This window comes from Camarhynchus parvulus, chromosome 8, assembly GCF_901933205.1.
Source record: "Camarhynchus parvulus chromosome 8, STF_HiC, whole genome shotgun sequence".
Lineage (NCBI taxonomy): Eukaryota > Metazoa > Chordata > Aves > Passeriformes > Thraupidae > Camarhynchus > Camarhynchus parvulus.
The window spans coordinates 113762-255295 of record NC_044578.1 but is presented as its reverse complement, the minus strand read 5'-3'; the positions used below and the strand labels follow the sequence as shown (position 1 = coordinate 255295).

At 45.6% G+C, this 141534-nt stretch overlaps 6 protein-coding genes across 15 annotated transcripts in view; 4 read left to right on the top strand and 2 right to left on the bottom strand.

The window, feature by feature from the left end:
- The window catches only part of FPGT (fucose-1-phosphate guanylyltransferase), a 20022-nt gene extending 11534 nt beyond the window's left edge, over window positions 1-8488 (top strand). Inside the window, exons 2-5 of the mRNA XM_030953526.1 lie at window positions 3906-4247; window positions 4414-4581; window positions 5466-5558; window positions 6321-8488. Coding sequence (XP_030809386.1) covers window positions 3906-4247; window positions 4414-4581; window positions 5466-5558; window positions 6321-7777 — 2060 coding nt within the window. The 3' untranslated portion in view covers window positions 7778-8488. The remainder of the gene's footprint in view (window positions 1-3905; window positions 4248-4413; window positions 4582-5465; window positions 5559-6320) is intronic.
- Window positions 8489-12502: 4014 nt separating this feature from the next.
- Window positions 12503-37856, top strand: LOC115906564 (serine/threonine-protein kinase TNNI3K). Its single transcript, XM_030953817.1, has 25 exons — window positions 12503-12542; window positions 13114-13222; window positions 14534-14619; window positions 16111-16208; window positions 16690-16800; window positions 20339-20437; window positions 20738-20876; window positions 22801-22945; window positions 23034-23138; window positions 23709-23803; window positions 24390-24539; window positions 25067-25153; window positions 25542-25598; window positions 26606-26698; window positions 26784-26841; window positions 26955-27149; window positions 27489-27593; window positions 31506-31558; window positions 31717-31769; window positions 32930-33062; window positions 33936-34045; window positions 35572-35631; window positions 35849-36018; window positions 37023-37102; window positions 37225-37856. Exons 1-25 carry the CDS (start codon window positions 12503-12505, stop codon window positions 37293-37295), a joined length of 2502 nt encoding a protein of 833 aa, XP_030809677.1. The 3' UTR covers window positions 37296-37856.
- A 3163-nt stretch (window positions 37857-41019) lies between these two features.
- On the bottom strand, window positions 41020-62776 carry ERICH3 (glutamate rich 3). 2 transcript variants are annotated; one of them, XM_030953506.1, is made up of 16 exons: window positions 62721-62776; window positions 59693-59786; window positions 58967-59092; window positions 58271-58342; window positions 56383-56502; window positions 55674-55748; window positions 53476-53691; window positions 52691-52865; window positions 51734-51929; window positions 49581-49954; window positions 47597-47821; window positions 45794-46261; window positions 45376-45522; window positions 43358-44612; window positions 42559-42661; window positions 41020-42156 (listed from the first exon to the last, which is right to left on the bottom strand). In XM_030953506.1, the coding sequence occupies exons 1-16, from the start codon at window positions 62738-62740 to the stop codon at window positions 42091-42093; spliced, it is 3732 nt and encodes a 1243-aa protein (XP_030809366.1). In that variant the 5' UTR covers window positions 62741-62776; the 3' UTR covers window positions 41020-42090. The 2 variants fall into 2 exon arrangements, with proteins under 2 accessions (XP_030809366.1, XP_030809367.1); XM_030953507.1 differs by having other exon boundaries at window positions 58982-59092.
- A 1385-nt stretch (window positions 62777-64161) lies between these two features.
- Window positions 64162-124704, bottom strand: CRYZ (crystallin zeta). Of its 5 annotated transcripts, none has more exons than XM_030953245.1 (9): window positions 124290-124704; window positions 71528-71652; window positions 71043-71195; window positions 69652-69815; window positions 68979-69030; window positions 67686-67835; window positions 67187-67288; window positions 66941-67036; window positions 64162-66679 (listed from the first exon to the last, which is right to left on the bottom strand). In XM_030953245.1, the coding sequence occupies exons 2-9, from the start codon at window positions 71636-71638 to the stop codon at window positions 66518-66520; spliced, it is 990 nt and encodes a 329-aa protein (XP_030809105.1). In that variant the 5' UTR covers window positions 71639-71652; window positions 124290-124704; the 3' UTR covers window positions 64162-66517. The 5 variants fall into 5 exon arrangements, with proteins under 5 accessions (XP_030809105.1, XP_030809101.1, XP_030809102.1 ...); XM_030953241.1 differs by lacking the exon at window positions 124290-124704 and adding an exon at window positions 72366-72430 and having other exon boundaries at window positions 71528-71655; XM_030953242.1 differs by lacking the exon at window positions 124290-124704 and adding an exon at window positions 72075-72407 and having other exon boundaries at window positions 71528-71655.
- Window positions 72485-78408, top strand: TYW3 (tRNA-yW synthesizing protein 3 homolog). 4 transcript variants are annotated; one of them, XM_030953248.1, is made up of 6 exons: window positions 72485-72662; window positions 73666-73746; window positions 74455-74568; window positions 75352-75423; window positions 75685-75818; window positions 76006-78408. In XM_030953248.1, exons 1-6 carry the CDS (start codon window positions 72504-72506, stop codon window positions 76208-76210), a joined length of 765 nt encoding a protein of 254 aa, XP_030809108.1. In that variant the 5' UTR covers window positions 72485-72503; the 3' UTR covers window positions 76211-78408. The 4 variants fall into 4 exon arrangements, with proteins under 4 accessions (XP_030809108.1, XP_030809106.1, XP_030809109.1 ...); XM_030953246.1 differs by having other exon boundaries at window positions 72485-72770; XM_030953249.1 differs by having other exon boundaries at window positions 74455-74553; window positions 76006-78406.
- Window positions 123623-137614, top strand: LHX8 (LIM homeobox 8). Of its 2 annotated transcripts, none has more exons than XM_030953239.1 (9): window positions 123623-124976; window positions 126713-126874; window positions 127087-127245; window positions 130010-130131; window positions 131555-131775; window positions 132361-132464; window positions 134937-135032; window positions 136100-136283; window positions 137014-137614. In XM_030953239.1, exons 2-9 carry the CDS (start codon window positions 126794-126796, stop codon window positions 137088-137090), a joined length of 1044 nt encoding a protein of 347 aa, XP_030809099.1. In that variant the 5' UTR covers window positions 123623-124976; window positions 126713-126793; the 3' UTR covers window positions 137091-137614. The 2 variants fall into 2 exon arrangements, with proteins under 2 accessions (XP_030809099.1, XP_030809100.1); XM_030953240.1 differs by lacking the exon at window positions 123623-124976 and adding an exon at window positions 125134-126144.
- Window positions 137615-141534: the final 3920 nt, after the last annotated feature.

Genomic DNA, 141534 nt, shown 5'->3' with positions numbered 1-141534 from the left:
CTTAAATAGCAAAGAACAAGCCCAAACATTTAAAAACAAACAAACAAACGGGGAAAAAACACCAAAACAAAAAAAAAGAAACATTTCTCAGCTACATTTGCTATCAGGGAACGTGGGTCCAGTCCTATCAATCCTACTAAAAGTATCATCACTTTTAGTGTAAAGCCTGGGTTACAGGACCTCATGTTCCCATCAGAACAAACCAACCCCGTCCCCCTGTCTTGCTCTTTTGTGTCTCAGGCCTAAAAATCACACTACAGTCAGAAGCAGACACCTTCTCCCACTCACTGAACACTCCACTGGAGTCTTTCTACTGAACTCCTCCACTCTGCTTCTCACCAGACATTTCTCAGAGTCTTTTACACTAGGAGTAATAGTTATCAAATATTTGGTGATTATATCAGAAATAGAAACTTGTACACAACATTGTAATGATAATATATTGGACTTCTGCTAGCATCTCCTCCATACTTTTTGAAGATTTTACTGTTGTTGGGGTTGGGTTGTTTTTTTAAAAAAAGACTGAATGTATGGTGCCATCTCCTGGACAGTATAACCTAATCTACCAACAGTTAAGTGTTTTTCTCAAAAAATCTTGAGAGGCAATTGATTTTACTTCCCTACAGTTCACAGAATCAAATCACAGACAGGTTTGGGTTGGGAAGGAGCTTAAAGTCCATCCACTGCCCTGGCAGGCACACCTTCCCCTGTCCCACGTGCTCCAGCCCCAGTGTCCAGCCTGGCCTTGGGCACTGCCAGGGATCCAGGGGCAGCCACAGCTGCTCTGGGCACCTGTGCCAGGGCCTGCCCACCCTCGGAGGGAGGAATTTGTCCCTAGTCTCCAATCTAAATATCTCCTCTTTAGTTTAAAACCATTCCTCCTTGTCCTGTCACTATCTGCCAATGTAAAAAGTCACTCTCCCCCTTTTCCTAAGTTCCTTTAGAGACTGGCAGGGGCTCTGAGCTCTGCCTGGATCCTTCTCCTCTCCAGGTGAGCACCCCCAGGTGTCCCAGCCTGGCTCCAGAGGGGCTCCAGCCCTGCAGCATCTCCCCTGGACTCTCCAGCAGCTCCAGGTCCTTGCTGAGCTGGGGATCCCAAAGCTGGGCACGGTGCTCCAGCAGCCCTGCAGTGCCAGAAAGGTGCCAGCTTGCCCGCCCCAGAGAAGGGAGAAGGCAACCCAGTCCATAATGTGACAGCTTAGCTTCAGACTGTTTGTATATAGGGAGAGAGAGACTTTTTTTCTGGGCTTTGTAAATTTATTTCTAGCAGGTATCAATGTCTGTTTAATTCTAACATACTGCCCCGTGGGACTCATTAGCAGTTTAACAAACTGTCCGGGTACAAACACACAGCAGATAAAAAGACAGAATCTTAAAATATTGTATGTATGCCTGCAAAAATAATCTGGGTGAATGATGAAGAGTGTCAGGGAAGTGCTCAACCAAATCAAACATTGAAAACATTCCTGAGATGGGCTGTTTAAATATTAAATAAATACCCTGAACTTCTGCAAATGTCAAACAGGAGAAATGATGGAATGCTATTTTTCCTAATCTGTTTCCCACTGTAATTATGGACTCTATACTCCAGCTAAAAAGATCATTTATCTTCTGCTAAGCATTTCAATTGCTTTGTCTCCAATAAATTGCAGATATTACCTTTGACAGGTATTTAAGCCCAGCATAGTCACAGCTGATGTGCCTAGAAAATATTTAACATTTTTCTTACATATAACTTTAATAAAATGTTTATAAAATGTTTCACTTATATTTTTGTGGAAATTATTTTACCAAATTATGTATTGCTAAAAAAAAAGAATTTCTTCTACTTACATAGATTTTAAGGAGGGAAAGCTTATTTACAGGCAAATGGTCTGAATTGTATCCCCTTTTTTTATAATACCACCAGTGTAACAATATTTATATTAATATACAGTAGTATACAAATAACAACACATGTAAGTTATTTTTCCATGAGCTGACCTGGCCACCAGCATGCAGTGGGGACATTTCAACTGTGACACAGATACACAGATAATTTATGCAAAATAAACCCAAACCATAAGTAACTGCATGTGTGAGAACTGGGAAACTAATCAAGTAGAGACAGCACTAATGAGCGCTGGCAGGCAGGAACAAGGGCTGTGCCAGGCATGGGGAGAGAGGGGAGGCGAGAGCTCATCCGTGGGAACAGAGCAGGGCCACGCTCTGCAGATCCTGGGCATGGAGTCACGATATCAGTGACGATGGAAAACACCTCCGGGATCACCGAGTCCCACCTGTGCCCCATGCCCACCTGTCCCCAGCCCTGAGCCCTGAGTGCCACCTCCAGGGATGGGCACTCCAACCCTCCCTGGGCAGCCCCTGCCAAGGCCTGACCCCTTTCAGTGAAGAAATTCTTCCTGCGTGGCACAAGCCAGCACCACACCTGTTTATTTTTGCCACCTGAACCATGTAGGCATTTCTTCCCCTTTTTATGCAGCATTTAAATCTAGTTCTAAGGAAAAGGACCAGTAAGAGCACAGATTCACAGCACTTACCAACACATTTAATTCACCTTGAAATGCCAGATATTTACTGTTCTGGGCGGGATTGTAGGAAATCTGAGCTAAATCAGAGACTTTACTTTAGCAGTTATTTTTTGTTGCTATTTAAGCCAGGCAAAGCTGAGCAGTGGGTCTGGTGTTACAGGTCCATCACTGCTGAGAACAAGCAGTTTCTCACTGTGCCTCTGCAAGAGCTTAGATTACCAAAATGACATAAAATCTCAGCACCTTCATAAATATTCAGGGCTTGAGCACTTTCCATCTGAGGTGTTGGAGGGACTCGGGCTCTTCCACTGGCAGCATAGCTCACACCACAGGTGTGGGAAACCTCTCCCTCACACAGTTGGATGGGATTTGGTGGAATAAGTGTGCTCAGAAACAAATGCCCATGCTTGTTTTTTTACTGCACTACTCTAGCACAGCAGCGAGTGAAAGGATACCTGTTCAGTGATAAATTTAGCTTGGGTTGTGTCCTGTAATCCCCTGCAGGGACTGTGCTGTGAGGTGCACTGCCAGCACGGGGACTGGGGACATCCTGGGGATGCTGGGTGCAGCATCCAGGGATACTGCACAGCCCAGCCAGGGGCCACAAATCTGCGGGCCTGGAGAACCGGGGCACTGAGCAGAGAAAGGACTCCCGGCAAAGCCAGGACTGCTGGGCAGCATTGCTGTCAGCAGTGAAAACCCAGTACAAAAGAGCAGAGGTGTAGTTCTAGCAGAAAAGACCATCGTCCTTACTGGAGTGGGTCGAGAGCACAAGGAAGGATCAAAGGGATCTTTGTGGTGTGCATTGCTCTGATTAGGACTGTTATCACCCGCATCACAGCCTCACACTGAGGAAGCACAGTGAAGCATTTATCTTTTTTTCTTTAATCTTCTCTGTCAGCGGTTTACAATCATGAAAAACTATGGATTTATCGTACATTTTTTTTAACTTCATAAATTCTTTTTTTTTTTCTCAGTAGCTCCTATTGTGCTTTTACAGCTACTTTTTATTGTAAGATTTGTGTATAATGAGATCTTATCACAGCAAAGCCTTCTTTCATTCCCCTCTGACTGCATTTGGTATCTGTAATCTCACCAGACTCTGAATACAAACGGAACCTGCAGATCAAAACCCACAATATCCGAGGCAAGGAACCGCAGAGCGAAAAACCTTCAGCAGGAAAAACCTTCAGCTGTGTGACTGCTGGCAGTCGCTATCAGAGAAAGCAGGCGCTCTCAGCCTGGTAGGTGCCGCTCCCCAGCTCCCAGCGCTGCCCGAGCGCTGCAGGCGCGGCCGGGACAGCCGCAGCAGGGCGGGAGGGGCGGCACACGTCACAGGGCGAGTCCAGGTGCCATTCGGACTCTGCTCCTCAGCGGATTTACAAACCGGGCACCGCCACCAGCCCCAGTGGGTGCTGCGAGCGGCCCCGAGCCGCGCCCGCCGGAGCCCGGCAGAGCCGAGCCGAGCCCAGCCCCGCAGAGCCCGGAGCCCCGCAGAGCCCGCAGCCCGGCAGAGCCGAGCCCAGCCCAGCCCCGCAGAGCCGGAGCCCCGCCCGGCTGGGCGGTCCCGAGGGTTCCGCCCGCCCTCGCCCCGCCGGCGCTTCCGGGCCGCGCTCCGGCGCCGGGCCCCGGCGCTCCGGGCCGGGCATGGGGAGCGCAGCGCGGCGCGGCGGGAGGACACGGCCCGGCGGCTGGCGCGGTTCGCGGCGCTGCGAGGTGCGGCGGGCTGGGGCGGCCCGCGGGGCGGGCCGGGCGGCCGTGTCCCGCGGGGCCGGGCCGGGCCTGGCCGTGTCCCGCGGGGCCGGGCCGGGCCTGGCCGTGTCCCGCGGGGTCGGGCGGGCCTGGCCGTGCCGGCGGAGGCTGAGCGGGGCCGTTCCCGCAGGCGCGGCCGCCCGGCCCGGCGAGCTGTGGGACGTGGTGGTGCTGACGGCGGCGGACGCGGCGCAGGCGGGCGCGTTCCGGGAGCAGCTGGCGGAGAAGCTGCGACGGGAGCAGCTGCCCAGGGCCGTCCGGTACCTCGTGTGCGCCGACCCGCCGGGGCCCAGGATCGGTGCGTGCGGCTGCCGGGGCTCCTGCGCGGCCGGGCCGCTCCGCATCCCCGCGGGCCGGCTTCAGGCCGGGACTCCGGACCGCGCTCGGGGCTCGGTGCGGGGACAGCGGGCATTGGGGGCGGCGGGAGCCCGCGTGGAGCCGTGGCGGTGCTGGGGAACGGGCTGTGCCGCTCCTCGGAGCGTGTCCTGTGGGTGTGGGGTAGCACTAACTCGTGTGTTGCACAGTCATACTTACCTTGACCTGGTTATTTAAACAGTCTGATTATGTTTTAGTACACTACCCAGTGGTGATGTAAAACTGGTCTCACTGCTCATAATACCATCCTGTAAGTCTTAATTCTTGTTCTCTTTGATGTACAAATAAAGTAATCTCAGTATTATCTGCGGTGTAGAGTAATACGCAGAGGTTAATTCTCAGGAATCTGGCAGTTTTAAGTTGCAGAAGCTCATAAAATATACCAAACCATTACCTCAGATCTCAAACGTTTCTTATTTCCATACTGTAAATGTCAGGAGTACTTCTGAACACTGCCTTGAATCCATTAGTAGGCTTTTATGTGACTTGTTTCTTACAGGAGCTGGTTTTTGTGGCTGAGTTACGGCCTATTTGATTGATTAAATGCTTCAGATGGTGGGGCTGTGCAGAGGTGACTGGGAGAGGAAATCACAGAGATTTCCCTGGAGCTGTCTGCTCAGGATGCCATCCCCTCAGAGAGCACAGGCTTCCAGAGGGACTGTCCATCAGCTTCTGTGTGTGATCTTATCAACCATGATATGGTAGAAAGACTAGCCCATCTCTCTGGCTGGGCACCAGTACACCTCACCTGTCAGAACAGGTGTTACTGGAGCTCTTCTCACATACGCTAAAATACTTTTCCTTTAGGAAATGGTGGATCAACTCTTCATGCTCTTCGGTGCTTGGAAGAGCAGTATGGTGATCAGTGGACTTCCTTCACTGTGCTGCTAATCCATTCTGGTAAATTCAGTTTTATATATTTTGCTCTAAAGTGATGCCTTTTATTTTGATCTTTCTTAAAATAATAAAGTGGCAGAGGAGCTGGAGTTCCAAAACTCCAGCTGAGTTCCCTGATTAAAATAACCCATGTGTCTGATAATTTGAAATTAGGTTGGTGCTTCCCAGATGTTACTGTCACTTCATCATTTCTTCTCAGCACTAAAGTTAGTCAGTGAGAAAGATGTGATTCACAGGTGTGATTTAAATTTCTGCCTTGAAACATCCATTTAAGGAACACAACCCTCTCTCAAGGGACCTTGGGCTCCTCATGCCTCTGGGCAGGCTGAATACTTGCCTTCTTATCCACTGAGTCAGGCCACTTCCAGATGTGGGAGAACATCAGTGCTGCAGAGGAGAAAGAAACCAAGTGATAACAAGTGTTGTGACCAAACCTTCGCCTTTTTGACTCATGACTGGCTTAAAATTCCCATCAGGAATGTGGTGGTTCTCCTCCAAACAAAAAGCGAGTAATGTTTGCTTTTGTCACTTCAGCAACAGATAGCTCTGAAACAAAAAGGTAACAAAATCAATCACAGTTTTAATATGAGCTAAATAAGGCAGGCGGGGTATTGGACATAAGGTCAGGTGTGCTTTGAGACTTGGTGTATAACCGAGCTGAGAAGTTGTTAACGCTTTTGTGTACCTGTGAAATAGCTGCCTAGGTTTAGTTTTTGGCTCACTTAAGTACAGTGTCTCTGTGGAACTAAAAGAGTCTTTTTCCAGGTGGTAACAGCCAGCGTTTGCCAAGTGCAAGTGCCCTGGGCAAGATCTTCACAGCCCTGCCGCTGGGCGAGCCCGTGTACCAGATGCTGGAGCTGAAACTGGCCATGTACATCGACTTCCCCCGTCGCATGAAACCAGGAGTCCTCGTCACGTGCTCGGATGACATAGAGCTGTACAGCACTGGAGTCACAGAAACCATCACCTTTGATAAACCTGGCTTTACTGCCCTGGCTCACCCGTCAGATCTGGCAGTCGGGACTACGCACGGGGTGTTTGTGCTAGATCCGTCCAGCTTTTCAGGAAAGGGAGGACTGGAATATGGATCATGCTATCGTTTCCTGCACAAGCCTGATGTGGAGACCATGCAGCAGAGTGGTGCAGTGTGTGTGAGGGGGGATCGCCCTCAGCTCAGCTCCCCTGGGAACTGCGGAGACTCGGCCATGGCCTCGGAGTGTGTGTACACAGACAGTGTATTCTACATGGACCACAGCACTGCCCAGCAGCTACTGGGGTTCTACAAGCAGATGGGCACTCTTGGCTGTGAAATAGATGCATATGGTGACTTTCTCCAGGCCCTGGGGCCTGGTGCCACTCCAGATTACACCAAAAACACAAGTAACGTCTCCAGGGAGGACTCAGGGTTGGTGGCAGTGCGGCAGCAGCTGTACTCGCTCCTGCAAGGCACCGCCCTAAATGTCATAGTCCTCAACAACTCCCAGTTCTACCACATCGGGACTACTCAGGAGTATTTGTTTCATTTTACTGCTGAGAGCAAACTGAGATTTGAGCTTGGCTTGCAGCCTGTGGCTTTTAGCATCTTCCCCGACTCAGCCAAGACCTTGGATCAGTTGAGCATCATCCAGAGCATCCTTGAGCCCGGGTGTGTAATAGGGCCTGGCTCTGTCATTGAATACTCCAGAATTGGGCCTGAAGTCTCAGTAGGGAAAGGCAGCATTGTTAGTGGATCCTACATAAATTTCAATGTAAACCTACCCTCAGGCTGCTTCCTGAGTTCAGTAAGTGTGAAAATGACTGATCGAGTGGAGTATGTCACCATGGTGTTCGGTGTAGGCGACAACTTGAAAAAGGGTGTGAAATTGATGTCGGATATACACTTCCTCCAGTTTTTTGGAGTCAGCTTGCCAGAATGCCTTGACCTTTGGAGCCTAGAGGCTTCAGACCAGCTCTTCTCCAGTGAGGACACACATTTGGGGCTGTGGACTGCCAGGATTTTCCCTGTTTGTTCTACTCTGAGTGAATCAGTTAGGATGTCACTGAACATGCTGAATTCTGTGCAGCACAAGTCAGCTTTCAAACTGAGTGGCTTTCAGCTTCTGTCTGTTGAAGAAATGCTCACCTACAAAGATGTGGAAGACATGCTGAAGTTTAGGAAGCAAATTTATGGTGAAATCTGCTTACAAAAAGAGAAGTCTGATTATAGAATGAATGGTACTTGATCAAACCTCCTGTTTTCATTTGTGGACAATTGATTACTTCCCTGCTTGTAAGAATCCTAAGGGAAAAGTACACAGATCTCTTCTCTGATCTCATTGAAGTAGAAATGAAGGAATTGCATAACATTAATAAAGAAGCAAATGCAAATAAAGTGTTCTTTTGATTAAAACAGGGAAATATTTCAGATCTAAAAACAGTATTTGGTGACCTTTTGTGGGTTGGATATTATGTCTTGTAGTTTTTTGTCAGAATACAATACAGAAAAAATGTCTATTTGGCTGAAAACAGCTTTAAAAGCTTTTAAAGGGTAGAATATTAGCAATGTGGAATAATAAAACAACTTATGATTCCCTCTTTTTATGCTGCCATTTTGCAATACAGTTTCAAACAGCAGTTAGGTAGAGGTAAAATGATTAAAAGTGCTTTTAATTCAAGACATCTTGTCTTGGGCATTAATAAATTTTTCTCTTTTGTTTCATAACTTTTTATTCTTTCCTGGTTTTTGTCAGAAGAAAAAAGGTTGGCATGAGTGATTATTCTTCCCTTTGTGACTTCTAGTACTGGGGTCAACACCAGTCATCGAGACATAATGATTTTTTTTTCTAGTAGTTGCTGGAAGCTGGCAGTGTGATGGAGAAGCTGCCAGCTCTTTGTTACCTGTGGATTGACTGATGTGTGCCATGCAAAAAGAAGCCCCTTGTATTTCTCTAAACTGAGCTGTTGCAGTCTTTGCTGTCCTTGGTGGGGCAGAGCAAAAGCCAGAGAGGTTTGTTGTGAGTGGCCCCATAGTGCATATCTTCAGAGAAACCCTCTTCCCCTTCTCCCCCTTCTGCAAATAAAGTTAATATTGAAGTCCTCCTGTTTCTACTTTAGATGCCCAAGATCCAGGTCCAAACAGATAAATCTGCTATTTTTAGGAGTATGCTATGCATTGTATCAGCGTGATTTGGCTGTAAATGTGATGCATCTTTTTCTCTTGAATGTCTCTGTGGGTTTTCATGTTTTATTTAATGTCTCATGATGACAGTGTTTATCTCCCTGCTGACTGAAATCCCAAATGACACCTTTCTTATGCCACCTACGAGGCAGCAGAGTAATATCCCCTGAGCATTACCCACTCTTTTTTAACCTGCACTAGGTTTCTTCTTCGTCAATAAACCTTCCAAGAAGAAATACAAAGAAGTTAAATGTGGAGGTTGGGAATTGCTGGAGTTGGCTTCAAAGGAATAAGAATTTCTGAGCAAATAGAGAGTCTAAAAGTCAGTATGAATTATTAGTTAAACAATGGAAGCAGTAGGTTTGGGAACACTCAACTGCAAGATAAGCCCTTTAAGTCAGAAAGTGAAAGTAGTCATAGAGCATGGAGTTGTCATTTGTATATCATGCTGTTTGCATGATTTATTAATCTATTGCTGCACAAAAGATTTTAGGAGAAACGTGTTTGATGCAGACTTTGCATCTTGATTTGGAGACCAAACTTTGTTTGGTACAGACCTCCCTGAGGGTTGCTGTGCTGCCAGCTGAGTTCTCTGAGTGTTTGGTAACAGCGAAATGCATCCTTTTAACAAGGTTATCCACTTTAACTGTTACAATTGCATTTGTTCTGAATTCCAGGTATTGATTTCATTACTGAAAGCAAACTGGATAAAAATGGAATGTGGATTTGTTTCTGGCACATAAGTATTGGGAGAATGAGGAAAAATGGTGATGGAACTTGTGGAAAAGGTTGTGGTAGGTCGGGCCAGCAGCAGCTGCTGTGGTTTAGGGAGCAGTGTGAATTCCAAGGCAAAAAAAAAGGTGTGTCATCCTGCGGGTAGCCATGGACTAGCACAGCTAGCCCCCAGGTCAGATCTTGAGGCAAAGGTTTTAATGAAAAAAGAAAGTCTGTTGTAATGGAATAAGCATGGATTTACCAGGTAAGAAACATTGCACTGCTTTAATTCTGAGTGTCACCCACTGCTTTCCTCTTACTCTGAACATTTTTGTCTCAAATTGAGAAGGCAGATTTCGGTCAGTATTAGCCCTGGATAACATCAGCAGGTTTAATGGATTACTCTACAGGTATGGGAATATCTGTTGGTGTACCATTCTTCATTTTTACACTGCAATCAAGTTTAATGTAAAATGTTATGAGGAACATTACAATATATATTTTATTTATAGACAGTTATATTAGTTATTTTCCCCTATGATATATTCAAAAGCCACGTGGATGTGACACTTGAAGACAGAGGTTAGTGGTGGCCTTGGCAGTGCCAGGGGAATGATTGGACTTGATGGTCTGGGAGGGCTTTTTCAGTCCAAATGCTTCTTTGATCCTACAGTTCTCTGTATTGCAGCTATTTATGAAGTGTGTACATTTTTAGCTATAACAAATTGCAGTCCTTACAGCAAGGGTCATGCTACAGTGTGCGTACATCTTATTAAAATCGGAAAGCCTGCAGAGCAGACCCTTCCTGACAACAATAATCCAAGGCTGAGGTATTCAATCCGTGTATGTATTTTATCTGTGTTGCATTTACAGCTCCAGGTAATCTTTGTATTCCACAGTCTGCTGTTAATGTAGATGACAACAATTTTCTCATGCAGCCGGCTGGGATAAGCGTGTCCCAGGGAAACTGAGAAACTTGTGCAAGGCCACACAGTAAAACTTCACAGCAAGGTCAGTAATTTGGGGGCTGCTGGTTTCCAGAACCTGGCTCTTAAAACAAGACCATCGCAGCATCCTGGCCCATGATTCTCCTGCAGTCTGAGTGATGAAGGATGCAGTCATGAGAGTGCCAGGCATGCAGGACCTCTGTGGATGTGAGTCATCTGCTGAAACCTAGAGTTTGATTTTGGCTGATCCTCTCAGTTTCCCAGATGGGTGCAATGTTCATATATCCTCTAGATCATTGCCTGGCTCCATCTATCCTGAAATGCAATTCGGGCTGGTACAATCTCAAACAAACTCAAGATGAGCTTTTAATGATTTTTTTCATGTCAGCTTTCTTTATTTAATTAGTTTTGCTGTGTAGTGCAATAATAGGGCTCATAATGAACATGATTGCAATGATTTCCCTGAATGCCTTGAGCACGCGCTGTGATCAGCAGAGGTTTAGCCCTGCTGTCTGTGTTATCCTGAAACCTGAGAGGGAGTATTTCAGTGACCTTTGGTGCAGGAAAGTGAAATCTGAGAAATTGGGCACTTAACAAAGAGCACAAGGGAAGGCAGCTGAAATAAAAATGAGCAGCTGAGAAGAATCTGTGCCAGAAGGGTTTGGGGAGCTGACGAGAGGAAGTAAGCTCCAAGGATCAGTTGGATCTGCAGAGCAATGTTCGTGCCTTGTCAGGGTGCTTTTGCTCGAGCTCAGAAGTTCCAGCCTCCTCTCGTTCCCAAAGCTCTGATGTAAGAGCTTTGTTTTTTGCTCTCTGCACTTGAGCCCCTGTGCAAAGGCCTCTCCAGTGTTGTGAGAGCAAAAATAACAGCGCAGTGCTGCTGTACACTCTGTTCCTGCTGCCACGGGGGAGCCCCTGCAAACACCTGCTCCCTTACAAGGGCCGGGGTTCCTCCACTTTCTTCTTGAAAACACGTATTTTCTTTTAGTGCCCTTTTCATTTCCTGGGACATACCTGAATGTCACCAGAATGGCAATGAGGTTTATGGGAGCAGCTTACAGCTTCCTCAAGTAAATGATAGATGTGGATAATGTTAATTGTGGGTATGTTCTGATTATTTGAAATAAAGATAATTTCAAAAGACTTACTCCTATAAGCCCTCCCTGTGAAGGACATTTAAAACCTCGGCTCTCCCAGTTGTTTGGAGACTGGATGTGGGAATCAGTTGCCAGGCTGGTGCCTTTCTGCAAATCATTGGTCAAATATCACAGGATACACTGAGACAGCAGTTCAGACTCTTCAGAAATAGATCCTTGGGTTCATATGTAAGTTTCTGCGAATAAAGGGCCAGGCTGGTAGTGCCAGGAGTTCAAACCCTTCTGCAATAGATCCTTGGATTGGTGTGTAAGTTTGTGCCAGTACAGGGACAGGCTGGTAGTGCCAGCAAGGTTGTTACCGTGGGCTGCAGCGTGTGGGAGGTTTTAGAGATGTGTGTTCTGTTAACTTGTCTTCTTGCCTGAAATCCTTCACTGAGATGAGAACTCACACACAGAACAGCTGCCAAGGTCAATCACCACACTTTAAATACGTAAATATATAAATATAAATATTTATGTGTGTATATTTGCATTTCACTTTGAATTATATATTGCCCTTCCTAAGTGCCATACCCAGATGCTCCCAGCGCCACCCCCTGTGCCAGGGGGTTTGTGAGGGGCAATCATCCCTGGCCTCTCTGACGTGGGGATCCCTGCACTCCTTGGGGATCCTCACAGAACACCTGGGATTCAGGTGCTCAAATTCCCTTTTCTCTACAAAATCAGCAGCAAGCGGCCAAATTACCACTTCCCACTACTTGTAAGTGTTCAATGGATGAAGGCAGGTGTTTGTGTGGGAATGAACTGGGGATTTTTAAGCAAGCTGAGTGGGTGTTTCTATGACTTTAGCCCCAGTGGACAGCCCAGGCTGTTTCACTCCATGCTATTGTTGCATGACATTCCTCTTGGCACAATGTTTATTTTTAGCCAGAGACTATCACAAGTATTTTTCAGCAGGACTGTCACTGCTCCTGAACAGGGAATCATATTACTGCAAGAACTTTGCTGAAACAAAGAAGATAAATTGGACAAATGGGAAATTATAAATCTAGACCAACCCAGACTTGCACGGGTAACTAATGTCACTTTTTTACAGGCAGTGTGCCATCCATCCAGCAGCAAGGAGCAAATGATATTTCAGGAGATAACTCATTCCTGGTTTACTCTTGAGTTCAAGGCTCAGGTATTGTTCTTGACTTAACCCAGATACAGGCTGTGAAAGAAGACAAAAAAGCCAAAAAAGCTACTAAACTAAATTTATTTGGGCAATTATATAAGATCATAATAATTTGTATACTATGTTGATTTAACTCATACTTCATGAGAAAAACCTTTAAATCTCTAACCTTTTTCTGCTGTGTGTCTGTTGAGGAAAAAAGAGCTAACAAATGCAACCTGAACTTTAAGTTTTCTCTTGAATATTATTTAATATTAAAATACATATGCAATGTCTCTGAAATCCTTTTATGTGTCTCTGTATTGGCTGCAGAAGGAACAGTTTAATAGCTGTAATATTTTAAACTTTATTAGAAATATATATGAAATTGTACAATGGGATGTTTAAAAATCCAGTGTTTTGGTTACTGCGACATTATTATTTCTGCGCTTTGAAGTGTTTTATCAGCTTGGAGTTTTTGTTGTAGATGAATGGAAGAAGAAAGTCAGTGAATCCTATGCCACAGTCACGGAGCGCTTGGAGGACGACCTGCAAATCAAGGAAAAGGAGCTGGCAGAGTTAAAGCATGTTTTCAGGTAAAATATTATGTGAATCTGTTTATAGATTTATTTAAAATTACTGTTTCGTATCAAACAGTATTTCCAGTTTCAGGTGTTTTATATGGACAGAGTTTCTCCTGTGTGGAATGCATGTTCCTTATGTCTATTTTTGGGAGTATATCATCACAGTGCTGGGCAGAGCCCCACAGCAGAGTACCAAAATTAGTGGCTGCTGATTATTAATGCCAATATTTTACAACAAACACCTATATACTTTTGTAAAATAATTAGCTCTAGTACAATGTCTGATTTTGCCGTGCACTTTTCAGTTTTGCTGATGTGCTTCTGCAGCCAGGAACATTGCTGAAGTGTACCACTGTGAGCAACCACAAAAGCAGTGGATTCAAAGTTAGGATGGTACTGGTTTTCTCAGGACAGCACACGCTCACACACAGGCTCACCCAGCTGAGTAACACAGACCTGTTCATTATCTGCAAAGCTCCAGTGCAGCCAACTCCCAGCTCACAGACTGGAAATGAGTTGAGAAAAGTATTGAAACTTTTTTTTTTTTAATTGTAACCTTGTTAAATACATGTAATAGTTGCTCCACCCTCAGGGTGGGTTTATAGTTGCACAAATCCAAGCGCTCTGCAAACTCAGGGTCATGGGTGTGCTGACACTGAATGGAAACTTCTATGGGCAGGCCAAAATTGAGATTCTCCAAAGCAATATTAACTGTAGGTGTATTTTGTTTTCAACAAATGTAATTACTTACAGTATTTGATGGATCACTAAAAAATTGGTCTGTGCTGAAAGAAACCCACAAGGCTCAATGACAAAAGCTGAAATGTCCAAGTACTGTCTCATTTAACAACCTGTAAGCAAGCACAGTGATCACTGCCCCTGTAATTTCATCTGCGGAGTATAAACCCACTTTTTGATAGGCTTTTCCTGGTTATTCTTTTCATTTAGCAAGATGGATCCTGCTCTATGCATGTCCTACTCACCATTTTAAAATCAATACACATATTTTAAAAATAACTCATACTTATTATTGCATTAATATAGACACTGAGTTTATATGGATTGTTTATATTTTTAATTTAGATAAATTTAGAATGTATATATTGCGATTGCATAGCCAGATTTCTCAGAAAACAATAAATCTGGACCGCTCAACCTGATAGTAGTAAAGTATTTCTAGATTTACAGACTGTAAACTGGGTATAAATTCAGCCTCGTGTCTCAAAAAAATTACATTGAGATTTCTCTTTTAAATGTTTCCCACATGCAAGAAGCTGTGCTGAAAGACGAAAGAAGTACTCATCTGTAAAATGCCTTTTTCAGCTCCGATGAAGCCTTCTGCAAAGTGAACCTGAATTACCGCACGGAGAGCGGGCTCTCGCTGCTGCACCTGTGCTGCGTGTGTGGGGGTAGGTGTGGAGCAGCCCTGCCCCAGCACGGACCCGTTCTGCCTGGCAGAGGTCTGAGCTCTCCGGGGAAGCCCCAGCGGGAGCAGCAGCTCTCAGCAGGGCTCTGAGCTGCCCTGCCCGAGGCTTCAGTGGAGCCCCACAAGAGCTGATCCTTCCGTGTGACCCAGGCTCTGGGCATGATGCACCATGATCCACTGCAGGGTTCAGCTCATCCTAAACTGCTTCTGTGTGCATTCGTTAATCCAAACCCACCACAGAGCATTTCTGGCTCCACATTTCTGGATTCTGTCCTGGCTCGGGCTCCAGGACAGGGACCTTGTTGTAGCAGCACCTTGTGGTACTTACACCACCAACTTTTCTACCGTAATGAAAATATCTGTATTTCGTTTCACATTGCTTAAAAGAAGAATAACTGAAATGCTCTAGTGACAAACATCAGCTGATAGGGCTTTTCCAGACAGCACATCAGAATACACAGGGGAGGAGGGCAAGATGTGTTCTGGGATGCTCATACAAACATACTAATGGTGGGATTTTCCACTTGGATCCACACAGCTGCTCTGTTATCCACAAAAAAGTCATTAGTTCATGTACTTGGTTTGCTCTTGTTATACAATTTTCAGCAGATATTGGCTGAGAGAGGCAGAGACTTTTACCCTGAGGTTTCAGCTCTGCAAAGTACTGACATGCATAAATGATTTTATCAATCTTAGATGTTCACCATGAGGAACAACCTGATCCTGCACTACTGAAAAATGAGTGGATCTTTACTTGTCATTTTTGAGTGCAAGATCCTATCCAAAGATGGCATCAATACATGGGAACATCAGCACAGTTGTCGTAGCTGAGAGGAAGTTTAGGAAAACACACACTTACTGTTAGTTCTGTGAACACTCAGAGAAAGGCAAAGAGCTACTAGATCTGACATTGGCTACTGTCACAAGTATTCAAAAGGCAGATGAATTTATTGAATTTATGTATTTATTCACTGTGTGTCAGAAAGGTCAGAGCAAAGCTCCTGGCCTGGACCACATTAATGGAGCCACATTAGCACTGCCCAAAATGACTGTCCTTGTGAGGATGTCTTGTGTAGGGAGAGCAGTGCTCCAGTTCTGGGATGGCAAAGGAGCTCAGTGACAGAGGAACCAGAGGTTCCAGAAGCACCTTCTGGTTCATGGAGCTCTCTGCAGCATGCTCTGCATGCTAAAGGAGGAGTTTGCTTCTCTAGAAGCTCAGCTGCCCTTACCAAATCCTCATTAAAGTGTGAACAAACAGTGAGCTGGTATGTGGCCAGACCTGCAGTTGTCCCAGCCAATGAGATATTTCCATCAACCTCATCATTCTGAAGTTTCAAAATATATATTTTATTACTTGCCTCAGGTCAGCAGCCAAGATATCTATTTCTCTGCTTTCAAACTCACACAGGAGCTTCTTGCCTCATCTGCATGTTCTTTCCTGTAACTGTCTTTTTTTCTGCTTTTCTCTCTAAAGGCAACAAATCCCACATCAGAACTCTCATGCTGAAGGGGCTGCGCCCATCCAGACTAACGAGAAATGGATTTACAGCTCTGCACTTGGCAGCTTATAAGGTAAATTATTTTAAATAGAATTGATGACAGGAAATCACAACTGAGCAACTGATTTGCCTGAACTATCTGGATGAGCTCTCTAGTCATTATTTCTGGTGGAAATGTAAGTTTCACATCTGTGGTGCATAGGAAAATGCCCCTTAAAGAGCGCATGCACAGGAATCAATCAGCGTGTGCTTTTGCAGTGTCATCCGTGGGGTAGGATGTTGCTTTGGAATGGCTGATGGAGACATCCAGTGCAACTCAAGACAGAGGAGATGTCCAGTGCCACCATAAAGTCAGGATAGTGACTTTTTTAACACCCAGGCCTCAGTATAGCAGAGGAGAGGCCTGGTGCTGGGCAGAGCTGCCCCAGCCTCCCTGGCGTTCGGAGCCCCTGCGCCGCGGCTGCTCGCTCTCCATCGCAGCCAGGGCTGGCGCTGCTCCCTGCAGCTGGGACAGCCTGTCGCAGGGATGATGTGGCTTCCATCCTGGCCTGCAGGACAGCGCAGAGCTGCTGACGGCGCTGCTGCACGGCGGGGCTGACATCCAGCAGGTTGGGTACGGAGCGCTGACCGCGCTGCACGTCGCCACCATCGCCGGCCACCACAAGGTATGTCCCCCTGGGGCCGTGCAGGACTCAGGTGAGTGCTGGTATTGGCAGGTCGTTCTGGTTTACTGTCTTTCCAAACAAAATTCAGAACTGGTTAAGTACGGCTGGATTTTGCTGAATTTTTTCTGCATTTTGGGAATATTGTATCTGTGCATGTATTTTTACACTGAACAAACATGCACAAAAGGACACAGGTCAAAGGTCGGACTTGATAGGTCTTGGAGGTCTTTTCCAACCTTGATGATTCTTTGATTCTGATAGCTCTGTGCAGAATGATGGTGGAGCTGTTAACCTGAGCCCTGACTCTGGGATGGTCCCATTCACAGGTATTTACTGTCTCCTCTGTGGACTGTACAAAGAGGTCTTCTCTGAGTACTCTGGGGTTTCAAGTAATTTCTAAAACATCTGGGCCTTCTGCTGTAAATGCCAAAGGCAGAACTGCTGTTGCTCCCTTGTCCTGAGCTCCTGCTGAGGTTATGGGCAAGTTTAGGGTGCTCACAACCCAACAGTATTAATAAGAAATAAACTGTTAGTAGTATTGAAAAGTTTCTTATTTCTTCCTTTGGAATGATCAGCTCTGTATCAGAAGCATCTCTATAAGTTGAGTGGGACTCTCTCTATATATAAACTCATTTGGTTCATCTGCTGCTCAGGGAACCAAGAATTTATTGTCCAAGTTCTTGCTTTCCTTCTTTGCATAGCTGTGAATTTTTCAGTCAGCTTAGAAGTTCCTCTGCCAGATAAAGTAGCTTGTTTTGTCCACAATTTCATTAATATTCATGGAAACATGGAATAATTTTTTCAAACCACCTTATAAGGGCGAGTTTTTACCCCTTAACCTTTTCCAAAAGACAAAGTCCTTATGTCTGTCTCATGGGGTTTTTGTTGGCTCCTTCTAACCTTCAGAGTGGCTTAATTAATTGTCTTTGAAGTGAAGATCATTGACTTGAGTGTTCAAAAAACTTCTGAATAAACCTTTTGTAAGGGAATTTTAAGAAAAATTGCAAAGTAAGACTATTGTGCAAGTTGTTTAAAGTATTGTTTTGAAATAACGTTTGGTTGTACAAGGAGAGGGAAGCATTAGTTCCCCTTGTTCTCCAGGCTGTGCTGGTGTGAGCCCCACTGGGTGCTGCTGGCTGCCTTAGACCAGCCCACCCAGCTGCTTTCTCTGCAGCTTGGGAACGTCCCCTGGGTTACAAGCTTCACCTTCACTCACCATCAGTCTCCTGAGGATAAAAATCTTTTTTTTTCTACTTAGTTTCTGAAGTATTTCTATCCTTGCACATCCCTCCAGCATAGCCTCCTACTTGTGATGCCTATGACAGCTTTCAGTGCTTTCTAAGACTCCTTTTTTCTTTCCTAGAAAGATATCTTGTCTGAGAGACTATCAAGCCTGTCTCTGTACCCCTCTCATCATTTACACTTGAGTGGAGTTTGCTTAGTACAGCGCACAGAATTCTATTTATCAGGGGATCAGAAAGCAGCAGGCACGGCTGCCATTGCTACAGCCTGGAAAATGTGTCAAAACCCATCTAGTTTTATGTTCATCATCAGGGATGGATCCACATCACTCAACACAGTTTTTTCACCTTGAAGATCCACCTTGAAAGCTTCTAGATGAATCTAAATTTTGAATTCCAGCTCCCAAAGAGTTTGAGGAGAATATGGAGTTATTAATTGGAGTTATTCACATCCCTGAACATGCTACAGCCTCACACTTCATGGCTAAATTAAAATCAGGCTTATCCAAAGACGTTTCAGTCATATTAGTGTAAGAGCTACAGACCTAAACATCTCTTTTCAGAGACAACAGCTACAGCTTCAGTTTTATCATGGTAGTTTGCTGGAAAATTAGTAGACTAATCATTTGAAAGCCACCAAACCATTAAATCCCTGGGTGGCTGGCTCTATGTTCCCTCCTCTGGCTCACCGAGATACTGAAAATTGGCCAGACATGGGAAACACAGTGGAGGGAATCAGCTGTGTTAGCTAAATAATGGAGTGTGTTCTTTATTTAGCAGCTGAGCATATTCCCACCCATCCCCTGAGTGCCTGTTGCTGAGCTGATAGAACAGCCAGCAGAAGGATCTCAGGGGATCTTTCTTCAGATTTTTGTTGTGTAGTCAAATGCTTTTTTGAAATCAACAGCAAAAGGATGTCAACACACGTGACATTTGGCAAGGGAAATTGTGTATGTAAAGGGGGTGAGGGGATCTCAGCCAGAGTGATGCAGCACTGAGGGCATTCCAGGGAGGATGCAGAACCCCCACACCTGGCAATAATCACACCTGGCCCTGCAGTGCTGCCTCCAGGGGAAATCATAGCTGATGCCATAGAAAAATGGTTAAAACTGTTGGGAAATGGATACATTTACATGTGTCAGGGCACACACTTTGTGCAGAAAATATCTTCAGGCCTTCTTATGGAGAAAGAATAATTGAAATTGTGTAAAGAAGCAATCCCTGTGCACTGATGTTGCTTGGGAAGAGTTTGTGTTCTCAGAGCCCTCAAGAGTTGCATGGGTTGGACTGACTGTCCTTGTTGTTGCACGTTTTATGTGGTTTGGGGGTCTCGGCTGAGCGAGCAGGTGACAGAGGTGCGTGGTGACAGCGGGCACTGGCTGCCCTCCTCCAGGGGCTCTCTGTGGGCAGCAGGCACCAGTGTGAGCAGCACAGTGCAGGACTGGCCCCTGCCCCATCCTTGGTAGCCCCAGCTCTTCACCCTGTCCTGACTCATGGTCCCGTGTCTTTCATCATCATGACTTTCAAATCTTCGCACCCATCAAACCGGTATGCAGAACTTCTGAAGTAATCCCCAGCCCAAGCCCTCTGTGTGCCCAAGGACTCCCTCATGCTTCAGAAAAACCCCCTCAGGCTTCAGTGTAGAACCCAAAGCGGTTTCATTTAGGCTTCTATTTTGGCAGCTATGCAGCAAGGCATTTCCTGAGAGTTCATAGCTTTCAAAAAAACATGGGCCTCCTGAAGGACCAAAAAAAGTAGAAATTTGAAAGAAAGCACTTAGGGTTATTTATTGAAGCCAAAGAGCTCTTATGTTCTAAAATACAAAGAAATCTTTCCATGTTTGAGGATTTACCTTCACACATTTAAATTTAAAAGGATCTTTCATTTTGTGTGACTTTTTCACTTCTAAAAACTCTGATATGTTTACAGCTCTTTGTTCATAATGGCTAAAAGAAAATTAAAGGTTGTTCTGAGAATATCCAGACAGCCATTTCTGTGCCTCTTACGTAATAAATCAGTTTTTTTAGTGGCACACCGATTTTCAGTCTCATTCATAAAGCATCAGTGGCATTCAGCGTTCAGTTCAAGTACTGTAAGCTAATCACTTTTACATGCTCTGCACCTTTCTAACCCGTTTGTTTGGGGCTGTTTGACATTTTTTAAACTGGAGACATGAGGTCTCAAAGTCCCGTTTTACCAGCTGAGCACATGCAATGCATGCACAGGGTATTGCAGCAGGCACACAGTACACACACCCCGGGTGCTGGTAGTGGGCAGTGCTGCTGGTTTCCTTGCAGGCTGTGGACATCCTCCTGCAGCACGGGGCCTACGTGAACGTGCAGGACGCCGTGTTCTTCACGCCGCTGCACATCGCCGCCTACTACGGCCACGAGCAGGTAACGGGGCACTCAGCCCTGCCCCGGCGCACTCTGGGGCTGCTCCTCGTTTGTGCTGGTTGGGCTGGTGCCCATTCACCACAGAGAATGCTTCTCAGAATTAATGTGTGCTTGCTTCTGAGAATTTTAATATTTTTATAGACATGTAACTTGAAAATGAGTTTCCTATTGAATCTCTTCTCCCTGTTTTAACTTTACAGGGATGCTCATATATAGTGTTACCCAATGCATTAGCGCATCTGGTTTTCTCAAGGTTTTATTTTCATGTGATATTTTAATCAACCCTAATTAATTATTTAGGTAACCCACCTGTTACTGAAATTTGGAGCCGACGTGAATGCAAGTGGTGAAGTTGGGGACAGACCTCTCCACCTGGCAGCTGCCAAAGGCTTTCTCAACATCACAAAGCTTTTGATGGAAGAGGGAAGCAAAGCTGATGGTGAGAAAAGATATTTAAAAATTCTCTTTAACACTGTGTTTTCTAGACAGAGTCTTAGCTTCCTAACACATAGTCTTTGTATGTGTGTCCGTGCATCATCTTTGGACAACTGAAACAAGAAAACAGCAGTTGGAAAGGTTTCCTTGGTTAAGTATGTTGCTTTGTCATGTCACGTTTACTCTATTTTCAGTAATAAGTTAAGGTAAAAAACAGGGGCAAAAATCAAAATTAAGATTAATATACAGAGGTGACTTAGTTTTTAGACATTGATCCAGGCAGGGAACATGTGGCCATGTGGTGGGGATCTGTAGTCAAAGTGACTCAAATGCACAGAGAACTAGTGAACAAGGTACAGGAGAAGGATTTAAAGTCAAAATTATGCAGCAAGTAATTTAAAATAATTCATAAGGAAGTCAAAATTCCACAGAGACTATTTACAAGGGCCTGGAGTGCCAGGACAAGGGGAATGGCTTCACACTGACAGAGGGCAGGGTTAGATTAAACACAGGGAAAAATCCTTCCCTGTGAGGGTGGGCAGCCCTGGCACAGGGTGCCAGAGCAGCTGCCCCTGGATCCCTGGAGGTGTCCACAGCCAGGCTGGACACTGGGGCTGGAGCACCCTGGGACACTGGGAGATGTCCCTGCCCACAGGGAGGGACCTGAAAGATCAGGGTCCCTTCTAACCCAGGCCATTCTACGATTCTGTGAAATACTGAGCAAATTCCAAATTATTTAAAAATTAATTTCTTAGCCTCAGAGTAAGAGACAGAAATGTTTTCTGGGAAGTATCAGGACATTGCTTGGAAACGTACTGCTCGTTAATACATCAATTTGCCATGTTCTCTGGGAGTCCTGCCTGCAATCACACATCCTGCTCCTGCAATAAAAAAGCATGGAGGGAAGCAGCACAGTCAGGTCTGTGCGTGCTGTTTTCAGAAGTGAGCTCAGGGTGTTTCAGCCTCGATGTGTATGCACTGGGCTGAAATAATTATAATAAAGGGGGGGGAAAGAGACATTCTCTCATCATGACAAGGCAGTGGGAGGTTTGCCCTCTGTTAGAGAGTTTATTCCAAAAGGAAAGAATCTGGAGCACCATTTCAGGTCCTTTTCTTTAAACTCAAAATCTTCAGCACAGAAAAAAAGAAAAGAGAGACTGGAAGCGGGAAGCCTTTTGCTCTTAAAGTAGCACACTTTGAAACTTGCTGTAAATGTAGCAGCAGAGGAAAAGTCTTTAGTGCCCAGGAATGAAAGGAACTGGGGAAAGAACCTGAATAAATCTGGCACTGTTCAGTGCAGACCAGTAATTGGGGTCACACACTTGAACTGTTTCTTTTAACGCAATGTGAGCCCAAACGCGCAGCGCTTGTCTGTCCCATGAGCAGGCACGGGGAGCTCCCTGGCATGGGGAGCTCCATGGCAGCTGGCAGGCCCCAGCATTCCCATCTGCAGATCAAGGATCACCCAGGGACACTCTATGCAACTGCCCTTGGAATATTTTGCTACTACTGGTGGGTGCCAGCAGTTCTGTGCTGCCTGGACATTCCCAGTTCTGTTGATGTTGTTATTGTCTTACTTTTGCCTCAAAATTGCTCTTTCTGAAGGTCATTTACAACTCATGATTCCTTCATGGAAAGCTTTGTCAAAAGACTCAATAAGTTTGCAGCTGGAAGAAAGCAGTCATGCCCCAAGTTCAGAAAATCACCTTGACAGTGCACTGCAGACGGCACAGAGCAATGTGGGCTTGATATCCAAAAGATCACAGAAATTTCAATTTTGAACAAATACATCCACAAATATTGTTCCAGGAGGTTTCAAAATGCATAGACACAACACATAAAATTCTACTAAATATCCCAAGCAACCCCAGACACACTGTGTTAAGGATAAAATCCTTTCTGTGGTCTTTTTCTGGGTGAACCGGCAGTGAATGCTCAGGACAACGAAGATCATGTGCCTCTGCACTTCTGCTCTCGATTTGGGCACCATGATATTGTGAAGTTCTTACTGCAGAGCAGCTTTGAGGTGCAGCCCCACGTGGTGAACATCTATGGAGACACACCTCTACACCTGTGAGTGCCCTGGAGCAGCTGCTGAACAGGTCTGGGGCTCTTGGGAAGGCTGGTTTTGCTAACTCCTCTGTACTGGCTTCCTCTTCAGTGCCTGTTACAATGGCAAGTTTGAAGTTGTCAAGGAAATAATTCAGCTCTCAGGAACAGAAAGTCTCACTAAAGAAAATATATTCAGTGAAACAGCTTTCCACAGGTGAGGTGTTCAAATGCCAATGTCAGTAGAGCTCCACTTACACACGCGTGCAGCACAACACCCAGGATTACCAATGTCTCACAACACCCAGGATTACCAATGTCTCACAACACCCAGAATTACAAATGTCTCACAACACCCAGGATTACCAATGTCTCACAACACCCAGGATTACCAATGTCTCCCCAGCACCCAGGTGAGGGACAGAGCGAGCAGGGAGCTACACAGGCAGGGTGAGTTTGTGTCATGAGATACATGACAGGGCATGAAGCAAGAGGCACAACCAGGCAGTGAAAATCAGATTCACCAACACCTGATTGGACAGTGGTTCCTCTCCTTGTCCAGTCCAAACAGACTGTTTGCACAACTGTGCAAAATTAGGTATTTCAACAATAATTAGAATGTTTCTGAAACATTAAAAATTAATATGCTCTGGTGGATTAATCATGCATTTGCACATTTCTAATGATCCTTTACTACTGCATTTTTATCTCTTTGTAATTCTTTTTTGGCTACCCAAAGTACTTCTTTTATGGACTATGGCACTCACCACTCCCTTTACTTCTGCAGTGCTTGCACCTATGGAAAGAACATAGAACTTGTCAAGTTTCTTCTTGACCAGAATGTTGTAAGCATCAATCATCAGGGGAGAGATGGGCACACAGGTAACATCTCCACACTTACTGGGTATGAGGGTATATACCAGCACCAAAATATTGGGAAGCCATGCACCACCAGGATTTGCAGCAGTCCAGTACCTTTCAGGCAGAGCACGGCTTTCTTGAAATATTTTTACTGGAGGCATAGAAGTGATAAGGCTTCAGTGAGGATGTATCAGGCTCATTAGGATGTATATGAGTAACAAAACCCGGTGTAAACGGTTCCTCCTGTATTAAGGCTTCTAAGTAGTGTTACAAATCATTCTGCAAAGAGATAGGCTTCTGGAATGTAGTGTCTGAAGGGCTGCACACCTTCCTGTCCCCACTACACAGAGCTGCCTTTGTTTCCACTTGCTTTTTCTCACATTCAGAGTCGTCAAATGTGGTTTGCAGGTGGCACAGTGGTGGCACATTGTGCAGAGGCAATAGATTGGCTCTTGCAGCCTTAATGTTTAATTTTCACCTCTTGCCTCAGGTATTTTTGACAACATATTTATTTGTCGAGGAGATCAATTTGCGCTTTACAGTTGTTGCTGCAGTGCCATTGCTGTGTTCTGACAGCTGTGCTCCCCACACTTCTCTGATGTTGCAGGGTTGCACTGTGCTTGCTACCATGGCCACATTCGCCTTGTGCAGTTCTTGCTGGATAACGGAGCTGATATGAACCTTGTAGCCTGTGATCCCAGCAGGTCCAGTGGAGAAAAGGATGAGCAGACCTGTTTGATGTGGGCTTATGAGAAAGGTATTTCAATCTTCTGTGGCTACAAAACCCACAGAAGCTGTGCAGGAAGGAGAGGGCAGCATGGGAAGGAGATAACACAGAAAAACAACCTGCCAATGTCTGCAGAGTGAGCTCCCACCACCTGCTCCCCAGGCACTGGCACGAAGGGTTATAAACACCAGCCCTTCAATTGTCATCTCAGATCTCTGCTAAACATTAGTTTAATCCAACACAAACTCAAGAAGAGTTCACTGAAGACTATTGTCAACTTCCGTTGCAGGATTTCTGCAGCAGGGTTTTCCTTTGCTGTATCTTGCATTTTAGGTGGACTCGAGAAAATAACATGCTTGTTTTTACTGGCAGAAATTTCCCATATTTCTACAATTAAGAATTGCACTAGGTTTAGATTAGCATCACCATGTCTTTGCATATTTTATAGTCATGTTTTACATTTTTTTTAAAAAATCCCTTGATTGTGTATAAATTAATATTTTTTTAAAAGTCTTTTGAGTTACCAGGAAATCCTTGTATTTCGCTTTCCCTCCTAGGTCATGATGCAATTGTGACCCTCCTGAAGCATTACAAGAGACCTCAGGATGAATCCCCCTGCAATGAATACTCCCAGCCTGGAGGAGGTATGGGCTGAGCATTCATTTTATTCAAAGGGCCTGATCCAAAGCCTGCTGAAATCTCTGGAAATGCTCCACCCATGTCAGAGAGCTTTGGCTCAGTCCTGTCCAGCACAAAGAAAATCACAGTCATGAGACTCAGCATTTTCTGGCCATACTCAGGTTCCTTTTGAGGCTGCAGCCATACAGCACCCCAGTCTGCTGTGCCTGGTACAGTGAGGAAAATGAACTGTATCCCGGCCCAAACCAGCTCCCATCAGATGTGTTGGTGTGTTTATCTGAATTCTCACCCTTTATTATTAATTCTTTCTGGCATCATTGACTCATTAATTTATCAGGACCATCACTTGCGTTGTCGTTGAACTCCATAATTTCACTCTGTTCTTTATTTCAGACGGTTCCTACGTGTCAGTGCCATCCCCCCTAGGGAAGATTAAAAGCATGACAAAAGGTATTTGCAATGGCAAGGGAAAATGTGAACTTTGGTGGTCCTTTGATCCAATGTGTTTGTCAGCCTGAACATCCTACACAGGATTCATTATTCCTGGACTTTTTGTGGTACATTGTTCCATTTCCCTGGGATAATTTTAGGAAACAATGTACTTAGCTTTGTTACTCAGTATAATGGCAATTCCTGTATTTGCCTTGTTTTCATTCACTTTAGAAAAAAAATGTATTTTTTATTATTTCTTTGAGGAAAGGCTGTGATGTGAAATAGCACTAATGAAATACCCATTTCTCCATGAATGCAAATAAGTATCATTTAAATCACACCAAAGAATCCCTGAATTATCCTTATGAGAAAATTTCTGTCCAAAAATAGTTTGTGTTGCTCTGAAACAAATACAGCTGAAACATTCAGATAAATATTTTAAGATATTTTAAGATATTTCCTCTTTTTTTTTTTTTTGTGGTACTTTCAATTTTCCACTTTAAATGTTCACTCTGAATATACTCAAATCCTTATATCCTTCACATAGCAGCATCAAAATGCTCTGTTTAGAAATATTCTGATAAACTTTATAATAATAAACTAAAAAGAGCAACAACATAAAGACATTTGACAACTAAATTCAGTTGCAAAGTTTAGATTCCGCATGTCGCCAAGAGCCAGTCAGCTCTGGAATAGCATCCCCAGCAGCAGCAATGGGCACTGGCTGCACAGAAAGAAGGGATGAATTCTCCATGTAAGGAATTCTGCACTACCATGCCATGGTACAGGCAGAGTCTGGGGATGTGGGGCAGTGCTCATGGCTGGCAGGTGCTAAAGCCAGGAGTGCCCAAGGCGGCCTGTGGCCTTGCAAGGATGTGTCTGTCACTGGGCTTTGCTGTAGCAGGGAGCAGGATTTGCAGGGAAAAATCAGCTTTCCCAGTGCAAGAGTTCTGAATTTCAGTGCTTTTATGCTTGATCCTCTCCCTGGCCATGTTTTACAAGCAGGATGGGTGTTTCTCTTGCAGAAAAGGCTGATGTCCTCCTCCTCCGTGCTGGTTTGCCATCACACTTCCACCTGCAGCTCTCTGAGATAGAGTTCCACGAGATCATCGGCTCAGGTACCAGAAGTGAAAGGGCATTCACTTTAAATGTTCCGTGTTCATAACAAACATATTTGAGTTTATTTATTTTAAACTATTTTAGGGTCTTTTGGAAAAGTCTATAAGGGACGATGTAGAAATAAAATTGTTGCAATCAAACGGTAAGTTTGTCAGGCTTCTCCATCCTGCTTGGTCAATCACCGAGTTTGAAGCATTTCAAAAGCCCATATTTTATGATACCTTTGCCTTCTGCTTCCTCTCATGTCACTCTAAGCTACCGAGCCAACACCTACTGCTCCAAGTCTGATGTGGACATGTTCTGCCGCGAGGTTTCCATCCTCTGCCGACTGAACCACCCCTGTGTCATCCAGTTCGTGGGAGCCTGCCTGGATGACCCCAGCCAGTTTGCCATTGTCACCCAGTACATCTCGGGGGGATCACTCTTCTCCCTGCTCCACGAGCAGAAGAGGTATTGCCCTCATCCACCAGCGGGCCTGCTTACAGAATTTGGAAGAGCAGGGAGTCTAAGCTGATGTAAATATTCATTTCAGCATAGGACAACAGAGAAAGGAACACCCTAGAAAATGTTGAGCTTTGGTTCAGTTTATTGTGTGTACAAGGTAAACTGATAAGTCTTCACAAACTTGTTGTTGTCATTATTTTACAGTATATAGATTTACTTTACATAGATTATGTAACATTATTTTGTATGTAAAACAGTTTTTAATGTTGCATGATTTACAGATCAGAATAATTTTCAACTGTCTATTAACTTCAAGTAATCTTTTCTTTTTTTTACAAAATACAGAATTCTTGATCTGCAGTCTAAATTAATCATTGCTGTAGATGTGGCCAAAGGCATGGAGTACCTCCACAATCTCACACAGCCCATCATACATCGGGATCTGAACAGGTCAGTTTCTGTCTCTAACCTAAAAATTTAGACAACATGAAGGCTCAAAGCCACAGGGACACTGTGCAGTGTCCTACAATCCCAGTGTCTCATTAGCACTCAGTTGAAAATAATCTCAGGGGTTTTATACAAACCCATACAAGTCACAATAGCTGAACTGTGGTTGTCCTGGAAGGCTGGCTGCAGTCACTGACAGTGTTTTTCTGCATCTGTTTGTTTTCCTGAATCTCTGCTTTCCAGTGCTGAGTTTCAGCCTAATGCCATCTGTCAAAGGGCACTTGGTCACATTCCCTCATCACTTCCTCTCCATCCCTTTGCTTTGTCTCTTTTACTGTAAATATTTCCCCCAGTCACTGAGTTGGTGTGTTTCTCGGTTCGCTGGGCTCGTTTGTTACAGCTAACAAACAGCAAGCAGCTCTGATTGCGGCCCCCTGGGAGCTGGGACCTTGCACGGGACTGGGCACTCATCCATCTCCTTGGTGGTGTCCCAGTGGGAGCACTGAGGCCTCGGTATCTGCAGGGAGAACCTGTTCTTTCTGTTCTAGCTATGGGAACAGTCTTGTGCATGTTGCAGCAACAGGGGATGAAATACCTGAGCTGCACCGATTGCAAGATTGGAGGTGAAAATGATCCTTTGCTGAAGCCAAAACGTGGTCCTTAGCTCTGTCAGCCCTCGAGAGCAACAGGCAGGCTGGAATGGCATCTGCACTGTGCTTTGAGCCTCCTTCACATACCTGCATCCCTGCCCAGTGCTTCCAGGCCACAAACCTGCGTTGTTCCAAGGGACAGCCTTGCTCCTGAGGCAGTGGCACGAGCCAAGAGCCCCATGCCTGGCTCTGCAGCCTGTGGAACTGCTCTAGGGGAGCCAAGGCTCAGACCAGGGCAGCCAAGGCTAAGACCTCACAGTGCAGCCCCATGCCTCGGTGGCTCTGAGAAGAACAATTCTGCATTGAAGGATTTTAAACAATTATTTCCTCAAAAGAAAGCCCAAACCAGTACCTTCCTAGAGTGCCAGAAAGCCCACAGCAGCCATACAGATCATATTTGTAAGGGTCAGAAGATAATGTGCTCTGGGGTTGTTGGTGCCATTGATGTGTGCTGCTGAGAGAGCTCAACTTCTGAAAGTTTAGTGCAAGAGCAGGAGTCTTGTTTGCAGCATGAGCCCCAGCCAACCCACAGGCACAATTACCAGATGAAAATCTTTGCAACAGCTTAAGAGAAAGACTAAGAGTGAAATTCTGTGTTAGGTTTTGCCAGTGGCTTCAAAGGAGCCTCATATTTTTTACCTTAAATTTTCGCATAACTCATAACCATCTTTGTGAATTCTGAAATCTAATGCACTGCATATAATGCATTAAATAAACCTGCAATATGGCTTGACAGAATAGAGAGGAAAATTAATCTTTCGTGTCTCTACCCTGGAAAAGGGGTTCTCCTTCCATTTGAAGAATAATTGGGAGTTTTATTTTGCTTTTCAGTTCTGACAACCATCAGAAATGGTGACATGCATCAACTTATTTCCACTTACACCATGGTGAGGGATGGCAGCCACGATGATTATAGCACTTTAATAAAAGAGAGACCATTTTATTATCCATTTAATTTAAGCCATAACAGCTGAACATGGCTGGAGGAAGCCTTTGAGTGACTGACCTGCTTTTGATGACTCCAACTATCTGTGAACACTTCTGAGAGCTGCTTGGTGAGGGAGATGAAAGAGAGGATGGCAGGAGATGAAAGAGAGGATGGCAGCCTGGTGGTAATGAGGATGGAGTCTGCGACTCCTCTTTGTTGAAACATCCCTTCTGAAATCTTAAAATATCCATTGCTTTTCATTACACCCACAGCATGTTAAAGGCAGAAGGATCTTTTAATGGCCCGAATCCCTGTGAAAGGGACATGCTGAGCCTGTCACTTGCCATGGGAGAGAGAAGCCTCTGTGCCTGGCAGACCCAGCACCAGGTCCTTTCACAAAGCCAAGATGATTGCACACTCCTCACTCTTATCTCGTTTTCTTCCTTCCATGGTTTCATGAAGAGAACAATGCCTGCTCTCACCACTGCAATCCCTGTGTGACCTTAACAGAAGACAATTAATTTCTGATTCTGCTGAACTCAGTATTAGTCTTCTGCCAGCTCAGTTCAGCTTGGATTTTTCTTGCTGTATTTCTCAAAACACAAGCTTAAAAGTTACCTGTTTCATCTGAGGTTTTCAAATTTTCAAGTGCCCCTGAGGCAATAACAGCATTTTTGAGATGCACCTTCCAAGCCTTATTTCTGTGGGGTGTATTTTTTACTTTAAAAAAGAAAAATCAGTAACTGTAGTGCTTCCTGGAGGTACCAGACTGACAAAGCCCTCCCACAGCTTGCTTCCTGCTCTCAGATATGCCCATCAATGCACTCAGCACCAAGATGAGCGTTTCAGCACTGTTGCTCAGATCCTGGGCCAGGGGAGGTTCAAGTCGGGCATCAGGGAGAATTTCATCACTGAAAGGGTGGTCAGGCATTGGAAGAGGCTGCCCAGGGCAGTAGTGGATTTCCTGTCCCTGGAGGTGTCCAAGGAACAACTGGACATGGCACTCAGTGCTCCGGGCTGGGGCCAAGGTGGGCATTGGTCACAGGTTGGACTCTGTGATCCTGGAGGTCTTGGAGACTTCTTTTCCAGTCTCAAAGATTCTGTGATTCTATGAAAGGCTGATGCATGCCATTAGGAGAAAGGGAATTTCAGTTGATTTCTCTGCTTCTCTACAAAACATGTCAGCCTAGGTCTTCATTATGTCTCGACTTGCCAAGTTGGATTTATTCGGATCTACATGATCCTGGAATAGATTGAAGCTGAAGACAGGGCTCAGTGCAGTTTATTCACATTGAGACATGGTGATAATTTTTGTCCCTACTGACAGAGGCCAAATTTGAGCAAAGACCACAGCAAAGTCTGTAGCTTTGTACGGCTTGTGTACCTGCACCTGCCCTGGGGCACAGCCTTCAAGAGTCTCTCTAGTTCAGCCTTGTGTTTGATTCATATTTTCATTTGGCATATGGTGTGGGTCTCAAAACAATTCCACATGTCATACTAAAATCATGTCAATATTTTGATGGAAAGTACATGTGAGAGCTAAAATCAGATCAGAGATAAATCAAGAGAGTCATGGTTACATTTTTATGATTAAATTTATCATCCCAAGGGTTGGGTTTAGTTGAAGGTGGAAATCTTGAAGACAGTGATTTGTGGGAGTCCTGCTTGAGAGAGCTTAAACTTTTTCTGTCCTAAGACTGTTATCTGGTAAAATTTGTGTTCCTCACTTGACTGTTCTTGTTTGTATCCGCAGCTCTAATATAAGCAAGTTGTGCTTTTTGTTGAGACCATCAATATTACTTCCACTTTCCCTCCTCATGTAAACTCTTGCCAACTTTTTCATTTCTGTTTTTCATACACTTTTCACTCTTCTGAATTTTCTTGGCTCGGTCAGCATTTGATAAATATCCTGAGAGCACTGTTGTGTCCACATTCCTTATGTTGTGGTTTGCTCAGCCCTTCCACAGCCCTGTGCCGTGACGGTGTAGTGACTGGGGCAGGGAAATCCTCATCTCCAGAGGTACTGGAAACTTGTGACCTAGCTAAAGCAGCTTGTGGGTCTTTCCCCAAGTTTCCATTTTGTTTGAAACCCTGTGGTTTTGTTGCTGATTTCTAAAAGTCTCTCTGGATTTGCTGCATGTAAGTCAGTCAAAGGTTGGCTTGTCCTCTCAGGGGTAATGTGTACTTTCTAACAGTAAATATGAGGCATACCTATAGACATGTAGCTATCTGAGGAGATGATTTGAGCTCAAATGTTTAGCTATGACCCAAAAACTATAGCATTTTCACCATCTTTAAGATGCTATCAAACAATTGCCTATGTTTTTTTTTCCCCAGTCACAATATTCTCCTGTATGAGGATGGTCATGCAGTAGTTGCTGATTTTGGAGGTAAGGAGTTTTTATGAAACGCTTATAAATTTACCCCAAATTCTCTAAAACTAAACATGTGTTTACTGAGAGGGCCCTGTGGAACTGCACTTAAAGTAGGACTTTTGTATAGTAAGTGTATTGGCCTGAGAGTAATTCTTTTTCTTGCTCTGTTTCAGAATCTCGATTTCTGCAATCCCTGGATGAAGACAACATGACAAAACAACCTGGGGTTTGTTTCTTTTGTTTCTTGTTTTGTTCCACATAATTAATATCAAACATGCAGGCAAACACAGTTTAGGAGAAGAAGACATTGGAAATACCTTTATTGGAATAGATGGACAGGTGTAGTATTAAATCTTTCTCAATGTTTCTCTGTCTTGGTTTTATTTTTTTTCCTCTGTCTTCAATAACAGAGATGAGGGAATATATAACATCTGCAGCAGAAAACAATGCTTTATAAGGCTGTCTTTGGAGCTCTGTTGCTCCAATTCCTTACTAAAGAGTTATTTTTAATCCACTCTTCCCTACTCACATGCTGTTGGCAGGTGGTTCCTTTTTCTAACAGCTGCTCAGCGCTGGTTCCCTTATTTCACAGTTCTTTTCTTCACAACAGCCTGCTGCTCACAGTCAGATTTACAAGACAGCTGTTGTCTTCATGGGTGTGAGTCCAGATGTGTCCTGTGTGTCACTCCATGGCCAGGAATGTTCATCCCAGCTGTTAACGTGGGCCGGGATGGGTGATGGGATGGAATGGAGGGGGCAGTGCCAGAGGATGGTGGTGCTGCCCCAGGCCTTGGCAAGCAGCTCTTTGACACTCAGTAGTGGCACTCACTGTGTGGATGGAGGGTAGGGAGCACAAGGACTCTAAAAATCCACCCTGAACCCGTTACCCCAGGGAGAGAGGAGTTGCTTGTGAAGCAGCCTCAGAACTGGGGGTCTGCAGGGAGCAGCAAGACCCCAAGAGAGCAGGCTCCAGTCCAATGCAGCTGTTGCCAGCTTTTACTTCTGCCAGCTGGAGCAGTGGTTAATTCCCATTATATGGCAGATGTGCATATATCTCTCAGACCGTGTGATGTGGTCTCCAGACCTTGAGCCTGGGGTTCTGTTTTTATTCTCACCCTACTGTGATGTTTTTAAGCCAGCTCAGCCTGGCTCTATGGACCTGAGACAGCCCCAAGCTAATGCAGGTACATATCATGCACTGTAACACACTGACTGGATCTTGCAAGCCAGGTGAAAGTTTTTCCTGGCAGATTACCAATTATTTTATGGAGTGATGGAGGCAGGAAATAAGGAAACAAAGGAAAACAAGCATACAAATACAGAAATAGGTGTTTGTGTGGGGAGGCCAGCACTGCTAATGTGTGATTGCTGTTTCCTGGTGTGCAGAACCTGCGCTGGATGGCCCCTGGGGTGTTCACGCAGTGCACAAGGTACACCATCAAAGCCGATGTCTTCAGCTACGCTCTGTGCCTCTGGGAGCTGTTAACGGGGGAAATTCCCTTTGCTCACCTGAAACCAGGTAACATGCTCAATGAATTAAGGTTTTGAATTTCTCTGAAGTCATGAAGTAGCTGCACTGTGTAATTTTAACCCATACCATACTGAAGTGAGCATAGAACTATCCTATCTAGGTCTAGTACTAGCAGCAAGACACTGACTACAGAGTGTCTGTCTCTCACATGAATATTGGGATTGCAAAGCCATTCCCTGGTGCATCTCCTTGGTGTGCCTCAGGACAGCGTCCACAAACCAGGGGGAAAAGGGGGATGTACAATAACAACAACAGCAGAGCAACATTTCCAGGGCTGCACTTTGCGCTCCTGAGATTCGGCCCCCTGGATGTCTGACAAGAGCTGTTAGGGGTGATGAGTGCTGCAGGACGTGGTCAGAGCCAGCACGGGTAAGGAGGGAGGGTTCAGTCCCTGTGCCAGTGAGACCCTCACTGCTGTCTGACCTGTGACCAGAGGTGGGCCTGTGGCCATGGCATGGGCATCTCAGTCTGCTCTTGGTCTGATGGAAAAAGCCTCCTTTAACCTCCAGCCTCCATCCAGCCTTTATTCATTGGTTGGAGGGCTCAGCAGTTGGTTTCCACACCTGCTGGGTGTCTCAGTGGTGGATAGGGATTTTCCTGGTGTGACTGTAGGGCTGTGTCTCAGTGGTGGGCAGGGGTGTTCCTGGGGCTGGTGTGACTGTAGGGCTGTGTCTCAGTGATGGGCAGGGGTGTTCCTGGTGTGACCCCGGGTGCTGACGGGTGTCTCAGTGATGGGCAGGGGTGTTCCTGGTGTGACCCCGGGTGCTGATGGGTGTCTCAGTGGTGGGCAGGGTGGATTTTGGGTGGTGGGTGTCCTGGCTGTACCAGGTGCTGACAGGTGTCTCTGGCTGTCCCGTGCAGCGGCAGCAGCAGCAGACATGGCTTATCACCATATCCGCCCCCCCATCGGCTACTCCATCCCCAAGCCCATCTCTGCCTTGCTGATGAGGGGCTGGAACGCCTGTCCTGAGGTGAGTGTCCCCAGCAGAGGGAGAAGGGGCACTTTTCTCTGGTTCATGCCCCCAAAATCACAGTTTCTGTGGGAAGGGTCACTGCAGAAAGCCCCCAAGCAGGTAATGGGGTGTGTCAGGAAATACAGGAGAGTTGGTGAATTGAGGAGAAAAGTAAATTAACATTTAGCCTTTCAACAAAACTTAATTAATCATGTAATGCTGATTATGACTTGAGCTGTTACAGAATGAGAGAAAATTCCTTGCTGCTCTCAGATTTTTGTAAGCAATGGTTAATGACAGCACGTAACACACATACATTTTAAATTCATTAATAAGGTGTCATATTAAAGTGCTGACTTAAGCAGGCACTGAGATGGGTACAGTCCCTGTGTCTTGTCACCATTCCCACAGCCAGTCAGCCCCTATGAGGAGAAACCATCTTTTCAGAGTCCCAGTACAGTTTGTTACCCATTTGTGACTCCAATGTCACTTCATCTTTAGAGCTTGAGGACAGAACTATAAAACAACTGATGGCTCCATCAGCCCATGGATGGCCAGAACTTGGCACAAGATGTGAGCAAAAACTTGTCAAAATTATCTTTATTAAGGGTTTTCTGCTACTGTTCTTTATTAGGCTCTGTTCTGCTTTACTAAAAGTGTTTTGCTACCATTTGTTATGGAAAAATGGTGAGTTTGGGGGCTCAACGAGTGTTCACAAGTTAAAATTCCCCACAAGGTCTGCTCAGTTTAAAGGAAAAAAAGGGAGTGGGGGTTTTGCTGGATGGCCATGAAATGCCTCCAAGTTAGAAAATGTATCCTTTTATTTATCTTTCATTTCATTCAAGGCTCATCCCAGCTGGAAACTAGTTCCCATGTGCCATGTCCCTGTTTCTATTTATCAGGTAGTTGAACATCTGTTTCCCAGAAACTTCTGACAGCAGCTGTTTCCAAAGGCAAACTGGTGATTAGAAGATTAGCAGCATCTCCTGAGAAGCCTTTTCCATTGGCTAATTGGATTTGTGAGCTTTAATTAGAGCTAGAGAATTTGCCATAAGGCCTAGGGCTGAGCTCTGTAAAGAAGTAAACATTTAGTTTTATTAAGTGCAACTCTCATGGACAAGGGAGGGAGGAGGATGGCCACACAGGCAGGCTGGCCAGGAACTCGTCCACTGCTCATCTCTGCTGTTGCTGTGTCTGAAGTCCTGCTCATGGGCAAAGAGAAAGTCAACCTAAAGAGCAGAGCCAATGATTTATTGATAGGTTTTTTGTGATCTAGTCATCATTAGCTCAAATCTAATTGTTACAGAAAGAGAGAAGAATTGCAGTTAAAGTTCATATGCACACACGTCTTCATGTTGTAGCTCAGCACTGAACTTGGATATTTCATCAGATTCCCAAACAGACTGACAGCTATGCCATGAAATTCAGAGAGGGAAAATGATGGGGGACTGTGGCTCATCCCTTCCCTGCGTGTCAATCTAATCACATCAGATCTGCCCCCTTCTATTTTTAACCCAGCTCTGGTTTTCCTGCTGTGTTCACAGGGCAGACCAGAGTTTTCAGAAGTTGTCACAAAGTTAGAGGAGTGTCTGTGCAATATTGAGGTAAGGGCCTGGCTGCCAGCAGGGGAGGTCTGTGTGTGTGCAAGCAGATGGGAGTGCCAGTGGGGACAGGGACAGTGGCAGCAGCCGGGGACAGCGGTGGCTTTGGAGCAGCTGGAAAAGTCCAGGGAAAAGTGGGATGCGACTTATGAGAGAGATGAGAAAGGACTTGTAAATATGCCAAAATGGTACCTTTATTTTTTATTTTTTTTTAATCCAGTTAATGTCTCCAGCCTCCAGCAACAGCAGCGGGTCCCTGTCTCCCTCGTCCTCCTCGGACTGCCTGGTGGCCCGGGGTGGCCCTGGCCGCAGCCACGTGGCCGCGCTGCGCACTCGCTTCGAGCTGGAGTACGCCGTGAACGCGCGGGCCTGCGCTGCCTGGGCTCAGGGGTGGGTATGGAACCAACACCCAGGCTGATCACCAGGGATGGGTACCCCGGCTGCCTGGGCACAGGGGTGGGTACGAGCCACCGCGCTCTGCAGGCTCCCCTGTCATGACTGAAGGACAGAAGCAGGCTGTGCTGCTGGGAGGTGGCGTGGCAGGACCAGGACCTGTGCCATCAGCTTGTCCATCCCAGAGCACAGGCTGCCATTGGGAGGGCAGCGCGGGAAGGTGAAAGTGTCCCTGCTGAGAAGGGAAGGGACAGGTGGACAGACAGAAAGACAGAATCCAGAGCCTTCCAGCAGGTACAAAGGCAGGAGACAACTATGTAAGGAAGAGCCTGACAGAGGTTTGTGGCAGTCAGCGTTGCTGGGACTGGTTCTACCAGGGTACATCCTAAAAGCTGGGTATCACTCATTTCATGACTACAGATCAGTAAGAAACTCCTGATATTTTTTAAGGTAGGGACACACATGGGATCTACATTATTGTACTATTAAGTAAATAGCTGAGGCATTTTACCCTACCACTTGGAGAACTGGATTCAAGGGCAAGCATAGCAACTCCCATCTCTAGGATCAGGGATGAACCACATGTTAGCAGGATAGTGGGTTTTGTCCATGGCTGAAAGATAATTCCACCATCTTCTTTGCCTGAGAAATGTATTTGCAAGAACCTTATAGCAGTGACACATAAAATACATGTCAATAACCCTGGATTGATGCCAGGAATTGTTTCCAAGATGGCAATCCAGAGACAGTTGTGAAGCCCCAAATGGGGTATTTGAGAGCAGTTACTCTGAGAAGGGTAACTGAGTGCCAGTAAGCCCTGGGGGTCATGGTCTCACTTCATGACTTATTCTTGCTTTTTGTTTACTGCACTGCTGTGGCCAGGCCCCAGGCTGATGTCTCATGGAACTGTTCTTTCCTTCCACTCTGGAAAAAAAGTTCTCATGGTCTGGAGATGTGCCATCATCAGTCTTACAAACTGACACCTCCTGTTTCAATTGCAGCACTGGGCAGCCCCCTTCTCAGGGCCTGTCTCTGGATGACATGAGAAGGACCTTCCAGTACCCACCGGTGGACAAAAACGGTGAGCTGCTGCAGAGCGCTCCCCGCGCTGCCGGGGCACAGCACAGGCTGCCGTGCTGGCACTGTGGGGCAGGGCTGGGGAGCACTCCATGCCAGCTGCAGGGACCCTCTCTGCTCCTGCAGGCTACGTGTCGGACCCCTTGAGCACCATGAGGTTCCACTCCTGCAGCAGCAGCTTGGAGGACAGCAGCTGAGGGAGGGAGTGTCCACCTGCCCCAGCCTGGCACCAGCACGGAGCCCTGAGTGTCACACTGACATCCCTGGACTGAACAGCTTTAGTGTTGATGACAAATGTCCCTGTCCTGCATTCTGCTTTTGCATCTCCCTCAGCTGACCACCCCGTGCCCTGCAGCAGCAACTCTGACCATGGGGCATTGAAAAAGAGAAGAGAGGCAGGGCAGCAGAAGCCGAACTCTTCCTCTAGAAGCAATTACAGAGTTAATCACACTGATATTTTCTGGGGTCTTTTTTTCAAAATTAACAAAAGTAATCTGTAATACAGTCTGTGTGGCCAAGGCAGAGCTGCCTTCCTGGCTGAGCAGGAATCAGTATTTCCCATTGATGGCAGGGTTCTGTGATGTTATTGAGGATGTTGTTTTTCTACAGCCATGATCCCTGAAGCAGGTCTGCAAAGAGGCCTCAAGCAGTGTGACAGACATGAGCTATGACTGCATGGTGGGCTCTGACAATGGCACACCTGCCATTATTTCAATAGTGCTGAAGCAATAAAAATGGGGAAGATTTCAGTAAGTAAAGCTTAGAGGTCGTTTTCCATTTGTTCTGTTTCACTTGCTGAAATGTTGAATGGGAGGAAGCTGTTACAGCTCTGTCACAGCTCTCCCAGCACTGCCCCTGGTACCAGTCAGTGGTTACCACTGCTCCACTGGGCTCACGTCTCAGGTGCTGTTCCATTTACACCAGCAGCTGCTGGGACAGTAGAAATGTCAGTATAAATGCACAGGAAAGCCTGGGATGGGGCTCACCAGGACCCTGCTGGACCCTGTCTGCAGCCCCCAGGAAGTCACGAGATTTCTATGAAAGGGGCTGAACAAAAGGAACTATAAAGCTCCAGCAAACCACAACAACACAACATCCAGATTTGTCTACAACTGGAGGAAATCTTTTGTTGTGTTTTTTCTAGGAGTACAAGCAAGGTTAGCAGTTTGCATGCAGTGAGGGAAGAGGGGCAGAGCAGAAGGGAGAAGCTGCATCTGGGATGCTGAAGAAAATTGCCTACCTGACTCTAATTGGCCAGATGATGATCTGCTCCACATGGCTGAGCTACAGAAGCACAGGCAGGGAATAGGCTGACGAAAGAGGGTGGATAGATGTAAGTTCTCATTCCTTGGTCTTTGCATTGGCCAGAAACACCACTGGTGCAGAAAGGATCCATTGTCATATCTGAAACATCCGTTCCAGCACAGATTGTTTTTCAACAGGTATCTTACAAATATCTCTGCATTCTTTTTCCCTTGCTTAAAGTAACCAGGCAGTGACTCTGCATTCAGTGACTGGGCCTGAAAACCAGAAACTAAACTGGATTAGAAAAACAAAAGTGGAGCAAGGAAGCAGACTTCATGTGCATTAATACCTCTGATACCTGAGCTGCTGGTGTCATCCCTGAGCACCAGAACATGTCAGAGGGGAACACATGGAAACAACAACAAAAAAAATCAGAATGCAAAACTTTTTTAGTTTAAAAGCTCTTTAAAAAGACAAGTGCTTGCAACTAATTTTAATACTAATTAAAATTACTGGTTCCTTGAAGGATACAATGTCTTAGTTAATTGCTCTCTATAGCAGAAAATCAGGCTCAGGGGGAAACCGTGTTTCATAGGAGTGATCACTTAGTGAAACAAACAAAAACTCTGAAATATGTAAATGAGTAGAACATGTTCCAAAGCAGTTTGTGAGAGTGCAAGTAGCCTGTGCTGTTCCCAGAGAAGCCCTAGCACACCAAAATATTTACCAAGAATGAGATGCTAAGAGGATTCTTACCCTGTTTTGGAGACCTGCCAGTGCCTGGCAGCTGTAGTGATATTTTAAATTGTTTAACATACCAGCAATAGGTGATCTAGATTAAAACAATCTGGCGTCCAACCAGACAAGGGTTTGGACAGCAGCCAGAAGTGAGCCCAGCACTCCTGCAGCAGGTCCCAACATTCCCCAGCACGGCACAGAACCAAACACACAGCACACCAAAAACAAACCACAGCACAGAACAGCCAGGACAGCACAGCACAGCACAGGACAACACAGAACAGTACAGGACAGCACAGCACAGCACAGAACAGCCAGGACAGCACAGAACAGCCAGGACAGCACAGCACAGTACAGGACAGCACAGCACAGCACAGAACAGCCAGGACAGCACAGAACAGCACAGGACAGCACAGAACAGCACAGGACAGCACAGAACAGCCAGGACAGCACAGCCAGGACAGCACAGCACAGCACAGAACAGCCAGGACAGCACAGAACAGCACAGGACAGCACAGAACAGTACAGGACAGCACAGCCAGGACAGCACAGCAGAGGACAGCACAGCACAGCACAGCCAGGACAGCACAGCAGGACAGCACTGCCAGGACAGCACAGAACAGCACAGAACAGCCCAGGACAACCAGGACAGCACAGGACAAGCAGGACAGCACAGCGCAGCCAGGACTGCACAGCCAGGACTGCATGGCTGGCACAGCACACAGAGGCTGCCTCCGAGGCTCAGCCCCAATGGGCAGGCAGAGGAGCTGGTCCTGTCTGGTTTGTACAGCTGAGCCCCAAAGCCACTCAGGCAATTCCCAGGCAGGAAACCCACCTTGCAGCCCTCGTTTCAGACAGATGGATGAGCTGCCCATGCTGTGCACCCCCAGCATCCTTGGTGGTGTCTGTGAGTCACTGCTCCACACATCTGCCAGCAATGCCAGGGCTTGGTGCCCATTCCAGGAGCTAGACTTTACACTTTTCCCATCTTGTGTCCACAGAGCACAGCTGGCATGGTTTTGAACTGATTAAATGCATCTCTTCAGCTGTGGAATGTCACCAGGTTCCAGCTGTTTGAGGCACATCTGAGGCACAACCATCAGAAGCCAATGACAGGCAACTGAAAATACCTGACACTTCAGGGAGTTAAAAAAGCCTTCCTGATGAGCCAAGAATGAGTTTTGCCAGTGGCAACACTGTTGGATAGTTTGCTTTGCTCACATATGCTCACTTTAATAATTAGTCTTTTTTTCTTTTTGCTGCACATCTTGTTTTTCCCTAAGTGCAACCTACTTTTCCCTTTGAAGTTAATTACTAATTAGCACAATATAGGAAAGCAGAAAGGACTGTGGGAAACTTTTCCAAACCTATACAATTATCCATTTCCATGGTTTTGCTTATCACCCAATTTCTGCCTGCTCAAGTGACAGGGACACTAATGTTCTGGAAGTCCACATATGTGTTCCTAACCACAGGATTCTTTCCCCCAACTGTTACAACCATACACATAAGTGTCACTTATAAATATTTCAAGACTGTTAAATAATGATCTGTCAGCATTCCAGGTCCTTACAGTCACACTGCTCTGTTCATCAAGGCCTTCTCTGGTGCCCTGGGTCTCCTGCAGTCCCAGAGGGGCTCCCAGGGAATCTCTGCCAAGGCAAATCCCTGCATCCCTCTCTGTCTCTGCTCACCTGTCCCCTGGGAATTGCCACCCCTGTGTCCAAATGCCCAGGTGTGGCCACACCTGCAGCCCTGGGCATGAGCTTTAGCAGGGTACCTGCACAAGGCAGCTTTGGTGGCACAAACACTCACCCCAGCATCAGTCAGCCCACTGGCAACCAGAGGCAGACACTGAAGCTCAGGCCCTGCTGCACTGGCAGGGCTTATTCCTACAGTTAAACCCCTGGCACAAATTGAAGGAGCTGCACAGACTGGTACAGGTATTTAATAGGCCTGAGTGAACACGTAGGCATGGGTATGGACAGAGAAAACACAACCCTCTGAGACATGTGCAGACTAAACACACAAATGCAACCAGCTCTAGTACAGGAATGTCTCTAGGAGCAAACACACAGCAACCACTTGATCACGTTTGAGTTTCCAGTTCCATGCATATTGATCTGAAGTGACTCACAGCACCAATCCGCTCTAAATCCGGCTCATTCCAGCATCTTTTCCCTACTTGAAAAGGCAGTTACAGTCCGCACTCTGTGGGGCTGAGTCTGCTGCACCCACCAAGCTTGGAGTGCCTAGAGGCTGCTGCACACCCAGCCCCAGGTGCCTGGCCCACAGGGGTCCTGGGGCCCCAGTGTTGCCAGAGGTGCAGCAGAGCTGAGAAGAGCCTTGGGCAGCCAGCACCAGGCTGAGACAGCTCTAAACTCACCACCCACCTGGCAGCCTCAGCTGAGGCTCCACAGACCACTCCTGAGTGACTCCAGCAAAAGCAGAAGGCCAAGCTTTATGCATTTACAAATATCTGTTGGAATTGTTCTGATTTAACAACTTTCAACAGCATTTCCACGTGCTGAGAATGCCCTGGAGTGTGGCCAGCAGCAAGCCTGGATGCCCAAGGGGAGGGAAGCCCCCCACACGCTCCTGGCACGGGGGCACTGTGCATGCAGGAGGGCTCCCCTCCCCTGGCATGGGTGGGGAAGATCCCAGGATAAAAGCCCTGCCTGCCTGCAGGAGCAAGTGGTGCCTAGGGGAGGAGGGGAAGTTCAGTCAGCCCAGTATTTCTCTGGTTTTCGAGAAAAACAAGGCAGACAGCTGTGGAACAATCCTTGTGATTACTGTCCTCATCCTTCCCAAGGAGTGCTGCTTCCCGGGCTGGCACACACAAGCTTGTTTCATTTGTCTGCGGCACGCTGAGGAGCTGCTCCAGTGAAACGTGACAGGTGGCTGCGCTACTCACAGGGTGAAGAGAGGAGTGACATCCCAGCCGGCACAAACCCACGGCCAGCTGAGTGCATGCTGCAGGACACAACACCGAGGGGCTGCACGAAAAGCTCAGAGCAGGGTTTCTTCCGCATCCTCTTCTGAGGACATGATGAGTGGGTCTGGGTTTGCACTATCCTACAAAACAACAACCAAACGTCACAGAAAACGTGCTGAATTCGGAGCTGCTGAGGGGCTGCTGTGACATCTCCTACAAGGAGAGGCCGGAGTTACAGGGAAGCCGAGCGCTCCCAGGGCTCACCCGATGCCACCAGAACTGCGACACGCTCCCGGAGGCAGGGAGGGCGGAGGGGCTGTGAGAATTAATGCCACAGCAAAGGGATTTATTTGCACGGCATTTTGGGAATAGGAAACAATGCAGAAGCCGCCACCCAAAAGGACTTATCACCCCCTGACCCAGCTACCATCAGCAGACATTCGAGGAACGGATAAGGAATGGGACGAGGTGGTGTAGCCCGTCTCTGACAGGAATCAGCCTGGGCACTGCTGGGGGCAGTGGCTGCCCCAGGCAGGACTCACCTGACGGGAACTGCGGCTCCTCTCGCCCCCGCCAGCGGTTGCCGGGCTCCCTCCGACGGGGCTGTCCTGCCTCTGCTCCCCGGCTGCAGCAGCGGGCCCGGCCCTGGCCGAGACAGCGGCCACCTCGCCCTCTCTCGTGTTTTCACGGGCACTCGGCTGCTCCCCCCCGGCCTTCCCTCCATCCCGCTCCATGCCCTGCTCCTGCCGCCCGTGCCTGCCCCGCGCCGTGCCCGTCGCTGCCCCGCTCCCTGCCGGCCGTGGCCGGGTGCCCGGGCACAGCCCCTCGCCTCCCGCGGACGCTGCTCTCCCCCTCGCTGCCACTCCCCCGTGCCCGGGGGTGCTGGGGGCGGTCTCTGCAGCGGGCTGCTCCCCCAGCGCCCTCGCTCCGAGCCCTGCGGGCCCGAGCGGCTCCGTGCCCGGCTCCCGCGGCCGGCCCCGGGCTCCGGCCGGCCCGGCTGCCCGTGCCTCGGCCCCTGCTGCCGCCTCCCGCTTCCCCGCAGCAGCCGCAGGTGCCCCGGCCAGCCCTTCCCCGGCCCCCCGGCTCCCCGCCCGTGGCCGACCCCGGCTCTGCCCCTGCCCCGCTCTGTGGCCCCCGGCGCTGCTCCGGTCCCCCCCGCCGGTGCCATGGCCCCTGTGCCCAGCCCGCCGGCCCGGGCACTGCCGGCCCGCCGGGCAGGGCTCCCGGCCCGGCCTGGCCGCCCAGCACAGCGATGGCCACCAGCCCCGGCTCCCCGGCCCGGCTCCCGCACGGCCCCGCCGCCGCCCCTCCCCGGGACACCTCCCCTGCCCTCTCACTTGCCCACATCTCAGCCGCCGGTCTGTCCCAGCTGCCGGCTCCTTTGAACCTGCTGCTCCATCTGTGGCCTCCTCTTCATCCCCCGAGCCTGCTCCGGCCGCCCCTGCAGACCCTCCCACCGCCTCTCCTTCAGGTTTTCCTTCCACTGCTCTCTCTGTCTCTGCCTTGCTGCCCTCAGATGCGTTTCCACTCCAAAGTGCTTCTGCTGCACCCTCCTCCTCCTGCACTGCCAGTGTCTCCTCCACCTGTGATGACCCTTCAGTGACAGGATCCCCCCGAGCATCCCCCAGTGCCCCTAACCCAGGTGCCACTTCCAGTACAGGACCCTTGTCAGGCTCCACAGACTCTTCCGTCGTGTCCTCCACTCTCTGGAGAGCCTGAGCACTGTCATGTGCTGCTGCAGCTCCTGGGGCAGCTTTCCCCATCTCCATCCACTCTTCCTCTGACACTTTCAGCTGGGAAAACTGACTTGGCTTTACAAACCCTTCCCCTCCAGACATTGCTTCTCCTGTTTCCATATCCCCTAGTGCTTCCCAGAGAGCCCCAGGCTTCCCCAAAGCCTCCTCCCCTTCAGAAAAGTCTTCTTCAACAGCCTTTTCTCCTTCAGGGCCCACAGCTCTGGCATTCCCATCTGCTGCCACATCAGCATCCTCCCCAGCCTCCTCTCCCTCTGACACAGCACCCACGGTCGTGTCCTTCCCTGCAGACCCTCCCTGCCCCAGGGACTCCCTTGCCTTGGACACTGGCTCGCCCACCTCCTCCTCTGCTGGGGGCCCTACTGCTCCTTTGAGGCCTTCCTCTGCAGCCTCCTCCTCACTGGTGCCCCCAGCCCCCTCCTGCCCCTGGGGCACGGCTCTGCCTGCCTCCCGTCCTGGCAGTGCCCCAGCTGGCCCCTCTGTCCCAGCTGCTGCCTTTCCCAGTGCCACCTGTCTGTCCATCCCCTCCTGCTCCCCAGGTGACCCCTCTGTGCCCAGCTCCGCTGCCTCCCCTGTTCCCTTTCCTTTGGGCTGTGCCTCGGTGCCCTCCTCAGGCGCGGATTCCTCCAGCGCAGCCCCCGTGCCTGCCTGGGGCAGTGCATCCCCTGCCCCTGCAGCTTTTCCTGCAGCCTCTCCGCCGCCAGCATCTCCCTCAGCAGCACCGTCCTGCTCCGGGGCTTGTCCCGGCCCTGGCGCCTCCCCTGCTCGTGCCGCCTGTCCTGCTGCCTCCTGCACATCCAGGCTTCTCCTCCCTTCTGCCAGGAGCCTTCCATCTGCTGCTGCTAGGAGATAATCAAACATTGGTTTGCTCAGCACCCTGCCAGTGTTACATGCTTCACAGGGTTAGTGCTGAAGGTGCCATTTCTGCCCAGCCATGAGGCACATCAGCCTGGACACCCAAAGAGAGCTTGCTGTGCTGCTGCTCATCACATCCCTGCACTCTGACCATGGTTTAGTACTGCTCTTCTGGCATCTGGCATAAAGAATTTAACTAAAAATGTTGATGCAAGGCCAGTCATGCTTGTCCTGCCTGCTCTGCCTCCCTCCCTACCTGCTTGGAACTCGTGTGTGTGTGCAACACCTGTAAGCTTGACAGTGACACTCAGAAAGTCAGAAATAGCTGACAAATTGCTCATGTGAAATATACACAGAAAGGACAAAGAACATTCAGCTTCCTGTGGATTCTGTAATTACCCCAGGGAATAATACAGGGTTGATTCCTGCCCCTGGGAACCAAGGCATTTCCCAAGGAGGCTGCACACTATCAGGAAGCACGTGGTGTCTCACTACATTCCTGCTTTCCACTGCTATTTTCTGACTCAGTTTTTTCATGGCCTGGATTCTTCTCCTAGAACCATTTAACGGCCAAAAAAAGCATGAATTATACATGACTACAGATGCCAGCTAGTCATCACCTGATTTTTTACAAGTTAGGAAAGAAAAAAAGCACAAGGAGACTTTGATAGCCAAAGGAAAGGGAAAGGGCAAACACTTCCATTAAAAGACTTCAGGTAATCCTTGTCTCTGACTGACAGACAATCTTACCTCCACTGGCACCATGCTCTGTATTTGCTGCATTCTTTTCTTCCTCATTGGCACAAAAATCACCAGGCTCAGGGTCAGAATTCACAGCATGATCACTTCCAGTTGCTTTTGCTATTTCTTCCTGGACTGGTTTGCATTCTTCAAAAACTATCACAAAGAAAACAGGAAGCAAGAAAGAGAAACCATTAAAGAGCAAAAGGGGAGTAGGAGCCATTCAGCCATCTCACCTTTAAAATGGTTTAAAATTCATTTTTGGACAAATCCTTGCACTTTAACACTAGCAGAGAAACACTGAGCCACTGTTAATGTTCTGAGTGGATACTGAGCCCACAGCAGCTCCCCGTGCTGCAGCACCAAAGAGTGCAAGGCAAATGGAGCAGCAGAGGCATGCAGAGCTGTGCAGAGGAACTGTACTCACCACCTCCTTCCCCACACCAAGGAGGCTCCTCGTTGCCATCCTCCTTGCTCAATACCCTGCTTTCCCAAGGCACTGGAGGACATTTCTCCTCCTCATTCATGTTACTTTCTCCTGACCCAGTCTGTTTGAATTCCCCATTAACCTCAGGACTTTGATACTGCATTGCCCTTATGTTTTCAAGAAAAATTCTAGTATCTTCCCTTGCTGTTAGATCTTCTGGTTTTGTCTTTTCTGATTCATCTATTCCTTTCTTTTCCAGTGCAGAATTCTCTTGATTTTCCTCCACTCTGAGCAGTTTCTTCTCCCCATTCTCATTTCCACAGTGTGCATGTGCTGCACTATCAGATGTACTTTTGATATTGCAGTCCTCTTTGCAATTCACGTGGTCTGCCTTCATTTCAGCTTGAGAGTCAGTCTCAGTGCTGCACTGAGTGCTCATGGATGAGAGAGAGTCTGCAGGCCTCCTCTCTGAAAACAGCAAAATTTAGTTTAGTATTTGTCACTAAACCTCTGCATTCACTGTGCACTCACAAAGGGACACAATCCCATCCAATAGCATTCTCTGAATTATACCATCTGAGGATATTGTGACAAAATTCCAGTAAATGTAAATGGAAGAACATTGCCCAGATGTATGAAGTATTAAAATTAAAGCTATTTAACATGGAGGGTTTTTTTCTGATAATAGAAATAAATCAAAGATTTATAGAGTAGTTCTATCAATCATGTAGAAATACACCTCCAAATGCACCTCTAAATATGGCTTAGACAGGATTTAGTACAGAGACTCCTGAGTTTCATTAGATAAAAGACTTCAACCACAGCAACAATCCCTCAGTGCCCTTCTGTTAACTCATTGAATATTAGAAAGATCTCCAAAACCATGTGAAAACCCTTCAGGTTGAACTGGAGATGAAGTTCACTGTCTCCTCTAAAAAAACATACAGGCACCATCATATTAAATTCATAAAGGGAAAATTTGAGGGGAAAAAAGGCTGTAATTCTTCATCTAAACGTGAGCTGAACAGCAGAGCTGACTGCTGCACAGCCTTGCTGCTGTCCACAATCTACATGGGTTCAAGAAGAGATTGCTCTAACTCAAGACCAAAAAATCTAGTCAGGCAAAGAAAATAAAAGTGTCAGAACTATAATCCATGCAGAAGTGCATGTTCTGAAAAACATGTTGCACCAAGAGATCTTACAGCCCCATTTAAAGATTCCCACTCAGAGTACTACTGCTCCATCGTGGGAAACCCAAGCAGGTTCCTCTACAGACAGAATCACAGAATCACAGAATAAGCTGAGTTGGAGGGGCGCACAAGGATTGTCAAGTCCTACTCCCAACCCTGCACAGCACCATCACCTTTCCCTTCAGACAATCTATCTCCAGATCTCTGGCACAGCCAAATAAATTAGGGCTGTATTCAGGGCCCTTAAAGACAGCAGTTTAATAACCCAGGGTGGCCTGTCAGGTTTCCTGGGACCCCTCAGAAGGTGTAAGGGGTCACAGATTCCCACAGGTGAGTGCCTGCTGGCACGGAGGGTTGTGTCCTGACGAGGTTCTGGGAGCCTGCCTGCCGCCTGCTCCACCTCCATCTCAGCACCTCAACAGCTCAGCAAAGGCCCATCTCTCACTGCCAGGGGGCTGCCTGCACTTCAGTGGCACCATTAAAAGCAGATAAAACAGCGTTCTTTTAGCATTTCAGTAGGAAGGCCATATGCAGACTCGCATACTGGACACATGCAAACTGTAAAACATGCATCAGGTCAGCTTCTCCAAGCCTTGTTATGAACAAAACTAACCTGGTAGATCATCTTCAGAGTCCCTGTCATCAGAATATCTGCCACTTTTATCTTTCTCACTGTCAGAGGCCTGCAGTGCCTTCTGAGACGAGGTTTCACTCTCCTTTCCATAGTCTAAATTATGGTTTTTATCATTTGAGGATGACTTTGACATTCCATTCATTTGATCACCAGTCTGTCCCTCTTCATTAACTTCTTCATCTGCTTCAAAATCTTCATCATATTCTAAAATAGAAGAATTGTACTGTGAGACAGGAAACAGAATTCACAATTTAAAAAGTTCTTTCTAGGTGGATAGAAACACTGAGCCAGTGTTAACATTCTGAGTTGATATTAATTAACATCATTCATCTCCTTTTGCCCTTGAATTTGCACAGTCTTTTTAAAGCCATGAGAGAATCTAAGACCACAGATAGGAATTGTAAGAGCATGTTATCATAAAAAAGCGTTGTGTTTTTCATAGAGTACCAAAAATGTAGCAAAACTAAAGGTATGAGTAATACATTAAAACAAAAATAAACAAAGTTACTAGCCATGGAAAGTGAAAATTTAGAGCTGGGAAAACTCAGAAATTATATGTAAGAATCTCTCATAACAGGAGAAAAACTGGATGTAATGAAAAAAATTACAAGCAATTGAGAAAGCTGGAGAAAGGTAATATATTATACTGTAAAGTACAATAAATGTATATTGACATGGCTAAATAGCAAAGAAGTGTCTTTTAAGCTCAATGAATTTAATGAACTCCAGCCAAAGGGCACTGCAGAGGCACTCTGTTATCACAGTGCTCTAATGTGCTCCTCCAGGGCCCGGGGGAAAACCCAGTACAAACAAAGCCTGCACAGAATTACCACTCTTATATCCACATTCTGGAATTCAGGCAGCCACTAGCCTGACATCTGACAGATCACAGAGTAAGCTGAGCTGGAAGGGATCCACACGGACCCTCGAGTCCAGCTCCCGGCCCTTCACAGCACTCTGCTTGGCTCTGGAGGTGAAACCCTCTTCATGCAGATGCATTAGAGAAGGTCCCCTTCCCCCCAAAGCTGTGCTCTGCACATCCCAGGCACAGCACAGGGATGTCGGGGATTCCCACCTAAAATCCAGACCTGCCCTGCTGCCGCGGGCTCCCTGCGCACGCAGGGAACACACTGCCCCACGCAGGCCAGCTGCACTGCTGCCACACCAGCTGTCCCTTGTGGCCATCATTCCTCACTTTGCAGATTTCATTGCTGCCCTCCTTTCCTTCCATCAGGGCTTTTAACGTATGGAAGTGACAGAACACCAAGGACAGAAATGAAGAGTTCCTGATGCAGAACCAGTCAGGCAAACAAACAATTACCAAGACAATGAGAACTAAGGGAATAAGGAGATTTATTTTTCTATATTAAAAATCAATTGAGATTCCAATTGCAGTGTTGGCAGTGAGGTCTCTGTCAGAAGGGCAGTTCCTCCTGAAGGAAAAAGGCTTCATTAATCCCAAACACACATCCGGAGGGACTAACGACTGTCAGATGAGTAGCAACACTGCAGAACTGTGAAAGCAAAAATAGGAATAGGAAGTAGGAATTAAAATCTCTCTGTGAATGTGATTGCCTCCAAAGAAGATTATGATAAGGAGGAAGTAAAGGCAGAGACTGAGCTTGATGCCCCTTCCATAGCTGAGTACACCTTCCACTATCCCAGACTGCTCCAAGACCCGTCTGACTTGGACTTCAATGCTTCCATGGATGGGGCAAGCACAGCTGCTCTGGGGAACCTGCATCATTGCCTCACCACCCTTCCTTACTCACTTTCTTGGCTCTTGCAAAGCACCTCATCCTGTTGCATGGCTGAAAGGAGCCCCTCTAATTCTGTGGCCCAGATACAGACATCACCGCATTTCTCATGCCCCAGTCAAAGCTGGCGGTCCACAATCCCAGACCTTCTCCAGAACCATCCCCTCCCACTTCTCATCCCCTGCTCATGTTTGGGAATACTATACCACTTTCACTGGTGGTTTCCTGAGTGGTGCCTTCGGTCTCCACAAAAGATCGGTCTTCCGTTTCTTCTTCTTCTTCTCCTTCTTCTTCTCCTTCTTCCTCTTCTCCTTCTTCTTCTTCTTCTTCTTCCTCTTCTCCTTCTTCGCTGCACTCCTGTTCAGAGTCAAGTGTTTCGTCGATAGTTTCCACGCTTTCCTCTTGGCTGGGTATGGTGAGTGACACTGAGCCTTCAATGGATTTCGGCAGCACGCTGCTGTCACAGGGCTCGCTGTGCGCACAGAAAGGAGAACAGCAGCACATGTGCGTCCTCGTGAAGTACTTAATCTTCCTCTTGGGAGGGTAAAGCTTTTTGTCCAGACCCATCGCAAGAAAGCACCTATAAAATAATGCAAATTGGGAAGTACCATATTTTTCTTCCTTTGAACAACAGAGGGCAGCAGACATAGCGAGTTCAGCGTGTTATGAGCAGGGACACCAAGCACCCATCTGCCTCTGCACCGCCACAATGGCTCACAAGGAGAAGCACCCTGAAATCCCTGAGAGCTCCCCCAACACAGATGCAGTTCTTCCTTGAAGGACAGTAATGCTGCCTACACTGACAGGCAACAACTGACATACAAACAGAACCAAAATTATTACAAGTGCCCATTCATTTGAAGCTGCACGGAGCATTGGCTGTGAAGACAGGACCACTGAGAAAGGCAGACAAGCTCTGACGTGTTCTGGATCCAGATCCTGCTGTAACTCCCAGTAGTGTGATAACTGAGGGTTTGTGGGTAAGACTGGGGGTTTCTGTACTTATCTGCTGGGTCTAAGAACTGTGGGGGAAGAAGAAGGTTGAAAGTTAGTAATTTGTGTTTCTGTTCTGTTTACCTACTTAGAAGAAACTCAAACAGATGGAAAACAAAGCATTTTGAATGAGTTGTTGAGACTGCCCCTCTTGTATAAAATGGAGGGATATGCTCCCTCTCTCTCTCTCTCAGTCAGGAGCTCTAGAGAACTGCTGGACATTGACCAGCAGAAAGCTCTCAGAGCAAGGCGTGCAGCATGGTACAGAAATCATTGCAGCATCACCTCGTTGTGAGCTAAAGCCTTGACCCACCAGGGAGAATCAACTGGGACTTTTACTGGGAACCAGAGTGGGCATTCAATGCATGTCATAGAGCAGAAAACAAACCCAAGTGCACTTGGCCTGAAGGGGTGTGAAAATAGTTGTCATTTATGGGGAAAATCAGGTTAATGGAGATGATTTTTAGTCATCAGAGAAGGTCAGCTGGATTGATAAGAGGCAGGAAAAGAGAGATATCACTAAGAGTAAGAAGGAAAGGAGGACAGAAAGGGGGACAGAAAGGGGACAGAAAGGGGGAGTAACTTAGGAATTAATTAATCCAGTTTTTGGATACTGTATTAAATTCTGAAAATTCACTTCAAATCTTTATAGAAATCACAAAAAGCTGAGATTGGGGCATTTCCTAAAATCTATAGCCACTACAGGCATTCTGAATTCAGATGCTTCTCACTCCTTTGAACATGCAATGAACATGCAATGAACATAAATCATGTTCGTTGTTAGACTGGAGCAAAAACTACTTTACAATAAACTAGCAGTTTTTTCCTAGAATTCAGTCCTTGCCTGAAGGAACAGAGTACACCTCTGTGAAAAGTCTCTTGTTCTAACTGCTAGCTGCTCGTTTAAAAATTATTTATTAAAATAACACAGAAGATTTTAAATTATCCACATGTCTGTAAGTTTATGTATGGCCTGAATTAACAATTACAGAAAAGGAAGATTTTATGAAAATTAAAGCCTCTTGGCAGAATCACAGCTGTTGGTCACAGCACTGACATTCGCCCAAGACCTTTCTGCACAGATTTGGTTTCTGAACCATAACAAATATTCAGTGCTGCCTTATTCTGAAGCCAGAACTATTACAACAGAATCTCACTTCAGAGGCAGAGCTGTTTAAAAATCAATTATCACAAAAAAAGCCTGGATGGGAGACCCCGACAGGTGACCCCACCCTGCCCTTCCACGGGGCACTGGGAACAGAGCAGGCCCCACAGGGATGCGTGGAGCCAGGGAGATGAAAGAAGAGAAACAAGTTAGAAACTCTGTAAGCGAAGTCCTTGAGAGCAAAGTGCACCTTCTCCATACCTGTAGCAAGGAGGTGCTCCTGCCACGTGGAGCACCCTGAAGTAGGTGTTTCTGCGTCGCAGCTGGCAAGGCCTCTTACTCTGAAAGCCTCTGTACTCACAGCAAGAGCTCAGCCTGGCAACTTGGAGCCCGTTGAGATAAAAGGTGAGGCTGAACGGGTAACCGAGGTACCTCTTAGAGATGAACTGGAAGGTATCTGCAATTACAGAAATAAAGGGTTCAAAGAAAAACATTGTGCTTCACTGTCAGCCTGTAGCAACTGCTGTATCTTAACTGCATCACCACAGCAGCCAGCCCTCTGTGGACAGGCACTGGGGTTCTCAGGTCTGTCCAACAGTTGGTTAAACTCGACCCCTCCACACACACAGCCCTGGCTCTTGCCAGCCCCAGAATCCAAAAGTGGGACAGCTAGGACAAGTGTCACACTGTCAGTTTGGCCACTCACTGCTACAGCAGGACAAAGACCAGAGCCTCCCAGCCATTTCCTATGTCCAGTTTTCCAGAACACAATTCATCTTTTACTGCTGTAATGAAATTGCACTCACACTTCCCAAAAAGAGATGGGAACCGGGCTCCCACTATGTATTTTTCCTTCTGGAATAAGAAGCAAGATTCACTGATGCATTTTAGCAACTCAGATAACCCCCCTTTAAGAACAGTTTATTACTACAACTGCTCTATTAACCATCTATCTCTAGAGATAATTAGCATAAGCCACAAGTATTTTGTTAAATCAATTCTCTAAATTCTTCTACCATCATTGCAAAAGTAATTGTAACCCCACTTTCAATCATGGGACAGTAGATCCAGGTATAATGTGGAGGCAGATGGTATAAACATCCCTGGATGCATATATCTTGACCAAGTTGAGCTGTAATCATTCTGATGTCAGGGCAAAGTTTTAGCACAAAAACAATGTTGCCACAATCAATACGAACTCTCTGGCTCCATCCTTACCTCCTTCCAACAGGTCGCCTTTATAGACACAAATGTTTTCTGTTCCACAGTATTGCTGATAGACTTTGATTTCATCCTTGTGATCGCGGAGAGACACATGCTTGCTCTTTCCTAGGTAGATCATGGTGACCAGGGCGTTGCTGCATAATGGGGACTTGGGGAACCCATTGGTATTCTGCAGCAGAAAATGCACAGAAATGCCTTCAGCTCCCAGCTCCAACAAGGGGCAAAAACAAAGCTCATATCTGTGCAGCCCACACTTGAGACTTCCAGGCTTTTATAACAAGAGGTGAGCTGATTAAATGGGGAAGTGTTTGTAACATGCAGAGGGTGTGGGATACATTTCCAACTGAAAACCCAATGCACTGAATAGCCCCAAATTTCAAGGACCAGGTTTAATGACCCATATCATCCCACCCAGTCCAGGGTTCCTACAACTTTATTTACAGGAGTTAAAACTGGCTGGAGACAGTGTAACTGATGCAGTGTTCACAGACTCAAGGCATTTCACAAATCCCTGAGATTCTAGTGCCAGAGGCAGCATCAGACTGACTGAAGTGGCAGGCTTTGAATAACTGTTAATCTACGTTATTGTTCAGCACCTTTTTTCTCCCCAACTGATGAAAAACACCAAATGTTTTAGTTTACAGGGACATGCATAGCAATTATATATTTTAATAGTTATACATTTTCTTTATGCAAACTAGGTATGCACATCTTTCAGCATCAGGCAAACACACCAGTGAGGAATGTAATACACCTGTATGTGGACAGAGACTACTCACATTGATCAAAAACTGCTCGTTGAATCCAGTGGTGGGATGAAACCATCTCTCCACGGGCAGCCCACGCCTGATTCCAGGGATACACCTGTCCCCGACATGCGGGCGGGGCGGTGGCACCGGTGCCACACGACGGCGGCAACGCTTGCTGGGCCGGTACGGTGACGCGCCAGACATGTAATCCATTGGGTTCCTAAACTTTAGCTCACTGCTCTGCCCCTGGAAAAACACTTTAATGACGTGACACGGCTTCTGCAAAACCAGATCCTGAGCACATGGAACTGGCCATGGTCTGACTTCTTGGTAGACTGAGCAACAGGCATCCTTCTGAAACAGCTCCTTACTCAGGGCCTGAAATTTTGCTCATGAAAATATTTCTGTGCTAAACCACTTTCTTTTAATTTGCAAGGCACCATTCATATTGCTTGAAAATGTCACCTTCAGAGATACAGACAGCACTGCACATCAAGCCCTGGCTCCAGCGCCACCGAGATCTCATCTCAGACAGAACCCTGCACGGCCCTGCAGCACTGCTGCTCCCTTGCAGCTGGAAAGCACATCCCCAGAGCAGCCAGTCATCCAACAGGAACATCACTTGGCATCAGTTATACAAAATGTGCTTCAAAATGCTGCTTCCTCATCTGAATAGAGATTTAGTCCTCTTGCAGAATGAAATGGACCACAGCCCATAAGAGTAAGACATTACTAGAGAACAAGTTCTGTAAACGCTGCATGATGTGGCTCTGAGTTCTGCATCATGTTCTCAGAACTTACATCCGATTTAGTGATTTAACGGTTTCTTTAGTGCTCACAACTGACAAAACAGTTGTGAGCACTAAAGAAACCGTTAAATCACCCATAATTTGAGTAGACAAAAACAGGACCAACCAGCAAATTCTTGAAGAGTCATGACCATGCTGATACACAGCAAACACAGATCAGAAGGGAGCTATTTACACAGTGTCTGCCAGCCAGTGGTAGCAGATCACAGTCCCACTCCAAAGCCCTCTCACCCCATGGAATGCATATCACAAAACCAATTACATTATGTTTTTCTAGAACAGAAGACAAGTCCAAATATCACTTGAAAGTAACTGCAAATATATCAAGACCATGTTTGACTCATTCTCTAAGCCCACTAGTGTGATTTAGTAGAAGGAATGATCAAAAAAAAAGGAATTTTTTGCTACTTTGCAGCTCCTTTGTAGGTGATGATGAAAACTTATAGGACTTGCAACTGAAAATATTCCAAAGTTCCTGGAGTCAACCAGGTGCTGTCTCTCTACATAAGAGAAAAATCTACATAGAGGGAGAAATTTTTGTATGCAGAAAGATTTTATACTATAAAAGGTAAGTCACCACATTTTTCCTCACTGTGATCAAGAACTGGGCATTAGACCAGTAAGACAGTGTCTTGAAAATTTAGGGGAAGTGAAAAAGGACAGTTTAAATAAAAGTTGATGCCATTTGAAAGGGATGTTCCCTGTCGTGTACATTTCTGGGAACCACAGTACTTAAACAATATTACAAAACTGTCCCTAAAGTGGGACAGTTTATTTTCAGAATGAAGTACAGCCTCACCCAACCGGCAAATTGCTGATAATATTCCAGTGCATGGCACTTCTGTTTGGAAGCCTTTGATACAGACCCTGCTGCAGCCCCGCCAAGAAGGGGCTGGAGGCGAGGGGGCTGCTGTATATTTCCTGGAGCTGTATTTGGTCACAAGGAACTCTACAAAAGGAGAAAGAAAACAATGACAAAATCTCAGTGTATAGCTTCCAGTGCAGAGCAGTGCCACAAAGAAAAATAATAGCACTGATGAAGATATCTGGAAGTGGTGAGTGATTACAGATACCTACAGGACATGACATTTTCTAGTCTGCCTCCAAAGAACCAGATCCCTTTAGGCACCTCTAACTGACCATTCAAAACAACTCTTGGCCATAAATACAAGGTTTGCTACTATCTCCCCACTGTGCAGTCTTGTAGCAAACACAATGAACTCACAGAAACCGTAGCAGTGTGCTATGGACTTCAGCACATGGACCCAGGGAGAATGCACAACAAAAACGTACCATTTTTGTTCAATTTTCAGCTTTTTTTTTATTGTTTTATTTCATGTTTTCCTTGTATACCCTTCAGAATACCAAGTTAAAATGTTAACATCCAACAGAACTGTTTAACTGAGGTTAACTCACCACCTTAGAGAAGGGAGGCTCCTTGGCTCGGTAATAATAACGTCCATCACCATAATCAAGTCTAAGTCTGGGTCCCCTCTATATGAAAAAAAGGTCATTCAGGACTCAAAAGTTTCTCTTCAATCTGCATCAATTATCGTTATTGATCTAGAGAACCAGTTGAAACTGACCTAGATATTTGACCTTTGACTTCAGGCTTTAGTACTATTATATTTCAAGTATATTTTCATTATATTAACACTCCTTCTTTGCTGTTCACAAAGAGCAAAAGCCAGAGCTCCTAGACACAGCCTTCTGAAATGAGCTCCAGTCTGATTTCATTCCTTCAACTCTGTTTTCTAAAAGACTCCCACCTTTTTCAGGGCTTTACAACATGCGTAACCTTGTCTGCAGCCCCTGTGTCCACTGACAACACACTAATACTGGCCTGCCTGAGGTCATGAGGCAGCTAAAAGGGAAAGACTGAAGCAGATTTATCAGACAGCAAAGTTTTGTGGGGTTTTTTCTAGGTTCTGATGTGCCATTCCTGCAATACTAGCTTCTAGAGATTCCTTAACACAACCCAGCAAACAGGAAATGAGCCTCAAGTGATGAAGGATGTGGCCCTCATCCAGAACGATCCAGGCGGTGAATGCTTTGTACTGAGGTCCGAGGGCAGACTTTCAGCTGCCTGTGCTTCCATGGCAGCCCATGGAGAAGCATCGAGACTCACCCGTTGTGAGCGGCCGGTTCGTTCTCCGGACACCAAGGGACAGAGCGCGTGGTGGTTCCTGGGGGCGACGGGGGGGTGTGGGGCGTACGTGTGGGCCATTTCTCCCATCAATCGCTCCATCTGAAATGAAGGGAATTTATGTCTCTGAGGCACTGAATCCAAAACCAGCGATGTCTGTCTCATTACATCTGTCTTTCACTGGACAGCTGTGACAATCAGCTGGCCTGGACCCAATGGAACAGCTGGTTAAGGAAAGAAAGGAAATCATGGGAGAATGTGAGGGACAAGCAAAAAGACTTGTCCCCACCTCTGATTCGTTTTCCGGCAGCTCTCTCCAGCTGCTGACCCACTAGATTCAATTCACGTCTGTTTCTGTGCATCTCACAATTCTTGGTTGTTTGAAGTTCTCTTTCTTTTTTAAATTTGAGCGCACCTGCCACTTTCCTGCGATGACTGCAGCCTCTCCCCACCTTCTCATCTCACCAACCCAGTGCTGGGATGGCTGCCCCACTGGAAACAGACAGCTCTGTCTCTCACCCTCCCTTGCTCAGCCATCTGCCTTTCTCCTTTCCTTTCAGATGAGCGACTCGGATGAATTCACTGAACAGATGAGGTGAGAATTAAATTACACCACTGGCTCCAGCCAGGCTCCTGCATCCCAGCATGGCAGCACAGCACACACAGATCAGGTGTCTGCAGGTGTCTTTCTGAAGGAAGCAGCTCTGGTTTACGTTCCAAAATTATTCAAGCCCAGGATCCCTTGACAGGGTGCCTGAGTCACTGCTTCCATGGGGTGACTTCCTACCACAGGAGTTCCATCAGCAAATGACACCTTTGCAATTCCCATAGTGACCAGTGTCTTTCAGGAAAATCTCATCCTCTCTTTACCCCATGATTTGCTTATAGATGTATTATTTACAGTTTAACACACCTGACATTGTTTACCAGCTGCTCAATGAAGCAGCCACCTTCTCAAGGCACTCTTCTCAAAGCACTCAGGTTCCTAATACAGAAATAAAATTCTGAGCGTGTTTCTGCGAAAATGAGGATGACTTTTCCCATGTGAATTCAGGTGATTGCATGGGGAGAAGAACCATTGACTTCTATGGGATTTCCATGACTATAACTAGAGAATCAAGTTCAACCTACATGACACCTAAATGAAGACTCCTAAAACCTCTTTGATTTCTCACATGCCTGTTCTGCCCAAATCCTGTGGAGAGGCAAACAACCAAACACATGAGCTCAGTGCTCATCAGCAGTCAAAAGCAGAGAGGTCTAGAATTACTGGGAGGAGAACGTATCTTGAATTATTCATTCTGGTATGGTTCCCCATTTCAAAACAGAAACAGTAGAACGAGAAAAGGTAAAAAAAAATAGCAGTGGTAATGAGAAGCCTGGAGTGGTTCACGTAAGAAAAATTCAGACTGAGGACCTTCAGCTTGGAAAACTGAGAAGGAATGTGAAGAACGTATGTAAAACCACAGATGCCTTGGAAAAAGAGAACATTTAATAACTTTTATCATACCAAGAACAATGGAGCATCGAACAGACATATCAGACGGCAGATACATTTATTACTATGCAGAAATGCAAGGATATACCATTTCATGCAATTCATTATTAAATCACCCAGCCAAGAGCACTGCAGAAGTAGAAGAATAACTAGATTCAGAAGGAATTAAATGCATAAATGGAAGCTCCTGAACTTCTGGACAAAGGAGAGAGGAGATGTAACTGGGGCAGGATCATCCTCTACTTGCCTGTTTCTCGTACTTTTCCACATCAGAGACAGAGCATTTGTCTCAATGAACCACTGGTCAGGCCCACGGTTACTACTCAACACAGGCAAAACTGCCAAGCCCCATCAGCAATGCTGAAGCCTTACCTTGGCTGACTGCATCATCTCTTTCCTTGCAGAACAATCAAGTCTCCTGTTCTTCTCCAGCTGATGATGATGCTATCAATATAAGAGGAAGAGAAATCCCATTACTGGCCATCATGAGATGTCAGTGTGTACAAGAACTCTTGCTTCTGTCCTGTTTGTCCCATGCCTTCTCCTTGGCCACTACTCTCACTGAGCCCTGTAATAAAACTACTGTGTATTGAATCTATTTGCATTTCACCTGCATATATTCACACAGCCAAGGGAACAACTGAGCACTGGTAAAGTTGGTAAAGTTGTAGGAACCAACTCCATTCCTGATATCCCATAGGAATGTGCCCAGATTTTGTACTCAGACAGCATATATACGAATATGTTCAAACTAGTTGGTTTTTATCAGATTTTTTTTAAGCAAACTAGCCCTGTGAATATCATCTCATAATCTGAGAGCTGTCAAAAAGCAATAAGGAAGCCAGGACAGTGCCTGCTCTCACAATAGCATGGTTTGACAATGAGAGGCCCATGGAGGTTTCATGTGGGGAACCTCAAGCACAAAGTCTGTCCTTTTTCCCAGCAGGAAAGAGCCTTCCAGGGGAGCATGAGGGCACACATGGAAAACAGTCCAGTACAAGTTAGCAGCCCCTGGCTGTCAGTGAGAAAACACCTGAGAAGGCTCACACATCCTCAGTAAGGGCACACCTCAATGTCAAGGACCTTGTGATATATGGCATCAGCCAAGCACTCCTGGACGTGTCTCTGGTGGTCTCTCCTTATGGCATTGAGGCGGTATTCCTTCTCCGGTATTATTCTTCCGCTCCTTGAGATCTGCCATACACAAATAAAATGTTACTGAAAAGGAGAAGACGAAATAAAGTATGTTCTGAAACAATACAATTTCCCAGAAGACCACTTCCTCCTCCTGGCTTGTTTCCACCTCTGCCCCTGCCACGGTGTGGAACTCACCTCACAGCACTGTATTGTCTTTGACCCCATGAACTCCACCAGCCAAATGGAAGGAGCAGCAGCCACATTTCTAATAGCCTAGGGCTCAGCCTTACCCTTCACAGGCCACTGCCCAAAGGGGTGGAAAGGATTAAACACTTGCTGCCCTGCTGCACCTGTCTGTGCAAAAGAGTCACACCTAGGAGGGCAGCAGTTTTTTAAACAAAATGTTCACCTTTATCAAATCCTTCAGTTTTCCATTAAACACTTCTGAAAAATAACACTGAAGCTATTTAAACAAATCAAAGATGCTTACATTTCACAGTGTAAAAACCATGAGTGAACCAATATGATGCTGTATATCTGCAAACTGAAACACTTTGCAGAGGGAAACTCAAATGAGCAAAAGGAAATATGGGAGGGGAAAAAGCATAAAAACATTTTGAATTGAATGTAGAATTGAGGAAAAGTTTTCAGTCTCACCAGTCCTGATTTCTGAAGATGTCGTCTTATCCTGGCATTGCTGAAATATCCAACCAGGTGTTTGTCTGTAAGACTGTTATAGGTTTCAAGAATACTGCAATAAAAAGTGGAGATGTCCATAATCCCTTTGACTGACAAATTATTACAATCTACATTAAACAGAGCTACCCAACAGTTTGCTACACAAAATGCTGCCTTAGTAAATCATCCTGGATTTGGTCAGGTAAATGCCCACCAGATTATGTAAAAGCAATATCTTGTGGCCTCCTGGAAATTCATATCAGAAACAAGTGACTTGTAGCTCAGGCCAAGAGCTGAGTGTGGAACAGCGCTGCCACCACTGCAGCCTGGCACTGCCAGGCCAGCCCTGACAGCTCCTCCACCAGCAGCTCCCACAGCAGCTCCTGGGGATAAGCCCTGGCCCTGGGCAGGGCAGCGGTGGAGCTGGAGTCCAGCTGCACAGACACAGCTCCCCAGCCACTCTGCCAGGGGCCCAGCTGGTGGCAGGGACACCTTCCAGTACCCCAGGTTGCTCCAAGCTCCATCCAACCTGACCTGAGCACTTCCAGGGATGGAGCAGCCACAGCTTCTCTGGGCAACCTGTGCCAGGGCCTCGCTACCATCATCACAGTAACCAAAGATTAAAGGTTCAAAAAACTGAACCTCAGATGTGAAAGCTGAACACAAAACCTGAAGCATTCATAGTTAGCAGTTATACTTTTCACTTAGCACAACCATATCTTACTTCACCCTCTGGAAAACAGTACAAATAGAGAAGTCAGTGACACTAGGATGCAGTTGGTAATACTCAAAATCCTTTCACATTTGTACAGTTTGCACACTCAGGTACATGTCACATAATATGTTCCGCCTGATCTCTGGGCTCTCTGGGCTCAAGTTACACAAGACTGAACTCTTTTGTTTTCTTTGGCTGTAGATTTAAATGCACTGTGCCTCTATTACATCCCTTTCAGCTGGAGAACTCAGTTATATGTCTATTGCTAGGCTGATCTGCCACACACAAAAGCATATTCAAGGAAAGAAAGGAGAAATGTTTTGAAGTAAAGAGATCATGGATTTACAGGAATTTTACATGGGGTTTCACAATAACCTCAAAAGTAGCTGCCAACAATAAATTAAACTTTAAATAAACAATGTAGGTTACCCTTTTATGCCTGTTGGTTAAATACTGGTATTTATAGCAACTGTTCTATGTTACCTTTTTAATCCAGAGTCTGCATTTGAAACTACCAGATTCTACCAATTTTTCTAAGTATTAATTTATGGTATCACCTGGCAACTGCATGTTGAGGCAGAGGAGAAACTCAATCCAACTCTTTTTAATTTACTTCCTTCCAGCTAAGACATCCTGGACCATATAGCTAGTTAAAATGCAGCTCCCATCTGAACACAGTGATGTGGCAATTTCTGTTTCACCAAAGTCTCAGAACATGTATTTTCTCATTTAAATTATGAACAGGCTGGCCTTCAAATATATTGAATTAAATTCAGAGTTCAAAAGGGTATTAGAGGAAATAAGGAATTGTGTTGGGCCTGAACCAACATCCATGAAATCATTGTAAAGAATGCAAGCAGGCCCACCAGGGTCTGGCTGTGCCACGAGTTCCAGCCCTGGAACCTCCTGCAGCCATAAATGCTGGCATGGACCAGTGTCTGGGGATGGCCAGAACACTCCAGCAAAGCAACCACGGCTCCCGTTTAGCCTGCTCCTGGTACAACAAAAGGATAAGAGAAGCTCTTGTCTGAGCTGTCTTGTTCAAGGTTCCAGTATTAAAGAACCACACACAAAAGTTACCTTAAAACTTCTGCAACAGGCAGAAGTGTGGAACTGACAAAATCCATGTTAGGAAAAAACACAGCAAAGGGAAAGCACCAGCCTCAGACAGCTCTATACAGCCTGTGTGTCACAGTAATCACATCCCTTTTCTGGGTATTCCTGGGACTCCTTTATATCTGCCCATTTATCCTGTTCATTCTTCTCTCTAAAAATGCTGGGGTTTTATTAGAACAGCAGACAATTTTCCTGGCACAGAACCTAAACTGACTGATCTGTAGATTCCTGGAGTATGTCTAAAGCTCTTCCCAAGATGAGTGTCATGTTTGTTTCTCTGGCATCGCAGCCAGTGACAACATGTCACTCTTAGGTCAGTAATTTGATATTTGAGGTTATTCAGAATTCTATGATGCTATGATCATCGACACTATTATGTATTGACAGTATATTTGTTCTCAGCTGGCAGCCTACCCAAAGGCCTACACTCAGAGCCAGAGCTGTGTGCCACAGTAAATTTTAAGACCGCTCTCACTCATTTGAAAGGATATCAAGACAAAGCCACAGCAGGCATCCTGTGTGTTTTGTAAAGCAAACTTTCACAGTTAATATTTCACAGTGCAATTAAATCGGAGATCACCAAATAAATGATGTAAGAGAGCACCAAAGCTTGTTATTAATTGGCAGAGCCACAGGGCATCATGGTGCCTGTGCTCTACCTGGTACCCGTCTGCCATCCACCCCCCCAGAGGAAGTTTTAAGTCTCACAACCACATACGGAATTGGGAGCCAAAGGAGTGTTCTGCTACTGATTTCTTGTGTGGCCCAGGAGCAAGTTCTACCGCTGCTCGCTTACTTAGACCATCGCCCACTATACCAGGATGTGCCAAATTCTGTCACAGAGACCTGCAGAGATTCTCTGTTCCTCGCAGTTTGTCTGTGACATCAGCTCGGAAGCCCGGATCCTCTGAACTCAACGCCCGCAGGTCCGAAGGCAGGTAACTAGGGACTCACCTGCAGCCAGCAGCCCATTCCCCACGGCTCCATCCCCCCTGCGCAGAGGAAGGCCTTACCGAGCGGGGGCCCCGGGGTCTCCCCAGGCAGGTCGCGCACCCCAGCCCCGCTCTCTCCCCCAGCGGGCTGCAAGGAGCCGCCGCCGGTGGCCCCGAGCCCGTCACCGCTCCCGCAGCGCCCAAAGGCCGGCACGGACCGGCCCCGGCCCCCGGTCCCACTCACCGGGGCTGCGGGGCGCTCATGGCAGCGGCGGCGGGGACGGCGCTGCCCCGGCACCGGCGCGTCCCGGGCGTCGCCAGGAGACGGAGGGAGGGACGGAGGGAGGGACGGGAGGAAGGCAGAGACGGGAGAAAGGGAGGGAGAGACGCACAAGAGGGAGGGAGAAACGGGAGGGGGCCGGTGCTCCGCCCGCAGCCCCAGAATCACAGAACCCCAGAATTGTTGGGGTTGGAAGGGACCTCTGGAGAGTCCAAGTCCAATCCCCTGCCAAGGCACGGTCACCTGGAACAGGTGACACAGGAACGCATACAGGTGGGTTTGGAATGTCTCCAGAGAGGGAAGCTCCACACCCTCCCCAGGCAGCTCTTTCAGAGCTCTGCCACCCTCCATGGAGAGTTCTTCCTCACACTGAGGTAGAACTTCTTGTGCTTTAGGTCACGGCCATTGCTCCTCATCGTGTCGCTGGGCACCACTGGACAGAGCCTGGCACCATTCTGTGACACCCCTTGGAAATATTTGTATGGATTGGTGAGATCCTCTCTCGGTTGTCTCTTTTCCACACTAAGCACGCCCACCTTGGGCAGTCTCTCAGCGTTAGAGAGATGCTTCAGATGCAATGCGCCTCATCATCTCTGCGACCCTCTGCTGGACCCGCCCCAGCAGCTTCTTGTCTTTCTGGTACTGAGGAGCCTGAACTGGCCGCAAGACTCCAGCTGGGCGGGGCTGGCGTGGGGCTGCGGGACTGCGAGGGGAGGGGAAGGGAAAAGAAAAAACAGAAATCAAAGATGGAAAAAGGAAAAGAATAAAGGAAAAGGGAAAAAAGGGGAGGGGGGCGGGGTGGGAATATAAGAAGAAAAGAAGAAAAGTTAAAAATAGAAGTATGGAGAAGGCATTTTCATACAACACAGATCCAGGAACTTAAAAATATATCATGAGGTGACAGGATGCACTTCCAATATAAATCCTGATTTCCATCTCTCAATCCAGATGACAGGAAGCACCAAAGTGTGCACTGGCAACAGACACCCGATTTACTGAAATAAAGGAGACACAACCACCCTTCTATGCTTGTTTTTCCCTTCTCCCTGCAGTTCTTGCGAGTCCCAGTTGAAGCACAAACTCACAGGGTAATGCTTCCAGGAACCAGAGAGACTGATGTGAGCAGAGATCCCTGCAGTGAGGAATAGCAGGGACAACCATTCCTCCTGATGCATCTGTCCCAAAATGTTAAGGCTTCACCATCCTCAAATTTTCTGTGGCATGATCCAGCCAAACTCAATATTGATCTGACTTCTATAAAGGGAGCAATTATTGACATCAATATTCTCTTGATATTTTATCTTCCCAACTTTGTAATTAAAGTCTCAAACTAACTTATTGTATCATCCTGCAGGACAGGAAGAAGTCAGGAACAGACACAGGACAATTACAATAGAGAGGCAATTAGACTTTTAATGACTAGAAAATGTAAGCAGCATTTATTTGGGGCACAATGAGATTAACCAAGAGCAGCTGCTTTTCAGAACAATTCCACTCTTTTCTGTTTTAGAAACACATAGAACAGCAGCTTCCAGAGCCTTGCATTGTACACAACTCCTCTCTTTGAACCCCAAGCCTCTCCTGCAGATGCCAAAATCGGCACAAATACAAGAGCCTGTTCAACCTTCCCAACCACGCATGGCAGCACCAAGCATGCTGCAATAGGGAACCACTGCCTCCAAAATCCCATCCAGTCAAATCAGGAGAAGATTCTCAACAAACTGAGATAATTATTCCGCCACATTCAATGGTCTGTGGCCCTCACTCTCTCCCTCATCCTTTTCTGCACTGCCAAGGGGCAGCATGTCCCAAAAAGAGAGCGAAACCAAGGACTCTCCAGGATGACATCTGGAAATCTCCTAGATTGGTGGTTTGCATAAATCAGACATACCTGAGCCCGACCTCATTAGTTCTATCCACATTACTTCTTCCAAAATAAAAAAAAAATCCTTCAATTTATACAGTACATTGGAAACTGACAGAAGAATAAACGTTATACGATATTCCCAGCAAGTCAGTCCCAGTCCTGCTGTGCTGTTCTGCCAGGTCACCTGGCAGGGAGCAGCGATAAGGTGGTAACACAGAACTGCTCTGACACCTTCTGGTGACAAACTCCACTACAACCACAGCCCTTGGGACAACAACGATGAGGACAGACCAGAGACTTGCTCTGAATTTCTCCTCTAAACATCATCCACGATGCAGTGGCAGCACTAAGCAAGAAAGGAGCCACTGCAAACCATCAGCCTCTCATTCATTCATGGACCTCTACTAAATTAAGACTGAATTAAAAATATTATTTGCATACAGAAGAATATAGAAGAAAGGTATATACTTTTTATGCACATCATCTCCACAATCATATGTCATTAACCATTACTTTTAACCTCTGTTTAGTACTTTGATATTAAGAGATGTTTTACTTCCTCTAACAGTTGTCCAGAGGAATAGCAGGTTCCCAACTGACACCACTGCTCAGGCCACATTCTGCTTGAGACAGCAGGAACAGTCAGCACCTTTCACCTGGATAATCAGCAGAGACACTAGCTACACACCACTTACACCAGGTGAATCACTTAAATCTTCACATAAAAACCACAGCTCCCTACTCCTGTGGGAAGTGCTACAAACAAGAAAAACAGCTTCAGTGCCCTGGGACAGCCTAGAGGGAGGAAAGACCCCACTGCACCTTGGCAGACAGCCCCACAGCTGAGCTAGCCTTGTCCTTCTCTCCCCAAGCAGCTTTCTGAAACCACTCACTGAAACACTAAGTGGAAATTATTAACTCTACAAACATTCCACCATCTTTCCTGGCAACACCATCTGTTGTGCAATGGACTTAAGGTTTATGAGAACAAGACACAATGGAATGACCCCAGTGTCATGGCAAAGTGGCCTCACATAGACACCTGCACACAAGCCCTAGTGCTGAGGCTGTGCCCTGCCCACTTCAGCAGATGGAATTTCACAGGAACTCTCCTGCCACAAAGCCATGCAGCCTCCACTCTCCCCTCCACTCTCAGTGCAGCCAGGGATCCAGGAGACTTTTATTAAAGCTCATAGGAAGAACTGCAATCTTCACAATCAGCCATTCACCATCCAGAAATCAGCTGCTTCAGTCATGATTGTCATTCCAAAGAGGCAAATCCCAGCATGCAGCTCCAGAGTGACAGTCCCTCTGGATGAGCCAGGATACTGTCACCTCAGCCTTAGAGGCACAGACAAGTAGAACTGCCTCGGCTCCAAACAGTTCATGTTTGAGAGGTTCTGCCCTTCTTTTGAGCTGGAAACTATTTTGTCAGTAAAAGCTTTAATTTCAAGTAAATTACATGACAAAATTTGAGTACAAAATCTGAGTACACATTTTGTGGCTAAAAGAATTTACAGTTCTAATTAACACACATAGTGAGTTATTTGCTTTTGTGTATCTGTCAAAAGCATCTTCATTCTGTTACCTACAGTGGCCTCACTCTGCCTTCACATGTTCCATGATACCAAACCCTACCATTCCCTGTGGCACAAAGTACGCCAGCAGAGAAAATTTATTATTGCCACATCAATCAAAAAAGCTACCAAAATTACTTTACAGAAAATGCAACTCTGCTCATTACAAAAAGAAAATGTTAACTAATTCATCTAAGTGAGCATTTTCTGCTACTGTCAAACATGATCAAAGGCATGTTTATAACATACATTCAGTGAACCATGTAAGCAAAGGTGCAGTTAGAACAGCTACAAAATAAATGGAAAAGGGTGCTCCTTTATAGAAGGAGCACCATCTTCCCTCGGGCACCACTGCTACAAATAATGTCTTCATGAGCCTTGGCTACTTTCTCCAGGGGATATTCCAAGCCCACTACTGGTTTCAGCCAGCCAGCTTCTATGCCATCAAGGACTGCTGTGGCACATTCACGCCTTTCCTCCTGCATGTAACAAACATAGTGTTTATGACAAGGTCTTGGCATTTCAGAATAGTATTGGCAATTTATGCAATAATTAAAGCAAATTCCACAACCTGAAAATATTTTATGATGTTCTGAGATTGAATCAAAACATAAAGGAATGAACTAACAAGTTTGTTACCGTGAAATTATTCTTTCATTCCTCCAAATAATTTTAACTGTTAATAGAAGGGTGTTGGAACAAGTCAATAAAGCACACTTAAAAAGAGAAATGCTCCTCACCTCAGTTGCAAGAAACAGACTCACTCCAATTATGCTGGACTCCTTGCTCATTGTGTCTCTTGGGTTTATCTCAACGCGTCCCCTGCAGCCCACAACCTGCCCAAAGGAGTCCAAAGCATCGAGTCAGAACTGTTCAGAGCGATGCTGAATGCACAAAATCAGTGACACAAGCACCCATCATCACCTCCCTGCTCAGGGACACAAACATTCACTGTCACTCTCCTGGCCCACGACACAAACACTCACCATCACCCTCCCTGCATGGGACAGCAGCTGCAAGTCAGCATCCAGGTTGACATTAGAGAGCATTTCTATGATGATATCCACTCCTCCTGGCCCTGTGCATGCCTGTACAGGACACAGGATGTTATTTTAGTGCTTGGGTACCATCTTTAATTTTAAACACTCCAGAAAGTATCCACTTTACAGCTCATTGTTTAAATTTTCAATGCAGCCTTTGTGCTGTAGCTGACAGCAAATGAGCTGATTTGTAGCACATTTTGCTGTGCTAACCTGTGATGTGATCCCACACTAGAATTTGCTGAATGTAGGAAGTTCTAAATGCCACTGCCTGTGAGGAAAGCTCAGCTCTTCCAGCCCGAGAAAGTTTTTCCTTGTGTAGAAATGAAAAAGGCAGTATAGTATTGATCCTAGATAAATCTATTTTAAAGTCTTCTGCAAACAACTGCTCACACATTGTTAAGAACAACACTACCTGCATTCTTGAGTCCAGACACAGGCCTACCTTAATTCTCTCTGTGTAATTCGGGTCTCTGTGATTAAAGGCTTGGTGAGCGCCGTTTCTCAGGATCACATTCATTCCCTCCTCAGTTCCTGCTGTGCCCAAAACCTTCAAACCACAAGCTCTGGCAATCTGACATGCTGCTAGTCCCACCTGAAGGGAGAAAAAAAAAAGAGAAAATTATTTTACCTCTTTCTTAGAATTTTAAGTAATCTACCAGTGACTTGGAACTTCCCCATTTGAAAAGCTAGCCTGGTAAAGTGTTTTTTAGCCAATAATTTGGATCTAAAAGACAGCTAAATAATCTTTAAAAAAGAAACGATATTTACCAAGGCATGGTAAATTTTTGAGGTTTTTTAATAGCTATCAGCATTTGACACACATCAATGTAGAATGCTGAGTATCTGTCAAACCTGGGCCCTATATTTTTTATACAAATCCAAGGAAATTCTTCTCTTCACAGAATCACCTGCTATTAATACCAGCATTATATATTGCAAAGAAAATCTGCAAGCACAAATTTTATTAACACTACTTTAGAAAGTGAATTCTCAGTGTCTCCTACCAGCTTTGCACTCCAGCAAAAATAGAAGCACTACATTTAGTTTACGAAAATTTTAAAAAAGACTTATGATGCTAAATGCCATGCTAGTATCTCAGAATAAGATATGAATTCATCTTTTTGTTGTCTAACAAATAATTAAGGAACCTTGGCTTCTGGTTCACAGCAGCTGTTTGGTGCATCACCAGAAAGTGAGCAACTGCAGAGTGTGGGAGATAAACTAAAATGTTGAGTCATAAAGATCTAAAGTAAATTTGTCAAGAAAACCCAAAGAAAACTAGAAGTGCAATTTCATGTAGCATTCGGTCGCAGGTTTATATATTCCAGTACCTTTCCTTGTGCAGCCAGCTGTTGGCTCATGGGTAAAACATGAGAATGCAAACAGAAATGCACAGTTACCCTGCACCGGTGACTTATTCTCAGAGGACTGGGAACAATTTGTACATATTGGAAAATTACAGCTTTCTGCTATCAGCAATAAAACTTCCAGACCAACTACCACCTGCAGCAAACACCTGTTCAGTATGTGACCCTCTGACTGGGGAACTCACACCAGCACTCGTGCAGTCTCACAGTTATTGGGAATAACAGGGTTTTCCTGAGAAAGTGTATCCTAGAGTATCTGAAATAAAAACCTAATCTGCTAATCTATTGATACAAATATGACCATAACTCATATCCCAGGAAGGACAGAGAGCAGTGTTCTCTACCACTTGCCTCCTTGGAATACTTACCCCCCCACTAGCACCATGAACCAGCACGCTTTCCCCTGCTTTGGCACAGCCTCTAGGAGAAGAACACAAGAAATGCTGGCACTGTGACTGGAGCACATACTGACTGAGCATGGGGTTGCAGATACTGACATCAAATCTCATTGCTCACACAGCATTGCTTCCAGGTTATGTTCCAATTATATTCCAATTTATGGCTAAACAGATATCATAAGCCTTTTTGGGAAAACAAGGAGGCAAAATAAATCCTGTGACTGATGACTTGAAGCAACTTGCAGCCAGCAGCCAGTGAGAGCCTGGTACTGAGCTTCAGTTCAGGACTTTGGCCTGCCACAGGAAAGCAGTGGTTCTGCTCCACAGCACCTGTCTGCTTACTGAGGAAATTAGAACTATTGCTCTTTTTCTTCCCCAGCCAAAAGACCAGTGAGTACTGAAAGGGAGTCACATATTTTATTCCATGAAGCCTTTTCAGGTAGGTTCCCTCAAGAAAAAAGACTTAGCAGGAAAACACAGTCACAAGCTTCTAGATCACAATTATCTGACAATTCCATCAGTGTAACGTTTTTAAACATTTCCCACTCACCAACCCCCCCCTTTTATAGGACAGGGAAAATACAAACTTTGGCATTGTAAATACCAAAGATTAAAGTGCACAAACATGGATTTGGTGCCTTACTTCTGGAAAAGGGCCCGGTAGGCAGTGAAGTAGGGCACTCCGATCGCTGCTCCCTGCCTGAAGTCCAGTTTGTCGGGCAAAGGAAAGACTCTGTTGGCTGCAGCAACTGCATACTCTGCATATCCTCCAGAAAGTGTTTCAAGGGTGAAAACTCTGTCACCTTTCTAGAATGGAAAGAGAGAACACAGAGAAATCAATAATTTCCCTTACTTTTTCCTTCATAAACATTAAGATGAAATTTACAGGGGTTTGGGCTATTCCTAACAGTTCTCCTATCAAAAATAACTAGTTACATTTGTCAAAGAAATTTTTATAAAATCCGATACATACCATCAATGCAACACAAACTGTATAATTTCTTATACTTAAATCTAAGTATCATAATTATAACCCCACCCTGCAGTGTAACACATAAACCTACTGCCTCATTAATATGAACCTTAATGAACTTTGACTGAAGTCAGGAATTCCATGCACATATTCCAAATGCAAAACCTCAAAAGCTTTTACAAACACAAAAGAAACATTTCTAAATTATTTAAATGTGGAAATATTTCTCCCCTCCATATACCCTAAGACACCTCTCTCTCATTCAAGCCAAGAGCATCACAATTGTCAGAGGAAGCAAAAAGTCACACATAGCAGATATAGCAAACTGTTAGTATGAAAATATGAAAGAAGATTATTCTTCTCTCTTGATAACCCTGTCTCTCAGATCTCCCAAAATTGTTACATAAATTCCAGATCAGGAAATTCCAGCCCAATTTTACCTACAATTTTTATGTTGGTTTGGGACCAAATGTCTAATGACTTAAATGGGAGAACCAATTTAAAAACTAAATTGATATCTTTCTCAGCAAACTGATATTTGCCTTCTCCTGTCCTGAGACCTTCCCACTGAGAAATCCAAATAAAATTACTAGACAGGAGTAATACGGTTTTTGAACAGTTTCAGTGACAAGTAACAGAATTTATGGAGCTTTATAAGTAAGCAATTTCCATTTCTCAAATGCTTTACAGAAAAAATTTTAGTTCTGCCTGAAATTACTACCCCCAGCAAGAAGCTTCCAATCTCAACTTTTTCTGCAATGCCAGAAAAACAGCTCCAAACCCCAACTTTTGTACGCCAGATATCACTGCTTTAAGCAGACAGACTGCAGTGCCTCTTGTGAGAGCTCTGAGCTTCAGGAGGGCACAGCATTCCTCACAGTCCCACCAGCAGACTGGTTTGCCAGTGGGATCCCACTGTGTGCTTGTACCAGTCCATGGAGGGGTTTCCCCCCTTGAAGAGATTGCAGGATTATAAGCAACAAAACCAGGTACAGTAGCACAGCAATCAGCCAAAGAGGACCCATGAAACAATGGTGAATTATACCCCAGTGTGTAAATACCTTGAATGCAGTCACGTGTTCCCCAACACTTTCAATCACCCCAGCCACATCCGAGCCAGGGGTGTAGGGCAAAGCTGGTTTCCTGGCATACGTCCCAGAACGAATATATGTCTCAACAGGATTTACCCCACAGGCATGGACTTTAATTAATACCTAAAAGAAAAGACACTTCTTAAGCAATAACTAAAATGATTTAGCCCTTGAATTCACAGCATGGTGTTGTAGCATTTTTACTGAATTCTCAAACAGCCTCTGTAACAACCCAGTGTCAAAGTGAAGCTAATTTCAGGGAAATCCTGATGTGGAATATATCACCCACAGCAAAGAGCCCACATTTGTTAAGCATGATATCTCAAGTAGTATGAACACACTGACCAAAACTCACGTACTCTAGGTGTAGGGATTTGGTTGTATCTCTCATTCTGTCCTGCAGGCACTTGTTAACATTCATTATCACTATCTTCCTTCACAGACCTCACATATACCTGGTTTTCTTTTGGAACAGGAACTAACACATCTGACTGGAGTTTAAGAACTTCAGGGCCACCAAATTCAAACACTCGGACCGCTCTCATCACACTCCTGGTGGCTGCCATGGCGACCAGCGGCTCTGCTAAAAGACACAAGGAGACCGCTGGTACCTGTTCAGGTCATGGGCAGCCTGAGCCACCTGCCCTGCGGACACTGCCTGGAACACGGCACACACCGCGGGGCCGAAGGGCGATCGATCCTTTGATAACGAACCGAACCGGAGGGAGGGGAGGGAGCGGGGCAAGAGAAGGCCCCCGGGCTGCTCTGGGCCTCCCCGCTGGGAGCACCTTCGGGGATCCGGGGCACGAGGAGGACGGCAAGCACAGCCTGGCCCCGCGGCCAGCGGGGCTGCCACTGGCAGGTAAGAGGGCTCAGGGCCGTGCCCAGCACGATGCGGCCCCGGCACGACGGGCCTCGATGGGACGCGCCCCGTAACACGCTCTCACCGCCGGGCCCCGCCACAAACACACCTGTAGCGTCAGGCCCCGCCCACAAACATACCTGCACGTCAGGCCCCGCCCACAAACACTGTTCCGCCGCCAGGCCCCGCCCACAAACACGCCTCCGCCGCGACGGCCCGCTCCCCGATCCGCCTCGACGTCAGGCCGTGCCCCGGAAGCGCTCCTTGCGCTCAGGCCCCGCCCCTTCGGGCCGCCTCGTACAGCCGTCGCCCCGGTGTAGCCCGGCTGTGTCGCCGTGGCTGTGGAGCTTGGCAAGGATAGCGCAGACCCGCTGCCTTCTCGTCCCGTCTCCCCGGACGAGCGCCCGGGAGCCCCCGCGCCCACCGCCTACCTGCGGAGCGCCGCTGCCGCGCGGCGGAGCCCGGAGAAGGGCGGGGCCGTACCACTACCGCCCCCGCCCCGCCCCGCCCCGCCGCGCCGCCCGGCCGCGCGGCGAGGTTTGTCCGCCGTAGGACGCCGTCCCCCCGCGATGGCGGCGTTCGCGCGGCGCAAGGCGCAGCGGCTCGCGCGGCCCGACCCCAGCCGGAAGCGCGCGCTGGACGCGCGAGCCGCGGAGCTCGCGCGGCTCCTGAATGCGCGCGACAGCTTCTGCACCACGAGCTCGTGCGACGGGAGGGTGATCCTGACGGTGCGTGAGGGACGGGACCGGCAGGGGATGGTGACGGTGCGGGACGGACGGGACCGGCAGGGGATGGTGACGGTGCGTGACGGACGGGACCGGCAGCGGATGGGGACGGTGCGTGAAAGACCGGCAGGGGATGGTGACGGTGCGGGAGGGACCGGCGGGGGATGGGGACGGTGCGTGAGGGACGGGACCGGCAGGGGATGGGGACGGTGCGTGAGGGACCGGCAGGGGATGGACGGTGCGTGAGGCGGACCGCAGGGATGGGGACTGTAGAGATGGTGACGGTGCGGAGCGGGGTGTACAGATGGGTGCTGAATGAAAGGACGGTGCTAAGGATGGTGACGGTGCGGGAGGGACCGGCGGGGGATGGGGACGGTGCGTGAGGGACGGGACCGGCAGGGGATGGGGACGGTGCGTGAGGGACCGGCAGGGGATGGGGACGGTGCGTGAGGACGGGACCGGCAGGGATGGGGACGGTGCGTGAGGGACCGGCAGGGGATGGGGACGGTGCGTGAGGGACGGGACCGGCAGGGGATGGTGACGGTGCGGGAGGGACCGGGGGGATGGGGACGGTGCGGGAGGGACGGGACCGGCAGGGGATGGTGACGGTGCGGGAGGGACCGGGGGGGGATGGTGACGGTGCGGGAGGGACGGGACCGGCAGGGGATGGTGACGGTGCGGGAGGGACGGGACCGGCAGGGGATGGTGACGGTGCGGGAGGGACGGGACCGGCAGGGGATGGTGACGGTGCGTGAGGGACGGGACCGGCAGGGGATGGTGACGGTGCGGGAGGGACGGGACCGGCAGGGGATGGGGACGGTGCGTGAGGCGGGGGTGGTGGGTGACGGAGCGGCAGGGGGATCGTGGCACTGGGTCTGGTCACGGTGTGAATTGGCTCTTGCTTCAAGGGGCTGCTTCTTTATTTCCAAGGAGCGTTTTTGTAGCAGCACGAGATTAAACCTCACTGAGCTGCCGAGCCACTTTAATGGTTTCTGTCGATCACCAGGACACAGATGGCATGGGCATCCAGAAGAAGAACTGCACGTGGCTCCTGGTAACACATGACCCGTGTGTCAAAGGCGATGTGGTAAGGGCACAGTGAGATACAGCCTTTATTTTTATTCATGGAAATGCTCCAGTTGTCATAGAAAACACATGGTGTCAAAGGGTTTTTATTCTTGCAACTAACGTGAATTGATACTTGACTCTCAAAATTAACTTTTCCTTAGATGCGTTGCTTAATAAAATCTTCAGGCCTATTTTAAGAGAATGCTTTTAAACTCAGTATCAAATTCTCTGCATAGTTATAAAGGCAGCTGATATTCCAGAAACTTATATAATTTCACGCTGTCTGAGGTCATATTTAAAACTCTTGAATTAAAAAAATCTCTTGAGCCCAGCTTGCTGTGCAAGCAGACAGATACCTGAAGGTGGTGTAACAGGGAATCTCTTATATAGCATTCTTAATTTAGTATCATTAAATATCCTTAAATTAAAAACATCTATAGTGCAGCGTTTTTCATTTTTAGTGTGCTTTCAAAATAATCTACTCTTTGCATATATTGCTTTGTCACACAAAAGAGGCAGTTGCAAGATCAGCATGTTCTCACTCAGTTTGTAGTTCACATGCACAGGAGTGAATATTTGTTTTCATTAGTATTTGTTTTCATTAGTATTTGTTCCAGCAAAGCAAAGTTTGCTAAAGTTTCAGGCCAAGGAATATGCAGTAGGGTGTTGTTAACTCTAACGAGAGGAGATACTCTCTTTTATATAAATACTTTGGTATATTTTCCAGATGACAGCACTCAAGAAAGCCACTGGTGATGTTGTGTTCAAGTTTGAACCATTTGTTCTTCACGTGCTGTGTCGAGAGCTGCAGGATGCCCAGCTGCTGGTAAAGCCACGTCAAGTACAATGTGGCATTGTTCTGTTACATTCTTGCCTGCAAAAATAAAAGTATTGGCTCCTGGGTAAGCAGTTGCACTTAGAAACAGTCCCAGGTGTGCTGTGTGTTTAATAATTAGAGTAGTAAAGTAAGCTGATGAAAAAACACAGCTTTAAACTTGGTGAGGGTTTTACTGTACTTAGAAAGAAAAAAGACTCACCTGCAATTCAGTCTTAGAGCTGAAGCAGACTGCTGCATGAAATGCTATCTGAGGGGCCTGGGCTGCTCTCACTGGCTGAAGGGGCTGGATTTTAGATGGTACGTTGCTACCAGCCAGGCCATTTGGCTCCATTTTCAGTGCACTGAATGATGCCTTTGCCTTCTGCTTTTCCAGTATGACTGCGGAGAGCGATGTGTGCTGTGCTGGGCTTGTTTTGGCATTGGTGCAGAAGAGCTGAGGGACTCACGTGGAGTGTAGCTGCGCTCATCATTGTCAGCGCGTGGCACGACTGTCTGTGAAGTTCCAGCTCATTGGGATAAAACAGTTCAGTGCCCAGAGAGACATTGCATCCCTTCTGCACTGATGGATTCAATTAGGATCCGCTGTGGGCCTCTGAAAACCACCCACCATTTGTGGGTTTGATCTTAAAAAGGATTTTAATGTAACTGTTTTTTAATGAGTCTGGGTAGATGATTTGAATATGTTTTTTGCAAAATTGAGATTGTATGTTGCATTGCAAGGCATCCATAAATATTTTTTGCTGTGAAAGTGTACAAGACCTGTTTAAGTATTTATTTTTTCTGCAGCATTCAGTGGCTATTGACTCTGGGTTCAGAAACTCTGGTATTACAGTTGGCAGAGGAGGAAAAATTACAATGGTAAGTACTCAGCTACTGTGAGGGATGTAATGAAGTTGTGTTGTTAACCTTGATTTTTGTATCAGCCAAGGCCTGACTGGTGCTTAGGAGTTGTCACAGGGCATGCTATAGCAAAGAAATAGCTTGCTGCTTTAGATGACAGCAACCTAAATAATCATATGGATAAGCAGGTTTTTTACTATAATGAACTCCCTACATTATTTAAATAACCTTCATAAACTAAAAAACTTTATTCCAGGTAAATCATATGTTTGTTTTCAGGCTGTGCGGAGCACTCACTGCTTAGAAGTTCCATTGAGCCACAAAGGGAGATTGATGGTCTCTGAAGAATATATTGAATTTCTGGTACATGTAGCCAATCAGAAAATGGAAGAAAACAGAAAGAGGATTGACAGGTTTGTAAGAAAACACCAGTTCTGTTCATGACATCTAATTTTTCTTCAGTATTAAGTAAAATGTTAGTAACCACTTTTCTCCCCTCGCATGTTTTGATTACATTCTAAAAGCATTAGTTTCTCAGAGTAATTTTCAGATCCTGAGCAAATGTATAAAAACAGTAACTACAGAATCGTTTGTGTCTAGGTTCCACAAAGGCTTGGAGCTGGCTCTGGAAGCTGCTGTCCCTGCAGACACCTTGTTTCCCGAGGGGCTAGAGAAGAGCCACTCTGTGTACATGCACAGAAGAAAGAGACGGACTGCTCAGGAACAGGCTGATCCCAGCAGAGAGCTGGAACCCCAGGATGATACTGAAAGCAGTCTTGGTCTGTTTGCTGAAATCATGATCTAGACTAAGACATTTGAAAGCAAATGGTGAACTGAAAAAGTTATTGTAATGCTCTTTTTAAGAGGTTTATATACTCCTGTGCTCCAAGTAGTAATATTCTCATGCACATTGACCAGGGAAAAAGGTAATTAACAGAATAGTGAGCAGGTGTAGCTACAGGACACAGAGAACAAAGCCATAGAATGTTTTGGGAGTTTTTAAAGTGTTCTGTTAAATTAACAAAGTGGTACTCCATAAGTTATCTTAGAAATAACTGGTTTGCTACAGCTTTTCACTGTGTTCTCTGTGGCAGCATTTCACTTCCAACTTCTGGGTTTTGCAGAGCCAGCTGGCTCTGCAGGTTTCTCCTTCAGGAAGGGGAAGACAAGCATTGAAGACTGAAGACCATCCAATACATGCAGTGGAAATTCCACAGAAACCTTCCAAAGTAGCGCTGTGTGCACAGGTCTCAGACCTCATGTGCGTTTGGGCCACCTGGGGGGCACGTCCTGCACACAGAGGAGGTAGTTGTTGCTTGTGGATTTCAGGGAGTTTGTTCAGAATAGTCTGAACTCTCCTCTGCATGTGACATTTCTTAAAATGTCTGGAACTGGTGTGTTGGACATGGCTCAAGGGACTGACGACACCAGCACCAACCACAAGCAGTGCCCACAGACCCTGTAACAGCCCAAACCCTCACCCTGTGTAACAGCACTGCAGTATTTACATTCTGAGAAATACAGTTTGTCAGAAACTGATCCCACATTCCTCTGAAAAATGATAAAAAATTCAGGAAGACTTTTTGGCATCTTAACACAAAAATGTCACCCTAACTGTTTGCATCCATCCAAGGTTGCAGAGGGTGATGCTGAGGAGGTTTCTGGGACCAGCAACACCTTCCTCCATGCACTGCTGCCCTTACACCTTGCCCCATGCTCACCCAAGTTGCACCAGCTCATTTTGAGGTTAATTTTATCAAGCTGTGTTTTATTTCCAGCTGCTGTATGGGATTCTGTTGGGCTGTCAATGTGCAGGGCACAGGCAGCAATTGGGAAGAGCATCCAGAGGCAGCTGGAGGCAGCACCCTTGAAAAGGGGATTCTGGGGCTTATGGCTGCAGGGAAATTCACCAATAAGCAACAAGACTCCTAAAACTGTCAAATCTTTTATCATTTCTAAGTGTGCTTAGCCACTTAATTAATCTAAAAGGTATTTTTATACTTGCTCTCACTGTGTTAAATTTTTTTAAATTACAATTTCACTCCCTGTGCACTCAGTTTTTTCAGGGGACACAGATGGGTTCATTCACTCCAGGAACTGATTGTCATTTCTCACCCCATAGCATTTCACATCCACACCAGGAAACTACTCAAATCAGCGCCGCAGCATTCCCTGTGGCTGTGCCGCAGGTTCCCAGCCAGTTGTGCTCCCCAGCAGATCCATGCACTTGGACACAAAGTCACTTGACCCATTCACTGGGATAATTCTGTACATGCAAATCACAGATGTCAGGAGCACAAGTGTTCGCTTGAAACAGCTTCCTCTGAAATTCAGATACTTAAAATGGTTTACAAGAGCATGGCAGTAACAGCTGCAGAGTGCAGTGAAATCAGTGTTCTCACATGGGGTTAGACATCTCCAGACCAGGGTGACTTTGCACCTCTCAGCTTCCACTCCTGCCAGGGCTTCACTTGAATTTAACCAAGTCTCAATTTAATTTAATCAGTCTCAAGTTTTTGAATTTATCATATTATATGTATAATGCACTGGAGGCTTAGCAGCTCTTCAGTACTTTTGGTTACTGAAAATACACAATTACTTTGTAATGTCTTGTGAATTTGATTTTACATAGTGGGATATTATGGGAGATGTTTCACTTCTGATCTACCCATAGTAGAAAGTACGCCAGGGGAACATGCTGGGTGTTTTTTTTTAAAAAGGTGTGTCTTTAAGAAAATTGAATCTTTAAAAATTATATAAATACCTAAATTTCCTGAGCTGCTCACTTCATTTCTTCACACCAGGAGAAAATAAAGCTGGCAAGAATTGCTGTCAAACATGCTGTGTTGGCAGTGGTGTGACAGCAGGCAGCTACCTGAGATCGAGGTCAGAGAATTCTCAGCTTTTTCTTTTCCTTAAATCAGAGAATGACACCCAAATTCCACGTAGAGATTACATGAAAGATCTCGTTCTGCTTTCTGGATGCAGTTTATTTATGATACCTGAGCAGATATGCTATTTTGGTCAATTTTATACTGGAGGGGAAAAGCTTGTTTTTATTTTCTGCAGTATCCCGAGAAAAGAGAAATATTTTTCTCAAAATCAGCTTTTATAGTTGTAATTGTGATTTTTGCGGAGCAGTTCTGACAGCTCAGAGCCTGGTTGTTGGGTGCTTGGCCCAGCTGGCAGAGGACACCCACTGCCCCATCCCGCATCGCCCGACTCTGCCCTATCCCGCGCCGCTCTGCTCTGCCCCAGCCCGAACCGCCCGGCTCCGCTCCATTCCGAACCGTCCGGCTCTGCCCCAGCCCGCGCCGGGCGGTGAGCGCGATGCCGCGGGGGCAGAACCCGATACTCGACACGTCCCCTCGGTGCTCAGCTGACACCCTCCCTCCGTCTCGGGGATTCGGGCAGAGGTGGAAGGTGCCGGCGCGACCAGCACTAACGGCGGGTGAGAATTCATTCGTACAGGCACTGGAGTTCCTCCGTGTGAACGGAACAGGATTTTTCGTTTCTCTAAATAAGGACCTAGTAAGTTCTTTTTTATCGTATTTTAACACTGTGCAGGGAGCGTAGCTCTCCGCGCCTGCTCTGGTCCGCCAGTCCCTCCTTGGCTTCATGTCCCGGTGGGTGCCTGGCGGCGGCGGGACCGAGGGGGATCGGGACCCGGCGCGGGGTCGAGGCCCAGCGTGGGCACCGACAATAGCTGAGCCCCCACAGCCGCCGGTCCCGCTCCCCGCGCCGGTGAGCTCGCCAGGCGTCCGGGAAATATCAGCCTTTGTGCCTCCCCGCTCACGCTCCGGCTGACAGCAGAAGCCATTTAAACTCCCGAAATACCGAACAGCTGGCAAGGAAAAACCTGTTTTCCTTGGGATGATCAGCAGTTGTCCACTAATGGAGATATAGATGGCCCCATCACTTCCCAACTGCCCGTCCCTGATAGATTCAGCATCCATGTTACACATGCAGCACTGCTCTTTTATAATCTGCTCATTTAAATATTTTTGCATAATATTGCTAGCAAAAATCAAGAAATATTTACAAGGGAAATGCATCCAGAGTTTATATAAATAATCCACTTTTTTCTGTTACTTTGCATCCCTTGATGTCTTATTTCAGAGTTTTCTTCAATCGCACTTAGTCTGAGACTTGTTTTGTTTTCTCTCACTTGAGACACCTTGAAAATTCTGCAGAGAGAATGATAGGAAAGCTAAATCTGCCAGGATTTCACTTAGAGCTCTGTGCAGGGTCTACTTGTTTTTCCTGTAACATATTCACCTCGTAGTGACATACAGGATCCAGGTACACACCAGTTTTGGAAAATACTCAGGAATGCTGTGGGTAGTTCTATATGAGACCAGAATTTGTCCCAAAATGTACAATATTAAAAATGACCATTTTCCCTTCATTCCTATTACCTAGATATGAAAGTTCCAATTCAAGAATGTGTTTTCACATCCACAGCACTCTGGGGTAGTATTAAATGAACTCTGTTTAATAAAACACATTCCAAGTTGCTATTTTGATTGAAGCATTATACTTCTTGTCTTGCTATAAGTAGTTCAGATTTCACTGGGTCATTGAAAATTTTTGAATCAGTCTCTTTTCAAATCATATTTAAAATACAGAGATAAATAACTGAGACACAGATCCCTTCACAGCACAAACCAGGAGTAAGGGACTCTGCTGCACAGCCGGTACTGCAGTTACCTCCCAAGACAGGAAGGAAATTTTGTCATTCTCCGAACACACTGATCATACCTTTCATAAAACATCTCACATTCATCCAGGGAGACAATAGCATCCCATTTTGTCCTTGAATCATTGAAATAAGAGGTATTTTGATCACAAATATCTGCTATTATCAAAACATCATCATGATTTCCACACGATTAGAATAGGTAACCCAGGTGAAGCTGTGCATAGGTCTCCCCCAGCACAGGTCCCCCCGATTCTTTTTTCCTGCATCAAGCTTTATCTGTTTTTAAACAGTCTGTCAGTGAGAACAGCAGCACCAGGCAAAGTCCTTAGTTCTGCCCAGGGCAGCTGTGGCCCTCACAGGTGATGGCCAGAAGGAACATTGTCCCAGTCCTCTGTTTTGATATTTTCTCCCTAGAAAACCCTAGAATCACAGAATTGCTTTGGTTCTTTGGTTGGAATAACCTCTATGATCAACTCTGATGTGCATGTGAAAATCACAATAGACTTGCAGAAGATGGAAAAATATTCACATAAATACTGAAATATTTACAGATGCAGTTCTCCCTGCTTGAACCAGAAAATAAAAGCAATAAACGGAGCTCAGCGTCCCAGACTTGGTACTCCCCATCAGGATAACCTATGGGTCAAAAGGTTAATGTCTCTTTGCCTACTCCAGACAGTCCAGGCAGGACTGGGACAGCAAAGCACCAGCTCCAGCCCACTGGGTGGCCCCTGACCAGGGGAGGCCAAAGGCCAGGGGAGCTCCAGTGAGGGGTCAGGTGGGCAGCAGGCTCTTGATGCACCAGCGCCCCGGCATCGCCTATCCACCTGCATGGGTGGTCCTCATCCTTTCCTTCGGGAAGTTCCTAATGCAGAAGGTTTCCCACTCTAGGGAACTCATGCAGGAGCCCCTGGGCTGGGAACAATGCTCAGTGCCCCACTGATCCCTGCATGAATCTCTGGGCACCGTACAAAGGGAAGAGCCATTGCACCTTTCTGTGCTTCATGTCAACTTCTACATGGCAGAGTCCCACGGTCAGAGGATCCCTCCAGACTTTTCTTTCTTACATATTTCCACTGTACATTACTTCCCTTCCAGTATGAGATAAAGGAGAAAAGGAGTGGTGGAAGTAGGAGAGCTGTAGCAGGAAAAAAATATCTGACAAACAGCAACAGCTCCCCAACACCCCTTTAAAGTAATGACGATTTACCAAATGGTTGGGAAGTTGTTATAATTCCTTTTCCAAATTATTACTCACCCTTTAGATTAGAAATGAGGCCAGGGTTAGCAATCAGCCATAAATGGTAGGATTTCTGAAGTAGAAGCACTTGTCTGATTGTGAAGTGGAGGCCATTATTGCCTTGATTGAGTCTTTTTTTTCCGGGTTTTTTTTTTTAAGCTTGCTTGATTTGTGGCTGAGAGCACACATTCACCACAGTACTGGGAGCAATCAGAGTCTTCCCTGCTCTTTTTTGCTCAGCGATTTAGGGTCCACTACTTTGGCACAGCTGCCACCTTTTAGCCTCCATCAAGCAGAGATATTTTTAAGTGAACTGCATTTTGTGTTTGTCTTTTATCCTCCCATTGCCTTCCTCATGCTTTTTTTTTTTTTTTTTTTTCTTTTTTTTTGAGGGGGGATGTGGGGGTGGATGTCTCTGAAAATATTGTGTGAACTTTAGTTACAAGTATGAAGTTGAAAGAAGGCAGATGAAGCTGGCTGGTTGTCATCTGGCTCTGTGTACATATCAGATCTGCAGTTACATGAAAAATAGCGTTGAAGTCATTTGCTCAAGGACTGAAGTAAGCCAGAAGCACTGATGGGTGTTTGGGTGCTGGACTTGAGTTTAGTTTGCCTGAAACTCAGAGTTTAGCCAAGAATTTGTATTTATATGATTTATTTCCAGAAGTTATCTGTTTTGCTAGCATACTGTATTTTAGAGCTCCTCCCAAGCTATCTCTGGAGGTGTGAAGTGCAGCTGAGGGGGCTGGTGCCTGGCAGACCCCAGGGGTCACCCTGACCCCCCAGCCTGGTGGCAGCCAGTGACGCCTGTGCAGAAGAGGCAGCTGAGCAGCACCAGGGCCGCCCTACTCTAGTCCAGCCACAGAGCCTGCCAGCACTTTGGACTCAGGAACACATCAGCACATCTGCAGAATGCCACAGGCACAGACCTCTTTCCTTTAATTGCTACTGCTCTGAAATAGCTGTTTTGCCCCATAGTCAGGGAGAAAACAGGAACTATGCAGGCAGGAACTATGTCAGCTAACCCAGTAAAACACACTTCCGTCGGCCACTGGCACATCCCTACAACCATGGTGAATGGAAATGCACCAAATCCCCAACTACAGTGGTGTGATAGGCCCTGGGAACACAGGGGCCAGGCTGTGCCATGTAATGCCCTGGAAATTGATGTAACATTTACCGTGCGATGCGATGTGATGTGATGCAGTATGATGTGATGTTGCATTAGAAGGCTAGTCCTGTTGACTGTGTGCAACAACAGGCAGTGGAAAAATAATAGAACTAATATTTCCTGGTGCTGGAAACTGCAAATGCAGCAGAAGAGGTATTTAGTGCATGTCTGTAACTCACCTATTCCTCAGACATGTTTTTCAAAATGTCAGCTTGGAGGATCTAGTGCATCACTAACATCAGCCACCAGCCGCCAGCTCATCTGGGTGGGACACAGAAGAAATTGCTCCAATAGGTTGTGTCTCTTTCTAAGGACAGCCCATTTGGAGCCAGAGAGGGGACGGGTGCCAAAACCATCGCTGAGGGGAAACTGGAGGCAGAGAGCAGCAGTGGTCACAGGGCCAGCTTGCCTCTGTCTTTGCAACATGCCCCCAGGGTGTATCTGCTCACCTTCCAGCAACTGAAAAAATGTTATATTTTGAACAATCCTTAGTTAAAATTTCAGCCTAGTCCAAGTCTTGGGGTAGATACTGTGATTATTTGTATGGAACAACTATCTAGTATTTTTCCAGGGATATTTTTCTTTTCTAAATTTATATTTCAGGAGAGGTTCTGTTAAAAACAAACATTGAAGGAGGTTGGCCAGTTGCTGTTACCCATCAGCCCACTGGGAGATCTCTCCAGTTGTATTTTGTCAACTCTGAGGACCTTGCCACTGGGGTGACTTTTCAGATCTACATATCTTGTGTGTTGGCCAGTTTTATGAATTGAAGGGTGTTGCTCTGCAAGGACTATGAGAGCAAAAGAAAATGGTCCATTTTTCACACGCACCCATTTTCCAAGATTATACCCCTCCTTTTCCTTACATCAGGCTGCTGCTGTTGCAGTCACCACAGTGGGCTGGGCAGCACAGGACAGGCAAAATTCTCTTGGTCAGCCGCAGGGTCCAGCACCAGGAAGGAATGTGTGTCTCACTTCCTCCCTGCAGCCTGAAGCTGAGCACGTTCGGAGTGCAGTGGTTCAGAGCTGTCACTAATCATTATCAGCTACATCTCCTGTACTCCCGGCAGCCCCCAAAGCAGAGACTGCGCTGCAGGGTGGTAGCCTGTCACCGGGGCTCCGAGGGAGAGGGATAACCATCTTGGTACAAACTTGACATCTATAAATTGATTACATAAGTGGGCAGTGGTGGTCCTTTCAAGTATGTTCCTTTTGTTTCAGCTTTACAGTAAAATTACCAGCAGCAGTTTACAATTAAGGGAAATAATAATAACTGCATATGCTTTCATCTGCACATACAATTACAATAAACTGCTTGCTTTAATAGGATTGTGAAAAATCTATGTTTGACCCCTACAAAAAAGTAAACATTCTTGTTCTGGATACTATATCATTATCACAACAAAGGGAAACTCCTGAAATCCGATGATTTAAACATCTGGAGAATGTTAATCACTTCAAAATGACGGATGTTTTTTATTTCAGCTTTTGACAGACACACTCCTTTCATAGATAGATGATTATTTACATAAATTACATCACCAATGTGAAAAAAAAGTCCAAAATAACTTCAAAGGATACAGAGCTTAATTAAAAGGAGGCCTTTACATTTCTTTTGTTGTAGAACACAGAAGAAATAGAAGAATTTGCAAAGGGAAAGTGTAACGCCACCATTTTAAATGTTATGCAGTTTGGCTGTTGGCTTTTCCCCTGTGTGCTTGGGCTATGGGAGGGCACTTTGGAGGGGGCTGAGGTGCAGTAACAGTGCTTGCAAATGTGGCTCACACTGCCCCTGCCTCAGGGAATGTTGCCAGGGCAGGTTGTGAGATGGGCAGGGGGCTGAGGGGCAGCTCAACTTCTCAAGCATTTTCTGCAAAGGCTCTGCAAAGTTTTTGGCTCCACTCTGGCCAATACCTGCAGCTTCCACTGCCCTCTTACAACCAATTCTATACAATATAAAGCCACTGACTTCAGCAGAACTGTTTCTCACAACTCATATTTGTTTGGCTTCACATGTATAAGTAAAATAAATAATGTGAAATATATAACAAATATATAATATGTTCTGTATAACATAACATGTTCTATTTAACATAATGTGGTCTATTATAACATCCAGATCTACAAAGAGCAGTGCCGAGGTACTCATCAAGAGTGGGATTACGGGATCTGCATCCAATCCTTCAGTCCTGTGCCTCAATGTTACTCATCAGGAAGCAAATTCAGCATCCTCCCCCCTGCCGTTGTGGATGAAGAGAACAGGCTCAGCTGCAAGCTGTCAGCTCCCAGATACTTGTAAGACAACAATTTCAAAGAAGGTTGCAGGAATGAGTGAGAGGAACTGCAGGAAAATCTCACAGTGTGCCATCTGCAGAGACCCACAAGCTCTTTGGGTAGAGCCGGGTATCGCTGCGTTTGACACAAGCAGTCTGAAAGGCAGCTGCGCACTCAGCGTAGATCCAAAAGGATCCCTGTGCTGATCTAATTCACAGTCACTGCTCCAGCTGAGTTCTGTCTGCTCCAGAAAGGTTGGAATTGGCCATGCTGCAGCACGACCCTGCTGCAGAGCCCTGGGCTGTGGGGCTCAGCGCCGGCACGGGCTGAGCCGCGCTGCCACCAGCCAGAGCCATCGCAATTTGGCTGATCCGCTACAATTTCCTCCTACACGCTGAGCTGATCCGCACGCTGACCTTAGCCAATTTGTCTTCTTTCTGGCAGAAATGTCATCCGAAAGGAAGTTACTAAGTCAAGGAGGTAATTCTGCAAGAGCAGTCCACTGTATAAACAGAACTTGACCCAGGGTAATTTATTTCCAGTCCTGCACAAAGGTATGACAAATACATTTCAGGATCGAAGTATGACAGTGAAGGCCAAAACATAAGAATTTTAAAAATATTCATGAGGAGTTTTCTCTAGAAAATAAAAAGAAGTGTAAAACAGCCTTTAGAATCGGAAGAGATTCGGTATCTGTATTTAGGAGAATAAACATCTGCAGACAGTAGAGCTTGGCCTAGAGTTTTGCTAACCAACTTTTATTTAATTCCCTCCCTAATGTGTTAAACTACATTGATGTCCCCCCACTTAACAACATTACAAAAGGATAATTTACTGTCTTTTTTTCTTTACCAACTTGATAGACTGCTTAAAAATCATTTCAAAAAGGAGGCAAAGAGTGAAAAATGTACGAATTCCTGCTCTCCAATGTAGAAAAAAATAATTTAGAATGCAGTTGGAGGCTGTCTTCCTTACTAATATTAAATTATATGTTTTGCTTAGCCTAAGGCAATTTCCTTGCCCAAGTCCAGTTCTCAACACATCCATGAACACAAACCATCAGGCTTTTCCTTACACTGGGTGCACACACAGACACCCAACAGCTGGTGGGAATCTGCTGCTCCCAGCCCCTGCAGTGGCCAGTCCTGCCCAGGCACAGTCCCCTGGGTCCCGGCCAGGGCCCCTCCATCCTGGGAAGAATGACAGCCACAGTTCCCTTCTGACACGCCGTGGTCTCGACACCCTTCTAGGTTGGCTCTAGGAAAGAGCCCAGGCGTGTGAAGACAGGAAAATCACCAAGCTGAGTCTGCAAAGAGCAGCTGGGAACAGCCTCCGCTTTGGGGCAGGAGGCATGAGGGCTGTTTTGCAGGCAGAAGCTCACATCTAGTTTTTGGCAAAACTGCAGGCAATGCTGTCACTGTTTCAAGTATCAAAAGAGTACAGAGGGCTAATATCACAGTTCCTACATCATCAAACCTTTTCTTGCTGTGCAAAGGTATGAAATGGTTAATTGTATTTATATTGAGCATGCACATGACTTCCCACACTATGAAAAGCAGCTCCCTTTCTTGCCTGGTATTTACACTTACATTAAATAACTCACTTTCTAGAAATACCAGCATCTGAAGCTTAAGGAACTTCATGGTGTCAAATGTTTCCTTGATGGCTGCACCTGGACCCGGATGAGCTCATTGTGTACAACTACAGCCCCACTCAAATGCATTGCCTGCTCTGTTTGCTTTCACCAGTGAGACATGATGTATGCCTCCAACAAACACAGAACCTGCTTTTTGTTCTTGCTCTTGTCACCCAAAAGGAATTTCACAACATATTTTATTTGGTTATCACATAAAATTGTGTTATTTTCAGTGAGTTTCATATCAGACATGCCTCAGATTTTTCCTACAGCTCATAGTACCCATCAGTTCTTCATACTATTATCATAATAATTGTTTGGAATTATCATTACTGTGATGTATGCAGAGGATAGAAAATTAAAGTAGCACACAAATCAAATGGAGAAATGCATTTTAAAAGACTGGAATTCAAATCTAAAATGACAGGCACAACAACACTACCTCTCTGTGGAAAAGATGTGGATCTTCACAGCTATGGATGAGGCACTCCAGAAGATTGTTCATCAGTGTACATTTTAAAATTAGAACTGGGTGAAAAGTGCTCAGCCAAATAATTTCAGTTCCATCTGTTTCAGAACACAAGCCCCTCTGTTCCCTTCCTGCTGCCTCACTGTCAGCCACAGACAAGGTGACAATGGTGTCACCCAGCAAGGTGTCCCAGGGAGTTTTGCATCCTTCTCCAGCTGCAACACAGGCAGAGAACCCACCACTGCAGCACAGCTTGTGCAGAGGCCTGAGGGCCTAGGGTCTCCTGGCACCAGCTGGTACCAAGCCTGGACCTAGGTCAGAAAAGTGATTAAGGGCAAAACCAAAGGAGGAAATTTCACTAACAAATATTTCTTTCTGTTCCAAACCTTAGTGATCTTTTGTCTGACAGTAACAAGGACAGTTCTGAATTATTCTGCTGCATTAGCAGCCCAAATACCTGGGCCACAAACAATCAACACACAAACATGACACACGTGTCCAAGTTACCAAGTTACAGTCTTAAATCTGGAGCAAGATATGCTTCCAACGAGTCAGAGTCTGGAATTGATGTCAAAACACTCCTGCTTAGGTCAGTCTTAGAGCAAGTTGAGGATAGAGGGTGGTTTCCAGTGGGATACCAAGGTTTAGTAATTTGATGGAGAATGTACAATTGGACCAAGCAAAAGTAAACTGCAAGAAGAGTTTCCTGGGTATATAAATAAACATACATACTAGCATGAGCAGTTTTATCATGGCAAGTGCAGCAGGCAATGAACCATTGCACTGCCTCATTCCTGCCATAGGGAGCACTGACACCTCTAGGAATTTAACAAAACAAGCTCCTGATAAAAGTGCAAATAAAATAGAGTAAAAGAGATTTGTAATTGTAGTTGAGGCCCCCAGCTTGAGAGAATTGATCTCTGTCTTTTGCTTTCCAGTAGCTTCTCTGTGTAGAGAATATGCTCCATTTTACCTCTGTCTTTCCACAAGCAAATAACAGTTTCCCTTTTAACAGGAGATTTAGCCTCTGGCCGTGGCTGCAGCATGCCCAAAGCAGCAGGTAAAGCACCTGCTGATACCTCACAGTACCGAACACCTTTGCCTCACTCATTTCTCTTGCACTGCCCAACGGTCTGTGGAGGCGCATCCCTAGCAGAGCCTCAGGCAGCTCTCTCCAAGCATCAGCCACCGACATTTGTTAAGGGGGTCTTTGAGGCAGGGTGAGCTGTTACAAAGCTTGCCCAAATAACAGCCTTGTTTGAGGGTGGCTCAGCCTGTGCTGTGGGTCCCTGGTGCCAACGGTGTGATGGAGCCCTGTGGGTGCCAGCTGTGCCCCTGGAAACAGACCTGAGCACCTGTGTGCAGAACCAGCCCCAGAGGAACTCCCAGACAGACACACAAATGCTGGGTTTGAGCTGCAAAGGCAGCTGATACTCAAACCAAACACTGCAATCCATTATTACTCACTGCAGATGGAAACAGTGTAAGCCTACACTTTTCACACCACATTTTGATTCAATACCAGCCAAAGACCAGAGCCAAAATTCTGTCAAGACTCTGTTCTTTTCAGTTTTCATTCCTTGAGAAAGAATCTGAGGGAACAACATGGCTAGGACACCTTTAACCTAATTAGAAACTTATGCCCTCTTACAAATGAATAGAAGAGATACAGACAGTGAAAGGAAATGTCATCAAAATCCCAGGATTCCAACAGTCCCAGAGATGTGAGCAATCCTCTGGTAACCCTGTAGCTGCATCAAAAGCAGCCAGTGAGCCCCGGGCAGTATTGCCAAGATGATTACTCAGTTCCTTTTGGAAGTTTCCACCCAGCTTCATATGTTATGTGCCCCACACTCTACATTCTGCAGCAGGTAAAAGGAAAGTAAGCCATGTGTTCCTGTTTTAATTACAAATCTAACCCTTTCAACTCATTCCTGGATGACTTAATCATGCTGGGAGACTGAGCAAAGCTGACAGGTGAATGTGAGTATGAGGAATACACAGTTGTTAATCTAAACCTTTCCTCTGCACTGGGGGACCACGGACTCCCACCACGACTGGCAGAAATGAAACACTCAAGGACCCCAGGGAGGACTGGTGTGGTTGCAAGGCTCAGGTAGAAACTGCACAGCTCCCCATCTCTGGTACATTTTCCTTTGTAAAACCCCTAAGAAACGCAGTTGTGAGCCATTTTGCAGAAAATGAGTGGAGGCATACCAAGGAACTGAATTATTTACCCATGGGCATACAGATGTCATGCCACAACAGGGGACTGACATTTAATGTCCAGAGTCTTTGGCTCCTTTGCCAAACACAAGTGCACTCTCCACACCCAATCCGTGCCCAAAGGCATGTGTCATCCAGCAAGAACCAACAGAATAGCACAGGCCTGGGGTGTTAAAAGTCACCTTCTAGCTGTAACCACACATGGTTCAGCATGCACTGCCCTCATGCCCAGCATGGTATCATGGTTAGTGAACAGAACTCCCTCTGAAGCAGGACTATGGCAAGAAAAGCAGAGGGAGGTTTGACCTTGTTCAGGATTTTCCTTCCAACATCCACTACCACATGCAGCATAACACTCAGTATCCAATTGAAATCTCCTAGCAGACTGATGATGGAACATTCCAGGCCCTTCTCAGCCCTCAGGATGATAGCAGATGGCTCTGTACTTCACCACTCAGAAGAAAACCCATGGGTTCAGAGGTATTTCATCTCTCTGCAGCATGTCTCAGCTTTTTCTTTACCAATGATGATTATTCAATAAAAGTTTGTAACTTCAACTTCATATCCACAATATAAATCAGTTTTAACTGCAGAGTCTAAATATGTGAGTGTTCTGGCAACCAATTGAAAACAGATAGGTTCCTGCTCACGGCTCCATGGCAGTGAAAACCATGACAAGCTGAGGAAGGTATGCTCAGAAAGAACAATCTCACACCGGTGCTCATATGGAAATGATTTTTTCAAAACACCGTGGTATTACAAACCCAACCCAATAAACAGCAAGGTCACAGTAGCATTGTTCATCATGGCATCTCCTGTAAAATTCAACTTATTCAGCATTTTTGGCAGTCAAGACTCTATTTGCTCCTCAGTGTTAAAAGTTAACAGCTGAACAAAAGAGTCGTCTTTACCATTACTAATTATTTCTAAAGGTTCTCAAACTCAGGAATTAGGATATAAGCCCCTGAGCGCTGGAACCTTACCTGTAATATAGTTGCCTACGTACCAACATGAAACATTGCATACTTGCTACTTATAGTAACAAAAAATAACAACTTTGTTAGTTAGCCCCAAGCCTGCCAGTGCTGAGTGAACTCTTTGGAGAAAGCTCTCTGGTACATGCTTTAACTTTCAGTTTCTCCGTGTGGAGTCAGGAGTTGCACTCAAGGGCTCTCATGGGTCCATTTCAGCTCAGGATATTCCATAATTCTGCGCATGCTGTCGGGCCAAGACCAAAGTACCCCTGATAATATGTTCAAAAGTCACGTAAATGTGTCGGTTTACAGAGGTCTTCTTGAGAGCCTGTGTGGGCTGCACTGAATATGTCTGTGGCTGGAGAAAAAGCCATGATCAAACACACAGATTTAAATTAAGAGGCAGGAACAATTACCCAAAAAAATTCCTGAGTGAAGGTTAAGTTTGGTCCACTTGGGGATTTCATAAATACAATGTAGTGGTGAGCAAAGTTACCAAAAAACAACATGTCTCTACCCAGTCACCCAGCTCTGAGCAAGGGCTGACCACCTTTGAGTGGCTGGGAGGATCCAGATGCTGGCTGGACTTCCTGGCAGTCATCAGATGGACAGACAAGGGGAAACAAGCATTCTTCTGCTCAGGGTACTCTAGCTTCTTGCACTGGGGAAATCTTTCAGCTGTTGCTGTGCCAACCATTCTTTTGGCTTGCATACCCATATACAAGACACTTTATCTGTTTTCAATGGTTCCTAATCCAGGACAGGAATCAAACATGTGCTTAAACACATACTGAAGTCCCATGGAAGCAAAGAGAGAAGCTTAGGAATCAGTGCCAAAGCAAGGAGAATTATTTCAGTGGTTTGGGAAACAAAGTTGTGGTTTTGCTCTTCCCTCCCTTGCTCCGAGCTGTCTGTTCTCATCCCATCACCTGGTCACCCCTGGGCCAGCAAGGCTATGTGCCGCTGCCAGAAGAACGTGTCACCAAAACCCACCTCACAGTCCTTCACCACAGGTGTCACTTCAGGGCTTCACTGTGCTTTTCTCACAAGCTACATCTGCCCAGGAACCTGTGAGTGATGCTCAGAAGTGCTCAGGGGCAAGGACCGCATGCTGCTTGAAGATTGGGGCCATATTATCCCCAGTGAATCTAACTTGCAAGAACCATTGACAGGATGAGAGGAGATGACCCCAAGTTGCACCACAGAAGGTTTAGATTAGATACTGGGAAAAAGGTCTGCATGTAAAGGGTTGTAAAGCCCTGGCACAGCTGCCCAGGGCAATGGTGGAGTCACCAGTCTTGTAAATGTTCAAAAAAGTATGTGGCTGTATTACTTAAGGACATGGTTTGATGATGAACATGAGGTTGATGCTAGGTTGATAGCTGGACTTGATGATCTTAGAGTTTTTTTGCAGCCTTAACAATTCTATAATTCTGTGGTTGGAGTTTCTTCTCTGTTATTTGGAAAAAACATGGTTTTACTATATTTTTCACTTGGGCAGCTCCTTACAGACTGTCATGATGGTGTCACACAGGGAGGGGCAAAAGGCAGTTCCAGGAGCAAGAGGGCTGGCTGTGTCTGCTGAGAAGGAGACAATCAGCTTTGTCTGTAGAAGAAAGAGGTAAAGTATTGCTGCTACCAAAAAAAATCACAGGTGTGACTGAGCAGCAGGTTCTTGGAGAGGTCTGAGCAGCCATAGGACTGGCTACAGTAACAGTCAGCCTTTCACAGAGGTGCTTGCATATCACAGACACAACCAGCAGAATTCAGCTCATTACAGCTCTGCTGGTTCTGGATATGCATTTTTTCCTGAAATCTCCCATCTAATTGCTTATCAAACAATTAGCCTAAATTTGGTCTATGAGTGGTTGCAGCTTTTTGGGGTGAATGAGAGTTTCTAACAGCTCATTCCTGTCCTCTCACTGACATGCATAATGAAACATGGGCGAAGAAGGGGAATAAGCCAGGGACCTACAGCACTGGGGTGGGCCAGGGCTGAGCACCCTCCAGAGACAAACCCCCACACTGCTGTGGATGCTCGGGGATCAATCAGTTCTTCCCCATATGTTGCGGCAAACACTTACATATCCCACGAAGGGGCTGTGTTCACTGATAAATACCAGATTGCCTCAACATGGCTGTTCTGGGACTTAAGTTTCTTGAAAAATGCAGCTTTTATTAAAGATAATTAAGCATTGTTTTCTTTGGTGTGAGTCACTGAACTGCATCATGTTCTGCCTTTGCATTTTGGATGATCAGTATGATGATACTGGGAAAATATAATAATTTTGATTACCACAGCAAGAGCAAGGGCAACAAGTTCTGATCTTAAATTTCACAATGCACATCTATTACTACTCCCATATTAACAAAGCAGAGCCCTGAACATGTTCATTTTTTACCCATGCTCTTTGGGAGTATTGGAATAGTTATTGTTCCATCCCAGTTCTTAGATACTACAGCTCTGCAGTTTACCAGCTCAAGCCAAATTCATACTGACTTCAGGAAACTATTAGAATATTTCAGCCAATTTTCCTCTAGCAAGAAGTAATCACTTGGGAACAGAAAAGATTAAACTCCAACTTCAATGGGGTCTAAGCGGTTTTTTAGGCACTTTCTCAGGAACACCACTTTGGAGAAGCCAAGATTCATAGTCAGTCTTGTAAAGGATTTTGCATCACCAGTAAAAGCCTCCAGAAGTGAACCAAGACTTTGCTGTCATTTAGTCATTGTAGCCAAATCTTCATCACCTGTGCAGTAGTGGGGACAGGATTTGCCTCTGGCCACTCAGGGGGATCAGACACTGTGATTTAGGGCATATCCACCTCATACAGAAAGGCAGCGCTCCAGGGTTCTAGTTCCCATCAGAAATTATTCTCCCACAGTGATGTAAAGGTGGTATGCCAAAGACGTTGCATAAATTACTTGCCTTTCTTTTCTGTTGTGACTGCTGGCTAATTCCCAGGCAAAAATGGGTGCATGACTGTAGACTCACTGGAGTTTACCTCGCTCCCCTCAAGAGCTGCCCAAAAGTCAATTCTGACTTGGTGGAATTTCTATTAATTTCAAGATCTTGTGCCTACTGCAAAGGTAAAAATCTGCCTATTAAGAATAAAAAAGTGTTAGGCATCAGAAATTATCAAGCAGACTTTCAGAGCCTCAGAGATTGTGCTGAAGCATTTTCTTGTGATCTGTTAACACATGTTGCATTCCCTGAGAAGAAAGACTCTCCCTTTGGTTGCTAAATATAGCTCAGACCTATAAGACCTGTACAAAATACACTAAACCCAAAATAATAAAGCAGTAAGTTGGATTCCACTTCCATCCAGATTTTTGGAAATTTCTGTAGTCTAATCTCCAGCTGATAAAAGAGGAGTATGACCATCTCTGTGAGAAGAATCTACTCCATGATGGGAAAATCAGCTGTAGCTAGGACAAGAATGACCCTCAGGACCATTATTCTGTTTTGCAGCACAGGTAACATCTTGCAACTTATAGCAGTACAAGTCTTGCGAGCATCTCTGCTCCCAGCTGAGGCAGCTGTCAGAGGATTGCTGTGGGAAGCTTCAGTCTTAGTTCCTTTGTCTTGCATGTTTAGATTTCAGGAGGTTTCAGGGCTTAACAAGTCCTTGAAACACTTGGCCAATTGTTTATTTTTTTTTTCTTTCACGTAGTTAGAAAATGGAGACTGAAATGGGGAAGAATCTTTCAGAAAAAAAACCCCAACAATTATAGTTGTTCTTAATTATTATAAAAATATGTAGATATATACAAGAGTTAGATTTCATATAGAAAATTCTAATCCTTAATTAGAATTCTCTTTAAAACTTGATTCCCTACAAAATACACCTCTGTGGCAAAGCTTTCCAAAGGAATCCAATTAGTTTCTACAAGATAAAATCACAAGAATTTCTCAAGGGGTTGGTTTCTAAACCATTTTTATTCTAAACTAATTTTTATTCCTAATACCTGTAATAAATTATTTTTACCACATTCTTTTACCACATTCTGAGTTACAGGCTGCCACAAAATTACCAAGCCACACTACTGGAATAAAACACTTTAAAGCTTACCATTCTTATGAAATATTTTGATTACGTTATTCAATTGATCTTAAAGATAAAAAAAAAATCGCGAGGGAAATTCTTGTGTGGTTCAAAGCCATATTCACCTGGTTTGAGCTTTTGTTTTTGTCTTGAGTTAAAGCTATACTCATTAACTTGAAACAATACACTCAAACTTTTAACGCTTGTGAGTTGAATTTGACTCAATGTCCTGGCAGCATTGCTGGGGAGGTCTTACACAGTACCTTATTTTGCTTTCACTGATGTACAACAACTTAGAGCTCCATAGATGATGCTGGTGCCTCTGAAATAGTCCAGATATATTTAAATTTACATTAAAACACACACCCTAGGCTGCCACATTTAGGCTGTCCCTAGTGCCAGCCTTTACACTGAAAACCCAGAGTAAATACTGGGATGTTCTTCTGTGATGAAGAAAGGTGCAAAAAGAAAGGACAAATGGGTCATCAATTACTAAATAAGATGTTGGACTTTCTTGAAAGTGCGTGACTGTGCAAAGGCCATTTGTCAGCAGGAGGGACTTTGCAAAAGTGCCTTTCTTACCACCATGTAGTTTGAGTATGAACTTTGAAGGTCTACAGGGTATGGTGCACAGCCTCCGCCAGGGGAGAAAATTAATCTCACAGTGTAACCTGATGTTCTGGACACCCCTCTGCCTCTCCAGTCCCTAAACCACAAGCCAAGATTGCATTCCTGGCTCAATGTTACCTTGGTCACACACAGGTCGCTGTCACAGAAGTGCTCACTAACAGCAGTGTCCAAAACAGTCCCACAATCCCCTGAATTTAAAGCAGATGATGATTTTTGAAGTGTTGTGACATCTCACAAAAGCAATTAATTGTTGTCAGCATTGGATATTCTATTGTAGTCTCCAAACCTTGAAAAGAGCTCCAATAGTTTCAGTGAAAATTCTGATGGCAGAGAAATGTGGTTTAAACACTGTTAACTGATCACACATCATTTGTGAGAATTCTGAGTGGTAGGTCACTCCTTGCTAAATGAAAGCCAGCTTCTGCCAATTGCCATAAAGTCTGATTGTGAAATTGTTTAGTGCAGATCCCAGTAGCTAAAAGGGCCAGAATCCCCCACAGGCTCCCCTTGCAGGGCAGCAGCACCTCGGGCTCCTCTGGCTCTGCTCTCCAGCCAGCGTTCCACCCACGCTGTGCAGTGCCCCAGCAGCAGGCAGCGCAGACAGCGCTCCTGTGCCAGCGCTGAGCCAGGGGCGCAGCCCCAGCAGCTGACCCTGCACACACACAGCCTCACTCCAAAATGCTCATGTCAGGCTTTGTTGACATGGCAAAAAACCATGATACAACGCAGCACACTAAGGAAGCCAAAGGATGTATCTACAGAAAAGATTCGCGAGGTAATTTCCACTCATTGCAAAACTGAAGAAAATCCCAACTCCCACAATGCACATACCAGGTCCAGACATAAATTTCCATCTCTGCGCACATGCTGTCTATACTTACATAGCCTGCCAAGTGGTTTTAGAGAAACGTTTATATAAAAAAAATGTGCTGATTCATCAACAGTAATTTTGTATGTAGGGAAAAAGGTCAGTTATGAGAAACTGACAGTTTCAATATCCAATCAAAAATCCAGTTTTATAAGTCCAAATTAACAGTTCCAAGTTTTTATTCAAAGTCACTCTTTTACTATGAAAAACTAATAATTTTTTCACAAATTTTAAAAATATAATATGAAACAAAAAAATTTAATTGAGAACATAATATTTTTAAATATTCTATGCAAGCAGTTACAACTGACTCCCTCATTTTTTGTATTTTCAGTTCTTCCTCACATCTTAATGGTACATGCAGTAATATGTATAGTGGTCTTAAGTGTTTTCTCATTATTTTTCCCTTCAGCATCCCTCTAAGTACTATCCATAGATGCCAGAACTTCCTATCAGCATCATTCAGACTGATGCAGAGGGCTCACTTTGCAGGGAATCAAGTCCAACACACTGTGGCAGCCGCAGCCCCACAGGTCTGAGGACCTTCTCTGACAAACATTCCTCATTACAGCATTCCTTACTCACCCTCTGCTAATGCTCCATCACAGCATGGCATACTGGGGCAGCCCTCTGAAACCACCTTTGACTCTAAAATTCATTTAGGAGCCTATTTTACTTACCCCAAGTACTCATTTTATCCATTTAGTTACAGCCGCGTGCCCACGGTGATTAAGGAATGCTGTCTCCTCTCTTGCTTTCCTCTACCATTTCTCTCCTTTCTGGAGGGAGTGCGGAGGCTCCCGGGGAGCCTCTGTGTCCTGGGGCAGCCCCTGCAGTGGCCGTGGCCGCTGGGAGCCGGCGGCAGGGCTGAGAGAGGCTCCTTGGCCCCGCGGCGGTGCCCGGGATGAGGGCGGAGGGCAGCCAGCCCCTGTGAGCCTCCCCGTCAGCGCAGCCTCTTGTGCCCCTCGGGGCTCGCTGGCAGGGACACAGGCACCTCGGGGACCTTCAGAGCTGATCACACAAAGCAATTTATACCTCTGTAAAATTACACCCAGTTATTAAACACTGTGTGGTGCACGCTGTCCTGAGCCACCACCAGCAGCAGGTCCCAAGGACAGAAGCCTAGACTAGACTGCAATTTGCTTCTACATTTTAATCAAAAATTAACTCCTAATCAGACTTTCCTGTAAGTCCCAATTCAAACAACACCATGGAGGGTCTAACAGAATTCTCCAAAGTTTCTTTCTACAATTTTATTTAAAAAAAACCAAAACAAAACAAAAAATGAAAGTTGCATGGGATATGTGTTGCAGGTCTTGGTTTTCAAGGCATCCTTCTGCTTTAAAATCCCCAGGTTTTTACTCAGCAGAGCAGAGAAAGTGACAACTGGGATTTACTTATTTGTTCTCATTGTGAGGCACCCCACTGCCAAAGCACTCCTCCACCCTGACCACGCACCTGGAAAGGGCTCTCCCACACTCCACGTAGGGAAACGTGTCCTTGGCTTCCCACAACCACCAGTACCAAATGTCAGAAAAAAACACATGAAGGAATTAAATTAAACAAAGGCAGTACTATAGAAAGGGTCCCTAATACACAAGATAAGCTTTCACACTTTAGCAAACATTTTACTTCCAAAGGACAGCAATCTGGGTAGCCCAGAACATTATGTAAGGGACATCGACAACAGAAGAATCATAAAGTTTAAAAGTCTCTCTTAATCAATGACAAATTTAGTACTTGTTGCTACAATTACAAATATAATAGTTCCTTTATGTCAGTGCCTTTGGTTTTGCAGCTGTAAAATAGCTTTGAATTCAGCATTTCAAGTAACAGAAATTAATAGGAGGTCATTCCTACCAGAGAAATTTTAGGGGCCCATCCTCTCTAATCATCATTAAAAACTAAATCCACAGGAGAAGAGGCACTTTACTGATTGTCAAGTGGAAGCTATTATTCATTTGATGAAGCTCTTGGCACTGTGCCATTTATTCTGCTGTAGAGCCTGCTGGTTGCTCTACTTCATCTCATGCAATCAAGGTTGTTTCTGCCTGCCAAGAGTTATTTATAGAGTAGGGGAAAAAAATAGCAATATGTTCTCTTGCTTCAAAAACAAGTTTCAAACTTTCTAAGTGAACAACTGGCTCCCTTCTCCCTAGTGACATTCTTCTTTTTGACCTGCACTAGCACAAAAACAAAAGCACTTTCCTAGATTTCATCTTTCTTGAAACATGAAAACAATTCTCATGCCATGGACATTTTCATTGAGAAATCATCTGATTTTCTCCAGTTAAGATTCTGCATAGCCACACAGCCACAGCAGCAGGCAGCCAGCTCCCCTGTGCCACCCCTTTCAGCCCGCCGGTGCCGAAGGGGACGTGCAGAAAGGACCTTCTTTGAGGGCCACTGCTGCAGCTCACCTGTACCTACAGAGTAGGGAAATTTTGTTGGTGATGGGGACACTTTTCCTGTCTTCACTAAGCGGCCAGTTTGAGGAGCTAGTCAAGGCATTTGAGATGAGGGATGATGAATTTCTATCCCAAAGTTTGATTCTCCAGGTCCAGACCATGTATAATCCTTAGACCCAGGTGGAGTGGGCTGCAGTGCTCTGGGAGGCCTTTATACCCTGTTTGATGTGCAAATGACTGTAAATTCCTAAGCAAAAGCTTAAAGTCTGTTTTTTATGTCAAGGCCAGTTTAAATTAGGAATCCTAACGTTCTTGAACTGAAATACATAAAATCAGAAACAGTCTTTAAAGTGAATATAGTAAAATACCACTACTGTTGAGTTTGAGCATAAAACTAGCAACAACCCTTTATGGTTTATGTAGTTTTCAAGAGCAGCCCAAAATAAAGCTCAGACTAAACATCTGAAAAGGGGAGAAAATTGATTTCCTGCATGGTAAGACTAGAAGTCTCACAAATGTTTGTGAAGAAAAACTATCAAAGTGCAATTGAGTAATATTCAACTCTGATTTATTCATCTCAAAGCAAACCATTGTCATCTCCACTCCAGGAAATATTGTTAACCTTCTATTTCCAGAGCCATTAACCAGTTAATTTAAACAGACATGGTTATTTCAAGTTTACTCATTGCAGTTCTGATGCCTTTGCTCACACAAAGTAGCACCCTATTCCATGGGTGTTTTCCCTGATATCACACAATTCTTTCCTGAATTATCTATCACTGGTATTCTATTCCACCTTAGGACTTCAAACATAATAAACAAAGCACAATCTCTGCACCAGTCTCCTTCACCCCTAGACCAAACTAACTATTCCCTGATGAAGTCCATAATAAAGTCTCTCTGGTGTCTGATTTAGGGATGTCTGGGTAACAGCAAAGGCAGGGGCAGGCATGTGCAAACAGCAAGGATGCATGCAGAAGCTCTGCAGGTAATCACAGAATCATTTGGGTTGGAAAAGCTCACCAAGACCACTGAGTCCAAGTGCTCCCAAGCACTGCCAAGGCCACTAACCCATGTCCCCAAATGCCACATCCACAAGGCTTTTAAATTACTTTGGGAATGGGGACTCCAAAACTGCCCATGGCTGACAAATTACTTGTTTGGTTCGCTAACTTTGTCTGGAGACTAAAAAAGGTGATTAAACTAGCCCTGTTTCTAAGTTTTTATTATTTTTATCATCTTTTTATTAATCTCATAGACAAAAAAGCAGAAATTTTATTTCAGATCATAATTTCCTAAATAAAGTACCAACCAAATGCAGAAATGCTATTTTCTGATGGGTTCTATTCCCCTCCTTTTGACCAAAATAAATTTTGCTATAGCTTTATGGATTATTAGTCAAACAGAATTCATAAAACATACAAAGAGCTACTTATATACAACTGCTATGGAGAAACTACCAGGAACTCCCTTCAGTAAAGAAAATGTTGAGTATTTGTTGGCCAGTTTCCTAGGGATTTTATACATAATAAACAAAGTACATTATGAGCTCTTGATTTAACAAAAACCCCTGAATTATGCATTTGTGTAAGGACAAGAATTGTAGGCAACATTTCACAGGTATGCAAATTTTATGTAAAAGATTGTTTGCATATGTGTAATACCCATCCCCCAAATAAAACATGGTATAATTTCAAGGAAGAATTTTCAGCACAGTAAGCTTGATCAAGAAAACACAGTTTTCTGAAACAACCAGCAAACCTATTGTTAAAACTGAGATGTGAAAAAAAAGATGCATAAATCACTGGAAAATCATGTGTGCTTTGAGGATTATGTCTTGGAGCTGGTTTTCCCATTGGATGACATGCCAAACCCCAGACACCAAAATGGGTTATGCTGAAAAGCAAATACCAGTCATTAACTTTCCTGTGGTTTAATAATTACACCTCTTCCTGGGGATGTGATTAAACCACACACAGCATTAGAAAACAGAGGGAATTAAGTCAATATGCCTCAGAGCTGATGGGTAAGTGAATGTGTGGAGTCAAGAAAAAGCTGGATCAGATGGCTGACTGAATGTTTCCAAGGTCCGTCCTGCAGTGCAACACACGAATGCAATAAGAATAACATCATTACCAGATGTAGTTGTATTTCCCCCTCTGCAAGGAAAATGCAGCATTGCATTACAGATCAGCACGAGGAGCACCATGATCAGCAGAGACCTGACCCCCCACCATGAACCCTGGCTCTTCCAATGGAAGGATGACTCCTTGACAAAACCTTTTGGTCCACCATTTATTTCATCACCAATGCTGTAGGTTTATAGCCCTTCCTGGAATACAGAGAAAAGAACCTGAAATGCCTGACAGGAAACTGAAGCCCCTTAAATCGTAAATACAATCAAACTGAAGCCTATAGAAAGAAGCATTCAGCTCAAAGACAAACACTCCCATTCTAGACATTTGTGTTCTCTTCCCCTTCACCATTGACTAGCACTGCAGTGTTGGAAACATTCCCAACACAGTACTACAGCATTGCGCCATGATCCATGTGGCGCTGTAAGACGACATAAGCCACAGGAAACATAAATTCTGAAGAACTGTGTTAAGCAAACACTCCCCCATTTCTCCATTTTTAACTGGAGTAACTCCAGGAAATTCACTCTAGTTACATCTGGGTGGGAAGCAAGAAAGGGGGGAAAAACAGCTTCTGTGGTCCTGCCTCTGCCTGTAAGACAACACTGCACATCACACTGACTATGGGAAACTGGCACATACCAAAGCATCTACAAGGAAATAATAAACTCAAACTGTGACACTGGGAGGGAGAGTTTCCAGCCCTACCCTGATATGTCTTGCTCTCCCCACATTTTTCTCAGTCCACTTGCTTTCCAACCCACCACCTCATCTTTGTGGTTGAAGACCAGTGTAGCAACAGGGGAGGCTGAAGGAGGAAGGAGTACTCGTTCTCCAGGTGGCCTTAGCTTACTGGGCAGCTCCATCACATCCCCCAAGGAGGTTATCAACCTGCTCTAGATCTGAACTAGTGACCAGGAAAGAGGGGACCTTGTCAAGATTTTGTCTGTTGAGCCAACCCAGTGCTTCTCAAGCTGAGCAGCAGCCCAGCTGCCCAAGTGTTTGTGGACTCCAATGAGTGAGATTATTAGTTTTTACCTTGTATTATTTTACATTCTCTGAAGAAGAGAGCATTTTGGCAGAATTTGATGCAAGCAATAAATAACAAATTCTAAAAACCTTCCAGCTTTATTAGACCCACTAATAAATCAGTGTTACATCATACATAATCTCTTCAGGTCAAGTGCAAATCCGTAGGCAGGGGCAGCTCTTTTCCTTGTAACGTGCCTTTGCCCACTGACCATGCTCTCTGACTGTGGGATGGGAGGAGGACTCATTCTAAAACCATTTGCAAGCAACAGGAACAAGCCGAAAATGTTTGGCAAAGTCCAGAAGGATGCTGGCTGAGGAGGCCAAAGTAATTGCCTTTGATGGAGCAACATCAGGGAGGAATTTAGGACTAAAGTATTTCAGTTGTGAGCAATTTCAGCTTCAATGTCACCATCTGGTTTTGGACAATTCTGTAACTGTGCTGCTCAAGGCTATGCTCCTGGGAAGACCTGGCAGTTTTGTACCAGAGCAGGGACACATAGCTACCCAGATCCTGTTTGCAATCCCAGGTAGGGGGGAAATAACAAAAGTGACAACGTTTTTATTGTTTTTGAGCATTTTTCTTCAAGAGTTTTGTGGTTCTCTGTGAGATATGCAAAGAGAAGGCATTGCATCTTTCAATCATTTGAGAAACCATTTTACACTCAGTGGTAACCTCCCCAGAACTTAATTGTAAGTGACTGTCCCTGTGCAAACTTGCACTTCAATGGAGAAAAAAATGGAAGAAATTTCCTTCCCAAAATAATTTTGATCTCTCTTCCCTTCCAAATCCATCCCTGAGTGACTACAGTAGATACTTGCCACTACCCCATTAAAGCCTCTTGTACCGTCCTTTCTCAAAACTATTTCAGCTCAGACTAGCTCTGTACACATGAGCCATTGTGGCCAGGCCATTGTGTGCAGCCTGTGCCCCTAAAGACATGCACATTCACTCCCAGGTGAAGGAACCTGCTATCCATCATCCCATGGCCTCTGCGTGCTGCTCCCACGTTCTGCTGGGAGTCATCTTCTGCTCTTCTGACCACTGGAAACTGCTGACTTCAAGACCAGACTCCAGGAGAGAATACAAGGTGTGGATAAACGGGAGGGAACCCCTGCCCGAGATGATGCTTCCCACCAGCTGGCACTGAGACACCAGTGCTGGCCAAATCACACCTGTGCAAAACACTCCAGGTCCCTGTTTGTGGGACCTGTGAATGGGGTTGGGATTTCCTCAGTGTCTAGCAGAGGTTATCTGCCTGTCTTATCTCTACTTACAAAGTTCCCCTAATATGAAAATATTTTGGTTTGTTGCAGACAGGAGCCCTGAAATCATAATGTGGAAATGGAAGATGCTGCGGGTGAAAGCGCTGGAGATATGCATTGTTTCTTTGGCAGCAAACTGAAATATTTTGGACCAGATGTACCCAGTGTATAATTTATTTAAATTGTAGGGATTGCAGGAGTGAAATGTGCCACATCCTCAGAGTCAGTGATGTGGTATTTTATACTCCAAGACCCAAAAGCACACTAGTTTATTTGATAGACTGATCTATTATAAAAAAAGTTATAAAGATAATAAAAATAAATACAAATTATAAATATAAATTGTAAATAAACATATCTCTTTAAGAGAAATACATAATTTTTAATGAAGATGCATGCCTCTGAAATTCCTCTGACCACTGAAGCAGAAATGTAATTTATCCCATTTTGATAGTCTAATCAAGAACCTTTAAAAAACAACTATTTCACTGAATACCAGAGCCGTTTCATATCTCTTATGATCAAAATCATACAGATTTACAACATAAGGAAGGGACCCACGAAGGGTATGGAGCTCAAACACTTTGGCCATAATGAGTGAGCTGATTTCTGTATTTTCTAATGTGAAAGAAACTGAAGAATTAAATTAAAGGTATATTTCATGTTCTGAGGTTCTTGCAAGAATCAGACTCTGCTAAAATTCAGTAGTTCTTTCCCTTGTCAGTATCTCCTCTACCTGGACTGCCTCACTATTTGCTTTAATGTATTAAATCTACTCTGTAATCACAGGAAAGGAGACCACTCGGGTAACTGCAGTTTATTAGAGGATGTCACTTTAGCCAGCTATCAGGCCACACTTCCACAGTCACAGTGAACCACATGTATTGCACATACTCATTTTCTCCTGAGCTTTAAGGAAGTACACAGCACGTGTGTGTGGATACTCTCACTTTGAGTGAAACCACGTTACTCATACAGACTCAAAAATGCTAAGCTTAAATGTTGACATTCACAAAGTTCTACTGTGAACCATATTTAAACAAAACAGATTTACAATGTATGCTCTACAAGAAGGGATTTTTCTAGCAAATTCTGGGATTAGCCTAAAGGAAGTGTGAGACAATAAATTGTAGCACTTTAATAAACATGTGATTCCCTGGAGAGATAAAAAATTTTAAAAAGAGAGGTGTCATTGTGGTCTGCATGCCAGATTGCTTCTGTGTTTCTGCCCTGTTACTCACTGTTCCCTCTGTGTTTACTGGAATAAATGGGCAGGTCTTCTGCACCTCTCTGCAGCTGGATGCCATGTCTCCCACTGGCTTCGGCAGCAACCCCAGGATCACCTGGGGACAACACCAGGTGCTGCTTGGCAGGGCCAGCTGAGCCCAAGGGGCTGCCCATGGGGTGCCCCACAGCGAGCCAGCACAGCCAAGGGCACACTGAGGAGCGAGAGCCCCAGCCCTGCCGCTGGCACTGCCCAGTGACAGCCTGGGCAGCTGGCCCTGCCAGGGCTCAGCAGGGTGCTGGGCCAGAGCTGAGAGCCAGGGTGGGCTCTGCCCCAGCAGCCCTGCGCACCAGGGCTCGACAGCAGCACAGGAACAGCTGCCACAGGCAGAGCCCCCAGGCCCCGCGCGCTCCCAGCTCTCCTCACCTGCTTCCCTTTGATACAAGCGCGCACGGGCTGGTTCCCTTGGAGTCAGGTAGAAGCTCAAGGATTCTTTTTTACCCTCTGTGATTTCACCCACAGCTACCCAGGGAATCAGGTTGTATAAATATTGACAAAGAAATATACATAACAAAAATATTTATCATTTCTGTTTCACTCAGCACTGAAATTTTGCTTCAGGATATGAGGTGTCTGTTTCAGTGAATCTGCTCATTAGTAGACAAAACAAACAGGATTATAAGATTTGTTTTTTAAACAGTATCCGTGATGCATACCCTGGTTTAGAAACTGTCCCACTGACACCGAGGCCTGAGGAGTCCTTTAACAGAACACAGTCCCTGCCCTGGGGGAGCCGGCAGTGCCTGGCTCCCTGCTCTGGGCAGCACTGCACAGAGGAGCTGACAACACTGCTGATTGAATGGAGCTTGGTGGGAGCTTACTGGGGCAGATGCAGAGCAATAAATGCATTCATAAGTATCTTATTCTGACTATATTTAACAAAAAAGCTATTTTTCCTGGACTGTCCTTCCTAGGAGATTCCACACAGACTGGAGTATGAGTAAATATTGAAATGCACACTGGGATTCTCAGCGTAGCACCAGAACAACACCATTCCCAATCCAGCCAGAGGAATTTCACTGCTAACAGTACAACATATGGAAGAAGCACAGCGCCCAAGTCAGAGTAACTGGAGCCCTAAGCAAGATGTCAGTCTCAGCCCATAACTGGCTGCAGCCCAAAAGAGAGCAGGTACAGCAGAACCGCTGTGATCCCCAGTGCCTGCCACTCCTTTCCCATCAGTGCCATTCCACCTTGACCAGGAGCCTGGTGAACAGAGCTTAGAGCAGACTGAGGGTCCTGTTCTTGACAACCTCAAACAGCAGTTTGGTTTACTGAGTCAGTTTTCTACCATCTGCCATAAAGAAAATAAGGGGAACCATGCTGTATTTGTATGAGCTGCTCAATTCCTATGCCATCCAGGCAAAACAGGAGCCCATGTTATTTCTGTCATTAGTTATAATTAGAGAATTCTAATCAACCCCCTGCCTGCCTCAGTACTCAAGTGTTTGAACTGCAATTTTACTTGTGTTCTTCATTAAGCAGAGGGAAAAAGGAAAAGAAATTCATTCATGAAATTTCCATCCATATCAAAGTCTTTTATTTTAGGATTTACTTCGAACTTACGTATCTTTAGACCTCTTAAACAGAAATACAGTCTCTTCCTCTACCATTCTCTTTCATGTAATATCTTTGTAATGTCTATTAAAGAGCAGAGAATTCTCATTCCTCTGTTGAAGTAACTACAGGAGTTTGATGCAGAGATGAAGAAGAAATATTAAGAGAACGTAAAGATCTTTAAGATAACCAGAGGTATTTATTGCACATACTTTCTGGTGCAGAAGGTCAAAATTACTTAAAAATCTTCCACATCTTAAGTCCCAGCTATTTCCAATAGATGGAACTGATGACATAATTACTAGTGATTAAATTTTAATATTTATTAGTGAAGGATCTTAAAAGACACAGGTTAGCAGCATCAAGCCCAGAGTGAAATCTTCACCAGGACTGCCCAGATGCCATGACACCAAATTTCACTTCCACCCACTCCACTGTTTTGACACTGGGTGTCATAGATTTCACAGGTTGCTGAATTTTAGAGGTTCCTAGAGACCAGAGAGAGAGAGATAAATAATCATCCTTTTACTCCATCGTAGGCTTGCCAGAAAACGTACCATCTATGCGAGCTACATCAATCAAGGCTTCTTTTAAGCCATGTGTTTCTCTCTTTTTTCACAAGCAGAACCACATGCTACTAAGAGAGAGTCGAGGAGACCAAGCCACCTGAGCCTGACATACTGACATTTGCTGGACATTGATACAAGAGACTTACACAGCAGATTCAGACACCAAGCTGATCAAGGGATGTAAAATTGATGAAAAACTGCACAAAAGGTTCTGTTTTAGAAAAGATCACTCAACTGCTGACTGTGATATTAGCAAGACCTGCTAGCCAAATATCAGAGGGGAATACCTTTTTTTTCCCCCAGAAACCCAGGACAGTTTATTCAGAATTTGGCCTCAGACACAGCTAATTGCCTATATACTTTAAAGAACTAGTAAAATTTAATAAACATTTCATGCTGCCGTGTGGAGAAGAAAAGTCCTCTGAACCTAGAATAGGCAGAACCTCAGAGAGGATCATGTCCTAAAATATACCCATATATAAAACATGCGGCCAAACTGCCAGCCCTGAAATCCCTGCAGTGTGCTGTGAACTCCAGCAGTAATTGGGGCAAGATTTACTGGATTCAAGGAGCTCAATGTTACCAAGTATGCATCTTGGTATCATTTCCAAAGAGGCTTTCCAGACTGGAATGAGAAAGGGTGACGCCATACATCAGCAACAGCCTCACCCTCTTTCTGGAAAAAAGTCTGCTGTGTTCACATCTAGCCTGGGTCTGCAGTTCCCTTACCTGTTGCATGGTTTTTCTTAGCTGTAGCCAGAGCCTCGATTCTTCCCCAAGATCCCCAAAAGCCTGTTCCATTTTGTGGGAAAGTGTCTCAGGTATCAAGCAGGTACAAATGTATGACCAAACACATGTTTTTCAAAAGGCACCTGGTAGAACAGCAGGCAAATAAAAAATGTTTTTAGCATTGGCCATCTCCTGAATTTCACCCACACAGGAAATGGAAAATGTTCTCTCTGCAAAGTTAGACAGGAAAAAATGGACCCAGATTTCAGCTCTATTTTTTGACAAATCAGGCTAAACATCTGGGAAATTCAAATCCCCTATAAGGACAAGGACAGTTTTAAACTCTACTTACATTTGTCAGAAATACTAAAAGTCTTAAGTTTACCCTGAAGGATAGACATTTCATTTTATTCACCCTGAAACAAAGGGATGATAAGAAGCACCACCCAAGTGAGGAATAAACACAAGTATACAAAGTCAGGATCATCTGAGAATCTTAAAAATGCAGATGGAGCTTGGAGACAGACCCCTAAATTTTAAACTTCTACCAAGAAAAAAAAATGTTGCATGTTGGTCTTCAAATTTAAAGTGAATGGGTGCATACTGATGTTTATGAGGATGCAATAAAGGAATGGTAGATTAGAAAAAAAGGTTAATATGGAATTATCTGGTTACAAATGTAACTAATGCAAACAGTACATCAAAAGAAAATAGGAAACAATTCCAGTCTGTGAAACATTTTGATTTAAAAACAGCTGATTTCAGCAAGCAAACTCAACCTAATTCAGTTACTTATGAAAGGGGGGGAAAAAAGTTGTCTTTTCAGGAAATCTTTAGAGTTACTGATTTACTGAAATTTGACAAAGGACTGATAATGAAACATTTGAAGAAGATGTTGTGGTGGGAGATTCAGCAGAGTTCAAGCCTCAATAGTCTGGAATTAGGATCAAAAGCCTCCAAATACTGTTACTATCCTCAGTTTCCTAAAACTTGTGGAATTTATCATGTCCTTAGATGTAGCAATGGAAAGAATATTTTCCTGTGTAAACATATTTGGACAGAGTTCAGAAAACTGGTGAACACAGGTTTTTCTGGGACTGGGCTTAAAGTTAAAGCCAATGTCAAAAAATGCATGAAAAACTTTCTTGTTTAATTCAAAACATCCATGACACGTGAGAGCAGAAAGCAGTAGTCCAAACAACAACATTATTAATGAAACAAAGTTGTATATTTGAAGACAGTGAAAACATACACTAGAGGGAAAAGTACATGTCACAACAGGGAGCTGCTGCTTCCCTAAAACACTTCTTCAGAGGATTTCCCCTTGCTTTTCAGGCAGTCTGTTTCTTTCATGCAAGAAAGAGACAAACTCACCAAGTGTCGGAGCAAGCAGTGCTGTTCTGGACGCATAGCATGGCCTGGGTAATCCATGGCAGGAAGGGAGTGTGGGAGTGCATGGAGCTTCAGGCTGGAAATGCTGGAGGGCAGAAGTGGGGCCTGCTGGCACCTGCTTTCAAACTCCTCCTAGACTGCTACTTCCAACAACTTCCCTGAGAAGCCATCTTCTGTAGCAAGGAAACGCTACTGACCAAGTAGAAACACCACGTATCCATTCAGGGGAAAATAATCTGCCTTTTTGTTGGGAACCAAAAAAATATGTGCAATGAGAAAAAATAAGGCAGTCACACATCATGTCTGACACAAAGCCCCAATCCATCACCATCACTTGGGGTTTGGCTGTCTCCAACCTGCAGCCACTCCTCACTGTGGCATCTCAGGCTCCCACAGGCAGCATGGGGAGCTGGTGCCTTTCTGCAGGGTGTACGGGTGCCAGGACGAGCTCTGGGAATGCCACCCATGCCAGGAGGTGCTCTGAGCTGAAGCTGGGACCTACAGCCTGTTGGTGGCCCTGCCACTGCAGGTCGCAGCTCCTCCCAGGGCCACACGGGACAGGGAGCAGCTGCGCCAGCCCATGCTCTGGGGACAGCAGGACTGGGAAGCCAGCCTTGCTCCAGCTGCTGTCGCACCATGCCTGCTGCGGAGAGGTGGGACGTGGCTACCAGACAGGGAAGGGATGAAGTTTTAGCTTTGCATTTGCCACCTCGTTAGCCCCATGCTCCCAGTTGCTCCGGCGTTCCTCAGCACTCGGGCTGCCCAGATGATTGTGTCATGCGAGCAGCAGGCTGCACAGATGTCAGATGTCACGCTCTATCTGATGAAGAGGTCTCTGCCTCAGGCTGTTTATATATAACCTACCAGAATTTCCTGCTGCATGATGAAATAATTAGGGGGCCCTCATGAAGGGAACAATGTTGTGAGTAGGTTGCAAAGGCATTACACATACAAAAAAGAAAATTCTAGGCATTTTCCTTATCTGTGATACAATCTTCTAAGACTCCTTATATACCAACTTGTATAATTCAACTTGTTTGTATTATTTCTTTTAATGTTCTTCATACAGATGCTAAATGAAGGCTTCAAAAAGTTCAGCAGCGGTCTTTCCTTTGTGCTCAGATTACACAGTAGGAATAACAGCATGGGAAAACCAGAAAAAAATGGAGATTTATTTGTTTGTTTTAAATCAAGATTGCTTTTTGCATCTTAAGTTGGTGAACTCTAAACTGCGGATAGCTTAATAGAAGCTGATCCTGTCATCAGACTCATTTTGTGGCGCTCTATGTTTTCTAATCTCTATTTTTCTAATCAGTTTTAATTTACAACTGGTTTTATCCATAAAGAGATCACCTATATGCCCAGAGACACTCCATGTGCTGCTTCATCTCCAGCCCACTACACTACAAAAGCAGCTGGATTATATCCTCAGCTGCAGTCTGGATCAGCTTCCCTCTGATTGTCAAGCTTTCAAGTAAAACTTAGGAAGCTGAGGTTTTAAACCTCCTGTGCCCTAAACGTGTCCAAGACAGTTGAACTGGGCAATTCTGCTGGCTGGCAGCAGAGGAGAAACCAGCCCAGGAGGGAGGCTGGCACGGAGGTCTGTCCAGAAACACCCCCAAAGTGGAGAACCCTGCAGCCAGTCAGCCCTGCCAGGGCTGTGCCAGAGCCCTCATCCTCTGCTCTGTGGTCCAGAGCTCAGGTCACCAGGAGCTGCTGGCAGTGAACATGGCCAGCTGGACACACTGGGCCCTCCAAAACCTCCTGGGGCCTCACTAACCCAGTTTTAATGAGGTCAGCACATCTGAGGTAAAGTTGGAAATCATCTTAGGGGAGAAAGTTTGTTGAATATTTGGCATTGGAGTAGGCTGCCCAGAGAGACTGTGAAGATACTCGTTGTCATTTGTTTTGAGAGTACAAAAGTACTCAATAGACCTCATGGTTCGAATTAAGAAAATGAATGAATATCCATTTTCAGATTGGGTGTGTAACTCATAGCCAACCACCTAGCCTGGATTTAGACTTCCTCTGGGGAAAGCATGAATAAGTAATAAACATGTAATTAAACAATCAAAAATATGTGCAGAGAGTTAATCAATGGGGTATTCTCAGAGAAGTGCAGTAGGAAACAAGGATATGCTGAAGAAACACCTAGACATGATAAACGAATAAGTCAGCTTTTTTTGTAAATTCCTCATATCACAAAGTCATTAGATAATTTTAATTAGAAGGAACCTTAGAAGATGATCTCGGGACCTGTACTCAATGGAGGGACACTTTGAAAGCAGATCAGGTTTGAATGTCTCCAAAGATGGCAGCAGCCACCACATTATTTACCTGTACTGCTCAACCCTTCCAACAAAGCATCTGTGTGAATCTCTGTGACCCACAGTTACACAGAATGTCAGCAATAAACCAAACACACATACTCATAAACAACTAGCATAAGCTGCTGACCAGCCAGCCCCTGTGGGAGGGAACCAGTGGGGCACACTGAGGATACCTCAGCCTCTCCGCAAGTGGCTGTGGGGGGCTTGGCTGCTACCAAGATCAAACCACAGCAATCATGCTGGACCTCAGTATAGAGCAAACCAGGATGAGCCATGTCACCTTTTTACTTCTTTCACACCCTCAAACAATGCATCAAGACATACCAAAAATCTTTTCAGAATTCAGAATCAACCTATCTTCCAAATAGTTCAAACAATTGCCACAAGTCTATCACATTTACTTTGCTTAATTCAAATGACCCCAAATAATTGGAAATAGGATAACAGGATAAGACAAGTTTTCTGTGTGGTCACCATCTATATGTTCATGGTTAGGGAAACTAGATCCATGCTTTTATTAGAACACAGCATGGAAAAGAAATTGACATTTCCCAAGTATCAAAACGTACATATGTCACTGTTCTACAGATACATAATATAAAACAGTTTCTAAATTATCATTGCCTTCCTATGTCTATTTAGCATCTCTGTCTTCCTTTACCCATCGTCTTGTCTAAATAGATTCTGTCTTTCACTAAGCAATGGTTCAGGCACAATAAACAGACACTTGTTTGAGTGTGTTGTCTCTATAGGTATCAGTTCACATTAACACCTCTGAAGTTAGGTTTGTATATAGCACAGCTTACAGCACTACCAAGGTAATCAATCTTAAAGGTTGAAATAAAACAACATTTCTTTGATTTTAGTTTTCCTTTCAGCTCACTATTTAATAGCTTCCTTAAATATATCAAGGAGATAGACATTCATTTTTTCGCAACCATTAAAATCATACAAGCCCTGAACATCAGCGGAGGCTCTGGGTGGGGGCACATGGGAGGTAGGAGTGCATCTCATACCAAGAGCAGCAGCATTCTACCTCCTCTGAACCAGACAGCAATGTATTCCACTGTGCTGCTATTCAGCCACTGCCAGTTCATTTTAAGTTCCTTATTCTCAGTGCACATTCAAGAAAGAAGAAAAAGGCCATAAGAGAAGGAAATTTTTGCTGCTCATGTATTTGAAGACTACAACCATAACAGACATCAAGCCACCTATCATCAAGGCCAGGACACCCTCGACAGCAGTCATTCCTCTCTGTAAGGGAAAATCAGCAATGATATGTGATGATGGAAGGCTTTGCCTTCCTCAAGGGCCAATTTAGCACAGCAGGAGAAAAGTAGCTCAGGCAATATGCATCTCAAAGCAGAAGAAAAATTTAAGGCAGGAAGAGGAAGACTGGCTTTGGAAAGGAGAGTAAGGGATGAAATCAGTAGCACTAATTGTGGGAAGGATAACCATGAAAAGGGCAGTGGATAAAGTGGAGAAAATTTAGTCCTTGCAGTTTTTTAGTGTATGGGATACCTGGACTGAGAAAGCTGGGAGAAAACTAGGGTTGGAGCCTAGACAAGTGTAAGTTACAAGAACAGCTGTTTCTTTGTTCAGCTGCTTTCTACCAAAAGGCAAAAAACCTTCAAGAAGCCAATACCTGCGTGTCAGATATCTTGCAGCAGGCTTGCAGAGCTATGGTTCTCACTGAGTTCTGACTTCATCACTCAACTGCGAATACCTTGCTAGGGCAAATAAACAGGAGCTGCTTCTGGTCCAGCATGTTTGTCCCCAAACCCAGCCCAGATGAGGCTGTCTCCCTGGTTGTCCATCCACCCTTCTGGCCCGTGTTTGGCACAACCTCTTCCACACAGGGCCATCTCTTTCTTGCCTAGGCAGAATTCTGCATGGTGATGCCCAGCTAACGAGAGCATGCTCACACCGCACCACTCGTGTGCACCACGTGCTCTGGGGTGGCACCGTGCTAGACCCCAATCCTCTAGGACCCCAGGCGAGTCATTAATTTCCCTACACCTCTGTTTCTGCCTCCATTAAATTTTACTGACTTATCTTACACAGCTGAGAAGAAAAATTATTAAATTAGCAATTAAAAATTGTGGAGAATTCCCTTCACCACTGTCTGCTGCCAGAGCCATGGAACTGTATCCTAAACAATTTGCAAGTCCTATTAGTGCCTGTTTTTTGAATAAATTATTTGTTGAATGAGCACCATCCTTTGACCTCTAATTCGTAACATCAAGTTACAACTTCTGCCAAAATGTGCATATTAAACAAAAACCCAGTAGTGGTAGGATAAAGGAACAACAAAGCCTTATACAAATTAAATATGATCATTTGAAGTTGATGTATGTTACACAAAATTTTTCGCCTATTGTGCTCTGTCCTTCAACCCAAAAATTTCATAAACTGAAATTTTTTCCAAGTTTCTATGGATTTAGGCAGTCCATTTGAAAATGGACTTCCCCCTGTCCTGTAGGCAAAGGATACAAAACAGAGACAAGTCCATTTTTCCAGGCTCACAGGAAATTTTGTCTTGGTGGTCCACTAAATCCCATATATTGAGGGACAATACTGAAATGTTTTCAGTGTGAAGAGGACTCTAGTCTAGGGGAAACCTGAACTCCTTTGTTGCCTGTCCCCATGATTTTTGTGATTGATTATATATATCCTTATCTTAGTTTTAAGCTATTCTTAGTTTTCATTTGCAACATTTCTAAGCCCTTTTCTGATAATCATTTTATTCCCTTGTTTTCATTTTGTTTGGCAACAGCTGAGCTGGCAGCAAGCCCAAAGCCTGGTAAATGACAAATCACTACCAGATGAAGCTGTGAGTTTTACACAGAGCATGTCTTCTAGCCATGGAATACTTTTGAGGCCCAATAAAAATTACTGAACTGACTGAGAAGCCAAGTTAAAGCCTTTTACATGAAGGCCTGACATTAACAAAAAAACAGATTAATTCTCCAATCAGTGAAGCTAGTGATTGGGCTAATGGAGCCCCTGAAAAGCTGAAGAATCAGAAGCAGAGATAGAAATGCAAATCCTTAGCAGGGCCCCCAGACAGGGTTTAACACTTGCTGCCTCACAGGAGCAGGAAAGACCCTCTGTTCCTCAAGCAAGAAGGCAGTCACAAACCAAAATGATCCTCAAGAAGCACTAATCCCCCTTCCATCCTCCATGTCCAAGTTGCAGCTCTGTGCCAGGTTACCCCCCTGCAGAGCAGCTCAGCACTGGGCTGACATGGGCACAGAGAGCTCCTCAGCAATCCAGCACTTGGGCCAGAGAGGAAAGTGACACTCGACAGAATTCCTGCTGCTAATACCCATGACAAATCCTTCCCTGCAGACTGTATCCCCTCAGAGGGTCAGCCCCCAAAGTGGGCTGAAGTTAGGATTGGGAAAAAGGATGTTTCCCCTGGGTACCCTCCAAGCAGGCCAACACTGCCTTTTTCCCAGGAGTCCTCCCTGCAGTCTTGTGAACCCAGCATTGAAGCCACAAGGCACAGAATGTGAATGCTTTCCCGAACCTTGTTTCATTCTTCCCAGGTTGACACCTCAGGACATCACCTTTTGTTACCCAAAATTATCAGACAAGAGCTGAGGAAAGCCTCCTTGCAAAAATGTTTCCCTGTCTTTTGCTAGGTAGGTGCTTTAATCATGGGTTTGGAACTCACAGTACCCTTGCAGGTTGTGTAGAGAGGATCATTGCTTACTCTAGTAATACAGACAGAGAGGCCTGAATTTCTGCGAGTTGTAATTTTGTAGTAGATATAGAATGATAGAGTGGATGCAAACCAACAGTGCTCTGAGTCACATAACATAGGCTGGACAGCATCTGGCTGTGGACATAGCCAAAAGATGTAAAGTGAAGCCGTCAGAGTCCTGAACATTCCTGAGGTGCACCCTTCCCAGACTGTCATAGTGGATGATATATCCATGCAATGAATGTTGCAAAGTAACATCAGAGGGGAAGGAAAAATCTCAATAAAAAAGGAGTGTTTGGCTATAACCCTGTGTACCTGGATGTCACACGACAACAAAAATTCCCTGCAGCCTCTCCCCTGGGCTTCCATGGAGAAGGCCTCCCATAGGCACCCATTGCACCCAAGTGTAAAAGCAATGGGCAGCACCCATGGTCCGCAGGAACACGGGCCAGAGAGCCCCAGCACTGCCACTGCAGAAAGCTGGAAGGTAGAGGTGAGAGCAGCCTCAAAGGATTAAGTCCAGACAATACTTTCCTGTCCTGGGGGCGTCAGACACAGTCTGGGAGAGGCCTGTCAGCCTTCATTGGCCACAGGTAATGGTATAGGGTAATTTCTCCTGATAATGTCACTGGAAGAGGAAATCCTGCAGACTAAACTCATTAAAGTCTGAGGGGAGCACTGTGAGGGGCTCTTTCTGCAGGAAGAAGGACTGTAGGCTGGGTTTGTCTGGGTGGGAGAGCATCTCTTTTGGCATATGGTTGGAAAGCTCTCAGGGATTTCAAACACCCTTCTTTGGCATATGTCAGCCTTAAAGTCCAAGTTTTCACTTCAAAGTCAAAACGCATCCTTCCTTCCAAAATGCAGCCCCCCAAGGGAAAACAAAAATACCAAAGGGAAATGGTAGATTAGTGCTCAAGAGCCAGTAATTTAGAGGCAATTGAGCAACTGTCATTCATTTGCACTCTTATATCAAGCAAGCAAATAAGTAAGACACTATATTGCTGTAAGTGCTTGTTCCAGAGGCTGTTAGGGCTTTGAATCAAGACTGATAATGCCTTGAGTTACTGAAGGGCAATGTCACCTGCCCAAAACAAGCACTGTTATCTCTACAAGGCACCTGAGGTACACACAGGATTTAGCACCTAGCTCTCCCCTCCTCTGTGCTTCCTCAGGTCTGGAGTGAGGCCCCTGTGACACAGGCAGGAGAGGGCACCACGACACACGGCTGTCCATGGGGTGAGCAGCCAGTGCCCACGGCGCACCCATCGTATGGGCAGCCCTGCCAGCCCTGCAACCACCAGCTGTTTTGACCCCAATAGAGTGCACACACTGGGTGTTCTACACTTTGGCCCACACCTGGTCTCTGACTCTGAAGTGTTGACCTGCACATTGGCAACAGATTTGAGAAAACGTGAATTTCCTTCTCTTCTGAGAAGCACAGTAGGACAACTTATCTCAACAGAAAAATGCCCTTGATTTCAAAAACAAGGCAGCCTGATCCCTCATCTTTTGTAGGAAAATATTTTGACAGTGTAACAGATGAAATTAGCTAAAGCTAGGATGACTGGCACTTAATCTGATAATCCCTCCAGAAAGAATTACCTTGAAAATATCTGATAAAATTTGTTCCGTGTTTGTCTCTGCTGTGGCAGTGCAGGCACAGCCCAGCTGGCATGCAGCTCTGACCTGGCCATCTGCTGAGGCAGCGAGACCTGGGGACAGCGTCCTGCTCACAATCCTCTCCTGCGTCGGCACAGCCATCCCACTCCTTCCTCCACAACACAGCTGGTTTCCACACATCTTGAGAAACATGAGACTTGACACAGGCAAAATTCAGTTAACTGACTAGAGAACTTCAGCTTCATCTCAACACAACAAAACAATTGTGACTTTCGTCAGCACCAGTCAGAAAGTTTCTGATGGACAAGTACTTTAAAAATCAGCTTGCCACAAGTGAAACAATTTAGGGAAACAATATGTCACTTTTGCAGAATGTTAAGCTTCCTCCAGTGTCCCATTTGCAGAGGAAGATATTACGTCCCTAACTGCATCCATGATTCTTCCAATGCTTTCCTAAAATAATTGTTTTTATTTGGGAACTTAAATGGAAGGAGGCATACATATGTAGTGCAGAATATATTTGAATCATCACTCCTATGTACTAAGCTGGTCTAATTCTGTTTCCTTCTTCATTCCTGACAATGGACTTTAAAGCCATTTGCATCAGATCCATGAGTTCATGCTTTTGCCCAGATATTACCTCACACCTAAAATGAGAGAAAGAGGGTTGTAAACAGACAAATCCTGCACCAATGTGACCCACGGGCACTCAGCATAGAAGGACAGTCCTTCAGGTGACCCTGAAGGAGGTGAGAGCTGTTCTCTCTGCTGGACCAAGCTGGAAGGAGCCTCCTGGCACACCATGAGATGCACCTGGCTAAAGACTGACACAAACCCTGAAGAATGCATTTTGTGGGAGCAGATGACCTCAACTGAGCTTCAAAATTATGAACTTTTGTTGGAGAAGGTGTTTAACTGTTCTCTGAAAGTAAGGCAGGAGGAATATTTTGCCTCATCCCATGAGAAAATGAAAGACGTTGTGGCCATTGAAACCACAAAGACACACTTGGAGAGCAGGCTGTCCTATCTTAACTACTCTTGGTATCAAAATGCAACTGGTGCTTACACAGAGTGAGTAAAAGTTCATTTGCCAAATGAAACTGGTGAAAACATACTTGGTTCTTAATTTTCTCTTACAGTAAAACCAGAGTTTCTACAAACCCTGAAAGACAGCAGAGCTAGAATGAAGGAATGCTTCAACTACACCAAGCAGAACTCTTTAGTGATATGAACTTCAGAGAAAGGAGGATTCAGGAATATACTTAATATGATTTATTAAAATTGACCCTGAAAATAAATTCTATTTCTCTTACATACCTATTTTGAAACATGGAGGCTTTTTCCACTTAAATAAAACTGTTTCTGTATTTGAGGTCTTAATTATATAATTAGTAACAACAACAAATTAAAATGAATTAATCCCATTCTGATTTATTTTGCTTGCAGTGTTAAATAAGAGGTACACAAAACACAATTAAGTAATTTTAAGTCTTCTCTTTAAATCCTAATCAGAAATTGCCACATCTAGATAAAGCCAAACCGAAACAAATCTTTTAATTTGTTATGAACTGAGAAGTGTGTAAAGTGTGCAGTGCCCACTGACTCCAAGATAAATACTTCCACTGCTTCTTAGTATTTCTGGCTAAAACAATTGCTCAACAATTTCAGGACTGTGCAAAGATGATTACACAGAATCTACTACATAGAATAATTAGTGCAAGAAAGCTTTAACTACAGTGTACAATATACAGACAGACATAAGCCTGAGGATGGGGAAGGTCTGACACTTGCTAAAATAAAGAGAGGAATGGTTTGTAGACTTGCACTGATATCTCCCTCATGTTGTGTACTGACATTTCTGCATGCACCTCACCCCCAGGCAGCCTGCTTTGTTCTTTTTTAAGCACGCAGATAGAACCCGGACTTATGTCTCTAGCTAAGGCATTGCACACGCCCAGGTAAAGCTCGGGCACGTGGCCCACAGACCCCATTCGAGGGTCAAAGCCCTCCCTCAGCTGACAGCAGGCACAGACAGATGTGAGCACTGAAACAAGTAGAGGCTGTGCAGCAGGGCTGGGGCACGGTGCCCAGCACTGCCAGAGCCAGGGCTTCTGGCTGCGCTGGCACAGGCTGTGCCACAGGGACGCAGCACCAGCAGAAACACACGAAAGCTGTGCATGTCCCCAGGGCAGTGGGGACACCTCAGCTGCTGGCCATGTGACTGCACCAGAGAACAGAGCCTCACATTTCTTCCCATCCCATATACCATATCATGTGCATGCGACTAGTAGAGGTCCAAGAGTTATTGGGCTGTTTTGGGTGTTCTAAATCAGCCCACCTGTGCACACGCAGAGACACTAACTGTCTGCCCACAGATGTACATGTGTCCCACCAATGCCCATTGACACTCATGGGGTAAGTCCTGGCACGGAAGTCGGTAACCCCAGCACAAATCAGAAAAGAAATATAAGATGAAGCAGATTATTTGTTGGATGGTCCGGCTGCTCTCCCACCACCTTGATGCAGTTTGTCTCATCTCATTTTTCTCCAAGTGGTGCCTAGATTTCTCCCCTGTATGGGTGGACAAACCTCTCCCCTGAAGATGGCAAATGTGACCCTGCACTGTTGGGCTGCTCCTAAAGCCTGTTGAGAGCCAAAGCTTGCAGCTGTGTGCAGCACAAATGAGAAGGTCAAGAAAGGGAATCAATATAGCTGTTGATTTTCAGGCAGCCTGAGCACCAGAGAGAAAGCGTTGTTCCCTTGGAATGCACCAAAGATACAACCAATGCTAACCACAAATTCTCCACATGGCAAAAAACAGCATAAAATAAACATTGCAGAGACAGCTCTTAACTATTCCCAGGGCATCAGGCAATGAGGAAGGTACCTCATCTGCCAGTTTGGCAAGCATATCAGTGAACTGTGTCCCCTCAAGAAGTGTCATCATAGACCACACCAATTACCTTCTTACTGCAGGGATGAGTCCTAACTAGTGCCTCTGTTTGCTCCAGTAGATGTATTTGTGGTTAGATGGGCACTGCATATTTGACATTTTCATTTCTCTGCTGTACCAATCAACAATCTTAACCTACATTCACTATTCATTTAATATGGGAAGGACTCCTTCACTATACCAACACCTTCTTTGGTCTTTAGATATAATTGCTGTCTGGTCGGACTTCATGCTTCTTGTATATATCATCTAGTCACACATATCATAGGTGAATAACACATTCATAGCCTCTAGCACTGAATAGAATCCATATGTTCTCCTCTTGTACCCCTGCAGAGATTTAGCAGTCTGAAATACTTCCTATGGGATCATTCATATCCCATTTTAGACCAACATTCAGACATAAAGCAGCATTATGAGAATGTGGGGAACAATCAAACATCAGTATGAAAATCCCCCAAAACACTGGTATGAACTGCAGTGAAGAGAGGATAAATGTAATTTCCATTTCTGAACTCCCTATGATTTTGTCTCACCAGAAAGTGCAGATTTCCACAGTAAAAGCAGAAATATAGCAAAAAACATTGCAGAATATAACCAGTAAACAAGGCAGAGAAGGGCCATGTCTCTCACTCTGCTTGCAGCCACCTAGGAGGCAAAACCAGACAGACCTGATGACCTCACAGCTGCTGCTGTGACAAAGCTGGCAGGCATTCACAGAGTTCTGTGTGTGTTCCACTTGCCAAAACCCTGGGCTCCAGCCCGACTGGGCTCCACACACCGGGAGACTTCCAGTGGGCAGGAGCATGGCAATGTAAGGGCTTCGCTTTTGTGGAAGTGACACAAAATGCTGAGCATGGACCCATTGCATACTTTGTTTTGTAAATCTGCCTCTCAGCGTCACCAGGAGCTGACTGGAGGGGATGTAAGTGTTTGGATATTTATAATAGGGCAGTAGGCTCTATATTATAGTCTGTATAACTGTGATGGCAAGTCAATGTTTCACTGAATTCTAAGTTTTCTTTCATCCCTCAAACTTTCTTTCCCTGAGAGTTGATGAAATAATTTTTCTCCTGCTCAAGCACCAGCATTCAGATTGGTACCAAGGAACAACAAAACATTAAACAATGAAGTGCTGTTGTATGTAAACCCTTTTTCAGGTAATCAGCCAGAGGTGACTCATCTCAACAAGTGTTCCTTGTATCTATTAAAACAAACAGTTGCTTTTAAAATTACTGGCTCCTTCTGTCGCTCTCTTGTCCTTCTGCAATATCAAGTTAGGCAACAAACAGAAGCTTATCTTAGATGACCAGTAAAAAAATCTCATTTTCTGTCAACTTTTGTTGTGGAGTATAAAGAGTACCTAGAGTGCATAATGAGAGCACAACATATCCTGGGCCCCAAAAATGTGATGAGTGGTTTTGTGTAGAGCAGTGGGGTGAATAAGACTGTGTTGTTAACATGCTGCTTAAGTAATCAGCCTCTTCAGTTACACTTTTTTTTTTTACATATGCTCAGTGAAACTTATCCTTAATGTCCTTCAAAAGCAAAGACATGGTAGTTGGGGCGCTGCTGACTTCAGCAGGAATAGGGCTGGATCCAGATTTCCATAATTATAACCAAGGTACCACAAAACAATGATTTTTCCTGCAGCCACCATGTGCTCATAGATGAAAGATGTATTTTAAACACTGACCAGTGTCTTTTCCTGTGTGAACAGGTTAGTTAAAATCAGGAAACAGCTCAAACCAAGCAGGTTGACATATGTAGTTGTGTTAAACTTAACATTATATTTTCCCCATTTTGTCACCTGCCCAAAAGCACTGGAATGCTTTCAGGCACTAAACTCAATAAAAGATGTCTGACCAAAAACATACACTCTTCAGGCTCTTCATTCTCCTCCACATCAACATCCCTCTGGCACCAGCTAAAATTTCCCCACTCAGTTCTGTGTCAGCCAAGAGTTAATGTTGTCATACCAGTTTAAAAATGATAAGCACCAAGAATAATAAGATTTCTCATTTCTACTTAGAACACTGCACTTCTTGCTACTTAAAACCTGCAGCCTCTGCACTTTCCAAATAAATGTATTTTATTTCAGAGTATTACAGTAGCACTTTGTAAACACCAGTTTACATAACTGTAAATCTTGATTTACTTGTAGACATAAGCAAACATTTCGTCAATTGTAACCTGTGGCCAGCAAACCAGAATCTCGTTTCTGGAGGCATTCTGTGTTTTTCAGACCTGGTATGAACGAGTCACCTTTATTTCATTAGCTCCCTTCCCAGTTTGCCCACTTACTAAACAAAACAGCTTAGCTCGCTAGTCCCAAATGTGCTCGATTTTTAACAGATATTTTCACTTTAATACAGACACTTAACACTGTATATCGGGCACAAATCGGCTGGGGAAGAATTTGAAAGATGAATCTGCCCTGAAACTCTGTTTTTTCTCTGAAAAGCATTTGCTGTTCTGTGGGGAACGGAGCTGTCGTTCCTCACAGCGGTGGCTGCCTATGCCCCCTCGGCGGGGGCTGACACCCACCAGGGTGCCTCGGAGCCCAAGGCAGCCTCCTCCGAGGGGACTTGCAGCCGGCGGCGCTGCCCGGCTACCACTCGTCTTTGCCAGGTTCGTCCTCCCGGGCCCCGCTGCTCCCGCCCGCTCTGCCCGGCACAGCCCAGGTGTCCACCGAGCCGCTCCCGCAGCCGACCCGGCCCACCCCGCCCGGCATTGCTCGCCGGCCGTTCTCCGTTGCCGGCCGCTAACTCTCGCCTCGGCCGCCCCCTCTTCACACGTCCTTCCCCGTCATCTCTGTCCTTCCGCCGCCGCAGCCCCGACAGCGATCGCGGCCCACGGGCCGGAGAGGGCTTGTACGAGACCCGAGGCGTGGGCGGTGCGGGACGGGGGCCCGGTGAGCCCGTAGCGGCGCGGGCTGCTCACGGTGCCGGGCAGAGCCCGTGCGCGGAGATCGCGCTCAGCTGGACACGCCGACCGCTCCGCCGTCGGGCGCGACCCCGGACCCACAGGGAAAGGGTTCCGCGGGGCAGCTGGGAGAGTGCAGGGTTTCCACGATACCTGCGCGGGTCCCGGCGCAGCCTCCCCCCTTTCCCGGGCCTCGCGGTGTCCTGCAGAGCAAGCTGTAGGACGAGCAGATAGATGGGTGCGCACGGCCGTCGGTGGCGCTGACCCCAGCCTGGCGCGGCTCCGGACAGAGCAGCTGGGCAGCCTGCGGGGGACAGAGATAACTCCTAGGGAAGCTCTCCTACTGCCGCCCCCCTCGGGTGTTTCCCAAAGGCCGTCCAGGGAGGGGCTACCCGCGCTGCCCTGTCCGTATGGACGACGGCCGAAGCAGCCGAAAACCTTCCGAGTCTACTGCGGCCCCCGGGCCCCGGCCTCCCCCTCACAGGCTATCCCGCCGGCCGGCCCGAGTCTCTTCCAGAGACTCATTATTCATCGCATGAACAGAAGCAAAAGGTGTAAGGCAGGCAGACCCGATATCTTTTGGGCCCTCCAGCGTGGAGTTACTGTGCTCACCAAAACATCCTTACAGGACACCCTTACAATGTTGTGCCTGTGTATGTATAAACAAACCGCCATGGTTTCCAGTTTGTCTTTTCCTTCCTTTACTTTAGGGGCAAAATGCACTTTTACATAATCTGATCGCTGCTCTGATTTCCTGTGTCCCCAGCACTTTCCCAAACTGAGTGACAATTAGCATAGATACTTAAAAAGTCAGCTTCTACATCAAGTGTTCACCACGATTTCAGGAACGCAGAGATGCAACACTTGATTTGAACAGGCACGTCTTGCATCCAGATAATATGTTCAGAGTGCAGAGACCAAGAGTTGAAATTAATGAAGACGTCCCACACTGGTATGTCGAAATTATTCCCTGCACTTCTGGTCGCAGTGCAAGGGCCAGCAGTCTAAAAACATGCAGGGCTGCATCTCGCTGATTCCTTTCTTGCCATCTGCCTCCCCGCCCCAGCTCCCTGTTGAAGGAAGGGAAAAAAATGCTAAAAAAAAAATTTGGAAATTGCATAAAAGTCTTGGTCTTGGTAGGGGAACCACAGACTCAGGAATCCAGTTAGGGAATATGAATTTTTCCCTTTGACTTATCTTGCCACTCACAGCTAAGCAACACAGAGCTCTACACTAGAAGAGTCGTGGGCAAAAGCTACATGTCTGCAGTCCTGAAAGATCATAGACCCTCAAACCAGAGGCACACAGCCCGACCCAAGGAAAGTGCATTGCACTGATTTGGAAAACGAGTCACTGGTAAGAGACTGGGTTCGTTTCCTTCCCGTTAAATCAGCCCAGAGTCAATTATTCAGGGCTAGTCCAAACCCTGCATCTTTTACCACTGGCTGTGATCAGTGGGGGTGCAAACTCACAGACAGCAAGCCTGAGGGCGCGGGCTCGGCTCTTTCTACCACAGCTCGCAGAGGCTCCACAGCCCAAGACACGGCGATCTACATATGAAAAACCTCTGGACACATGCAGGTGTACGAACACCCAAGTAGCGCGAAGAGATGGTTGAGACGAGAGGGGAGCTTCCGGGAAAGCGAACCTTGTCCCGAGGGTGTCGGGCTTCCCTCTCTGAGCCGTCCCGCCTCTCCGAGCTCTCCTGCCAGCAGCTGCTGGGGGGACATGGGGTGGCGCTCCGCTGAGGGGACGGTGCGTCCCCGCGGTCCCCCCAGTCCTGCGACGCGCCCGTCCCGCCGGCAGCGCGGAGGGACCCGCCGGGCGGGCGCTGGGATGCGCGGCTCGGGCACCGACAGCGGCATGTGCAGCGGGACCGGCCGGCGTGGGCACCCGGTTTACCGTGGCCCTGGTGTTGGTGCCCGTTTTTCGTAAGCTGACCGCAGTGGCGGTATTAATTTCTTACAGAACTTGTTTTAACGGGAGAACCGGTGTCGCTGAAGAAGACTCCAGAGAGAAGCACCCAGCCGCATGCACTTGCAGCACGGTGCAGTCTCTGATGAAGGAGTCCGTGTGCCAACACCCTTTCGTTAAAACAACCCTAATTCTCCGCGTTCAGTATTTTCTTCGCGCTGTACCATATCCTCAAATATTTAAGAGATCTTTCCTATGTGCAACTGGTCAGCACTCCCACTTACAAACAGCCTGGTATAACTCTTGAGAGAGGGGAAGCAGAACCAGATACAGACCCCGTCGGAGGGTCCCGCTGGAGTCATCCGCTCTTCTCCACTCTCAGCCTCAGCAGGATCAGGCCAGGGCCACCCTGCTCGCCGCCGACAAATTCCCCTTCCCTCCCGTCTCTGCCGAGACCGCGACGACCCGCCGAGGGGTCCTACCCGGCGCCCCAAAAGGGGACACATCCTTCCGATGTACACAGAGATAGCAGTGGGAGAGCAGGGTGCGCATGAGTCGGGAATTCTCTAGAGCCTGCATGTCTGCCCGTTTCCATCTCTTCAGAAAATGATGCAGGAAATATTCACTAAAATGTCGAGGGCGTGTAATTTAAGCGATGAAGTTTAGACTGAGCTTCGGAGAGATGGGTGATAAAGGTGGACGACCCAAAGTATATCCCGCATAACCAAGCCCATATACTTCCCACGTCCGCCCCGTACACGTTATCGCGTTTCTGACCGCTTCTCAGAAATAACGCCTCTCTCCAATTAGCTCGGCAAAACTGCTCACCTCTTTCGAAGCCCCTCCGGCCACAACAATAACCCGGATCTGCTGACGGACTGTTCTCTGAGCGCGTTTTCCTCCTGACTCCCCGAACCTCCCGCGCCCCGGGGCGGCCGACCCAGCCTGTGACTCCGCGCAGCCATCGGAGAGGCCCTGGGTGAGCCCGCCAAGCACCGCACCCCCGCAGCGCGTCCCCCGCCCCGCCTCCGCTGAGACCCTCGCACTGCGCGGGGCTGCTCCGAAGCCTCGGGGCGGGCGGAGAGACCGGGCGGCCAGTGCAGCCGCGCTCGCTCGTCACCTGGCGGAGCCGGCTCCGGACGCGGTACGAAACATGGAGATCTCCCGCACGCTGGTTTTCCTCCAGCACCGCAGTATGAATTACCGCTGCTCCTAATCTCACGGTCGCCGCGGGAAATAACGCGCAGATAGACTTTTCTGATTCCTACCGCTGTATTTTCAGAGCGAAAAGGCGCATAGGAAGGGGATTGTTTCATAGAAATCTAACCCGCAGCCCTTCTCGGAGCGCGCACCAACCTCATTAATTATCTCGTTGAAGGCGCAGGAAAAACAAAGACGATCGACAGCCTTGACGCTGCTCCCGGCCGTGCCCGATCCGCCGCGACAGGGCTCACCACGGCTCTCATCACGGTGGCCCGGCCCCGCCGCAACGCATCCCTCGGAGCCCCTCGCCAGGTGCTCATTTTCTGTCGTGCTACCTGCGACAGACGACAGTAGTGCTGTCCTGCCTCTGTCGGTCACGGATGGGGAGATCCGCGCGGTGGGCAGAATGGGGGCTCGGCAGGATCCGCGCTGGTCCTGCTCCGAGCCGAACGCTCCGCGGGGCCCCGCCGCGACCCGCGGGGCCGCCCGAGCACTCGGCCGCTGGCGCCCCGACCCGCACTGCTGCGGACAGGGAGCAGAACCCAAGGGGGAACCCTGCTGCAGGGGCCCCTTAGAGCGAGGCGGCGAGGTGCGGTTACTGGACGCCCTACGAAGCCGCAGCCCGTCGCCCGCGGGGCGGGTGCTCGGGCCGGATCGGGGGCCGCATTTGCGTCGGAGTTTGAGCGAGCACACCCCGGGCCCTTGCGGGAGACGCCAGAAAGCCAGCTGTGGGTCAGCTTAGGTGTTGGTCAGGGCTGGGCCGGTACTCCCAGGGGCCAGCGTTGTCCGTGTTCCCTGTCGGCGCTCGGCGCTCTGGACGCCGAGCCACGTCACGGCCATTCGAAACCCCAAAGCCCTGCTTGCCTCGCTGAGGCAGCGGTGTCAGGGACACCGAGACTGGATGTCAGCGGGATTCTGCCCACGGCTAGATAGGTTAAAACCGCTAGACAAACGAGTAATTGACGGACGTCCCGGCTTTACCGGAATTCGGCACAGCCGAGTTACGGTTTCACAAGATCGGGTCTCGGGATTTGAAACGACGACCATCTTTTTTAGGGGGAGAGTAGTACGGGGCTTCTCCTTCCACACAGCTCCTCAAACGCAGAATTCCCTTTTATCAAATGCATCATGTTTAAAAACGTAAGGACAATTCCCTCAGGTCACTTTACTGAGGCTGAACAGCACGTCCTGCATCCGTGGTGAGGCGAGGCTGAACCACAGAGGTGAGGGGAAACATGGAAACTAAACGACAAGTTTAATTAAAAGCAGCTGGCTGGTTAAACACGTGCCTAGAAGTAGATACCCGGTTATTTATCTCACCTGCGAAGGACGAGCTACTGCTTTATTCTTCTCCAATGTTCCGAGAGCACACCAATGGTGCTTGATGTGAAGGAACTCTGCAGACAAGATTTGTAATGGTGGAGAAAGGGTGCCCGTAACCCGCAGCTTCTCCACAGAGAGACGCCGGCTGGTTCTGCAGGTAGTGAGGGACAGTCGGCATCCCCACCCTCTGTTCCTGGTACCACCGGGACACCGGTGTTAACCAGCAGCACCTGTGGGAGCTTAGAGCCGGAGGAGCGCTTCCATAGCTCAGGTCCTTCTATTTTAGCTAAATGAGAAAGGTTTTATTATGGGAGGTGCAAGCAGGAGGTGAGGTAGTGAGACAGATGGAGGAGCTGTGAGTTTGAGCTACAGAATTCGCTTGGGTTTTGGGATTTAGGGGTGCGGGAAAATCGCTCATACTGGCTCTCGCTTTCCTTCGTGTCTGTTTTCTTCGCTAACAGAGAGATGTAACTGGAACGTGTGCCTAGACTGGGGTGATCGGGGGAAGTTGTGGCAAAAGATTAAGACAAGTGAGGGGGTTCTCGGGGGGGTTGTTTTTTGCTGTTGTTTTGTTGGGGGGGTTCCGTGCCTCCTCCCCTCACTAAATCCGCACGGGCTCGCTAGTGGAGATAACGGCCCCACCGCGCTGGAAGGCGGGTTCTGTGCAGGAGGTGAGGCCAGCGGGGCAGGTCCACCCACTTGAAAACAAAACTTTTTTCCTGCAGGCGCTGAGAGCAGAGACCGGCGCGGGGTCCCCGGAGCCGGCTCGCCGACCGCCGGGGGCTGGTATGTGGTAGGGTAGGGCCATGTATTGGAAGAGTGACCCGATGTTCGTCTGCAGGCTGGAGGACAAGGACTTGCCCGCGCTCGGGGGCCCGGCGGAGAAGGTGCGCGGGCGGGGGGGCGGAGCGGCTCGGGCGCCTGGCGCAGCTCGGCGGGTCTGTGGCCTCGGCCGTGGCGCTCCCGCCGGGTCCCGCGGACACCGCTGCCTCCACCGGGGTCCTGGCGGGACCCACAGGCATCGGTGGGCCAGACCGGGCCGGCGCGGGGCTCCTGGGCGTGGCGGGGCGCCGACCGTGGTCTCCCCGTGTTCCCGCAGGCCAGCCCCGCAGCAGCTGACGAGGACTCCTGCTCTTCCTCCGCTGCCCTATCGCCCTCCTCATCGCCGCGGTCCATGGCCTCAGGCTCAGGCTGCGCCCCCGGCAAGTGCGTGTGCAGCAGTTGCGGCCTGGAGATTGTGGACAAGTACCTGCTCAAGGTAAGGGCGCCCGACCCGGAGCCCCCTTCGTCTGGCGACTTCCCTCACGGCTGAAGCCGGAGGGCGGCTTGCTTAGGCAGAGCCTACCCGGGTAGCCGGTAGTGCCCGGAGAGCCTCGGGGAACCGGGCCCGGCGGGATCCGGGGGTACGGCCCTCCGGGTCGCCCTATCGCTAGGACTCGGCCCTCCCCTCCCCGGACGGCGCGGAGCTGCCGCGGACGCGGGAGCGCGGAGTCCCAGCGCGTTTGTTTGCGGTGCTCGGGCCAGAGAAGGGACCCTAGCTGCTGTCGGTGTTTCGGGTGACATTACTTGCTCTGGGCTGCGTGTTCCTCCTGACGCACCGGGAGAAGCGGGGAAGCGAATGGAACGGGGGGTCCCGACCGCGGCGATTCCCGCGCTCTCTCGGTCAGATCGCGGCGGCGCGACCTGCATTTTAGTGACATAGGTCTGGGGGGAACGTCGTGAGTCTCAAAGCCAAAAATGCCTCTTGAGAAATGGAATAAGTTATTCTTGCAAAAGGTGGTTAACTAACATATTTGAGGGAAACGAGCTGAGTGCATGCAGAGCTGTTCTCTTGTCTTAGCAATCAGAACCGAGTAAGATAATTTAAAAACAAATAAATAAAACCAAGTGGCTTTAAATATGAAGCATTACCGCGGGGGGAGGTGTGGGGGGGAAGTTTATTTGCTTTTTGTATTATAGCCGTTAAAATTATTCTGGGTCAGAGTTTTGCTGTCTTTCCTCTCAAAATTGAGAGTTATGATCGTGGCAGAAGTCGGTTAATTCCATCAATCTTAGACGAAGTTGTTGTATAGTTGCAAACTGATAGTGGGTAACACCCCTGGAAGGACATCTGTGGTGTTGTTAAATCATCCGGTTAGGTCTTAGTTGAGGTGGGGAGGTCTAAGTAAAATGCCTGCGGGAGCTAGTGTCCATTGAAAATGGGGCTGGTGCAGGAGCTGCCACGCATCCCTGGTTCGGGTGACCCCGTCTCCTTTTCAGTAGCTTGGGCTGGCACAGAACAGGCGGGTGGATAAGGAACAAAACTGACTTGAACTCAATTTCAGTTCTGTTAACTTCCGTGATGTTTTGGCAGCTCATTGATAGTTTACTGATCACTGCTGTCTCCCATCTGAACAACCAGGATAACGGGACTTGGAGCAAAAGACCGCTAAATTATTTAGCCTTGAGTTTAAATTGGCTGTTACTGCTTCTTGCGTAGGCAGAGAGGAATTGATGCTGGTATGCTAGTGTCCAGCACACCTTTCAACTTCGTCCCTGTCAACTGACAAACAGGAACACAGACAAATGGCATTAAATGGGACAACCACGGAAGCTGCTGGTGTCCCGCTCTTTGGAAAGGCATTGATCTCTGAAGAAGAGGTAGTTGGCTCTGAGTGGCTGGGATGTCAGCTCGCGTTGCGCAGAGCTGCATGTCAGGGCTTGATGGAGGCCCAGGGAGGTCCAGGGAGCCCTGGCACGGCCGGACTGGCTGCAGGGCAGGCTCAGTCTGGCTCAGCGCTGCCCCTCCGCTCTGCGGCCTTTCTGAGAGGTGCCCGGGAGGGTGAGCTTGGTGACAGCTAGCAACTGCTATCAACAGTTTCATATGTTGTTGTGTAAGCTTGTCAGCATATGGGAAGGTGGCTGCCAGCAAGGATAAGGGTTGGTAAAGCATTGGGCAAACTGCAATATTACAGCCTGAAGAATGACTGAAATGGGTGATCCCAGCGTGGGTGTTGGAGTCCATGCACTGCCTTCTCTGAGGTTTGTCTGGCCACGCTCTGACAAAAGGCACGTTCCAGATTACTTCAAATCTGCTTTTCCATAGGGAATATATGGGCTGTTTGGTATGAGACGATAGATTGGCTTAGTGAGGAGAAAAAAATTAAAATGTAATCATTCTTTGGTTTTCAGAATTCCTCCTATACAGTATGGGATTATCCAGCGGGTTATTACTTAATTTTTGTGGTCACTGGGAGTCTTGGGTAGTCAAATGATTTATTTAGGTGATGTGCAATGTCTGCGCAATTAAGAGTTCCTTTTATAGGAAAGTAGAAATTAAAATGATTGCTCTCATTTTATTTGTTTTATATGCCCCAAAATGATATGTAAGTTTCCAAAAATGCTGATTTCTACCGCATTCCATGACTATGTTTAGTTTTGCTATGGACATACTAAAGAAATATTGAACTTGCTATTAAAACACCTGCTGCTGTTTTGAAACTCAGATGCCATTCACCAAATTTGCTTTAACAGAAACACGGCAAATGGAGGAGTGGTTCATGGTGTATTTCTATTTGACAGACCTTTTCCCCCTTCAATACTCATGTTTTAAAATTTTAAGTAACTTTGTAATGTTTGTTTTTGTTAGGCAGGAATTTGTGCAGACTAGGAAATAGAAGTGTGTTCGTTAGTTGCCTTTCCAAGGTCACATAAGGCCAAAATCTGCTCTCTTACTCTAATGCTATGAGAACAGAACTGGGCACAAAACACCTGCACAGAACTTGTATCTCTTGCTTCCTCTTCTACTGCTTTTAATTACAAACCCATGAGAGCTTATTCTGAAGATTTGAATCAAATTAGTTTACCTTCAATATGCATGCAGTTCTATAGAGAAAACATTTTGCATTCAAGATAATTTTTCTGTGAATCATGGTGCATATAACATTTGATCATTTCTGGAAAAAAACCCAGGGTTTGTAAATATAAAATGCAATATTGGTAGTACAGGTATTGAGGGGTGGTTTTTTGTTGGGTTTTTGCAGGTGAATGACCTCTGCTGGCATGTGCGCTGCCTCTCATGCAGCGTTTGCAGAACATCCTTGGGAAGACACACCAGCTGCTACATCAAAGATAAAGATATCTTCTGCAAACTTGATTATTTCAGGTATATCATACAGGAATATAATTAATCAGATAACTTGTGATACTTGCTTGTTTCTTTTCACTTCAGCCACAACTGAAATTCACTTGAGACTTTTTCATTTGCTAGGTTTATTTTCAGCAGTTTAAACTATGGCTTTTCTTGAGGAGGGACTTGGGGAACCCTAAGTCTGTGTAATGTGACCTCCTGCTAAGTCTCCAATCTGCCCTTCCCCTGTTGCACATAGCTGCTGTATTTATACCATCACTCACTTGTGTATCCACGGAGGGGAAAAAATGCCGAAGTCCCTGCTGCAGTTTGGTTGTAAAGCTATCCTGTGTGCAAAGAATCATTCTTGGATAGTGCTGGCTGAGAATGCAATGTAAAATTGAGATGATCTGTTTGGAGCAGGGCTTCACTGGGGTAGGGCTTAAGGCATCACAAGGAGCTGTAAAATCAACCCAGAATAAATCCCATTATATTTAAAAGAAGCTTTCAGCAGTTATACTTTTCTGTGATCAGTTTGATTTAGAATGTGATTCCTTCAAAATTACAGGCTAAACTTGCAAGGAAGAATATTATTTGTGTTGGCAATGGAGTATTCAGGATGCAAAGTCTTTGATCCAGAAAGCAGCAAAAATTGCTGCAGTTAATTTTGATGTGATTGCTAGTACTTCTCTAGTTTGATTGCTAGACCAAATTATTTCTGGGATTCTCAGCTGTGCAGTGAATAGATTGCATCCAGCTAGTCAAACTTGAGACACAGTGGGCCGGGGGCAAGCTGAGTGCTGTAAACTTCTGAAAAAACTAAATTTGTGGGACTTCAAAAAAATTTGGGTCTGCAAAGATCTTGGGGACAAGTTCTTATCTAAATAATCAACATATTTTGGTGGCTACTTTCCTCTTCAAAGAGAAATTTTCTAGTGTAATAATGCAGATTTTCTAGTTTATTTAAAAATCATAATGTGATGTGAATTGAGGAAATAACTATGAAGGTGCAGGTTTTCCCCTGTCTGCTGAAGGTGCTAAAGATTAGTAAAGGGGTAATCTAGCTAAATATATTAGTTCAGACTACCGCTAGAGTCATGTGAAATACATTTGAAAAACTGGAAGAATTTTCAAGAGTCTGCTGTTTCCATCTTTCAGCATTTAAGAGTAATTATCTTTATAAAAGGAATGATGAGGAGCTATGAATTCATGTAGCAGTTAAAATGCTTTGATTTTGCTCTTTGCCTTCTGAAAATACTAACCTCTGTATTTCAGTAGTGTCTTGCCTTAAGCTATCATATAGAAACTTGCTGATTTTCTTTTTTTTTTTGCAATGCCAACGCAGTCATGCCGTGGGCTTCAGCTGCGCTGCCACAACCCGGTCACCTCTAATCCTGCCGGAGCCTGGCTTTGCCCGAGCCGGGGTCTAAGTTTCCCCCGGTTGCCGTTCTCATTGCAGGCGTTACGGCACTCGCTGCTCCCGCTGCGGGCGGCACATCCACTCCACCGACTGGGTCCGGAGGGCTAAAGGGAACGTGTACCACCTGGCGTGCTTCGCCTGCTTCTCCTGCAAGAGACAGCTCTCCACTGGAGAGGAGTTCGCTCTGGTCGAGGAGAAAGTCCTTTGCAGAGTACATTACGACTGCATGTTGGACAATTTGAAAAGAGAAGTTGAAAATGGTAACATACTGCTTTAAGAACTCTGTTTGTGGTTCAGATTTAATTAAATTGTTGGGGTTTGCTCCATTTTCCATACTGGGAGATAATTGACTGGTTTTACTAAGACTGGAAGCACAGGTACTTGAATAAAAGTAATGGTAAATTATTTCATATTCAGGGGATTTTGTTTGTTTTGGTTTTGCAGTTTTGGTTTGGGTTGGGTTTTTTGGTTGGCTTTTTGGTTGTAGTTTTTTTTGGTTTGGGGTGTTGTTTTTTTGTTTTGTTTTAGTGCTTTGGGGTTTTTTTTGTTTTTTTTTTTTTTTTTAGTCTGCAGAACTTGTTTTGTATCCTAAGGAAAATAAAGTATCAGCATATCCTGTTGATAAAATATCATGTTAGATTTATTTCTTCCCTCACTTGCAAGGGAGTTGTTTAGGGCATAATGTGTTATGATGCTTGATCAATTGAATTTTGAATAGATTATGGGCTTTTTTAAGCTGAAATTCAGCTGACCAAGTACTGTTGGTTATGGTTGGAGAACAGTCTGACTTACAACAACATTGTGAATGTTTAGAAGGCAGTGTTGTTTTCTTTTTAATGTTTCAGGTAATGGGATTAGTGTGGAAGGAGCATTACTAACAGAACAAGATGTTAATCATCCAAAACCAGCAAAAAGAGCTCGGACCAGCTTCACAGCAGATCAGCTCCAGGTAGAGACAGTGCTAAAAACTTGTGTAGCTCAGGTTAACGCAGGACATGGGTGCTGAACCAGTAGAAAGTTTCATGCATACAGGGGGAAAGAAAAGCTTGAATGCTTTAAACTATTTCATAAACTGTCAAGACACAGCATGTTTCTGGAAGTTTAACATGAAATAGTACTCTTCAAGCTCTTTATTTCCCTGGGAGAAGGTTGTAATTCTGAAGAGTGGAAACAAAAAAGGTGGTTCTATTTGATTGTTCGATGAAATCTATTTAATCAGCCATTTACATCACTAAGCATAATAAAAACAAAATATTTTTTAGATTATGTAATATGAAAAGTTGCACTGAAGGTGGCTACTGTATGTGACTTCAAGACATTAATAGGATGGAAGTTGGAATTGTTGTAGTGCCTGCATCTCCTCCACTTTCCAGGTTTCTTGTCTTTTTGTTGACTTGACAAGAGTTAACTTCTATTGAGACAGTCCAGAGCTACTTCAAACTCTAGATAACCACTTGAATTAGCTTTCTAGGGAAAAACTCTAAGATAGGGCCAGCTTCCAATGAAAGAGGGGATATTGAGACAAGATTTAGAGGTTTTAACCTGTAGTGAGAAGGAAGTTGTGACTTTCTACCTAATCCTGGCTGTACATCCCTGCCTTCAGTTTAACAGGTCTTTGAATTTCTGGTAACAATGTGAGTTATTTTGTTGGCCTGTCCTCTAATAATGAAAGCAGTTAAGAAACTCATCTTGAGGTGTAATAACATGTGAGGTGTTAAAGTAGTGCTATAAAAAAGGGCATGGAGTTGTTCAAAGCTTGGGCTCCTATTATAATCATGACTGGAGAGAGGAGGTGGTGTTAAAACACAAAACAAGCATGTAAACCATAATCCAACTTGGGTGCACAGGACAAGGGCTCTGGACATTGAGTTTGAACTTCAGCAAAAGGGAATTTTTTTCCCCAGCAGAAGCTGAAAGGGAGATAAGCCCAGCCATTAGGATGGGAACTGTATTCAGGGGTTCTTCCCAGCTGCTGCCATTCAAATTTCCATGTTCCCTTCTTTCCCTGTTTGAAGTAGATTGTAACATACTTTAGCAGGTGTTTGAGGTGTTATGGCATCTTGTTATTTCATGATACTTTCTATCTGCTTGCTGTACCTCTGTACCTGTCTTCGAGGCTGCTATAAGACTTTACTTCCAACAAGAGAAACATTGGGATAAGTGCACTGTCAGAGTGGCAGCATGTAATTACCTCACAAAGTACTTGTACAAAAGAATGTCCACACTTTTTAAATGGTTTTGTTCTTTAGCACCTCCCAGGACCTAAAAAGGCTCCAAGAATGCTGGAGAGGCAGTTTGGATAAGGGCCTGGAGTGACGGGACAAGGGGGAATGACTTCCACTGCCAGAGGGCAGGGCTGGATGGGATATTGGGAACTGGGAATTGTTCCCAGTGAGGGTGGGCAGGCCCTGGCACAGGGTGCCCAGAGCAGCTGTGGCTGCCCCTGGATCCCTGGCAGTGCCCAAGGCCAGGCTGGATGGGGCTGGGAGCACCTGGGACAGTGGGAGGAGTGGGAGATGTCCATGCCCATGGCATAGGATTGGAACAAGGTGAGCTTTTAAGGTTCCTTCCAACCCAAACCAGTCTGTGATTCTATGAAAAATTACAAAAGTAAACAGTCTGAATCTTCAAAGATGAAGCCAGGCAAAGTTTGATGGGTCAAAAATCCACAAAACAAAATAATGCTTTGGAATTGCTGAAGATACCCTGCAGAAATCCATGAAGCCCTACTTTCATAAACAGGCCCAATCCTTAAAGCCTGTGAAAGTTTTCAGGATGCAGGCCAAACTGACATTTACTTCCTCAGAAAAAAGGTGTAATTTATATTCTTAAGAGAAGTGCTGACTAGTTCAATTTTCTGTCGAAAGATGAGTAGCCAAACCATCAGAAAGGCCAGGTCAGCCACAGTGCAGCCTGCTTCTTGGGTTGGTGAAAGACAAAGGAAACAGAGCATTCCTGCATCCTCCATGGAGATGAAAAGATCAACTACTCCATTTAACATTGGATGCAGATAGTGATTGACAAGTTCAGAGTAGTGGGTCATGGCTCATGCCTTTTTTATGCCATGGTCTGCTGCTATAGGTGTTTATTGAGCATATTTGTGTTACTCTGAAGTAAATTTTCTCCTATAGTTCTTTTAATGCAGTCTTCCAGAGGACTTCTTCCAGTTTTTACTACTGCCCAGCAGAATGGATTTCTCTAATTTCTGATAAATGTCACAGCTCACTCAAGCATAGCAAGGACTTGTACTTTGGCTTTGGGAGATTTTTTTTTTTTAATGTATTGAGTACTCTCTAGAGACTAGTGATCACAAAAAAAAGTTTCCTGAAGACAGGCAAGGAGTAGTACCATAGTCTGAAAATACTGTCTAATGTGGCTTTTGGCACAAATGCTCCTACAATCTCACGTCTTGCCTTTTCAGGTTATGCAAGCACAGTTTGCTCAGGACAACAATCCAGATGCACAAACACTTCAGAAACTGGCAGAAAGAACAGGCTTGAGCAGGCGTGTTATACAGGTAACGGTGTGAAGTTACTTGACTCACAGTCTGGTACTCATCCATTGGAAATGTTCAACCAAATTTTTTTCTGAGGTTATTCTAACATGGAAAAAGATCCTAATCTCTTTTAACTGTGGACAACATCCTTAGTCAGGAATAGGTCTAGAACAAGCATTGTAATTTGGAAAACTTGCTATATTCCTTTTGCACTTTGTGTAAAGGGATTAAGTCTTCTAGGAAGAAACTTCTCAGCCTAAACAGTATAGAAATTTGTGTTAATTTATTTCAAATATATATTTGACTGAAGTAGTCTGTTCTTAAGACCTGCACTCTTTTTGAAAGCGTCTGTGGTATGACATTAGGAACAAGTGAATATCTAGTCATTTGTTATAGAGAGCAGAGTTAAAATATGTACCCATGCCAACCAAAACTGAAACACAAACTTTGAATCCTTGCTTGAAGATGTCTCTCAGCAAAAATATGGATGCATTTTTTTAAAATCACATACACAAATGTGATTTTAAAAATATAATACAAATTATATATTTATATGTTAATATAAATAAAAATTAATTTTGAGCTGCCTTGGCTCATTCTAGCCTGGAAGATTGACAGAGTGTTTCTATAGAAATGAGGCATCTGGCTGCTGCAATCAATCCTTAAAAAAAAAAAGGAAGTCTTTTCCATGTGAAAAGGACAAGTGGGTATTGTATGTGAAAGATGCTTTGCTGCCAGTAGTTCCAGGCAGGGAAGGGAGGAGCTGTCTCGGACGTGCTGGGTGGTGCGGCCCAAGTAGAGTGGGGCTGCAGGTGAAGCTGCTTGGCCTGGGGGACGCCGGCCCTGGGAGACGCCCAGCCCCTCACTGTGCCTGTCCCTGTCCCTGGTGGGCTGCTGGGTACTGAAGATGCATTCCTGAGTTGACCACACTTGTATGTTTAGAATGGGTATTTTTCCATTTGGACTGTCAGATTGTATCAAAGGCCAAATGAACTATGCAAACTCAGCTTAAGATAAACTCCAAGGTTGTTGTTGTGCTAGTATTGAATGTGATCTATCAATGCGATGTATGTTTCCCTCTTTTTCAGGTGTGGTTTCAGAATTGCAGAGCGCGCCATAAGAAACATGTTAGTCCTAATCATTCATCCACTGCTCCTGTCACAGCAGTTCAGCCCTCCAGGTTGTCTCCACCCATGTTAGAGGAAATGGCATACTCTGCATATGTACCCCAGGATGGGACTATGCTCACTGCTCTGCACAGCTACATGGATGGTAGGTATAACAGCCTTGCTATTTTTCTCCTCATAAAAACGTTATCAGCTGTAGCAAAACCAGTTTACCTTTCTGATTAAAGAAACCTAATGGATATATCAATACTCTACTTGCTATCTACACCTCATTAAGAAAGCAGTAGCCCTTCACTGCAACAGCATGGTTGAAGATCTGAGTATGAAGACCACTATTTGTGCTTCTTCTAGTCTATTGAAACAAGAATAAGAAATTAAATACTTATTTAAACATCTACTTCACATATTTTAATAACACTTAATTTTAATGAAAACTGTTTGGCACCTGCTCCCTGGCTTTTGTCCCATGGACTGTGAGTATGCTCAATCCAGCAAATTCCCTGAAAGCTTCAGCTTTCCTCTCAAGTAACACACAATGGGAGGAAGTGGGAGAGGCTGGTGGTCAAAAGTACTTCAATCTTCATTTGCCTTATGACCCAGCAAGTCAACAACTTTGGGTCCTATTTGTGTTTAGGAGGATTGTGAAGGTTTTGGGAGAACCGGGCTGAGCTGCATTTGTGGCCTGAGCTTGTTTTCCTCCAGAGCAGCGGTGTTAAGAGTGGCCAATTGGGGGAGGAGTGCAGATGCTGGGTTAGGAAAAACACAACATGCTGCAGGGTTGGGACAGTGAACTGTCATTACCAAGTGGATTTACTGACTTTTAATCTTGTGCTCTTTTCAATGAAGTTGACTGGTAAATGTTTCTGTTTTTGTAGCTCATTCACCTACAGCTCTTGGACTTCAGCCTTTGCTACCCCATTCAATGACACAGCTGCCACTAAGTCACACCTAATTCCTTTTCATCAGGGATCTAAACTATTAAAGATGTAACCTTAAGTCACAGTGTATTGAAAATATAATTGGAAAGATATTAATGTTAACTTTTTATTTAACACCCAGAGCATTTTCAAGAAAATTTTTGCCCAGGTATGTACATCTATTTAGCCTGCAAGACACTTTTATGGATTCTGCATATGTAACTATTAATTGTTTACAAGCCTTATAAAACACCTTTTTGTATTGTCTGGAAGTAGTCTGCTCTAGTTATGTGTGTGTTAATTTATTTGTCATCAAAGGAGCACTTTGCCTAAAAGAAAGGGTTGACAATTGTGCAAAATGTTTACAATTCTTTGTGAAATTGTAGTTTATCATTAGGTTTGTATTTGTAAGTTATTGTTAAAAGTATTACCTGTATTTGAGTTGTGTAGAGCCTATATGTTAAAGCTTATTTCTGTGAGTTTACAAAAATAAATTTTGGTTGCAAATATTTTCAAAAAGAACTGAATAAAGTTTCTGCTGTAGCATGCCAAGCAAAAATGTTGCTGTGTCTATGGCTGAACTGTGATAATTTGTCAAGTGCATAAATTGAATCTTCAATTTTAAGAGAAAGTCCCTGGTATACTGAGGAACATTACAGTGAAGTCCTTCAGGAGGGCTCATATCTATTTCTATTGATAGTAAAAATCATTTAATGGACTTATATGGATCTTGAAACACTCCAAATATGTGCTATACAAGTGGGTACATGCAAAGCAGTGCTGCTTCTGAGGATGCACACCTGGAGGGGGAGGGAAACTGGGTACATGTTGGACAGATTTTAATCTGTGACTTGGCAAGTAGAGAACCTGAAGTCACATCTGCTTTAACATTTTTAATCTTTCTTACTTCAGCTTTTGTTTTCTCCCATGTTTTTGTCTTGTGATTTTGTTAAGCAGGGCGATAAATAAGAGGCAATACTTGAATAGTCTGCTTTTTAGAAGTAAAATCTAGTTTGGCATTTTAACTGACCAATATCAAACTGCATATGAACAATGACTGGAATTCAGTCAAATGCACTACAGTCCATGGTGTTTAGAGCTGTCAATGTGCCAAGACTTACTAGTAGAGCATGTTTTGATATACTAATTTGATGCATAAAGGTTACTACAAATTCAACAGGTTTTTGTCTTCAAAGACTAGTTCCCTTAAATTACTTAAGACTGTTAGATCCCCCTTGCTCACTTAAACTTTATTTGCATCAGAAGGAAACCATATTTTGATAGCGTGTATGTGTCCATATCCCTTTTTTCCTCTCCCAACTATGCATAAGTGTCTACTCTGTGAAATTCCTTAATGGTGCTGGTCAAGCCACTTCAATTTGGAAAAGGTAGTGCTCTCTGTTGATGACTTTTGTGAGCAGAAATTTGATGGCAAGCTCTGAATTAATAAAGTTCTGTAAGCTACATGCTGGCACTGTTTTAAGTGCTGCTCGTAGATGTCTGAGCTAATCTGAGTAGCCAAAACAATCTCCAGCGATTTAAGGCTTTTATTACCCTGCCTTCTTTTAAACTTTTTTTTTCACAAAACACTCAAAATTGGGGTTGTAGTGGAACTTGACTGACCTTACATTTTATTTGAGCATACATAACTTATAAATTAAATGCCCTGGGTAGAATATGGAATTCCAGATGTCATTTTCAGTACCTAAGCTAGCTCCAGATATTTGCATGCTACCAGAGTACATGTGTAGCAGTAAACAAACTACTTTTTGTTCATTTGTCTGATATGCTGAAGTTTTACCAGTTAAATGCTAAATAACGTTAATTTAAATGTTAACATAAATTGGTAATTTGAAATGCAACATGGGCACTTGCGCTGAGCCCCTTTAAGGAAAAGTAATTATTCAGTCTTATTTAAAGAACTGAGTAGCTTCAGGTTGTCTGAAACAAAAGCAAGTTTAAGCTTATTTATGAAACACCTTCTGTTCAGTTCCAAAGTCAGAACAGGATTAAAGTACATGGGGGAGCAATTTTCCTATTTCCCTATGAAAATGGGAAGCAGGAGCATTGATCTTTTGCTACTGTTGAGTGCATGAGCAGATATTTGTTTATTAAAAGCCATGTGAGATATTTGTGGGTGGGGCTGGGAAAATGCAGACTGCATTGAAAATAGGAGACTGCAGCAGAGAATCTGGGCTCCGAGTCTTCCTTTGCCAGTGCCAGAGCCATCAGCAGCTGGTGTTAGGCTGACAGAGTTTTTTTAAAACTCTGCCATACTGCAACAGAAACCAGTTCCCTTTCTGAATGACATAACAGCTGCCATCACAAACTGCACCAGTATTATTTCCCAAGATAATCGCATGGGAGAAAGGTGTCTACTGCTGCAAGTCTCCCAAAACCAAAGGTTATTACCAAAACAGGGGAAACTTAGGACAAGTAACAGTATACTAGTATATAAAAAAATACACATTTTCTTATTTTAAAATTAGGCCATTGCATGTTTAAGATAGCTACTCCATTAAAAAAAATCACACAGGGAAGAGTTTGAGTTTTGTTTAATATAGATTAGCAAGTCATTCAAGTAAATTATTCATAAAAATCTAATTTAAATGCTATGTAATCTGCTATACGCTGAACACAGGACTAACTAGCAGCCACTTTTTTTACTATTTTATGAAACAATCAGCAGAAATACTAGCATTCCTGTAATAGGATACAGGCATTTAGCCAAAATATGATTTTAAGATCAAAGAAGTGTATATCTATGTTATGCATAGTTAAATGCATAAAAATGTTACCTTTCAACATGCACTTTGAGCTTCAGTGTCTCTGCAGGAATTTGTACAGGTGACTGGGTGGGCTGGGATGCTCAGACATGCTCCACTCATGCATTCAAATATGCCAGTGCAGGTTTATCACAACATCAGTTCAGAAACAGTTGCCACTGCAATACAAGAGCTACTAATATAAAACTCTCAAAGAGTTTAACAACAATTTTTTAAGCTCGGGTGACCCAGAACCACTACAACTGACTATTATACTTTGATTTGTTATCTGTTTTGGACCATTGTTAGTGTTCTCAAAAAAGCAGCCCATTTGTGAGTTTAAACATACCAATGTCATGACTGTCCAAATTGTCAGTATTTCTGTAAGAAAGTGGAACTTTGTAAACTAAAACAAACAAACAAAAAGTAAAATAAAAACTACTAAACCCTTATGACATTATCATTTGGAGCAAAATAAGTACAGACCCTTCTCCTGGGAGGACTGAGTCTTTTCCAAACTTAGCCTCTTTCAGACTAAAACTAAAACAGATTGCCCAGAGAGCCCAGCCAAACCAACAGAAATGAGAACCTGGGACTTAATGAAATGAAAGTTGATTCAAGACAGGAAATTGAGTTGGTCAGATGTGTTGAAAATGATGGCAACCAGAAACTACATTACGAAGCTCCATATAAAACAATCCTTTCCTTCTTTAAGCCATCTGCAGATGTGTGGATTTGCAAAGGAACATGCCAGATTATTGCAGAAAATGCACCAAAAGCAACATTCATCTGCAAAGTCAAACCACAAAGACGGTACACATCAGATGCTGGCTGAGACAAAACCAGAAATATTTTCATCCCATATTTATCACCAGGGTCTGTTTGACTGTAACAGGTCAGTTATGTTACCATTTCCTTCTTTAGCAGAAATTTCAATCAGACCATACCACTGCTGCACTGTTACTGTGGCTCAGAGTAACTGCAGCACAATGACAACTCGTGGCGCCAGAGCAGAGTGAGGCAGCCTCTTTTCCCCTCTCCCTGAGCAGCAGGCACCAGTACCTGAGGAGGCACCTCCCTGAGCAAGGTGCTCAGAACATAGGTGCCTCTCAAAACAAGCCTACTGACTGAAAATTAGTAGCCATGCTGTGTTCCATCAAGTGGTAACATGGGTCACTGGTCCATGTTCCAGGGCTGCCAGGGAGACTTGCCACTGTATGACATTCCTCTTGGCTAACCAAAAAGAACAAACTGTGCAAAAGTAGGATCCCTAGAAAAGACTGGAGAGCAGACTGCTTGTGCATGAGAAAAAGCTCCATGTAGCCTTTGAACTAATCTGGATGTGGATTAAAGTTTCTATGGCATGCATCCAACATTAGATTTAAATGTAATGTGAATAGCAAGAAAACCATGTGAGATAAAAAAACCCCATCAGTCTGAAAACAAATTTCAAAAGAGGCAAGAAAGCAATTTTATTAGTAAACCTGACATTTTCTGAAGGAGGACAACATAACTAATAGCTGCAGTCAGTTCCAGCAGGCTGCATGTGTTAACAGGAGACACTGATGTTAGTTAAAAAATTAAAAAGGCCCAGATTTTAATCAAAATAACAACATACATATGAGACACATAGTAAAGGTCCTCTATGCTCCAGAATCCCCTTAAAATAACTTTATATTACAATTTACCTTCCAGTATCTGGGGACACTGTTAG

What these genes read in the sequence shown, in the direction of transcription:
- LOC115906564 (XM_030953817.1), top strand. Translation starts at nt 12,503, where the DNA reads ATGGGAAATTATAAATCTAGACCAACCCAGACTTGCACGG. An exon ending in CCATCGCCGGCCACCACAAG is followed by an intron (nt 16,801 to 20,338) that starts GTATGTCCCCCT and finishes GTTTCCTTGCAG; the next exon opens with GCTGTGGACATCCTCCTGCA. An exon ending in GCTGGAACGCCTGTCCTGAG is followed by an intron (nt 34,046 to 35,571) that starts GTGAGTGTCCCC and finishes CTGTGTTCACAG; the next exon opens with GGCAGACCAGAGTTTTCAGA.
- ERICH3 (XM_030953506.1), bottom strand. Translation starts at nt 62,740, where the DNA reads ATGAGCGCCCCGCAGCCCCG. An exon ending in AGGAGCCTCCCTTCTCTAAG is followed by an intron (nt 53,692 to 55,673) that starts GTGGTGAGTTAA and finishes GTGTTTTTCCAG; the next exon opens with GGGCAGAGCAGTGAGCTAAA. An exon ending in CTCTGAAGATGATCTACCAG is followed by an intron (nt 46,262 to 47,596) that starts GTTAGTTTTGTT and finishes TGCTGTTTTCAG; the next exon opens with AGAGGAGGCCTGCAGACTCT.
- TYW3 (XM_030953246.1), top strand. Translation starts at nt 72,504, where the DNA reads ATGGCGGCGTTCGCGCGGCGCAAGGCGCAGCGGCTCGCGCGGCCCGAC. An exon ending in ACCGGCAGCGGATGGGGACG is followed by an intron (nt 72,771 to 73,665) that starts GTGCGTGAAAGA and finishes GTCGATCACCAG; the next exon opens with GACACAGATGGCATGGGCAT. An exon ending in AACAGAAAGAGGATTGACAG is followed by an intron (nt 75,819 to 76,005) that starts GTTTGTAAGAAA and finishes GTTTGTGTCTAG; the next exon opens with GTTCCACAAAGGCTTGGAGC.
- CRYZ (XM_030953245.1), bottom strand. Translation starts at nt 71,638, where the DNA reads ATGGCAGCCACCAGGAGTGTGATGAGAGCGGTCCGAGTGTTTGAATTT. An exon ending in TTCATGGTGCTAGTGGGGGG is followed by an intron (nt 67,836 to 68,978) that starts GTAAGTATTCCA and finishes TTCTCCCTTCAG; the next exon opens with GTGGGACTAGCAGCATGTCA. An exon ending in ATTACACAGAGAGAATTAAG is followed by an intron (nt 67,289 to 67,685) that starts GTAGGCCTGTGT and finishes TGTCCTGTACAG; the next exon opens with GCATGCACAGGGCCAGGAGG.
- LHX8 (XM_030953239.1), top strand. Translation starts at nt 126,794, where the DNA reads ATGTATTGGAAGAGTGACCCGATGTTCGTCTGCAGGCTGGAGGACAAG. An exon ending in TCACAGCAGATCAGCTCCAG is followed by an intron (nt 132,465 to 134,936) that starts GTAGAGACAGTG and finishes TTGCCTTTTCAG; the next exon opens with GTTATGCAAGCACAGTTTGC. An exon ending in TGAGCAGGCGTGTTATACAG is followed by an intron (nt 135,033 to 136,099) that starts GTAACGGTGTGA and finishes CCTCTTTTTCAG; the next exon opens with GTGTGGTTTCAGAATTGCAG.